Here is a 144,179-nt window from a genome sequence, read left to right as displayed (position 1 = left end):
TACACTTTAAAATAACTCTTGTCTATTTTAATATGTTTTAAAATGTAATTTAATCCTGTTAATCCTGCAAAGTTGAATTTTCAGCAGTCATTACTCCAGTGTCATTACGATCCAACAGAGATCATATGCAAACTTTTGAACAGACTTGATGTTATTTTTGAGAAAAACCCTTTTGTAGTAACTCCAATAACGGATGTCTCTGTGGTATTAGGCATTATAAGTCTTTCCAGAGTATTATTATGAGTAAAGAAGATGGTTACACCAGTTGAAACACTTCTCTCACTTTCTTTCTTTTGTTCTCTAACTTATTTTCATTCATTCACTCTCTCGGACATACACAGATACATGCCTATAGGTCAAGACAACCCTACTTAATTGAACTCTTGTCTGTTGTCTAACCACAAATACTGATCTATTAAATTTTGTTGGAGAACAAGCAGAGATAGCACTAAATCGGCTTGCCTCTCCGGTGTGGGCAGGTTTACCAATCAAGACATGCTGACTTTTGCAGAGAAGAAAAGCCATCCTGCTCTCAAGAGGAGAACCCTCACGCCTGGAGCGAGATTGCAATCTCTGTGGTTGCGCGAGAACTGTTTAGGTTGTTTTACAAACACACTTCACAGCGCACAGGGACGAACAAAAGGGCGTCGCACGAAACCCTCAGAGAAGTCACAATGGTTTATAGTAGCGTTGTTGATCAAGCAATCAAACCATGATTCATCTTTCTCCAGAATTTTCAAACATCTCGTGCCGGAAATATTCCGGCAAACCTAGAAAAAAACAAAAAAAAACAACATTCGCTCTCATGCGCTTTTTTAAATAGGACTTGCACACTGTGTCAACGTATTATGTTTTTAATTTAATGCTCTCCCTCTCAGACCCTTCTTACAAGGCACTCCATTCCCTCTTCATCTAAACAAATTCAAGCAGGGCTCGCGCTGAGTTCCGGCAGCCCTGGCGCGTGCTACCATAAACAAAACTCCTAGGTGGCCTGTAGATTCTACAGAGAGAACAACATTTGCACATATACAAAAGGCTCAGATATAGGCCAGATATATGCACAAAAACACCAAGATACTCTTCTCATCATGTCTAAAGTATGGCAGTGAAATGTATTCATTTATAAACAGACCGAACCTAAAGTAAATAAATCAGAGCTCTCTCAGTGGTTCTCAACAAATAGGGGGCCTCAAGATGACTTAAAATGACATAAAATAAGACAAAACAAGCATTACGATAAGCTAAAATAACTAAAAATCTAGATATTTCTTAGTATTTGTTTTTTTTATAATGAATGTACATAGTTATGCCTAGCTCTAAAATATTTTATTGGGTAGAAATTGTGGAGGGGCCTTTAAATGTTGTTGTGAACAATAAGGATGTTTGCTAGCTAATTGTTCGCTCTTTCAGATTGAAACTCTTGTTGATTTCAGTTGTTGCAATGTCTGCCACAAAAGATGCAGATATTGGCCCACAAGGTTTTGGGATTGGTTAGGGTGCACATAGCAAAATTTATGTTTAAAATAAAACGCATATTAAGTGTATATTATGAAGTCTAATATATACACATGTACAATTCATATACTGTAAAAATAAATAAATAATCAAATGTGCTATTATCCCAAAACTGGAAAAAAGTGGTCCAATTTATCTGGATTCATCCTATTTATTTTTCATAGCACGGCAGTTGTTTACTGTGATATTCTTCCACATGAAATAAACAAACATCTAAGACAACAATCAGGCTCTCAATTGAAGATCAGTGAAGAAATATGATTGAAGAGGCTGGACCTTCTTAAGAAAACAACTCTGAATATTAATGCAAATCTCTAAATCCGTGTTAGAAATAAAGAAATACTTTGAGGGATCAAAAGACTTCAAATGCATGCTTCTTCCTCAAGACAAATGTCAGAAACTTGTCACGTTCAGACTTTTATTTGTGTGTGTGTGTGTGCATGTTTTTGCTTTGTATTTCAGACTGTTAAGTAAATGTGATACTAACAAATTGTTTTTATAAAACAGAAATAAATCACATATTTTTACTGTATAAATGGAAATACATTTTTTATATATAGTTTTTTTTTTCTGTTGGATCTTGTGAAGCACTTTGGTCAATTACGATTGTTTTTAAATGTGCTATATAAATAAATTGAACTTGAACTTGAACTTGAATATATATATATATTATATATATACACACACACACATATATTTATTATTATTACTAAAGTATCAAAGCATCACAAAGCATCCCAAAATGCCTCACTGCCTTATAATGCAAGGATTTTGCAGTCAGCATTTGTACACAAAGGTACCTCCAAAAATTTCGGACAGACTTCTGAGGCAGCGTAACAGTTAAATGATCTAAAATAGAGGGAGCGTCAGTGATAACTAAGCGCATATTTAATTACTAATAGTAATTTCTCATTATCAATAACATCAAAACTGACAAACGTTGATCAAAAACATTTACACAGAAACTGACCAACTGTAACTTTCAGATGGCATCTTTGTTTTTTAGCTTAAATGTCACGGAATGGAACAGGATTATGAGATATTAAATGCAGCAAAAGATACATCCACTGCCTTCAAAAATCGATCAGATGAAGGTATTTCAGTAGACAGGAAGTGAAGCTAATATTGCATTTGCAGCCATTGTATCAAGTATCAGATACAGGTGCATAAGATTAGATCATTAAAGAAATTAAACACTGTGCTTTTGTTGAAAATGTAACTGCAAAGAATGTTATTTTTTTGTTGAATTGTTTCACATATGCTGAATTGAAGATCAAATACCATACAAATATACTCAAAAGCAGACAGCATCATAGAGAATGTAATCTCAAAGCACAGTAGTCCTGCGGTACTGATTTGTTCTTTCTAAATTTGATAACCCAAGTTAGCCAACAGGTCCACAACCAGGCTTGAGTCATTTTGTATTGGCTAATAAATCATGCTGGTGTTAGAGAGTATGGCAGTGCAGAGATCTAATCTAGACCAGATTCACTGTAGCTGTATAAATAAGCACAGACTGTTTTACTCTGTCAAGAATCACAATGTTGCAACCCAGAAAATGTGCCTGTGGTGATACATCAAACTGAGATTGAAAATACATCAAATGTGAAGTGTCACGCAGGGAATTATGGAAATGTCAATTTACCATTTTTTTTACTGTAAATTATACGAGTACTTGTTCCTTTCACTTCCAAAAACTGTAAATTTAATGGTATTTTACTGTAAAATTACATTAAGTGCACAGTTAGATCTTTTACAGTAATTTTTTTTGCATATAGTACGGAAACTTTCTGTTAACCAATTAATAGTTTTTCACCGTAGCATTTTTACAGTCTTTTACCGTTAAAATCACGATAATTTTTTTACAGTGTATGGAGCTGAAAATGCGATGGAAATGTTAAAATGTAGGCCTATTAGTTTATAAATAATGTACTATGGTAAAAGTGGTTTGAGGTGACAACATAGTATTAGCCTATGCAAGGAAAATGACTCTTTATTAATCGAATATCAGCCCATGCAATCATAATTTGCGTGAAAAGAAATAACAGTTGGACACTGCAGCGATTAGGCTGAGGAAATTTTTTGAGTTTTGGTTAAAAGTTTATATTGTGAAAACACTGTCATTTCTAGAACTCAAAACTGAACTGTATCTTTTCCAAGTCTCAAGCATTTGCCACCGTAGAATTTGTGAAACTAACAGGGTGGTCAAAAGGATGTCTTCCTTCTGAACAGAAACACATGCTGGCCTCCCCTATAGCAACTAGTAGCACATGTGGACACAATAGGCAATTGTATTTCATGCCAAAATAAAATGATGTGATGAGCTCTTTATTTATTTTAACCTTCTCCACCTTCTAGGTGTCTGAAACATCTAAATTCCTCAGATTCTAGGATGTACGTGTCTGCACTGCAGTGAGGTGAGTGTGTCTGAACCTAAGGTTTTCTCCAACACCCTAAAGACCTGATGACAGATCTCAGAGTGGATCTCTATGTGCTGCCATGTTCAAGATGTTGCTGATTGAAATTTTTGACTGAAGATGTCACCCCTGCCCTGTCACTCTTTAAGTTATCTTGACCTTTCCTCAGGGCATTTAGCACATTGACATGCTCACCGAACACAAAATAATGTGTTCATGTTTATTCGCACAAGTCCAGATCCTTTCATAACAATCCCTGAAGGGCTCATTTAGGTAGTCGTTAATGAGTAAGATGGAGTTGACGGACGATTTAAACAGTACAGTAAACTGACTTGTAATTTCCAGCTTGCTGTGGCAAAGTTTCAGGTGTGACTCATGGCTCTAACCGAACTGTTGCCTCAATAAATTGTTCGCCATGACAATTTTCTGGACTATCACTTTCATTTATTCCTACCAATGACACTAATGGCTGTCTTAATCAGACAGATTAAACTTTGATAAACTGTGCATGTGGTTGTTTGCAATGTGATGCAATGTAGAAGTATCCATGTGTTCTTCATTTTGAATATCTGTTGAAAGTGAATGAATGAACTTGCAGAAGTACATTAAAGTTGCTATGGGTTTTTTTTTTAGACAAATTGGTTTTCTCTCAACTGTGGTTTCAACTAACTAAGCAGTCATAAATTTGCATTGGAATTTATGTATATATACAAAAGTGATATTTACAAAATGAGCTTTTGTCAGGCTGTAGTAAGCGCACCGTCACAATAACAAAAGGAGTCTTAAATAGTAAATTCCACTAGGAGCATGTAGGAGAACCACAGGGAAGAAGCTCAGGAAATAACCATGCTTAACATAAACAATGCCGTACCATGAAACAAAGGAAACTGAGGGCTTAAATACAAGGGAGAGCAATCAACTGAACAGAAACAGGTGCATAGAACTAGACTAATTAACAACCAAGGAAATTAAATTGGAAACACAGGCAAACCAGGGTGCCTTTCCCGTACAATGACGTAAATTGCTGGTTCACTATACGATGTATCGTTGAACAAATCAACTAGCTAGTCACGACTGTTTTTCCGAAACAATATTGTCGCAAACCTGCCGTCCAGCCACGTTGATGAATGATATCACACAGGTGATGGAGTAATAACTTCTTTAAATGAGTCGAATTAATGCTAGATTTTTTGCTATAAATTACAGACATGGCACCTGAGGACTAATTCTCATTTTTTTTGTTTTATTTCCAGATTCAATCATAGGCTCATTATTACATACCAGAGCATGTACGCACATGCACACTCTTCAAAATCGGTGCTTAAAATCTCTTGACAAACTAAAATATGTAAATGACATTTGTATATATTCAAAATATACATTGTATGCAATGTCAGTTTGCTTATTTTGCTCAAGATAACGATTTATTAAAGGTGCCATCGAATGGAAAATTGAATTTATCTTGGCATAGTTAAATAACAAGAGTTCAGTACATGGAAATGACATACAGTGAGTCTCAAACTCCATTGTTTCCTCCTTCCTCCAAAGAACAGGCGAAATCTCAACATAACACTGACTGTTACGTAACAGTCGGGCTCATTAATATGTACGCCCCCAATATTTGCATATGCCAGCCCATGTTCAAGGCATTACATAAGGGCAGCCAGTATTAATGTCTGGATGTGCACAGCTGAATCATCAGACTAGGTAAGCAAGCAAGGACAACAGCAAAAAATGGCAGATGGAGCAATAATAACTGACATGATCCATGATATCATGATATTTTTAGTGATATTTGTAAATTGTCTTACTAAATGTTTCGTTAGCATGTTGCTAATGTACTGTTAAATGTGGTTAAAGTTACCATCGTTTACTGTATTCATGTAGACAAGAGTCGTCGCTATTTTCATTTTTAAACACTTGCAGTCTGTATAATTCATAAACACAACTTCATTCTTTATAAATCTCTCCAACAGTGTGTAATGTTAGCTTTAGCCACGGAGCACTATCAAACTCATTCAGAATCAAATGTAAACATCCAAATAAATACCATACTCACATGAGCTGATGTATGCGTGCAGCATGCATGACGAACACTTTGTAAAGATCCACTTTGATGGTTATATTAGCTGTGTGAACTTTGTTTATGCTGTTAAAGGCAAGCGCAAGCTCCAGGGGTGGGGAGCGCGAGATTTAAAGGGGCCGCAGCCTGAATCGGTGCATAGTTAATGATGCCCCAAAATAGGCAGTTAAAAAAAATAATTAAAAAAAAATCTATGGGGTATTTTGAGCTGAAACTTCACAGACACATTCAGGGGACACCTTAGACTAAAATAAAAACAAGAAACCATGCTTCTAACCACAGTTCGAGAGCTGTCGCTTCAACCACACAAGTTTGCGATGCAGTTTGCGAAAGTTCGTTTGAACTATGGTTTCCAAAACAGAACATGCCTGTAACAGCTTTAGCTGATTAAAAATTATGCTGAAAAATTATCATCCATTTTTTTTTTTATTGATTACCTCTTTGTATTACAGCATTTGACCTATTTCTGGAGCTTGCATCTAATGTACTTGGACCCACATATAAAAAACACAAACTTCAGAAACCTAAAATGGACACTATTTGATACATAATTAATGATAGACTACCGTTGAAAAATGTGGGGTCAATATGATTTTTGGTTCAGAAAGAAATTGTTTATTCAGCAATGGATGCATTAAATAGATCAGTAAAGACATTTAATGTGTTACAAAAGAATTCTATTTCAAATAAATGCTGTTCTTTTGAGCTTAGTATCAGGGTTTCTAAAGGCAGCACAATTGTTTTCAACATTCACATTAATAAGAAATGGTTTATGAGCACCAAATCAGTATTTTAGCTTGATTTCTGAATTTCTGATCATGTGACACTGAAGACAGAATTAATGATGCTGAAAATTCAGCTTTGGCATCACAGGAATAAATTACATTTTAAAATATATTCAAATAGAAAAGTAATTTTAATTTGTAATAATATTCCAATATATATTTGAGAAATACTGAACTGTCTTTCTTTTGTCAAGTGAAGCATTTTTTCCTGACATATATTTAAAGTTATAGCTAAGTTGATGGTTAAACGTGTTCTTTTTCATGCTGAAGTGACTATTCTAAATATGTTTTGGGAAACTACAAGCTTATACCCCAGTAACGTAAACCTCTACACATCCAAGCACACGTGCACAGACGCATTTCTTTCTTGTCAAGCTTAACTCCAAATTGTTACATTTGTATATTTTGGCTGCTCCTGGATCAAATGCTGTTACAGAATAAAGTATTTACACAAAAGGCCTTGACTGCTTTATGAGCCCAAGTCCTTTGAACCTGATGTTTTACCACAGGCACGCACACACACACACGTGTTCACGTACACACACACACAGTCTTGTTGTAATGCAGCGATAGTGTTCTGAATGGCAGATTAGTCATTCCGTTGGGCTTTTTGACTCGGGCGGTTTCTGTCTCTCTGTTTTTAAGTAAACTAATCTTTGGGCAAATACTCCAACTGCGTCTGAGGTCTTAATGTATTTAAAGAGCAAAACCTTACACATGCAGGCAAGTTTGAAGAGATCAAAGCCAGAAACACAATGTGGCAGATTTAGAGTGAGTCTCGCTCTCGCCGGGGCCGCTATTGTCTTGTTCTTTCTCTGCCAAAAGTTCTTTGAATTCCTCGGCAGTGTAAACCTCTCTTTGTTTAGCGCAGGTTAACAGATGATATGTGCTCTTGAACATTGCCCTGCACCTCTCTGTGCTGTATATCGCTGTCTCACTCTTTCATTCGCTTTTCCTTTCTTTGCTCCCCTCTATTCAAAAAGACTTACACACCTACATCAAACAGCATGGAGTCATAAATGGATGCTGTTTTGAGGTTGCATTCTGACTGAGAGCTTTCGCTAAGGCAATCCACCTGCAAACATCTCCTTTCTCTTGTTTCTTCGTTTCTCTACTTACTTCTTCTTTTTTTGAAGTGGTTGTTGATGTGTGTAGGTGTGGCCCAGGTGTGTTTGCGTATATGTGTGCTGTGAGTGCCGAGGAATGCGGCTAAATGTAACTCGATAACATAAAATATCAACTGCGCCGTAATGTTTAATGCAACATTACCTTGTTGCTATGGCAGGGGCCTGTTTATTGCCCTTGAAGAAAAACTTTGACTGCCTGATGTGATTTTAAATAGTCTGTCTGCACTACTCATGTGCACGTGGGTGTATTTGTGTGTGAGACAGTTCATTTGTTTAACTGTGATTAATTAGAGAGCCATTGACATTGAAACACTTCTGTTGATAAGGCTGTTAATCCACACACACACAAATGTCTTGTCAGCGGCAAAATCTTTCCATTTCATCGCTGTATCAGTGGGTGAGAGGAGTATATTTGGTTAATAACACACCTGTGCAAAGTTATTCAGATTATCAGATAACGGCCTCATGATCCTGCCATCCAAGTTACAGGGACTCCCTTTCATAGCACATCTCCCCTTTTTTACTGCCGATATATGCTGTGGAATGCTGTCCAAGACCACTAAAAACTTTTTTTTTTTTTTTAACCAGTACCATAATTTTTTTCATTACAAACGATATGATCAGCATTACAATTTGAGTAAAGGTTTAATTGAAAAAACAGATAATGTTTGTCAAGACAAACATAGATGTTGGCTTGAGAAAGTAAAAAAAAAAAAAGTTAAAAAGATTGATTTATAAAAGTTTGAAGTAGCTTGAAAACTTGAAGTTTGAAGCAATTTTTTTAGTGTGAAGTTTGAAGTTATAAAAGTTTTAAAGGGTTAGTTCACCCAAAAATGAAAATAATGTAATTTATTACTAACCCTCATGTCATTCTACACCCGTAAAATTAAGATATCGTTGATGAAATCCAATGGCTCAGTGAGGCCTCCATAGACAGCAAAGCCATTCAAACTCTAAAGGTACTAAAAACATATTTGAAACAGAAACTAAGGTGCCCTAGATTCAAAAATTGAATTTATCTCGGCATAGTTAAATAACAAGAGTTCAGTACATGGAAATGACATACAGTGAGTCTCAAACTCAAACTAGCAATAATAACTGACATGATCCATGATAACACGATATTTTTAATGATATTTGTAAATTGTCTTTCTAAATGTTTCGTTAGCATGTTGCTAATGTACTGTTAAATGTGGTTAAAGTTACCATCGTTTCTTACTGTATTCACGGAGACAAGAGCCGTCGCTATTTTCATTTTTAAACACTTGCAGTCTGTATAATTCATAAACACAACTTCATTCTTTATAAATCTCTCCAACAGTGTGTAATGTTAGCTTTAGCCACGGAGCATAGCCTCAAACTTATTCAGAATCAATGTAAACATCAAAATAAATACTGTACTTACGCGATTAGACATGCTGCATGACGAACACTTTGTAAAGATCCATTTTGAGGGTTATATTAGCGGTTTGAACTTTTTTTATGTTGTTTAAGGCAAGCGCGAGCTCTTGGGGCGTGGAGCACCAGATTTAAAGGGCCACACACCCTGAATCAGCTCATTTCTAATTATGCCCCAAAATAGGCAATTAAAAAAAATGAATTTAAAAAAATCTATGGGGTATTTTGAGCTGAAACTTCACAGACACATTCAGGGGACACCTTAGACTTATATTACATCTTTTAAAAAAAAGTTCTAGGGCACCTTTAATATTATAAAGTGATAAGAATACTTTTTGTGCGCCAAAAAAACAACAACAAAAAAAGACTTTTCAACAATATCTATATGGGCCGATTTCAAAACACTGCTTCATGATGCTTCTGAGCTTTATGAATCTTTTGTTTCGAATTAGTGATTCGGATCTCCTATCAAATGGCTAAACTGCTGAAATCACGTGACTCTGGCGCTTCAATTCACTGATTCGATTCGTAAAGCTCTGAAGCAGTGGTTTAAAATCGGCCTATATAGATATTGTTGAAAAGTCTTTATTTAGTTTTTTTTGGCACACAAAAAGTATTCTTGTCGCTTTATAATATGAAGATTGAACCACTGAACTCACATGAACAGTTTCAAATATGTTCTTAGTACCTTTATGGATCTTGAGAGTTTGAATGGCATTGCTGTCTATGGAAGCCTCACTGAGCCATCAGATTTCATCAAAAATATCTTAATTTGTGTTCTCAAGATAAACGAAGATCTTACAGGTGTAAAACGGCATGAGGGTGAGTAATAAATGACATTATTTTCATTTTTGGGTGAACTAACTCTTTAAGGAGTAAGGATTGGTTTCTAGGGTGTTGTTAGGATGTTCTCAGTGGTACCTTCTCAAATAGATTGATAGACAGACAGACAGTGGCCACGTCACTATGAGATGCTGGTGTTTTCTGACTTGCTCCTCCAAAATGCCCCAAAGTAGCTTAAAAATATTTAGATCTGGTGACTCTGCAGGCCATGGAAGATGTTTGACTGTCACAAGTCTTGCGGTACGTTATCATGCTGATACACAATGTTTGAACCATTAGGTGCACATGGTCCTCCAGAATGGTTCGGTAGTTCATGGCAGTGATGCACCCATCAAGCACAGTAGGGAATGCCTTGATATTGCAGCCCAAACCATCACTGATCCACCCCTGCGCTTCACTCTGGGCAATCAACAGTCTGGGTGTTAAGTCTCTTTGGGGCTTTTCCACACTGTAACACCCATGGATGTGGGAAAGACAATACATGTTTCACATTGTCCACAGTCCAAGATTTGCACTTTTTGCACCAATAAAATCAACATTTGGCATTGGCACGAGTGACCATAGCAGCCGACCATGAATATTGATTCTGTGGAGCTCCCGACGATCAGTTTAGTCTAGGTGCGCATTTAATTATGCAGTGAGTTGGGCAGCTGCCGTTTTATGTTTTCGGATACAATCCGGGTTAGTACCTGGAGATCCCTTTCAGGCAGCTTCCTCTAGCATCGACAGCTACTCCTGTTGGATGTGGTTTGTCCTATGTGGTGGTATGCCGGTACATCACCCTGGATACCATAGCTCTCCATACACCACAAAGACTTGCTGTCCTGGTCACAAATGAGCCAGCAAAACATTCACCAACAATTTTTCCTCTTTTGAACTCTAAAATGTCTCCCATTAAGTTGGGTGAAATGCAAAATTGTATGTACAGCTGTGCTATTGATCTGCTAATTCAAACTTCACACTGTAAAATCAGTGAAGATTGGCCACCAGACCGTGCATATAGGTGTGAAACCTCCAAAACTATACTGGCCAGTGTGTCAGTCTCATTGTCCCACCCCTTTAGAGACAGATCAATCAATAGATTCATCAATTCACCCACATCAGGCCTTCACGACAGCATGGCATAAGCCATTTTAGTGCCTCCAAATCAGTAACATTCTTGTTTTATTATAGTCTTTTTACATATTAAGTCCCATTTCTTAGTCTTTTTTTTCTCTTGAAGTGCTTTTCTCATTATTATAATCGCTGTATGTGTAAATTTGCTGGCAACCCTTGAAACAGTGCTTGTAAACAAACCTTGAGCATTTACAAAGCTATCGTTTTATCTCTTCATTCCTGCTTGTCGTCTTTTAAGGATTACAGGAGGGTATAAAAGAGAAAAAGTTTTCAATCATTTTTGTCCTCTTCTTTCTGTTTAAGCCCCTCAAGCAGAAATTACTGATAAAAATCCATGTTTGAAGGACTGTTGCCAAATCTTTTTCTAATTGCACAGTTTTTTGAATGTTATTGTCATGTTGCAGAACATTCATTCTCAAAGTCAGCTCTTCAGTGTTAATTAAATATAAATATTATTCAAAAATCAAGATGCATTTTTATGTATTGTGGCAGTATTGTATTGATGTAGGAGTATTTTAAGTAGTTTTAGTAAAAAAGTAAAATGCTAATATGCTCTTAGACATAAAATATATTCATGATACGGTCAATTTTGAACATCAGATAAACATTTTTAACCCTTAAATGCATACCTCGGGTCTTTAGTGACCCGGGACGTCATTCACTACCCTCCTCCTCGTTCATTTTTTAAATTTAGACATCAACCTTCTTGGCATTCCTCAATCAATTCATTATAAAGAATATAACAAGAAAAAAATCATAAAATTATTAAAGTATGCCTATTTTTGTATTAATTTTTTGTAAAAATTGTATAGGGTCGCTAACGACCCGAGGTGTGTATGAGTGTACATATATTTTTTTCTGCACAACAATAATTAAATCTTAGAAGATGAAATAAGTGGAATTCACCTTTATTCCACAAGGTGGCAATGTCTGATACACAATGATGAAGTGACGACTCATTCAGGCAGAAAACGAAAGAATAAGAAAAACATGAAATGGCACAGCGATTTACTACAGAGCAAGTACTGAATGCAATCAAATATGACTGTAACTGTTACTGGATAGATGAAACTGGTGAAGCTGTTAGCGATCAAAATATTGATTTTGAAGATGTTGAAAATTATAGTTTTGATAATACATTTGAGATCATGAATGGGCTCCTATTTGTGACCTCAAACATAAAACTATGAGAAAACTATGACATAAAACAGGACAGTGGTGATGGCATAAAACATCTGCTCAAATGGAGCCCTTTCAAGCTCCAAAAGGTAACAAAATATGATTTATTTTATTCTTCTGTAATTGTTACTTTAATATCAGAGGAGTTCTATATTATCACGACAGGTAGAGATCCATCAGTAATAAATATAGATCCGGGTCGATAAAGACCCGAATATGTAAGAATGATTGGCGAAACAGTCATGCATTTAAAGGAACACTCCACTTTTTTTGAAAATAGGCTCATTTTCCAACTCCCCTAGAGTTAAACAGTTGAGTTTTACCGTTTTCGAATCCATTCAGCCGATCTCCGGTTCTGGCGGTACCACTTTTAGCATAGCTTAGCATAGTTCATTTAATCTGATTAGTCCGTTAGCATTGCGCTTAAAAATATTTTTCCTATTTAAAACTTGACTCTTCTGTAGTTACATCGTGTACTAAGACCGGCGGAAAATGAAAAGTTGCGATTTTCTAGGCTGATATGGCTAGGAACTATACTCTCATTCCAGCGTAATAATCAAGGAACTTTGCTGCCGTATCAAGGCGCAATGATATTACGCAGCGTCTCTCACAAACGTCTCCATGGTTGCAAGGCACGTTCCCTGTGCAAGCAGAGGCTCACGGGCGCTGCGTAATATCATTGCACTGCTGCAGCCATGGAACGGCAGCAAAGTTCCTTGATTATTACGCCTGAATGAGAGTATAGTTCCTAGCCATATCAGCCTAGAAAATCACAACTTTTTATTTTCCGTCGGTCTTAGTACACGATTTAACTACAGAAGAGTCAAGTTTTAAATAGGAAAAATATCAAAACTCTTTGGTCATTTTTAAGCGCGATGCTAACGGTCTAATCAGATTCAATGAACTATGCTAAGCTATGCTAAAAGTGGTACCGCCAGAACCGGAGATTGGCTGAATGGATTAGAAAACGGTAAAACTCAACTGTTTAACTCTAGGGGAGTTGGAAAATTAGCCTATTTTCAAAAAAAGTGGAGTGTTCCTTTAAGGGTTAAAATGCAGTACACAAAAGCTTCTGTTTCAATGATGTTTAAAAATAGCCAGCATGCACACTACAGTAATTCTGCACTTACGTAACACTACAATGATAAGATAAAATACAGGAGTTTATGACGTACTGTAAGTAAAGAGCTTTTGTTGTCTGAATACTTGTCATTATGATTGTCAGGGTTTATTGGCATATTCCATCCACTACCATGTTTCAAAGCAATGTTGACATGCTATTTGTGGCAAGTTTGCCATTATTTATTAAGAAAACATATTTGTGAATATTGATTTTATACTGATATATAAAAATGTCTCATTTGTTTTGTACATGCAGCATCTAGGATCTAACAGTCTGATGATTAATAACATCTGACTCGATTCAAGGTTAGAGCTGAAGTTCAAGGCTAGTGAGAAACATGAAGCATGAAGAGTATTGAACTGCTCTCTCATACACAAAGCTTTAATAGACACATACGCCATGCGCACACATCACTACGCAAACATGGCCTGACAGACACAGGCCCTGACTGGTTTTATTATCAGTCAGCTGGCCACTGGCTGCCATTCTTTTCCAGTGCATGAAGCTTCAGCATGAAGTCAGTCATTATTATTCAAAGTCCTGTATAAATGCAGCTAATCAGAGGGAAAGATAAACACACACAGTATAGCAGTGCGCTCGTAAAGTTATGTAAACATGCTGATTAGGGTCATGAGAGATAAGGATACGGGTGTTGAATTGATTTTGATTTCTTTGTATGATTTATATATTTATTACTAAAGGGCAGACTAATAAACCAAGATCGGTTAAACACATTTTCTTAAAAATCATTTTAAAAGTCATTTTCTTAATTTATTTGGCTTTCAGTTCATCTCTTGACATGTTCAAGTTACAGACTGAAAATGGGTGTGTTTTTGTGTCATGTAAATTTTTCTACTTCATCACACTTTTGTCAGATTAATCATTTTATTAGTTGATTAATTGCGCACTTAATATTTCCACCGCTGTAAACACAGTCACATTAATCTGTTCTCCATTCTAAAGGTCTCACCTCTATCTAAACCCAAAGGTTATGAATGGCCTGATTCACCTCCAACCAGACTGATCTTAAGAGGTCTAAATGTAATTTGTGTTCAGTCCAGACACCGGGCTACACGGAACTTATCTGGTTTTCTTTCACAGAAATGAGAATGTATTAATTCATAGCCGTTTCGTCAATCACAAGAGTGCCAGCAGTGCTCAATCTCTGCCCCATTGGACTCATGGTACTAATAGTGCATGGTTTTAGACAAGAGGCAGGGTGGCAGCGATTGATGAGTGGAGATTTCAATATCATATTTTGTAATTACATCACAACAATGTCGTTCTTACTATTTTAAATACATTGTTGTCATCTGACCAATGCCCAGACACGTCAGTAACAATGAACACGCTACAAAAGCATACAGTTTTGGGCTTTTTTGAAAAAAATTGTTTTGTCAGGTGCAGTTTGATTTGGTGGGCACATGTTTATGGAGCTGGGTGGCAGGACGGCTTAATGTGTGTGTTTGTGCTTACACGCAGAAATGAGCATTTACAGAAAGTTTATTGTCACTACATCTATTCCTTTTTGTATATCTGGGATCGGCTCCTGTTTAGGTAATAACTTACTGTGTAATCCTGAAGGCAGATGATTTGGTGGAGCAGCCACACACACACACACACACACACATACATATTCGCTCTCTTTTTCGCTTTCTCGTTTCTTTTCTCAAACACACACACACTCACATTTCAGGATTAGTCTGAACTGCTGCATAATCCACTACTTTCCTTGTATTCGCTCGTATCTTTATCAAAAACACAAAAGAAATGATAGACTGCATGCAAATGATTCATACTTGTCATATGATATATGGTTAGAAGGTTATATTATAATTTGAAATGAAGGTAATGTTAAGAAAAATTAATAATGTTAAATATTAATATAAAATCAACATGAATGAAAAAGCTATATTGTTTAAAATTTAGCATAGATTAGAGGCTGCTGATTCTTTTTCATGAGATTTATTGTTTAGTTTATGCACTGCCTCTTATTCTTAAACTGAAGGTGCAAGATGGATTATATCATGCAATCAATATTCAGACAAATATTGTCTATACTATATATCTATCACCTTGAATGGTTCTAAGGTTACTTTGATTTCAAAATCACATCTTTACCACAGGACTGTGATTCATTGTAGCTTTCACTGCTGTTCATTATCAGCAAACACTTTCATCAAAAGTCAAGTATACAATGATGTCAGATCATTATGTACAGCAGGGAAAACAACTTCCTCATTTGAAACTGTGGTTACTTTTACAGACTCAGACTTTTCCAATAAAAAGAAAAAGGAGACACTTGAGGTACAGTTAGATTCAGCAACATTTGACGCAACATTTGAAAGATATAATATAATATAATATAATATAATATAATATAATATAATATAATATATATAATATAATATAATATAATATAATATAATATAATATAATATAATATAATATAATATAATATAATATAATATAATATAATATAATATAATATAGTTTTTTAAAATTGAGATTTATACATCATCTGAAGACTGAATAAATAGGCCTTCCATTGATGTATGGTTTGTTAGGATAGGACAATATTTGGCTGAGATACAACTATTTGAAAATCTGGAGGGTGCAAAAAAATCAAAATAGAGAAAATCGCCTTTAAAGTTGTCCAAATGAAGTCCTTAGCAATGCAGATCCACTCACAAAAATACATTTTTGATATATTTACAGGAGGAAATTTACAAAATATCTTCATGGAACATGATCTTTACTTAATATGATTTTTGGCATACAAGAAAAATCAATAATTTTGACCTATACAATGTATTGTTGGCTATTGCTACAAATATACCCGTGCGACTTATGACTGGTTTTGTGGTCCAGGGTCACATATAATATAATATAATATAATATAATATAATATAATATAATATAATATAATATAATATAATATAATATAATATAATATAATATAATATAATATAATATAATATAATATATAAAAGATTTAGTTTATTTATATATATATTCAAAAAAAAGGGACTGCCCAAGGCACTGCCTGAAGCAACAGCTGAATAATGATATAAATGGAAAATTTACTATATACATGCACTCACGGGGAACAGTGTTTGGAACAGACATGTAATTTAAATCCTGAAGTTCAACGTGACAGTTAGTCCAGGACAGAGGTGGAATGAGACACAAACACCTCTAACAAAGGGTTGGAGCTTTATATCAGTTAGAGACATCTTATCTCTGCATTCAAATGCGTGTTTCATGAGTAACGATTCATTTTGAGACAAGCCATAGCTGCCCACGCTCCCTGTAATTGTTGACTAGAAGTTGGAAAAAAAGAGTAAGGGAAAGCAAGAAAATAAATGGGGTGATAAAGAGCAAAAAGACCTTCACAAATCCCTGAATAATTTTAGTTTGAATAAGTCTTCAGATGTTTGTTATGCTGCAGCTGATCATGCTGTCTTTGAAGTGGAACGAACTTGAAATGAGTGTCACTGAATTGAACTGACGTGCATTTTGAGGGAGTGAATTAAACTGCATTTAAGAGAGAAAGAGGGAGAGAGGCTGTGTTGCGTGCATGACACACAGTGTTGGAATGCGGGCCGCAGGCTCTGTACAGCCATCTTATGTGAACTTTTGTAAACAAACTTATAGCAGGAGAGCAACCAGACCACACACAAACACGCATACACACAGATATGAAAGCAGTGATTTCAAGACATTTACAAAGACAAAAGAAGACTCATCATATCCTCTAAAAATCTAAATATGTACAATCTGATAGAATAGTATACAAACACACAAACAATACTAGCTATCATACACCAATATATTTGTGCAAGTTTTTTCATAAATCTTTTAAATGGCATTTACTTATTACTCCTAAATAGCTGAGACATTTGATTGTGAAATTAGTTCATACTGTAGTGTTTCTACATGTGAACCTACACTGGTGCTTTCAAATATGTCAAATATGTCTACAATTAAATAAAAAAATAAAATAAAAAAAACCCTCATGTCCTCACACCCATAAGACCTTTGTTCATCTTCAGAACACAAATTAAGATCTTTTTGATAAAATCTGATGGCTCAGTGAGGCCTCTATTGACAGCAAGATAATTAAAGGTGCTCTAGAACTTCTTTTTAAAAGATGTAATATAAGTCTAAGGTGTCACCTGAATGTGTCTGTGAAGTTTCAGCTCAAAATACCCCATAGATTTTTTTTTATTAATTTTTTTAACTGCCTATTTTGGGGCATCTTTAACTATGCACCATTATATAGGTTGCGGGCCCTTTAAATCTCCCGCTCCCCCGCCCCGGAGCTCGCGCTTGCCTTGAACAGCATAAAAACAGTTCACACAGCTAATATAATCCTCAAAATGGATCTTTACAAGATGTTCATCATGCATGCTGCATGCATGCCTCGGATTATGTGAGTATTGTATTTATTTGGATGTTTACATTTGAATCTGAATGAGTTTGAGGCTATGCTGCATGGCTAAAGCTAACATTGCACACTGTTTGAGAGATTTATAAAGAATGAAGTTGTGTTTATGAATTATACAGACTGCAAGTGTTTAAAAATTAAAATAACGACAGTCTTGTCTCCGTGAATACAGTAAGAAACAATGGTAACTTTAACCACATTTAACAGTACATTAGCAACATGCTAACAAAACATTTAGAAAGACAATTTACAAATATCACTAAAAATATCATGTTATCATGGATCATGTCAGTTATTATTGCTCCATCTGCCATTTTTCGCTATTGTTCTTGCTTGCTTACCTAGTCAGATGATTCAGCTGTGCACATCCAGACGTCCTGCCCTTGTGTAATGCCTCGATCATGGGCTGGCATATGCAAATACTGGGGGCGTACATATTAATGATCCCGACTGTTACGTAACAGTCGGTGTTATGTTGAGATTCGCCTGTTCTTCGGAGGTCTTTTAAACAACTGAGATTTACTGTATATAAGAAGGAGGAAACAATGGAGTTTGAAACTCAGTGTATGTCTTTTCCATGTACTGAACTCTTGTTATTCAACTATGCCAATATAAATTCAATATTTAATTCTAGGGCACCTTTAAAACTTTCATTGCCCAGAAAGCTACTAAAGACATATTTAAAACAGTGCATTTGACTACTGTGGTTCAACCTTAATGCTATGAAGTGATGTGAATACCGACTAATAATGACTTTATTCAACATTATCTAGTGATGGGCGATTTCAAAACACTGCTTCATGAAGCTTCGAAGCTTTACAAATCTTTTGTTTCGAATCAGTGGTTCAGAGCGTGTATCAAACTGCCAAAGTCACATGAACCACTGAAATTTTGAAACGTTTCAAAGCACTAATGACGTAACGAAGCCTCGTTTACTGAAATCTCGTGACTTTGGCAGTTTGATGCGCACTCCGAACCATTGATTCGAAACAAAAGATTCGTAAAGCTTCGAAGCTTCATGAACGACATGCATGGAATGACATGAGGGTGAGTAATTAATGACCCTTTAACATTGGTTTGTTGAATCAAACATGCTAAACACTTAATGCTAGAGAACTGATGTGCACATATATTTATTTGTCAGTGGTTGAAGAGAATCAAATCTTTGTGGGTTTCTTTTTATTTTATTAAAAGTTAAAATTTGAAAATGGTAATGAACAATGTTAAAATGCTAATTATTTTGTGGGTGGGGATTGGGTTAGTAAATAATTATTAGCATTATATGAAAGCATTGAAGTCTTATGGTATGTGCCCTTTTAGACAGGCATGTAAGCATGTGTTTGTGTGTGTGAGTTGTGGTTTAGGTATTCACTGGTATTCATGACTGTGACTAATGTATACCTGGAACACCATTACCCCAACAATCCTGTTCTTACTGTGATTATGAAACGTATTAGGCAATGCAAATCTCTACTATTTCATTTCCTGCTGGACGAGGGAAGAGAGTTAAAGGTAATTAAAGCAATGGAGAAGATTGATTCTCAATTTACATAGTCCCACATTGTCCTTTATTACATCCCACTGGAATAACTCAACACACACACACACAGAGAGAGAGAGAGAGAGTTCCTGTTGAGCATAAACATACACCTCATTTATAAACCTCGACCATCAACACATAATTTAAAAGTGGTGCAATAGGCCCATTTGTTCACATTACATTAAATATGAAATTTTTGGATTTTCTTCTCACGTTTACGTTCTCATTTACCTGATATAAAACAGGTTTTTATTATGATAAACAGGGTTTACGGGGTCCATATATGCTGCTTGTTTAGAAAATTCCCCAGAAAGGTTCATAAGGTTCTCATAATATCAACATAATCAGCATGACATATTCACGACTTGTTCATTAGTTAACACATTTTACATTTGCCCTGATTTGCATCCAGTCCGTTTATCCCCCTGTCACCAGCTCCTCTTAATAATCTTCCTATCTGTTCTCCCTCAGGTCACACACACAAAGATGGAGAACAATGTGTCATAAGCATTTCCATGTCCTGCTGTATGTTCCCATAACCTGCACCACAGGCGTCATTGATACAGAGGGCCTAAAGTGTGACGTCATTTCCATCCTCTGTGTGTACTGTATGCGTGGAGAGTCTGTTGTTTATGCCATGCAGTTGTCTTTTCAATGTTTGTGCGTGTGTGTGTTGCAGTGTGACAGTCTGCAGGTGAATCAGAGTTCAGATGTTGTCTCTGCTCTAGTGAATGTGTGAGAGATATGAGTGGGTTGACACATCAATCAGGTTTATATTGGCATTAAAATACTAAGTGATTTACACAGAGTGGGTGGAGATAAAATCTCAGTCTGACAGGGAGGAGAGGGAGAAATGGTGCCACATGTTCAGACAATGTAGTAGGTAAGCAAATATTTATCAAAAGCTCTGCTAAGGTATCAATATACAATTACAAATTCAAACAAAACATTTCAAATATTTTTCATATTTGAATGTAGAAAATCTAGCAGTGTTTGAATTTGTATGTGTATATACTGTATGCTGACAGTGTTTATGTGTATGTGTTCTTGCTAGTTGATTTCATATTACTGTGTGCATTGTAGAATCAAGGCATCAGTGTGTGTGTGTGTGTGTGTGTGTGTGTGTGTGTGTGTGTGTGTGCTTGGTATGTTACGGGGACCAAATAGGACATTTTTGGTCCCCATGAGGAAAACAGATTACATAGGAAAATTTTATTTTAAAGTGGACTAATCCGTTAAACTATACCACGCACCTAACGCGCCGGATGCCGTGCGCAAGGCAATTGGACATAGTGGTGTATTAGAGGTCAAAAATGATATAAATACTGTTCGGTTTCTCGCACAAACCGATCATTTCGTGTCTTAGGACATCAATGTGTCATTACGAGCTGCAGGGATTTGAATTTGTCTGTGCGTGTTTTTTGGACTCTTATAGATGGAGTTCCCATTGACACGCATTATACAACTGACAGACGGCAACGGTTGGAGTTAAAATCATCATTTGTGTTCTACTGAAGAAACAAAGTCACCTACATCTTGGATGCCCTGGGGGTAAGCAGATAAACATCAAATTTTCATTTTTGGGTGAACTATCCCTTTAAATGTCCTATAATTGAACTAAGGCCAAACGAACCAGGCCCCTGTGTTCTGTATATAGCTCCAAAAGATCTTCATATGAACTTTGAATATTATCAATTGATATTATTGAGATTATAATAGGTGCAAGTTGATGATGCTACCATGAACATGAACCAATTCCACTTCCTGTCTAGTTGGTTATCCATGCCTGTCTTACATGATGCCTGAATCACAATCATACAAGTTATGGGTCATTTTCGATTGTGATTGATTGAGCAGGGACCAATCAGTGAGCGGGCAGTACTCCTGTTTTCATAATATTATAAATACATAACATTTTATTGGTTTAAACCAAAAACCATGTGATGCAGTGTCTGACGGGGATAATAGCAACAATAAATTTTAAATGGATATTATAAATATTATCAGTTCTATATATATTTTAGAAATGTACACTTTATGTAAATATATTTTAGATTATATTTATATTTTATTCATATACAGTACAGTCCAAAGGTTTGGAACCACTAAGATTTTTAATGTTTTTTAAAGAAGTTTTGTCTGCTCACCAAGGCTACATTTATTTAATTAAAAATACAGTAAAAAACAGTAATATTGTGAAATATTTTTACAATTTAAAACAACTGTTTTCTATTTGAATATATTTCACAAAGTAATTTATTCTTGTGTCGGCAAAGCTGAATTTTCAGCATCATTACTCCAGTCTTCAGTGTCACATGATCCTTCAGAAATCATTCTAATATGCTGATCTGCTGCTCAAGAAACATTTAATGTGTACAATTGTACAAAATATTTGTGTACAATATTTTTTTTCAGGATTATTTGATGAATAGAAAGCTCAAAAGAACAGTGCTTTTGTAATCTTTTGTAACATTATAAATGTCTTTACTGCCACTTTTGATTGATTTAATGCATCCTTGCTGAATAAAAGTATTCATTTCTTTAATTTCTTTTCAAAAAAATAAAAATAAAAATTCTTACTGACCCCAAACTTTTCAACGGTAGTGTATAATGCTACAGAAGCTTTGTATTTCAGATAAATGCTGTTTTGTTTTTTTTACTTTCTATTCATCAAGGAATCCTGAATAAAAAAGTACACAACTGTTTTCAACATTGAAAATAATCATAAATGTTTATTGAGCAGCAAATCAGCATATTAGAATGATTTCTGAAGGATCATGTGACACTGAAGACTGGAGTAACGATGCTGAAAATTCAGCTTTGCATCACAGGAATAAATTACTTTGTCAAATATATTTAAATAGTACACAGTTATTTTAAATTGTAATAATATTTCACAATATTACTGTTTTTTACTGTATTTTTAATTAAATAAATGTAGCCTTGGTGAGCAGACGAAACTTCTTTTAAAAACATTAAAAATCTTTTAATGGACTTTTGGACTGTACTGTATATATATATATATATATATATATATATATATATATATATATATATATATATATATATATATATATATATATATTTTTTTTTTTTTTTTTAAGAGTATGTTTTATTTGTTAATATTAATATCTTAATAGCAATAAGACAGTAGTTTGAACTACATAATGGGGTTAAAAATTAACTATCCTTAAATACACTCTTAAAAAATAAAGTTTTTTTTTAAAACTTTATTTTATTAATCTGAAGAACTTTTTTCCTCAAAAAAACTTTTGTGTGATGGAAAGGTTCCATGGATGTTGATGGTTCTTAACATAGATGACAATAAAGAACCATTTTTTTAAGAGTTTGTTGAAGCAGTAAGACAGAGTTGGATGGTGACCCCTCCTATTTTCTTTCTCTGCAGTAGGCTACAGGATGTCTTTCATCCACCCTTTCCAAGAGGATCAAAAGCCTGTTAAAACTGACCCCAATGTATTTTACCCCTTTTATCCAGAATGAGCACCTATTTCCTTTTTTAATTCTTTGCTCATTACTCACACACACTTATACATTAGGCTTAGGCCTACTATAGCCTTCATTTGATGAATGCCAAATTTAAACAGCCTATTTACGCTAAGCTTCCTCTAGCTCACAAATTTATTACAGCCATTGTAGCTCTGCTTGTAAAAGTATAGAATTGTAAATAATCTTGTTAATAATAGCCTACTTAAATGTATATCACATTTACGTGATAATTCCACAGTGATTCCACATAAACCATTCACTCATATTTTCTACATACACGTCTTCTGAAAAGCAAGCATATGTCATGCGTACTGTATATGATTCAGGTCCTGGGTGACTTGAAATAACTGCTCAGCAATGTCTGCTTTTGTAGCGCCCCCATCTGGTCATATTTGGCACATACACGTCCATATAACGAATGGACGGGGTAGTTCAGGTCTACAAAGACCAGTTCGTTTCTACTTTATAAGTACAACTCTCATTATGTGCAGGTTATGGTAATATGTGTCTTTTACACTATTAATACACTATCACTATTAATATCTTGTTTAAAACACGTTTTTCATGCTTTTATTTTATTATTTATACTACTATTTCGATTTATTTTAACTGAAACAATATTGTTTTCATGTCATGTAACATACAAAATACAAAAAATGTGTAAAAACAATATTGCAATTAAACACAGGATCAGGAAATAATATATAATATACCATAATAAACCACAATGTCTCTTGCTGTTGTCTTTTATAAACAGAAATTATAAACAGAACATTTATAAATACATTACCTTTACAAATCATAATGCACTACAGGTAATAATGCAAACGACTGAAGAGAAATAATAAAATAATCACATTTGAAAACCAAACTTTATAACCAAATTTTTGAAGTACCTGTTGGCTCAACCAGAAAAAGAGAGGCCTGAAAGCCCTACAAAATACCACATGAAATAATTCAAAAGCTGATTATTTAATTTTGATGAATTGTTTTTAGTACATGGGAATCTTATCTATGAATGTACAGTAGCCTATTCAGTTCAATGCACTGTGCAGTTCATAAAGACGTCAAGAGCTCAAAATAATGTTATACAGTAACAGCGTTCTGCGAGAGTAATATTTAGGTGTGTGTGCGCGTGTGTGTGTAATAGGAAGCCTATTCACAGTATTTCCTGTGCTGGCTCACGACCCATGGGAACACAATGACGAACACATTCGAGCAGAACAATAATGTAGAGAAACTTCATTCTTCTGCCCCCATAATGTGCTCATAGTGTCATTTGAGTGTGAATTAAAAAAAAGCATTTTGATAACATTTGTTTTAAACCAAAATTATATCTCATTCTCTTATTTTAGTATTATTTGTCTGCTCCACTTGTTAAAAATGTTGTTTAAGAGGCTCATTCACCATAGTACTGGTGTTTGTGGTCAGTTTGAGTCTTATTGCTGTGTTGTGACCCATGGTGTAGTAATTGCCACTCTCGTATCAGGAATGTAGAACCATCATCAACAGTGGTTAAGCTGAACAAACATACAGTGTAGATCTTATCTGAGTTATCTTATTTTACTAACATTTTCTCTGTTAATTAGCTGGATGGATCTTTGGCGGTGGCCCTCTTGAGAAAATAGCCGAGGCTACATGACGTGTTTACACTGCTGAAGATCCCCTGTGGTGCCGTCACACGCAACACAGCACGATGTGGCCGCAGGAAAGTCAAATTGGATTTGATTCCTCAGATTAGTTCAGAATGATTGAAAAATTGTCGTTCCCAATAGCCCAAAAGGCCTTATCTGAGGGAAAGTATCTCGGCCGTGCACTATTTAAGGAGATAAGAGAGGGCATAATGGCGCACAGTGCTTGGGTGGTCTCTGTTGTGTGGTGTTATGGTGCAGCGCTTTCCCAGAACAAGTGGAAGTAACGCCATATGCATTGAAAATGGTTCATAATCTAAATGTGACCTCACAGGTTGACTTTGATGTTGAACTTTGTGTATACAATTAGTGCAAATGAGTGTTGCATAATAGCATGAAACCCAAAGTAAAATGTGCAGCATTTCAGTTGATGTCAGACCTATTAAATGAAAGTTATAAACATTTAAGTTATCTATCTATCTATCTATCTATCTATCTATCTATCTATCTATCTATCTATCTATCTATCTATCTATCTATCTATCTATCTATCTATCTATCTATCGATCTATCTATCGATCTATCTATCGATCTATCCTGTTTACATCCTTTACATTGAGCATATTGTAATTTGTATATAAAAGTAGCAAATTAAATTAGATGTTTTAGTTTTCTTTCACCCACATAATTCTCCAGAAATTGAGAATTTTCCAACAAACACAAACAGTTTTCACTGTCAGCACTGTCATTTGTTGGCATCAACACTTTTAAAATAAAGCACAAACCTTTACAATTAGCTACATTACAGTTTAATACCAATTTTCGTGACTCTGTGGCTCAGTTTGATGCATTATTCATGTATATGTCATGTGATTCGTCGTGTGGGCGGGGCCACAGAATCTAAACCGGAACTGTTTTTCAGAGGAAAGAAGAGTTGTATAGTGATTCTCTTCACTGCCTTTAATCCTGTAAGTAATCGCATTTTTTTATTCTACCTCGATTTGCAGGTGATAAAACTGGGCTGTTATTATGAGAAAAAACTTTTGTCTCAGTAAATGCCTTTTCGCTGGCGTTTCTATCAGAATGTTTTTAGCATTAGCATTACTGTTGTCTCATCTGTCACAGCTGCTGTTTAGGTAAAACTACCTCACGATAATGAACAGTGCATGTTAACGAGCTTTGTATTTATTATCTTAGAAAATTATTTTGTTGTTGTTAAAATAAAATCAGATAAACTGCTTCTGTTAACACTCTCCGTCAGTTCAGATTGTATTGTCATTAATAACAAACACAACACACAGCTAACGTACAACAGTATAAAACCTTAATTAATTTCTCATGTATAGTTATTTTAACCAAGTGAGAGTGTATATATTAAATTTGACTTGACTGGAGCCTGATAATTTATTTTTCTGTTATGCTGATCAAAATCATTTTTTTCATTTTGTTTATTAGATTACTATGAGAGATCTGACATCTTGTTTTGTTTTGTGGTCTTGAAACAAAAAGAGCATTCGGACATGTTCTGTTTGTGCTTTTCTTCCATCTCCTCTTCAGTTATGTGTTTTTTATGATTGTCAGTAGTGTTAAATATTAGCAGCAGCTTTAAAATGCAACCCAGGGCCCACAATGCTTTGCAAGAGCTGTTTTATTTTGGTGTTAGTTATATTATTATAGCTGAAATCACAATGTAAATTGAAATCAGATTATAGTTTTCATTTGTTGACTATTGAATGTTTTTTTTTCTTAATCTCTTGCAAACACAACTTATGGCCATATTAAAATTCATAGATACAATAAGCAGATAATTATTTAAGTTATGGCCTATATATATATATATAATCATGTCTAAAATAGTAAAAAAAAAAAAAAAAAAAAACTTAAAATAGTGATTTTGTAAATGTTGAGAAATTGTATGCAGTCAGCAGTATGATGTTCTCATGTTGAATAGTTTGTTCAAGCTCCTGCTATCACATGTCGTCTGTGAGTGTGTGCTGTAGGTGGGGGGTCAGAGTGTTTATGAAGGGGCTGAGTGTTGAGAGGAGGGTGCTTGGTAATTTGTCTGGGACAAGCTCTTTATTCCATAGAGACTCTCAGGTCAATCATCTAAGCAGTCAATCACTCCCAAATGTTGCCGCACAGAAGTGTGTCTTTGACTTTTACCATTTTCACTTCCATCAGATTGTGCTGTAACTGAACAGACGTTTTTATTATAAGTTTTAATTTGTTTTATGTGATTTTTTTTTATTCCCCCTTTTGGGTATTTCTTAATTTTTTTTCTTTCTCTCTTCTTAATTTATTTTTAATATTGTTAATATTTCGCTGACATTTTTGAGTTTATCCCCCCCCCACTGCTTCTTATTGAAACAATAATCAAAAATATGCCAAGCTACTTAATAAGCTTTTTTTTATTTTCTTCTTAAATTATTTTTTAAAATCATTCATGCTCCCCTCCTCAAAAAAAAAAAAAAAAACTGAATGAATTTTAAATTAAAATTAAGACGTGCTCATCATAAGAAGTTTATTTAAGCCATAGTGCATAATAATTGCATTTTTATTGTAAGATCCGGGTAGAAACAAATTTGCGTCATTGACCTATATAATCTACAGGCAATGCATTTGCACAATTTCACAATTTTTCCAAAGTACTTGCGTCACCATAAAACCCTGCAGTAAATATACATGCCAGACACCCAAATTATATTATAAGCAGCGAGACGTTTTCTGAATCTGCACCGTGGACGCTGTAGAACTCAACCATCACCCCTTCCCCTTTATCTCTCTCTCTGGCCCATGCCAGAGACCACACAGACGCAGAAAACACACCCTCTCAGACCACACAGAGACAGCCATGGGGTCTTGCACGCAAATCGCCCTGGAGCTGTCAGTCTTTTGCTCTGTGTGAGTGTTTGTATACGAGAGAAAGTTTGTGACAGTGCAAAAGCCATGGAAAAAAATGGCATGATTACTGAACTACTTGTAATATTGTATATAATGAAATATCCGTGTTACTCCGAACAGAAATGTGCTCACTCAGTGAGTGCCGGATGGTTGGATTTATTTGTTCATGTCTAACGTTTTAAAATTTGAATGTTTTGATGTATCTCCATCAGCAGTGATGAGAATGTGTAGTGAGCTTAAACAAAACACTTAGAGTTGAACTTTGTCTCATTTAGGTGTGTGAACAATGTCACGTGCCCGTCAGCCTCCCTTGGTGACTGGGATCTCACCCAACGAGGGCGCGCCGTGGACCAAAGTCACCATTCGTGGGGAGAACCTGGGCACTGGACCCAATGATCTCATCGGTAATTCACATGCACATAGCCATTGCACGTTACAGATACAAAGCCTCCTTTTTGAACCGTAAAGGTTTGGGTTCAATAAGTGTTTTTTTTTTGTTTGAAGAAATTGTTCAGAAAATTCAGCAAGTATCCATTAAATTGATCAAAGTGATTGTAAACATATTTATAATGTTAAAAAATAATCTATTTGTAATAAATACTGTTCTTTTGAACTTTCTATTTATCGAAGGATCCTGAAAAAGTGTATCATGGTTTCCACAAAAATATTAAACAGCTGTTTTCAACATTTATATAATTATTTCTGAAAGATCATGTAACACTGAAGATTGGAGTAATGGCTGCTGAAAATTCAGCTTTGCCTTCACAGAAATAAATAAAAATATTGAAATAAGTTCAAATATATTAAAATAGAAAATGGTTATTTTAAATTGTAATAATATTTTCCAGTATTACTATTTTACTGTTTGTTTGTTTTTGTTTTTTTAAAAAGAAAAGAAAAGTGAGCATCTGAGACTTCTTTCAAAAAATTAAAAAATCTTACCGACCCCAATCTTTTTTTTTTTTTTTTAATAATATAGCATATACTGTGAAGTTATGTGTCTTCAATCTTGCAAAACATTGGGTATTTTGAATAGAGATTTAAATAGATAATTTATTATATTTTATTATAAATTATCTGAGTCTGAGTTTGCAACTCAATAAAACTCTAAATCAAGAGGAGAAATAAGCTAAAATAATGCTTTGTTCAGACAAGCATTCTTTATTGTTGGCGATATCCAACACAAATATTTTTTTGTGTATAATTTAAAAAGAAAAAAAGTACAACAACTAATATGATGTTCCCAAACCTGATCTACAATATCAACTAAAGTCTAATTAAAATGTAATATGATTTTTTTGAAATAGGCCTGGACAGATTAATTCATATTGGCATCATGATAGACATGAGCTGAGGCAAAATTGGCCATTTGATTGACTTCCTTTTCTCTTGGTCATTGTCCATCTCCCACACCACAGGTCTGTCTATCTGTGGTCACAACTGTTTGCTGACAGCAGAATGGATATCTGCTAGCAAGATAGTCTGTCGAGTGGGTCCTGCTAAAGATGACAAGGGCGAGATCATCGTCACTACCAAGAGCGGAGGCCAAGGGACGTCCACTGTCTCCTTCAAACTGCTCAAACCTGAGAGGATCGGTGAGACACACACTCACAGTGCTCTCAAACTCACATACACACACTCAGTGAGCGTGTTTATACTGCCAGTCCTACACCAATTATGCTTAATACCTGACATCTTGTAAGGTCATGTAAACACCTTAAACCTTTAACCGCCGGAAAGGTCTGCTTAATCAAAAAACGATTGGCACACCTGGTTTTATCCCAATAGAAGTCACTTTGTTTTCATGTCTAATCAAAGAAAATCCTGATCATTTCAGATCTCACGTAAACATGGTTTTCTTGCTTTATCAGCATAGTGTTGTGGATGTAAACACACTCAATTTCCATTATAGGCAAAAATCACAATTTCAGTTTGATTCATTATACACTCTTTAAATGTACACACATGCTCTTTGAAGATGGCAGTGGATTTCAAATGCTCAACCAATGAGAATGTGCATGCTTGTGTATGTTTAGGCATTCTGGATCAGTCTGCGGTCTGGGTTGATGAGTTGAACTACTATGACATGAGGACTGATCGGAACAAAGGAATCTCTCCTCTCTCACTGAGGCCGGCCAACCCTTTGGGCATCGACATAGACAAGTACAGAAACATTCACAACTGAGTTTGCATTGTTCTGTTATGAGCTTAGAAAGTATTAAATTTACACCTACAGTTCCAAAGTCTGCACAGTGCTGTGCTCAACTCTCACACACATATGTGCTTCATTTCTGACTGTCGGATTAAAACACACACTCACATAGAGCAAAACAAATGCATTTCCTCACACACATCACCCAAAAAGCACTGCTCTGTGTTTATAGAAGTGGACTGCTGTGTTTATAAGGAAGGAGGTTAAGCAGAAAGTAGAAACAGCCCATTGTGTGTATGTCTTCTACCTGGCTGATGTCATTGGTACACTATTTCCTTTGATAGGAAGTGAACATCTTCCTTTCCTTGACCTCTGCAGCAAACTTTTACTCATTTATATCCATATATTCAGATGAGTACACTACTGTTCAAAAGTTTGGGTCTGTTAGATTTTTTAATAGTTTTTAAAAATCTCTTATGCTCGCTAAGGCTATACAGTCATATAGTGAAATATTACTGAAATATTCATTTTAAATAACTGTTTTCTATTTTAATATATTTAAAAATGTCATTTATTCCTGTGATGGCAAAGCTGAATTTTCTGCACAAATTTTCAGATTCACATGATCTTTCAGAAATCATTCTAATATGCTGAATTGGATTGGTGCTCAAGAAACATTTCTTATCATTATCGATGTTGTAAACAGTTGTGTTGCTTAATATTATTTTTAAGGAAACTATAATATTTTTTTAGGATTTGTCGAGAAATAGAAAAAGGAACAGTATACATTACTCAAAAGTTTGGGATCGGTAAGATTTTTTATGTTTTTAAAAGAAGTTTTGTCTGCTCACCAAGGCTTAATTTATTCAATTAAAAATACAGTAAAAACAGTAATATTGTGAAAAATTATTACAATTTAAAATAACTGTTTTTTTATTTGAATATATTTCACAAAGTAATTTATTCTTGTGTTGGCAAAGCTGAATTTTCAGCATCATTACTCCAGTCTTCAGTGTCACATGATCCCTCAGAAATCATTCTGATATGATTAGTTCCTTAAGAAATATTTGTTGTTATTATCAATGTTGAAAACCGTTGTGTACTTTTTTTTCAGGATTCTTTGATGAAAAGAAAGTTCAAAAGAACAGCGTTTATCTGAAATACAAAGCTTTTGTAACATTTTACACTACCGTTCAAAAGTTTGGGGTCAGTAAGAATTTTTATTTTTATTTTTTTTAAAAGAAATGAAAGAAATTAATACTTTTTTTCAGCAAGGATGCATTAAATCAATCAAAAGTGACAGTAAAGACATTTATAATGTTACAAAAGATTAGATTTCAGATAAACACTGTTCTTTTGAACTTTCTACTCATCAAAGAATCCTGGAAAAAATATTGTACACAAATATTTTGTACAATTGTAAACAATAAATGTTTCTTGAGCAGCAAATTGACATATTAGAATGATTTCTGAAGGATCATGTGACACTGAAGACTAGATTAACGATGCTGAAAATTCAGCTTTTCGCAACACAAGAATAAATTACATTTTAAAATATTTTCAAATAGAAAACAGTCATTTTAAATTGTAATAATATTTCACAATATTACTGTTTTTACTGTATATTTAATTAAGTAAATGCACCCTTGGTGAGCAGACGAAACTTCTTTTAAAAACATTAAAAATCTTACCGATCCCAAACTTTTGAGTGGTAGTGTATATTTGAAATAGAATTTTTTTGTAACATTATGAATGTCTTTACTGTCACTTTTGATTTATTAAATGGATCCATGATTTAAGTAAAAGTACTTACTGAACCCAAACTTTTCAACAGTAAAGTGCATATGAATCATATGCTTTTCATCAGGGTATTCGGTGCCACACCACAAGACAGTATGGGTTGGCTTATGCAATGCTGTTTATATCCGGACAGATCTGGTTTGTACCCTGTCTGGTTTTTCTCTATGATCTGTAGTGTGGTATTTGGCTTGATAGGTCTCTGTGTGTCTCTGTCTTCTGTTCCTTTAGAGGGAAGGTTCCTCTGAAGGATCTGGAGAACATGTTCCCTGGTATGAGTGGAGACTTCACCAGCGAGAATTTCTCTGCCACCTGGTATCTCATCGAGAACCATTCTTCAACCGGGTTGGTCTACTTACCGTCCGTCTGTCCAGCTTTTAATCTGCCAAAATAGATTTGTGTGTAATATGGTGTTAATTTTTGTTGCTGTTGTAGCTTTGAGCATCTGCGTATGGCTGTGGGAAATCTTAAGAAACAAGCCAGTAAGAAGAATGAGGGCAGTCTGGCCTATGTGAAAGGAGGTCTCAGCACTTTCTTTGAGGCTCAGGATGCTCTTGCAGGTACGTATGCTTGGTGTGCATGTTTAAACGCATGTAACCTAGTAAGACAACCTAAAATGGCATTCATGCTTTTGACTGAAGGAAAAGCAATCAAAAAAAAAAGAAAAAGAAAGAAAAAGAATATTCACTGGGGAGTAATATAGGGTGGGGTTGGATTGTGTCCATGAAGATTTTGTTGCCTTAAGTCATGTTGGAATTATTGTGTTAAAATTACTCATCCTGTAAACACAATATTGTAATGACTATTGAGTTGTGCGAATTAAAGAACAATAATGGAAACAAATTAGTAATGATCATAATTTAAGTTTTATTTGTGAATACTGGCTGTACAGTATGGATTTAACACATTTTGAGGTGAACGTCAGTGTAAAATTAGAATCCAAATTCCTCTTCTTTTTTTTTTTTTTTTTAAATGTAATCCTGTCCGGATAGAAACATTCGTCATAGTGATACATTATTTTATTTCCACAAAATATTTAACAGTTTTGACTTTCATTGAATACTGTAACTTAAACGTAATTTTTTATTGAACTGTTTTTTGGCACAACTTTTTAACACCCACATTAAGAGCTCGTTCACACAGAACGTCTTTGCGTCTAAAAACTCGAGTAGCAGCGCTCAGGAATGGTTTTAGCACTGAACAGGAGAGTCTTTCGAGACACGTTTTTGAGACGTGATGCAATAACGAACAAATAAAACAGTTGCCATGACAACTTGCTACTGTAAACAGAAGCTTGCATCGCTTGCCCTGCCTCCGAGTTCTTCTGATTGGTCCAGTGTTTTGGAACTGGCGTTGATGAGCGGCACTGCAAATTCATTTAACTTGATCATGTGCGAGGCGCTGCAAAAGATGCGAGACGCAAACGTAACGTCCGTCTAGCGCATGTTTACATAGAAAAACAATGGAAAAGTAGTGCATTGGAATATAAAAACTCTTTCTATGTGGACGTCCCCTAAGACAAATGCAACTTCTGATAATGTCCCAGTCCCTACCAAATGTTATAACTCAGGCTTCAATTACATAATGTGAATCCCATCAGAATGGAGATACTTTTAGTAAAATGTGTCCGCTAACTCATATATTATAACTTGTATATTGAGTATGAAAAGAAAAGTTCATATAGACAATAAAAACAATAGACATGCCATTTAACAAAATTAGGCACATGTGATAAGTTTTTTCACATCTTGTGTCATTGTACACAGGTGTATGCGTCTTCTCAGACTGCTCTCATCAGAGGTCAATGTCACAAAATGTGTATAGGACTTGTCTCAGGTCACTTGTCTCGAGTCACACAGAAGAGCTATTCTTAGCACTGCGTATTCATGTGATTGACAGGCATGGGGACGGATAACAAGGCGTGGTTGTCATAATGTTTAGATGAGGTTGTAATAAGGTTGTCATTGTGCTGAGAGGAAACGAGAGAGCAGCAAACGGAAGCTGCACTGATTCCCAGAGAAGACTCCCAAAACTTACCAGGCAGAAGTCAAAACATACCTCAGAGACAGAGGAAGCGTACCACACAGCATTCCGGACCCCGGGGGAGACGGGGGTTAGTCCTGACGTCATTGTGTACAGAAGTTTCCCAAATCCAGATGTGAAGAGCGAAAATAGACTTCATTTAGGTTTTTTTTTTTTTTGTGCAAAGGTTTATCTTCCAATATAATATACATGCATATACGCATATTAAATTTGTGCTTACGACTGACTATCTGCACTGTTATTATGCCAGTGATGAAATCTTATCAGGGTCCCTGTAGGTCCACACTTAAATGATATAACAAATGCCTTGATTATAATTTAGATTAAATTTGAGGTGGAAAACAGCAATCAGTCTAATGTGTTTATTAAACTTCAATAGGCTATGATTGAATTAAATAAATGCGAGCGCTGCATCTTCAAAGTCCAAACACGCCATTGTTGCACATTTTACAGTCTTGTGGGCTCAGAGCAGTTCGCAATTAATGAATACTGCACATTTTTGCCAAGTGATTGCTTATGGTTTACTGTTAATGAATTATGACAGTTTACACATTATGGTGTTTATATTGTAAAATGTTATGTATGGTTGTTAGAGTGAATATTTTATCTCACTCATCTGAGCAGTTTAAGTAGTAACGCATAGACATATCTATACAAAATAAGAGCCTCGAGTGTCTTTCTGGCTTGTTTGGAATGAAAAGTTCTACGTTATTAGCAATCTTATTTTTTTTATTTATTTATGCAGGTCTTAAAAAAGGTCTTAACTTTGATATGGTGTGTTTATTCACACAGTATAATAGAAAGTTTAAAAGAGCAGCATTTTTTAATAGAAATATAAAAGTCTTTACTGTTCTTGTTGATCATCTTAATATGCCCTTGCTGAATATGCACCTTTGAACGGTAGTGTAAACGTTTTAATTTTTTTTTCTTCTCTCTGTCTAGCCATCCATCAGAAGCTTGAATCAGACGGCACTGAGAAGGTGGAGGGCTCTATGACCCAGCGACTAGAAAATGTCCTTAACAGTAAGACATAAAACCAAACACATGGTCAGAATCGCACACGATTACACAAAGCAGCTAAATTTAGGATCAGAGTTGCATATGCATTCTCTTTAGACCATCAAAGCCACACATTTCACGCAGACCTCGGCGTGTTTCTGTGAGTGCGTATGCGTCTGTTCGAGACCACTCATATCCCAATCATATCTCCATGTCAATTCTCTCATGTGACGGTGGGTCAATAAACAAGCTCGTTTCCTGTGGGCCGCACAAATAAACCAGTCACACACTGACATGCTTTCATCGCCGACCCCTCCTCTTCCTCCTCACCACCCGTCTTTACATGTACATTTAGATGTATGTTCTTACCAAAGCCACTTATTGCCTTTGACTCTCAGCCAATCACAAACAGACTAATTGGTGGAAAAAAGGCTGGTCAGACTTTTATATTGGTCAGGGGGCTGGTTCTTATTAAATCGGACAGAATAGCTCTGACCACCCAAGAAGAGGGAGCATAAGAGATCTTGAATTTATTTGAAACCGAGCAAGGATGATTAGACTGCTGTTTATCAGCTGTTATCCTTTTACACCCTTTTCTCATTTCTTTCCATTTGCTCATTCCTCTCAGGAGCAAGTGAAACTGCTGACACCCTGTTTCAAGAAGTGTTAGGTAGAAAAGACAAGGCCGACTCAACACGCAACGCTCTCAATGTGCTCCAGAGATTCAAATTTTTGTTTAACCTGCCACTCAACATTGAACGCAACATCCAGAAGGTGGCATCTCCCATACACACACACACACACACACACACACACACACACACACACACACTCTCTGTCTAACTTTCTTACCTACACAATTATCGTTGGGTCAGTAAGATTTTTTTTTTTTTAAAGAAATTAATACCTTTATTCAGCAAGGATGCTCTCAACTGATAAAAAGTAATGGTAAAATCATGTATAATGTTTGAAATGATTTCTATTTCAAATAATTTTCAACTTTCTATTTAACAAATAATCCTAAAAATGTATCAATTTCTACAAAAATATTAAGCAGCACAACTGTTTTTAACATTGATAATAAGAAATGTTTCTTGAGCACCATATCTGCATATTTGAATGATTTCTAAAGGATCATGTGACACTCAAGACTACAGTAATGATGCTGAAAACTCAGCTTTGCCATCATAGGAATAAATTAAATTTTAAAATAAATTAAAATAGAAAAAGTTATTTAGAATTTTAATGATATTTCACAATATTGCTTTTTTACTGTTTTTTTTTATATCCAATACATAAATGCAGCCTTGGTGAGCATAAGAGACTTATTTAAAAAAAAAAATCTTACTGACCGCAAATTTTGAATGCTAGTGTATACACTCTGCAATATATAAAAATCTGAATGCTAAACTGACAGTGTATCTGTTTCTCATTCAGGGGGATTATGATGTGGTCATCAATGATTATGAGAAAGCCAAATCTTTGTTTGGGAACACAGAGGTCCCAGTCTTCAAGAAAGGTTATCTGATCTTCACTGATAATATCTGATAGATAGCATATGTTTATGACACACATCCTCTTACGTACATTCACGTTAGCTGGAGTATTGAAAGATTGTCCTGCATGTTTGTTTGTAGTGTATTCAGAGGTGGAGACTCGGATAGAAGCCCTAAGGAAACTGCTTATGGATAAACTTCTGGAGACACCATCCACTCTACATGATCAAAAACGCTATATCAGGTGTGTGACAAGTGACTTAAAGTGACATACTGCAATTTTGTTTCTATGAGAGCTGAAATACAATATCAGTGTCCAGTGACTCAACCGAGTGAGAAACATTTAAATTTACACAAATGAGCAACAATGTGATGACAACCAATGTGAGTTGAGCTCACATTATTCATCACTTGTGACAGGGTTTTCTTACTTTTGGATGCCAAGGACTCCCAAATATGATATTCCCCTCGTGGACCCCCCTCCCAAAATATAAAGGCAGCTATTTCATGTAAAAAGACTTATTTATTCTGTGCGAGAAAGTCAACTCAAAAATATTCATTTTAATATAACCTATACGTTAAGATTTGTTCTTGTTTTTGAAAGAACTTTATGCTCTTATGCTCTAAAGTATCAAAAATATGGTAAAAACAGTAATATTGTAAAAATGTTTAAAATCAAAATAACTGTTTTCTATTTTAATTGCATTTTAAAATGTAATTCTTCTTATTATCAATGTTGAAAACAGTTGTGCTGCAAAATTGTGCTCCAAATCTTTGAACAGTAGTGTAAATATTTTGTATTGAATTATTTTTTTTAAGCAATTGCATTCCCTGCCTTTTTTATTATATATAATATTAGAAATATTGCAGAAATGTATTATTTTGCATTGTATTTTTGTATATAACTGATTTCTTTGCAAAAAGAACATCGTCTTATATTTACTGCCATCCCATTTATAGTCAGATTTTCAAAAGCTATGACAAGTTATGCGGTCCGATAGCATTAAAGCACTTAGGAGTGACCTGTCGTTGTGAGTTGGGCTTAAGGGTTTCCTGAAGATTCAATTATATTCTAATGATTCTGTTTCTCTTTTTATTCAGGTATCTGTCGGATCTGCATGCTCCAGGTGACCCGGCGTGGCAGTGTATAGTCGCACAACACAAGTGGATCCTGCAGCTGATGCAAAACTGTAAAGAAGATTTTATCAAAGAGCAAAGAGGTACACACGCATAGATACTTTGAAATAAATTGATGGTTTCTTTACTGCTCCGAAGAGTGAAAGCAGTGTGTGTGTTCTGCCCTGTGTGTGTGTGTGTTTAGATAGAGAGCAGCACGTGTGTGGTCTGGTCATGACCCTATAGAGAACAGGAAGTCCACAGAGCTCTATAGTGTGGCAGAGCTGAGGGGGGTTTGCTGTAGAGAGAGGCAGACATCGGGGAATACAAGAAGAGAGAGGAGCATAGATAAACACAGGAGATGATTGGACACCTGGATCAACACCCAAACTCATTTTTTATATAGAAAGAGAGAGAGTAAACATCCAAGTGGCTGAATGGTATACATCTTTATCTGTGTGAGAGAGAAACATGACATGTGTACACTATCTGGACATATTGAGTGTTTCAGACTATATCAACAATTTAATCAAGGCTTAGGAAGAGCCCAGAAAGACCTTTAGTGCCATCTATTGTCTGAGAAGAGGTACTGCATGATACCTACCAGTTGATCTGGGATACTAAGAATCCAAAAGGTTGTTAGATTTGAACCTTACCACAGGGTGATTTTCCTATGATAAGGGTTCTGTAAGTCACTTTGGATAAAAGAATTCACCTCATGATTTGCACTCAAATCACAAGTAAAAATAATAATGGGGAAACATTTACCATTGTTTCCCCATTAAATCAAAAATTTATTTTTTTTAATTTAAGCCGAAACTGTCAGCCTCAAGTGAAACCCTTTATTTTTACAAACGTGTTTCACTGTTAAATGCTGACATATGTAGATGAGCATTCATCGTGTCTCTCTGTCTCAGTGGGTGGTGTCGGGATAGAGCTGGATCGCTCCTCAGCTCTGAACAGGATCAGCCTCCCAGCTCCAGTGAAGAGAGGAGGCAGCTTCCAGACGCCTAAAGATGACTGTGAGTACAATAACAGAAAGATCAACATATTGTTTGAAAGAAGTCACTTATGCTTATTGCTCACCAAGGCTGCATTTATTTTATCAAATTATTGATCTTTTATCTTTTTTAATATATTTATTCACATGATGCAAAGCTGACATTCAAGCAGCTGTTATTTACATAAATACATAGACATTATATAGACATTTCGATTTCTATACATATATTTTTCATGTCTGTGAGGCAAGTTTACATGGAGCTACTGCCCTCAAAAAGTTTGGAAACACCCCTGGCAAAGTGTAGTTTTGGACGATATCAACATAAATCCTTATAATTTTTTTGGTTCAAATACATTACAGTAACTTGACATTATCATTGAAGATCAGCAATAATAATTTTCATTTTTATTACATAATAATGGCAATATACAGTACAGTCCAAAAGTTTGGAACCACTAAGATTTTTAATGTTTTTAAAAGAAGTTTCGTCTGCTCACCAAGGCTACATTTATTTAATTACAAATACAGTAAAAACAGTAATATTGTGAAATATTATTACAATTTAAAATAACTGTTTTCTATTTGAATGTATTTCACAAAGTAATTTATTCCTGTGATGGCAAAGCTGAATTTTCAGCATCATTACTCCAGTCTTCAGTGTCACATGATCCTTCAGAAATCATTCTAATATGCTGATCTGCTGCTCAAGAAACATTTAATGTGTACAATTGTACAAAATATTTGTGTACAATATTTTTTTTCAGGATTATTTGATGAATAGAAAGTTCAAAAGAGCAGTGTCTTTTGAACAGTAGTGTATAATGCTACAGAAGCTTTGTATTTCAGATAAATGCTGTTCTTTTGAACTTTCTATTCATCAAGGAATCCTGAAAAAAAAGTACACAACTGTTTTCAACATTGAAAATAATCATAAATGTTTATTGAGCAGCAAATCAGCATATTAGAATGATTTCTGAAGGATCATGTGACACTGAAGACTGGAGTAACGAAGTTGAAAATTCAGCTTTGCATCACAGGAATAAATTACTTTGTCAAATATATTTAAATAGTACACAGTTATTTTAAATTGTAATAATATTTTGCAATATTACTGTTTTTTACTGTATTTTTAATTAAATAAATGTAGCCTTGGTGAGCAGACGAAACTTCTTTTAAAAACATAAAAAATCTTAGTGGTTCCAAACTTTTGGACTGTACTGTATATATAAGTTTATATGTTTCTTGAGCATCAAATCAGCATATTAGGATGATTTCAGAAGGGTCATGTGACACTGAAGACTGGAGAAATGGCTTCTGAAAATTTAGCTTTGCTATCCCAGGAATAAATTACATATTAAAATATATTAAATTGGAAAACATTTATTTAAAATTGTAATATTTCACAATATAATTGTTTTTGCTATATTTTTGATCAAATAAATGCAGCCTTGGTGAGCATAGGATACTTATTTCAAAAACTTTTAAAAAATCTTGCCAACCAAAAACATTTCAATGTAGTGTATATCCTATAATATATATACAATGACAGAAAATGTTCTGATTTGGCATGATTTTGTCACTTTGTTCAGAATTTTGCTTTCAGATAAGACAGAAAAATGATGTGATGTTTGAAACTGTCCCTAGGACAAGTTGTGAAACTCACAGAAAGCTCATTGTCAGCCGTTATCCTTTTATAAGCAGAATACTGTTGTCTTTGTATGTAATGTTATATCATACATATTTTCTCAGCGTGGCACTATAAGAGCCCTCAGCAGGTGAGGTTTGTGGAAAAGCTCTCAGACGTGGTCATCAGCCAGCTGCCCAACTTCTGGAAACTCTGGATCTCTTATGTCAACGGCAGCCTGTTTAGTGAGGTAGTTACACACACAAATATACCTTCAGAGTGTTAGAGACAAAAGGCTAGTATAATCACTCTTGTTGATTGTGTTGTCTTGGACAGACGGGAGAGAAGTCCGGTCAGGTGGAGAAGTTAAAGAAGAATGCTCGGCAAAGACAGAATGACTTTAAGGTTAGTAAAACAGCTGGAATGTTTTTTTGAGCTTGAAAGTGTGAGCATGAGTTTTGAGACTAGTGATGCACCTAAATTTAGTCTGAAATCATTAATCAAATCGGTGACATTTTAATTAGCGCTGCTTCAATGGCAGGTGTCTATTTCCTTAACACAACGGGAGTGAGCTACAACAGGTAAACGTGTCGCCTGTGTGGATGCCAGGACTGGCTTGACAATTTTTTAAATCAAATTTTATTTAAAAAAAAACAAGATTTTAGTTATAAAATGAAATAAACATGAATAAACATCATTACATACAGTACCGGTCAAAAGTTTGGAAACATTTCTAATGTTTTTGAAAGAAGTCTCTTCTGAAAGAAGTCTGTATTTATTTCATCAAAAATACAGCAAAACAGTTTTTTGCAAAACAGTTTTTAATTTTTTTCAGAATTCTTTGATGAAATAGAAAGCTTTTGTAACATTATAAATGTCTTTATTGTCACTTGTTGAAAGAAACAGTACAACTAGCTGAAAGGTATCATGTAATCGCTCAAAAACAGTGTTTCAACTGCGGACAAAAAACAGCTTGTAAACAATGGATGGTGATGTTATATTTATGCCAGGAAAGCCATTCAGTGTCCATAGCTTGTTAGACAGCTATAAAAAATAAAGAAAAACTCTAGAGAGGAGCATGCTGTCTTCATTATTTAATGTATGTTTGAATAAATATGTCATTAATTTTTTTTTTTTTTTCTACACCCATCATTTAAATGTTTATATCACAAAAAACAAATGGGATGTGCAATATAAATCTTTATATTCAACTCGGTTTTTGTTTGAGTGTTGATAATGAATACATTTGACTAATTAACTGATTATTAAAAACTTTATTTTCGGGTCTGGTTTTCGGCTAAATAAAACTTTAATTTTGGTTTTGGTGTTTCTGTAAAGAATGAACTTGTTGCATCACTATTTGAGACAACCTGTGTGTGAAAGTAAGGACTATTTTCACCGTGTAATGTGTTTGATTGTGTGTAGGGCATGATTGAGGAAGTGACTCGGCGTCTGGTGCAGTTAGTTCGAGGGGCTCTGTTACCCTCCTCTCTTACTGAGCAGCAGCTGCGGCAGTATGGAGGCTGGGACACCAAAACCCCTCTCAGTGGAGTCTGGCTCACACAGGTCATCCACACCGTCAGGTACACGTGTGAACTTGTAGTAGGGATGTAGGAATTAGTGATGCATCAAAATGAAAATGTGTGTCCGAAACCAAATATGCTGATTTTATGTTATAAATGAATCATTCACCCAACAATGAAAATTCTGTCACCATTTGCTCAGGGACGTGCACAGGAATTTTGAGGGGCAGTTGCTCTGACCTAAAAAAAGGGCACTGTCACCCCCCCCCCACCCCCCCCCCAAAAAAAAAAAAAAAAAAAAAATCACGGGCTATATGAAGGACTGTGAATAACCATGGTATAAGCGGAATAATTGACTGAATTGACCGAATCACGACCTCAGGTGTGCATTATTTTTCTAATAATTCAACGGCCCGTTGTCAATTATTCCTTACTTGAATCACAGCTTAAATAGTGTTTTGACATCGACAACCCAAGTGCATTTTACCTCAAACTTGCGTCTAGTTAACTTTCTAAAGTAGCAATCGCTTCTCGGGTCGACATTAACACACTGACAAAATTATATTCAGAATTAAAAATATTTTTATAACACTTTTTAATGTGTGCTTGTGTAAAGGTTTTCACGAGATACCAACCTTTCGTGAACTTGCTTCCAACACGCGTTCTCATGGAGGCGCGGTGTGCACGGAGGGGTGGGGCTGTGCGCGCGCGAGTATGTGAGAGAGACGCGTGAGTGAGAGACGCAGGGAAATGAAATACAGCTGAACGTTTGCTCTATGAAAGACATTGACAAAGACGAAAACTAAGGACATTCAATCTCTAATTTTATTTTATTTTAGTTAGTTTTGCCAAACACACATTACAGTTTTAGTTAGTTATCGGTTTTTTTTGTAATGCCTCGTTTTTATTTTTATTTCAGTTAACGATGATGTTTTTCCCACCTAGTTTTTGTTTTTTCGTTCGTTGTCGTTAACGATTATAACCTTACTCACCTTTCCGACAACGTTAAGTCGTCTCACCCGACAACCGCGACAATCTCCTTCTAGTGCCGCTCATGCAGGCTCAGCTCAGGTGCCGGTAGCGTGCAGCGCTGCAGCCACGTAAACAGAGTTTGCCCTTCCCCTACTGACTTTCACTTTCGGACGGGTGCCCGAATATGGAAGTGAATGAGGCTTTGCGATTATTATTATTATTATTTTTTATCTAGGCCTACGTGAAATTCTGCATCCATTGTACGATTTTTTTATTTATTTTTTTCCACCTCGGAAGGGCAACGTGAGTCGAGAAGGGCATATGGGCAGTTGCCCGGGCAACCTGAGCAACCCCCCTGTGCACGTCCCTGCATTTGCTCATGTCATTCCAAACCCATATGACTTCTTTCTTCTGTGCAGTTTAAATGAAGGCATTTTGAGAAATGTCTTGCATGTTTTTTTTGTCCATACAATGAAATCAATGGGCACCAAAGCTGTTTGGTTAACAACATTCTTAAAAAAAAACATCTTTTATATTCCACAGTAAAAAGAAAGTCATACAGGTTTGGAACAACATGAGAGAGGGTAAATGATGACAGAATGTTAATTTGTGGGTGAACTATGCCTTTAAGCAAGTTTCATGTAAACATGACTTCTTTTTTGTCAATACAATCATCATCATGTACATTAGATCCAGTTAAAACTGAATTATTGTATTGCTGTTTCCATTTCACAGATTCTATTAGTGGATATTAAAATAATGGTTTCTCTCTCTCAGGTTGAGTCATGAGGCTCTGTCAGCTCTGGAGATTCCTAATGACCTGCTGCAGGTGATTCAGGATTTACTGCAGGACCTCCGTGTGCACTGCCTGCTGACCACACTACAGCACACTGAAGAGGGTAAAACTATCTATTCACTGAGCTTTTTTCAAATGTCTCCATTTCAGTTCAGGCAAACATGGCAGGCAGGTGTGATTGCTGAAATATTCTGCAGAATACTTGCTCAAAATTCCCTGAAAAATTATTATTCATCAACAAGATTGTCAGTAGATTTTTAGAGCTGACACAAGTGGGAAGTAACCTTTTCTTGTAATTGCCATTACTGATAAGCTTATTTGCCAACAGTGATCATCTCAAGATAGATTGGCCAATATACGTCTGTCACTAAAGTCAAATTGCTACAGTAGAGGGAGCTCTAGAGCTCTCAACTAAATTCATTAGCATTCATGTTCAGTCATAGCTCCATAGTCATTTTTATAGTGTTATTAAAACAGTTTGTTTTTTTTGTTTTTTTTTTCACACAGAGTTAACCATAGATTAGCGAACACTCCTTAGTAAAAATCTGGAGCAGTATAACTTTAAAGTCCCCCAGTAGTCAATAATTGTATCGATATATTTAAATGTTTTTTCCTGTGGAAAAAAAAAATTCTTCATGCCTTAAAATAGCTTGAATGTAACTCTACACCTTTGCCTCATTTAACATACGCGGATCAATGAATATGCAAATTAGCCCTCCTCCACTCGCTTACGCCAGAGATCAACTTGGTCAACTTACTGAGATAAACGCAGCACAATTGTATTGCTTTTTACAACGTCGGACACATAACAGTAATTAATATGATTAGCCTTTTGCTTGACCGCGTTATCAAACAGCTAATAATGTGTTGCTAATGTTACACAAACTATGTTCCCGTTTACCATGTCAGAGTCAGACAGCTGCCTTCTAACAATTCTTACAAACACTTTGAACAACTCAGAACGTCAGTGTAGAAAGGCATATAGTTCATCATATCGTCGTAATATACATCATACACCCACCATATTGCTAATCTCATATCAACAGAAAAATATACCTTGATAACCTGGCTTCTCTTGAGACTCCCCTGCTAGTTCGCTGTTAATGATATGCTAAAGCCCGCCGGCACGTTGACGTGATTGGTTACAAGGTAGTTTGTGACATCACAAACACCAGTGATTTTAAAGCGCTGTCTTTTTTTTCACTGCAGTTTTAAGGGGAAAATACTCAGCAATGGTGTTGACATGAATTTGCACATGGTTTGTCTTAAAGCATATTAAAAACACCATAGACATATAAACAACATTAAAAACTTGATTTTCACCACAGGGTGACTTTAACAAAGTAGCCAAACAGTTGTTCAGATAATTTCAAAACCTCACAAAATTGCACAGCAGTTCCTGTGTCAGTCCTGTGGGTTTTTTTTGTAGCAAAATATTTAGTTAAATTCTGCTAGATTTTTGTATCTAGACTTTTGACTTTTTATATATATAAAATTAGTGTTTTATAGTTGTATTTTAAATGTAGCTATTTTTTGTTCTAACTTAATAGCTTAGTACTTTTTCAGAAGGCTAGATTTCCCAGTTAAAGTAGCTTTCTCATCACTAATGTTGGGAGAATAGGAGAAGTAAGGTTTTTGTACGGATTTAATGTAACTTAATTTGTGTTTTTTTTTTGTTTTTTTTTTAGATGTAAAGAGACTTGCAGAAAAAGAAGACTGGGTTGTGGACAATGAGGGAATTACGTCACTGGTACATCTATTATGCTTTTATTATATTCCATTCTAGTTTATTTAATTCTAATAATTTATGGATAAACGGTGTGTGTTTCAGCCGGCCCAGTTTGAGCAGTGCATGGTTCAGATGCTGCAGTCTCTGAAGGAGCCCATGGAGTGTAAACTTGGAGAGATCAATGTACAAACCCTCACACAATACTCATCCCTAGCCTTTCCACTACAGATTATATAGTTTAATCAGTCAATGTGTGTGTGTGTGTGTGTGTCTCTCTCTTGTCTTTAGATCTTAAATCTGGATGTGGTTCAAGACAAAGCTTGCGAACAGTGTATTTCTATCATGAAGGTAATGTGTGCTGGTATCTGTCGTTTGTTGGGATTTGTAAATATAATTCCTGCTGATTGAAAAGTATTTTTTATGTCTCTACTTGGTTTAGGTCTTTATTAAATGTCTCGAGCAGCTCAGCATCAAGACTGATGGAGACATCGACACCTCTCAGTGAGTTTTATTGCCACTTTAAATATATATAACAAAAACAAAAATTAAAGTCCCCTTGTGGTGAAAATCAAGTTTTTAATGTTGTTTATATGTCTATCTGGTGTTTTTAATATGCTTTAAGACAAACAATGTGCAAATTCATAAGTTGACACCATTGTTGAGTATTTTCTCTTTAAAACTGCAGTGAAAAAATGAGCTGGTGTTGCTTACCTCACAAACCACCTTGTAACCAATCACGTCAATGTGCTGGTGGGCTTTAGCATATCATTAACTATGACTGCTCTGAAGTAAGAGAGTCTCAAGAGAAGCTAGGTTATCATGAAATATTTTGCTGTTGATATGAAAAATCATGTAGTTTTAGCAATATAGCAAGTGTATGATGTATATTACAATGTTATGATGAACTATATGCCTTTCTCCACTGATGTTCTGAGTTGTTCAATGCGTTTGTAAGGATGCTGATTTTTAGAGGGCAGCTGTCTGACTCTGAGATTTCAAAAGGGAACATGGTTTTTGTAGCAATAGCAACACATTATTAGCTAATGTAGTCAAGCAAAAGGCTAACCATATTAAGTACCGTTATGTGTCCGATGTTGTAAAAAGTGATACCATGGTGCAGCGTTTACCTCAGTAAGTTGACCGAGTGGATCTCTGAGCTTGTGCGAGTGAGTGGAGGCGGGGATAATTAGCATATTCATAGATCAACAAGGGTGTAGAGTTACATTCAAGCTATTTTAAGGCATGAAGTTTTTTTTCACTGGAATTTTTTTAAAAATTTGTAATCTTCAAATTATTAATCTTAATAAAATGTGATCAAAGATGAGTTTTAAGATATAAAACTATTTACTACAGGGGGACTTTAATGGATCTAAAAATGCCAAGTTGTGTAAAAAAAAAATCTTTGAGTGTACATATATTTTTAATAAATGTCATAAAGATCATATCCTTAAAAATCCTGTCTGTTTTCTTGTTATTTGACAACTAAAATGGCGTCCTGTATGTTGGTTATGCCACACTGACTTTAATTTTGCAGACAGTTTTTCAAACAATATGTATTTTTTATTAATTATAATTCAGAAATGGAAAACATGTTAGAGAAAATTATTTTGTTTACAAATCATTCTGTATTAATTACATTTTTAATTTTTGTGTTTTTGAAAAACTTAGATCATTCAGGAAAATAATTTGCTAGTTCACCCCAAAATGAAATTTCTGTCATTAATTACTCACCCTCATATCATTCTGTTCATCTTTGGAACACAAATTAAGATCTTTTTGATAATAATCTGACATAATTCTGTCCCTCCATTGACTGCCTTTGCAACTTGATCTTTGACACTTCAAAAAGCTCATAAAGAGTTCGGAAAACTAATCCATATGAATTAAGCGGTTTAGTCCAATTTTTTTGAAGAGACTTTTTATGATTTTTTTTGTGATGATTTTTATGAGTTCCGAATATGAACAAAAGTCGTATGGGTTTGGAACGTCATGAGGGTGAGTGAAATTAATGACAGAATTTTAATTTTGGGGTGAACTAACCCTTTAATCTTGCAGTGTAAGTGGACTATCAAAGTCTTTCTCTTTCAGTTTATCTGTGGAGTTGGCTTCACCTGATCTTTTTGGAAGCATCAAAGAAGACTTTAGTTCAAAACCAGTAAGGACTTTCTTCTCTTCTCCTCCTGATTTCCACCTTTCTTCATGTTCCATCTTGTCTTTCTCTCTCTTCAGAGTAATAATGCAGATTACTGTGTGCTATAAAATACATACAGATAATTTCATTATTTATATAAATTCATTAAAAATGTCTGAGCTATGGCCTAGCAGTTAGCACATCAAGCTGTTATTAAATATTTTTCTTCCCTCTTCACTTTTGTCAAAAAGGCAAAAAAACAAAACAAAAAACACAGTATGTGTAGACTGATTAGCACAGCATGTGGTCCAAACTGTGGTATTTTATTCATGGTAAAGTTAACTGCAGAGGTGGATGTCAATGTACAGGATATTTCAGTACGGAGAATAGGAAGTTAGAGGAGATAACAGCCTCCTTCACACTGCTCACACTGACATGTTCAGCTCGTCGCCTTGTTTTAAACAATTAGTCAGAGGCACTAACTGAAATCCAAATAACACTGTGTTCATGTATAGTATCAGAACCACAGAGTGTCACAGTTTTACTGAAAGCTGCAAACCTAATAGATGAAAAGATTGAGCGAAAGAGAGAGAGAGAGAGAAACCTGGTAATGGGGCCATGTGTATAAAATTTTCAAAACGAAACAGTACCTCATCGATTGAAGATATTCAGAGACCTCACATAACCTTGAAGTGCTTCCTCCCTCTATTTAATGCCTCATTTTGTGCTTATTCAGTAATGCTGTATGTATGTCAGAGGTGTAAAGAGTACCTGAAAACCATACTTGAGTAAAAGTACAGATACCTTACAGTGAAAATGACTCCATTACAAGTTACCAATTCCAAAACAACTTGAGTAAAAGTCTTAGAGTATGTGATTTTACCAGTACTTCAAGGGTTAGTTCACCCAAAAATGAAAATGATTTCATTTTTTTACTCACACCTTCATGTCGTTCCACACCCGTAAGACCTTCGTTCATCTTTGGAACACAAATTAAGATATTTTTGATAAAATCCGATGGCTCAGTGAGGCCTCTATTGCCAGCAAGGTAATTAACACTTTCAATGCCCAGAAAGCTACTAAAGACACATTTAAAACCGCCCATGTGATTACAGTGGTTAAACCTTAATGTTATGAAGTGTCGAGAATACTTTTTGTGCGGCAAAAAAACTAAATAATGACTTTTTAACAATATCCAGTGATGGCCGATTTCAAAACACTGCTTCATGAATTCGTCACTTCATTTTGTCAGTCAAATATAAAACTCTAGCAATTCAAAACTACATGCTAATGCACTCGCATTCACATAAATGAGCCTTGTTGACAAATTTCGGTGAGTAAAGCCTGGGATACACTGCATGATATTAGCAATCCTACAAGATCATTACAAATCAAATTGTGCGACATGGATCTACTAAACTTGGGTACGACATGCATGTAGACTGTGCGATGATGACATCTGTTGACTCGTAGGCTACGATGCAAGTTTCTATATAGAAGAATAAAACGTCATCAGCATGCGCTAGTGGTAAACAAAAAGACCATGTTGAATCACACTTTGGCAGTTGTAGTTTTTATGTGTGCTGAAAAAAAAGGAAGCAGCGAAAGAAGGGAAAAGAGCTTGTTTTAAGTTTGTCGCGTTGATTTCATGTCACATTTTCATTGGCTGGTCAATAGACGTTGGTCGTAGCAGCAAACACACTGTGCATTGATCATGCTGAATTTCTGGCACTGTCAGAAAATGATCTTAAGCTATCTTTGGTCGCAAGACCAGGAAAACAGCCGTCTTTGAACCTCTCTCACTGTATGACATAGGACAACCGATTAAGAGCCATGATCACAGAAATTGCCACGATTGTTTCACGATGACAATCTTTCGTCTGGGACAGCCAAAAGTAGTGCAGTGTATCCCAGGCTTAAGGGAAAAACACACAAGATGTAGTACTTGCTGTGCCCTTTAGATGGCGATATCGCTTCTTTTGTAGCTGAAATAAACTTCTGCAGAAAAAGTTAGGTGCCATCATTGCCCAAGGAAGTCGACCGGAAGTTGAAGTCGGCCGCGTGCTGCCATCTTGTAGCAGAACTTCACTTGCGTTAGCATCCCCATTGACTCCCATTCATTTTGGCGTCACTTTGACAGTGAATAACTTTACATCTGAGGCGTTTAAAGACTCCATTTGTCCATTATTTATTTCTAAAGATACACAACAATGTATAAAGGGCTCCATTACCTTCTATGTTACATTATGGCCCCGTAGAAACAGTTTTTGTAAAAATAGGCTAACGATTGCGTCATAACCACTCGACTCTCTGTCGCACAGTAATTACCGTACAGTCAGGAGGAGAAGCTCGCAGGCAATAGTATGCATTAACTTAATATGGCGTACTGGCGTTACATTTTAAAATAATATACAAAATAATTAATCAAAATACTTACTCCTGCTCACTCACGCCAAAGAACTCCCCGCTCAAGCTCGCCGTCTCTGCAAGATTAACGATGGCAGTTTGCACGCACAGCTACTAGAAGATTTACATCTGTCAGACAGGTTGCGGACGTCATCAAGCTTAGTTTGAGTCTGCGCGTCAAAAACGGAAGTGCTAAAAATCGCTAAAAATGGGCTTCACTTGACTCAATTGAGTTCCAATGGGGTCGCTGTGTCCATTTCTTTTACTGTCTATGGGTGCCATGCGAAATGTACGGTGCGTTCCAAACGGGATATATCACCCTCCGAAGGGCACTTCGGAGTGAAAACAATCAAGGCCGCCATATTGAAGGGTCGTTCCAAACCGAAGTGCTCAAAACAGGCCACTTCAAAGGGCCCTTCGGAATTAAGGATTTCGAAGGGTACAACTGATGGACACTTCGGGCCCCCATGATCCTTTGCACAGGGAAGTTGTTTGACGTCACAGAATAGGTACAGGAGGTTAGGAGTTCGATTTTACCTATAAATTTTATTTTTCCATACTATTACTGTAATATTTATACGAGTAACATTTGATACATTATTATGGTCAAAATGACATTGTACTTCAACAAAATAATTTACAGCTCCCTTTATCAGTCCATTCAAATGTTTAAAATTCATAGACACAATATACATTATATTTAAAGTAAAAGACCGGCAGTAGCTTATAATGTTACTTCAGTAAATGAATGCGTATTAATACAAAGAGTAAACCAGGGGAAAAACGAAGGCGCCTCCTTGATTGTCTCGTTAAGATGACGCTGAAATGCGTTCCAGAAGACCCCTACACCCTTCATCCCTACGAAGCTCTCACTCCGGAGGGTAAACCCTTTGAAGGGATTAGGGCATTGGAATGAGCCCTTCCGAATGGAACGCAGGACCAATGTGTAATTTCATTACTCATCACAATTAGTACATATACTTATTCAAAAAAATGTAGGCAAGTAAAGTGTAAAAATTGTCTTTGATACTCAGTAAAACTGCAGAGTAGCCAAAATGATACTCAAGTACAGTAACTAATTACATTTACTCAAAAACATGTGCTTGAGTAAAAGTTTAATCCGCATAAATAGTTTACAGTGACCCTATAATGTATTTGGAGTCTTCTTGATAATTATATCAGGATTTAAAATGACTGAATGATTTCACCATAAATATAAAATATTAGAGCAAAGTGGCATCTGCAAAGTGAACATCATTTTTAGTTGTTTAATTGTCCTTGCAAACCAACCACATTAACATAAGACAATCAGAAAGTGCACAAATACTTTTTTTTTTTTTGTAAATTCTGAATTATATATTTGTTTGTCATTTGAAATGTGGCATTTGCTTAAAATGTTTGTTCTATATTTAAACGAAATGCCACTCTGTTTACTATTTTGTCATAAGATTTAAGATAAGCTTTTTTTCCAAAATACTTTTTGGGGCCTTTGTGTTTTCTTGTTATTTATTAGTTCTGAAGAACCCTTCTCCTGAGAAAACATCCTGTGTTCCGTTATGGATGTCTTTGTCACACTTTCCATCTGCAACACAGCAAACATTAGAGCATCACGTACAGAAGTCATGTGTTGTGACAAACAGCAGCTTTCTCTTCAGTGCTGCGGCTGCTCACATGGGGTTTCCCCTAGCCTGCAGTGGAAGAGCTGCAGGTTTCCCCTCTATCTCTCTCTCTTTCTCTATTTTACTCTCTCTTTCTATCACAGACTGGTTCATGGTTCACCAGTTTTTAAATAAAGGCACTATATTACCAATCATATCTATAATAGCTTCACACATACTCTCAGCCTTTCTGCATTGTTTAAATTACTATATATATGCATTTTGTTCATATACAGACACACACAAAATCAGTGTTGAAAAAGTTGTGCTGCTTAATATTTTTATGTACATATGTTGTGTTTATGTGTTTTTAGGATTCTTTGACTGTAGAAAGTTCAAAAGTACAGCATTTGTATTTTTTGAGAAAAATACCACAAAATCTCTCTCTCTCTCTCTCTCTCTCTCTCTCTCTCTCTATATATATATATAGAGAGAGAGAGAGAGAGAGAGAGAGAAAAATACCCCAAAATCTCTCTCTCTCTCTCTCTCTCTCTATATATATATATATATATATATATATATATATATATATATATATATAATATAATATATATATATATATATATATATATATATATATATATATATATATATATATATAGTGTATATGTATATGTGTGTGTGTGTGTTCATTGTAACTGAATCAGTTGCTCTGTGTGTGTTCTGACCCATGCAGGAGCAACGTCTCCTCATCATCCTCAGTAACTGTCAGTATCTGGAGAGACACACGTTTCTCAATCTGGCTGAGCACCTGGAGAAGAACGGCTTTACCTCTGCAGAGAAGATCATCAGGGTACAAAGACACATGCACACTTCCTTTTTCCCTTTTACTCCAGTCCACAGTTGGCATTTTCTTTTTTTTTAAGCCATAACAGGTGTGATTCTAACTTTGGTCGTTTATGTTTTCTTTTACTGAAGTGAGAATGACTCACACAGATTGAGGAGAAGCTCAAGGGTTTTTCAGGGTAGCATTAGAACACACTCACTCGAGGTGGCCTTTGTGCCCCTGCAGGGGAGAGCGTGAAAGCCCTCCCTAAAGGTTATGGTTGGCCTTTCCAGTAAATGCAGTTCATAGTGAATGAGTGTGTTGAGCTTAAAGTGATTGTGTAGATAAATTTAGTGTGATGAGAATAATCTGCATTTCACATTGCCGAGAGATTTATCTCTGAAGAAGAGCCTGATAACTCGCAGGAGAGCTTTATTAGTGATCACAAAGTGACTGACCTGTTTCTCTTAATGCAGATGAGAAATAAGTATTGATTTTTGATCATGTCTCATAGAGTTATTTCGAGCTGCATCACTAATACTTTTGTTCATTAGGATAAAAGATTTGAACCAACCTCTAACTGTAAAGGGATTTCGTACTGACGACGACCGTTAGCAGAGTTTAACTTTATGCAAATATGCAGCGACTACCAATGGGAATGCAGAAGGTGATCTGACTGATAAGGTTGAAAATACCGCAGTTGGACCACCTATTAAAAACCATACAAAAGGGTTCTATCAGGCTCTTCACATATACAGTAGAACCTTTTAGGGGTTCCCAACATGGGATCATTTTATGGATTTAGTTTGAATTAATTTTGTTTTAATTCATGTTTTATTTGGATTACATTTTATGAATTAAACTGCTTGTAAACATACTTTATCACTAGAAATATCCCAAAAATGAAATAACCCATTAAACATGAAAGTGCAATCATTTAAGACATTTCTCTTTAAAGGGATAGTTCACCCAAAAATGAAAATTTGATCTTTATCTGCTTACCCCCAGTGCATCCAAGATGTAGAGGACTTTTTTTCTTCAGTCGAACGCAAATTATGATTTTTAACTGCAACCGCTGCCGTCTGTCAGTCAAATAATAGCAGTGATTGGGAACTTGAACAATAAGAGTCAAAAAAACTTCCATAGACAAATCCAAATTAAAACCTGCGGCTCGTGACGGCACATTGATGTCCTAAGACACGAAACGATCGGTTTGTGCGAGAAACCGAACAGTATTTATATTATTTTGTTTCCTCTAATACACCACTATGTCCAACTTCGTTCAACTTCCGGCTAGTGAGGTCAGATCGCGCTCTGAAAAGTGATGTCTCGCGCTCATTGAAGTATATGGGCGAGACATCACTTCTGTCATCACAATGCGTTTTTTGACCTCACTAACAGGAAGCTGAACGAAGCTGGACATAGTGGTGTATTAGAGGTAAAAATTATATAAATAATGTTCGGTTTCTCACACAAACCGATCGTTTCGTGTCTTAGGACATTAATGTGTCATCAGGCCCACATGTTTTAATTTTGATTTGTCTAAGCAAGTTTTACTTACTGTTATAGTTGAAGTTCCCATCTACTGCTATTATTTTTTTTTTTTTATTATTATTACTGACATACGGCAGCGGTTGCAGTTAAAAATCATAATTAGCGTTCGACTGAAGAAAAAAAGTCACCTACATCTTGGATGCACTGGGGGTAAGCAGATAAAGATCAAATTTTCATTTTTGGGTGAACTATTCCTTTAAATAAGACTTTTTTTGGCATAAAGCATTCTTTATCCTTGAGTGCATTTACATGTACCCTCATAATGCGATTATAATTGGATTTTGGCAATACTCAGATTACACTTTACCTCATGTAAACGCAATACTTTGATCAAACGAATGCATTTAAGCACTTAAGTGTAGTAACCATAATCGCATTAAACTAGGTGTCGTATGCCGATTTTAATTGCAGTAAACAGGCATGTTAAAACCTTAATCACATTATTTCTGCTCTGACCAAAGTGCACATGTGCTCGGACGTTCATGGATGCCATGTGTTGTTCATACTACTTCATTAAAGACATTATTCTGAAGTTTTCTCTTCACCAAATTGCTAAACTTTGTTAACACAATTCACTGCGCAGTCTCTGCTCCATATCTTCAACCCCCCAACCCCCCCGCCCCCGCAAAATTATTACCCCCCTCGTTGAAGTCACTACCTGATTGCCTAATCTTAACTCCACCCCTAATCCTAACCCCTCGCCCACACCTATTCCTAAATCTGCCAATACAAGGTGGGGTAATAATCTGGCAGGGGGTTGAAATTTGGCACAACACTGACATTTCGATGTTCATCACGGCGCCGAATAATATCCAGTACATCCATAAACATTTATTTTGAATTTGATGTGAGTACATTAAAGGTGCCCTAGAATTAAAAATTGAATTTACCTCGGCATAGTTAAATAACAAGAGTTCGGTACATGGAAATGACATACAGTGAGTCTCAAACACGGTTGTTTCCTCCTTCTTATATAAATCTCATTTGTTTAAAAGACCTCCGACGAACAGGCGAATCTCAACATAACACCGACTGTTACGTAACAGTCGGGGTGTACGCCCCCAATATTTGCATATGCCGGCTCATGTTCAAGGCATTAGACAAGGGAAGCCAGTATAAACGTCTGGATCTGTGCACAGCTGAATCATCAGACTAGGTTAGCAAGCAAGGATAACAGTGAAAAATGGCAGATGGAGCAATAATAACTGACATGGTCTGTGATTTTAGTGATATTTGTAAATTGTCTTTCTAAATGTTTCGTTAGCATGTTGCTAATGTACTGTTAAATGTGGTTAAAGTTACCATCGTTTCTTACTGTATTCACGGAGACAAGACTGTTGTTATTTTCATTTTTTAAACACTTGCAGTCTGTATAATTCATAAACACAACTTCATTCTTTATAAATCTCTCCAACAGTGTGTAATGTTAGCTTTAGCCACGGAGCACTATCAAACTCATTCAGAATCAAATGTAAACATCCAAATAAATACCATACTTACGCGATTAGACATGCTGCATGACAAACACATTGTAAAGATCCATTTTCCATTTTGAGGGTTATATTAGCTGTGTGAACTTTGTTTATGCTGTTAAAGGCAAGCGCGAGCTCCATGGGCGGGGAGCGTGAGCATTTAAAGGGGCCGCAGCCTAAATCAGCTCATATTTAATGATGCCCCAAAATAGGCAGTTAAAAAAATTAATTAAAAAAAATCTATGGGGTATTTTGAGCTGAAACTTCAGACACATTCAGGGGACACCTTAGACTTATATTACATCTTTTAAAAAGATGTTCTATGGCACCTTTAAAACAATGGCCAGTAAAATGCATACTGTATATCTATCTGAGTGTGATATAACCATACTTATTAGCAAATAATCAGAGTAATGAAAATTGCATGTAAACTGGAGTGAAGAGTTCTGCGATTAAGACCTTACTCTGATTATGAGAAATAATCACATTACTGGTGCACAACTGCACATTTTAAACGTAGTCATTGAGTCAAGAACCCCCCTAGGGTTCTATATATATATCACTCCTTTGAACCTTTTTTTCTAAGCACACCTTAGCAACTGCTTTGCAACACACTAAAAGCACCATATAGCAACATTCTGGCAACCATTCTAGCAACACTAGCATCACAGCAGGAGATTTGCATGAACAAGACTTTTTGTATTTTATATAATGGTCTAGTTATTAATGTGTAACAACATTTAGACCACTTCTCAGAGAAGATTGTCACTCATCTATCAGGACAGATGTCCATCTCTGGTGTTTTATTGAAGATCCCAGAGATTTAACCCCTTTTGTGATGGTGCTTTCCATTTTGGTTTTTTGTGGACTTCCCTAAAGTTAAACACACATCAGAATGATGGACATGCATGAGTGGTCTCTACTCATTCTGCGAGAAGTGTGATGAGCGGTGTTTGTGTTTGATGTTAATGGTTTTTTTAAGGTCACGTGCACTTCTGTGTTGCAGGATAGAATCTTGTATGATCCGTGAAAGTAAACTGAATGCATGTCCATGTTCTTCAGGTCAGCATAGAGGCGTTGAGACAGCTGGACGAATATCTGTTTGAGACATACATCGAGAAAAAATCTGATCCTATTGTCGGCTCGCTGGAGCCTGGCATCTACGCCGGATACTTTGACTGGAAGGACTGCCTGCCTCCTACAGGTATCACGCACCTGAATCGTGCCATGTGCATATTAATAACACTCTGTAGATGTTTCTACAAGATGTTGTCTGCTTTAGTGTTGCAAGACCATCACCATGCAGATGGTACGAAATGGTACTGGAAAGATCCACAAACACTTTTACTGGTCTTGATTCTGCAGTTTCAGTCTGCCGTCATTGCTTTTGTGTCACAGTTTCAGTCGTGGTTGTGTGTGTATATTTAGTATGATTAGGTTTGTGTGGTGCATACTTGACTATTACTTCTGTGAATCATTTGTGTACTTACAAGAACACTTCCTGCTTCTTCTGAGACATTATAAGTAGAAAAAACAATGCAAATTGATCAACTTTCCTTTGCCACTGCTCCTGTTTATTTACCAGTCAATTTAGAAAATCATCATCTTTAGCTCTAAAATACGCAAACCAATTTTAATGCATGTTAATGTATGTAATAAATAAATTTGATGTCTTGTCACTTACAATAATGTTCAGAAGTTTGGGGCCAGTATGATTTTTTTTTTTTTTTTTTTTTTTTTTTTTTAAAGAAATTAATACTTCGTAAGGATGCATTAATATTTTGATTACTAGATAAATAAACTCTAAATGACTAATATATGTTGGTGTCACATGCATAGAGAACCAGGAAGTGATTACTTTAACAGTGCAAAGAAAGTAAATAAACATTAACGTTAATACAAATAAAAAAGGGATATGTTAAAGATTTTGCTTGACCACAGTGAGGAGGGGGAAAAAATCTGTTTTCATAAAATGTTGAGAATGTGAAACAGAAGCCTCAGGCAGTTGCCTATCTATGCAAGCCATAAATGGTACTACTTCTGTGTGAACTCATTGAATAATGTCTGCCTTTTAGCAAATTAGGAAGCCATGCCTAACACAGTTTGTTCTCTGAGCAACTTGAATGTAGCAGGAAAGACGTAACAACTTAGCAAAACCATATCATACTTGTGAAGAGAATCTGATGACAGTTTTCTTCCACCTTCTACATTTCGGATGGTGGTTTACTGTCTGTTTAAACCTTAAATAGCAAGAACATTACTAATTTATCTACCTTTTCTCATTCCCTTTTGTTTCTGACTCAGGTGTGAGGAGCTATTTGAAGGAGGCTTTGGTCAGCATCATCTCTGTTCACGCTGAGGTGAGATGCTCGTCTCTGCTTTAAAAGATGCCCTGTTAGACATCTTACACCTTGAGAATTTTCTGATCCAAAACCTAGTGAACAACTTACCTAGACAGCATTTAAAGGGTTTATAGATACACTTTCAATTCTAAAAAGTAGGCACAACATTGGACTGCCTTATAAGGTACCTGCCAAATTCTAAAGCATCATGACGGAATGCACAGTCAAATGTAAATATACACTACAGTTCAAAAGTTTGGGGTCAGTAAGATTTATTTAATTCATTAATGGAAAGCTGAAATTTCACCTGCCTTTTTTATTCAGCACTAAAACATATTGATAAAAGTAGTTGACATTCTCAAAGATTGTTTGTTTCTTGCTCTATCAGGTTTTCACGATTTCCAAGGAGCTGGTTACTCGTGTTTTATCAAAGATCATTGAGGCTGTTGCAGAAGAAATGAGTCGTCTGATGCAGTGTGTGTCCTCCTTTAGTAAAAATGGTGCACTGCAGGTACAGCTCACACCTCACATACACTCTCAAAAAATTCCGTCATCATTTACTCGCCCTCAAGTTGGTAGAAACGTACAAATGAAAAGAAGATATTTTGAAGAATGAACGAATCTTCTGAGGTGGATCTTCTATTGTTTGTTTACCCCCTCAGTAACAAACAGTTTTTTTTTTTTTCATACTATGGAAGCCATTGGGGTTCATCAATTGTTTGGTTATCAATATTCTTCAAAATATCTTCTTTTGTGTTCAGCAGAAGAAAGAAATTCATACAGGTTTGGAACAACTTGAGGGTGAGTAAATGATGACAGAATTTTCATTTTTGGGTGAACTATCCCTTTACGGTATTGAAATCCACACCATAATTTTTTTCATTAATATTTCTCTCTCCAGGCACGTCTAGAAATCTCTGCGCTGCTAGATGCCATTGAGCCGTACCTCACATCAGAGAGTCGGTAAGACATAAACATGTTGATTCATGTCTCAACACAAAAGCTAAACTAACTTACACTAATGAGAAATAAGAAACAGAAAAGCAGAATTTTGTCTAAACCAAAAAGTGTGAGTGTGTGATGTTCTCTTCTTTGTCTCAGCACTAGTTTTAAACAGGCATTGGAAGCACTACCACAGCTACAGAGTGGAGCCGACAAAAAGTGAGTTTAAACTCAAATCACAATTACAGTATACTTGACACTAATAAACAAATGATAACTTCTGGTCATCAGACATGATGATAATTAGCACCAAGCTCACCCATTAAATGTCATGACATGTGTGCAAATGACCTTGTTCACTTCAGTCATATTTTAGATTATAGGATGTCATGCAACTTACAATTCACTGAGCAAGTTCTGATAATAAATCAGTTCGAAGTGTGAAACTGTTAGAACTAGTGGGAAAGCATGATCTTCTCCATAGTGATCAACTTGCACTTAAAGTGGGCGGTGTTAAAATATGAAATTGCAAGAATGACTTGGAGGCAACCGATTGATAATATTTTGGATCATATGCCATCCTTTTCCAGCTGAAGTGTGTTTATGAATTCATGTCATGGGTTGTATCATGATCATGTAAGTTGTAACATTACTGGATATAACTGCAAATATATATATATATAATTTGGGTTCCTCAAAGGAGAGTTTTGCTCAAACCCTGATCAAACTCACCTACCTGTGATTTTCTTGTGATCCTGAAGACCTTGATTAGCTTGCTCAGGTGTGTTTGACCAGGGTTGGAGCTAAACTCTGCAGCACATTGGCCCTCCAGGGCAAGATTTGAGGAACCCTGATTTAAACGGATAAATATTTTTACATTATCGATCAAAAGTTTGAGGTTGGTAAGATTTGCTTTATGTTGTAAGTCTTATGCTCACAAAGGATGTGTATATTTTATCCAAAGTACGTTATACTGTTTAGTTATACATTATGCTATTTTAATGTTATACTGTAAATATAAATGTTATTTACTCCTGTGCTGTAAAACTGAATTTTCAGCATCATTACTCCAGTCTTCAGTGACACATGATCATTCAGGAATTATGCTGATTTCGTGCTCAAAGATAATGTCTTACTATTATCAAAGTTAAAAAAGTTGTGCTGCTTAAAGGGTTAGTTCACCCAAAAATTAAAATAATGTCATTTATTACTCACCATCATGTCGTTGGACACCTGTAAGACCTTCGTTCATCTTTGGAAAGCAAATTAAAATATTTTAGTTGAAATCCGATGGCTCAGTGAGGCCTGCATGACATTTTCTCTCTCAAGATCCATTATGTACTAAAAACATATTTAAATCAGTTCATGTGAGTACAGTGGTTCAATATTAATATTATAAAGCGCCGAGAATATTTTTGGTGCACCAAAAAAACAAAATGACGGCTTATATAGTGATGGCCGATTTCAAAACACTGCTTCATGAAGCTTCGGAGCGTTATGAATCTTTTGTGTCAAATCATGATTCGGATCGCGTGTCAAACCGCCAAACAGCTGAAATCACATGACTTTGGTGCTCCGAACCGCTGATTTGACACAAAAGATTCATAACGCTCCAAAGCTTCATGAAGCAGTGTTTTGAAATCGGGCATCACTATATAAGTCGTTATTTTGTTTTTTTGGCGCAACAAAAATATTATATCATATATATCATATATATATAATATTAATATTGAACCACTGTACTCACATGTTATTGCTCCCTATGGAGGCCTCACAGAGCCATCGGATTTCAACCAAAATATTAGTTCCGAAGATTAACGAAGGTCTTACGGTTGTGGAACAACACGAGGGTGAGTAATAAATGACAGAATTTTAATTTTTGGGTGAACTAACCCTTTTAATATTTTTGTGAAAACCATAATACTTTTTTTCAGGATTTTTTTACGAATATAAAGCTCAAAAAGAACATTTTTGATCAATTTAATGTGTCCATGCTGAAAAATCTTACTAAACCCCAAAAGAGGAAAAAATAGCTTATTTTGTGATAAGGCCAGTAAAAATGGTAGAAGGGTGAGTAAAAATGAGAACTACCAGCCTGACTAGGCCAGATGAAAAACAATCTGCCTCCTCCTGTTAAAATGGACCATTGTGTACTAAGATTTTACCTTAATTGAGCACATAAGTGGAAGCAGATAAGGCTCCTGCACAGTTTCAAAGTGCCATTAATGAGAATTGATCCTTGCACAATAATGCTTTTTGGAGCATAGATGTATTTTGTGATGATTTTGTTTATTGAGGGTGCATATGACTTGTTTAATAGCTCTTTTCTAATCTCTCACTTTCTGTTTCTCTCTATTCTCAGACTTTTGGAGGAGCTACTGAATAAGTTTAAGAGCAGTATGAAGCTACAGCTTAATTGCTTCAAGCCCGCCTCTTTTCAGCCTGTAAAGCGATAAACCTTTACAAAACCCCAACATTTCAACAACACCTCTGCAATGTAACACTAAGACCATTTCGGTTTTAAAAACCATTAAAGCCAATCTAGTGCCATTAATATAGTCTTTTCTATCTGCTGAACAGTGCTTGCGTTTGTGATGATGTGGCTGTCTGTTGGTAATTAATAGGCAGATTAATATGAGTTGTACTGCCTCTTTGTCCACCTTATTAACCACAGTGCAGTTAAAAACGTAAATAAATCTATGTGCGCTTATACAGAAGTGGGTTTTTTGCTGACGTTATTGTTCACAGTTGTTAGAGTAATTGCCAGGATTGTGTTTTTGTGTGTGTGTGAGAGAGGTAGAAATAGCAAGAGTTTTGCTCTTTGTAGTTGAAACTATTGAGTTCTGAAATGACTTATTGTCCTCGTTTCATCTAAAGAGTCGTTTTGTGTTGATGTCTATTATGACCACACTATCACCGATGCATGCACACACCCTGTCTAGTGTTAGACAGAAAGACACACACCCTGCCCCTCCTCAGGAGTGTTGGGTTATTTTTACCTGTTTTGGGAGGAAATGTTCAGTACTGGGAGAAGTCCTTTACTGTAAACTGTTATGATGTGCTGTTTAACCCAGCGTTGGCATGTGGTTTAAGAGGTTAAGATATAACTGACTAGAACTCGAGCTTGGCACTGAGTTAAAAGGGCACCTATTATGCTTTTTTTTTCTCCCCTTTAGTGTGTAGTGTAGCTGTTTGTGTGCATTTTGCAATCTATGAAGTTACAAAGTCCAGGTCAAAGGGAGTTCATCACTCCAAACAAACAAAACAAAACAAAAAAACATTGCCTGAAACACCTTGTTTGTAGTCCTTTCATTATTTCTGTGGCCAAAAGTGATGTCCGGTGGGGATATTTGTACAGTATTTGCTTTTAACCAGTCATTTCCTGCCAGTATTGAGAATTGAACCCACATCCTTCGGGTTAGCAGTCTGACTGTCCAAACATTGGGCAATATAAGCAATATTTTCTTTTAATGACACTTCAGTTTCAATTAAACAATCAGAGTGTGTTATATTGGGAAGAAGAATACACTAAACTTGGTTAAGGCATTAAAATCTCAACATTATATGACCACAAAGGCGAACTCCAGCATATAATTAAATATGGGTTTTATTGTATTATGCAAAAAAAGGCATAGAAAAACAAAAAGCTCACAGGAAATAAGCATTCGTTAAATACAATGTAATCAGTTATTAATATTTTGTTGGTTCTCTCTTTTATGATTACAGCAGCCATTTTCCTGGGCATTGACTCACTCAACTTTGCTCATTTGTTATGCTTAACTACTTTCCAATCCGCCTTAAAGGGATAGTTCACCCAAAAATGAAAATTCTGTTATCATTTACTCACCCTCAAGTTGTTCCAAACCTGCAGGTTTTCCTTTCTTCTGCTGAACACAAAAGAAGGTATTTTGAAGAATATGGGTAACCAAACAGTTGAAGGAACCCACTGACTTCCACAGTATGGAGGAAAAAATGATACAGTGCTCATCAACTGTTTGGTTACTGACATTCTTCAAAATATCTTCTTTTGTGGCCTTAATGACCACAATTCAGGTTAATAATTTCCCAAATGTTTTCAATGGCTTTAAGACTGAGGAGGTCACTTGAAGACTTAAAAATGCTGAGCATGAACATTCTCATTGCTTGCATCTTTTGGTTCATTTTCAAACTTTGTAGACATTTCCAACACCTGCTGACATGTATCACCAATGCCATTATGTTTCCCCTGCAATGCTTAATGGTGCCACACATGCATTTGGTATTAAAACATTCCATTCGTCCTACTAACATACATATATACAAAACACGTTGCTCAGAATTATTGGCACCCCTAGAATTTTTTATGAGTAAAATATCTCTGAAGTATATTCCCATTCATTTTTACATTTTTTAGCACACCAGGGTGACTAGGAAAATGAAATTGTCCAGCCATGACTTCTTGTTCCTCAGGAGTATAAATATGAGGTAACAAAATTCACTTAATCATCCATCACAAGGAGAAGAATATAGTTCTGATGTGCAGCAAAAGATTGTTGAGCTTCACAAAATAGAAAGTGGCTGTAACAAAATAGCTAAAGCATTGAAAATCCCCATTTCCACTATCAGGGCAATAATTGAGAAGTTGCAATTAACTAAAGATGTTACATATCTGCCTGGAAGAGGACGTGTGTCTAAGTCATCCTAATGTGAAGTGAGGAGGAAAGTTTGAGTGGCCAAAGACTCTCCAAGGATCACATCTGGAGAAATGCAAAGATTATTTGATTATTTGAGAGATTATCAAACAGCACCTACATCACCACAAGTTGTTCGGGAGGGTTTTAAAAAAAATCCTCCTCAGTCATCCATAAACAAACTCCAGCATATTCAGCTGTCAGACACAACTGGAACTTCAAACACAATTGGCTTCTATGGTCAGATGAAATTGGTTTTTGGCAGCAAACCCACCAGATGGGTTTGGTGCACACAGGGATAAAAAGTACCCCATCCCCATGCCCACGGTTAAATATACTGCTGGATCTTTAATGTTGTGGGCCTGTTTTTGTGCTGGAGGTCCTGGACATCTTGTTCAGATACATGGGTTCATGGTTATAATCAAATACCAACAGATAAAAAATAAAAAATTGACAGCCTCTGCTAGAAATCCAATAATGGGCCATGGTTGGATCTTCCATCAGGACAATGATCCAAACAAACATCAAAACCAACACAAAAATGTGTCACTGAGCACAAAATGAAGCTTCTGCCATGACCATCCCAGTCCCCTGACCTGAACACTAAAGAAAATGAGTGGAGTGAACTGAAGAGAAGAAGCACCAACATGGAGCTGGGAATCTGAAGGATCTGGAGAGATTCTGCCTCTGATCTCTTGTCAGATGTTCTCCAAACTCATCAGGGATTATAGAAGAAGACTCAGAGCTGTTATCTTGGCAAAAGGAGGTTGAAAAAAGTATTGAAAAAGGGTGCCAATAATTGTGGCCAATGTGTTTTGAAGAAAAACATCTATTTCATAAAGATAATTTCCCCACATTTTCAATTATTTTACTTCAATGACAGGTTCGATTTTTGTGATTTTTTATTTTTTTTTTTATTTTTATTTTTTTTACAGGCTTCTTTCTTCACTTATACCAAGGGTGCCAATAATTTTGACCACAACTTGACACCATCCAATGCTAGGTTGTTAAATACTGACTTGTCGGACTGCAGAAGATGGCTCCAATCTTCTATACTCCAATCATTATGTTCTTTGGCAAATGCAAGGTGTTTTTTGCAAGTAGATAAAACTAATAAATGGTTTCTTTACTGGTACACAACTTCTCAATCTAGCCTCTTATACCTGTTGGCTTACAGTTCAAAATGAAATTGAAGGATGGAGGTCCCATCCAAGCCTTCAGAAGCTGTTTGAGGTGGTCCCACATTTAGGAGATTTTCATCCTCCTGTTTAAATGCTCACTACTTTTTCTTGACTATAGCCACATCTAATAATATAGCTAATGTTATAGGCTGGGAATAATGAGTGTAAGATTGGTATGACCACTTGGCTAATACTTGGCCAAAAACACACAATTTGATATACGTTTCATTGCGTCTTGAAAAATTACACAATTGAGACGTGGAAAGCGTACATTAGTTTTACATTCAAGGCACAAAATATTTAATAAAAAGTTTGAACAAGGTGCGTAGAGACCAATTTTCAATACTACATTGTGTTAATTATTACTCATATTACATTACTCATAGATCACTATTTTACACATTTGCATAATGCTTCCCTACTGGCTGCTTTGGTCTGTCCTCAAAGAACATTTGGGTAAGTGATTTTGCTGTTGTGGAGGTTTTTTCCCCTGCAGAAAAAAAAAAAAATTATAAACTTGCGAACGAGCATATTATGAACACTCAGGCTACCAACATAGCGTAAAAAAAAGAAGAAGAGAAGAAATAGTTTCTACTTTGTCTCATTATAACTCATTCTATTGTTTGTGTAAACCTGAAAAGGTGCTGCGAAGTGACGCAAACCTAACTTTTTCCCAACACTTGTCTTGTCTTGTCTTGTCTTGTTTGTTGATTTCTATTCTTCTAAATTTAGAGTGCTTAACACCCACTCATTTAAGGGAAGCAGTTTGACAAAATAGCATCAAAGCCCTGTGCGGCACCAGGTGAAAGAGTGGGTGTATTGATCTCAGGCTGTACAGCTTAAGGGAAGTTTTTAATGATTGCACCTTTCCGCTCTGTAGGCAGCGGAAAATGATCCAAAACATGTTTATGTGTTAATGTAAAACCGTGAACCCATAAACAGTGGAAAACTCGAAGAATTTTTGTTTTGTGTAAAATGTTTTCTCAGGATGTCCCATGCATCCCAAAGATAATAGTGAAGTTTCAAGACTTTTTAATCTGAATGTTCACTTCTCAAAGAGGAGAATTATATATCGTACATGACATTGTTCATTACAGCTTTGGGGTTAATTAAAAAACAACAACAACAACAACACATGAGGCACTCTGGCTGTTTTCATTGAGAAGAAAGAATAAATGATACTTCTGTCAGTCTGCCTCTTCCTCTGTGATGTCATCAAGCTGAGACTGCCCGCACCATCCTGCTCCAAACCACAAACACCATCCTGTGTGTGTGCTATCATACACACCCTATCAATATTCTTTGCCGACATATCGCTTCTGTTCGACTTAAACGAGGGCTTGACGTCCCCTAGATGCACACACGTTCATGGGGATTCCAGTGTTTTTAGTGGGGGCTGAAAGAAATACCCTTCAGCCCTGTACAGTGGCCACAGTCAGCCCACCAGTGATGGAGAGACTCAACAAATGATGTCCACTTGTGTCTGTTCACAGAGAATCCTCTCCTGTACAAGTGAAAGTTATCCTCCAAGAAAAATTAGTGGAAAATTTTGCTATAATTTTGAAATGCCAATACCTTTCAAAACTTTGGAGTCAATTATGCTCATCAAGGATGATTTTATCTTATCAATTTATAATAACTGTTTTCTATGTAAATAATTTTAAAAATGTGATTTATTCCTGTGATGGCAAAGCTGAATTTTCAACAGCCATCATTTCAGTCTTCAGTGTCACATGATCCATCAGAAATCATTGTAATATGCTGATTTGATGCTCAAGAAACATTTATTATTATGAATGTTGAATCAACAGCGGTGCTCCTTGATACGTTATTTTCAGGATTCTTTGATAAATTAAGTTAAAAAGTGCATTTTTTTTTTAATAGAAATCTTTTGTAACATTATAAATGTCTTTACTGTCACTTTTGATCAATTTAATGCATCCTTGCTGAATAAAAGTGTTCATTTCTTTCATAAATAATGTACTGACCTAACCCTGATAGTTAAAACATATGATTATTGTGTAATTTTCACCCCAGGTCAGGAATCAGCACACACAGTCAGTTTTTCCCTTTTTTTTTTTTTTTTTTTATTAAAACCAAAGGCGATATAAATTTTGAGGCATTCTGGGCATCTCATTGACATAAAAAAAAGCAGAAGTAGTGGAATAAAAAGTAGAACATTTTTGTCAGAATTGTACAGAAAAAGGTTTATAAAAGAACTGCCATTTGTAAACTGAAAGGTTTTCATACTTTTTTTCTAAATGCATAGCCTATATACATTGTAATTCTTTGGCTTTTAGCTTCTAAATACAGGTACATCGCAGCTCCGACAAACGTAGCACGAAACAATCAACAATCACAGCTAATATTCACACTTTACATTCTTTTCTGTCATATCAGCAAACAGCCCACATATTTGACGGTATACCGACATGATACAATCATTTATCCTTGTGAGTTGTACGCGTCTTTCTCAGTATTAATCATGGCACGTGACAACAGTCTGCGTCTGATGCTGTCTGTTAGCACTATAGATTATTCTGGTGGGTTCTGCTCAGTTCTTGTGTCCCGAAGCTTCAGGTGCACCGCAGAATTCCAACATTTGCCTTAAACTTTAGCTTACAAAACTTGTGGGATTTTTACAGTTAACCAGGGATTAAGACTCCTAGGTTATATTCTTCCATGCTTCACACTGTTCAGACTTCATCCTGGGTTAGTAATTAGTCCTGGCTTGTCATGTTTCGAGATTTTACGCTGCATATTTAAACCCTGGGTTAACATTCTTGTATGCACATTGATTGGACAAGTATGGTACTTGGTGAGCATGCAAGCATGTACTAATAGCTTCTTGTCCTTCATCTGTTTATAAGCACAACGTCGTAACCCTGGGTTAAGAGTGGCTCTAACCTCCTTTCATAATTACAAGTGTGAAAATAGCTTGAAGGGATAGTTCACTCAGAAATATCAATTCACTCACCCTCATGCTATTGACTTAAACTTGTATGACTTTCTTCTGTAGAACATGATAGCAGATCATTTGAGAAATGTTTCCTTGGCCATTCAATGGGCTCCAATGTTGTTTGGTTCCCAGTGTTCTTCAAAATATCTTCTTTTGTGTTCCACAGAAGAAAGAAAGTCATACAGGTTTGGAACAACATGAGAGTGAGTATATTATATCAGAATCTTTATTTTTGGGTGAACTATCCTAGTATCCAAGGTTAAACAAGACTTTAATCCAGGGTTAAGCACAGAGTGACAAGCCGCCAGGGTCAATTTCGAGAGCCGTTGTTATGGTGATGCGTAATGACTCTGTGGTACTCTTGGGTCGGGGAGATGGTGTTCAGAAGGAAGGTGTGAAAGCTCATGGCTGCGGATGTAGTTCATGCTGCCTGGGTGACTGAGGTAGAGAAGCTGGCGTGCAAACAGTGGCTCAACCTGAGACGCAATGACAAGAGCAAATTCGGACTACATTAATATCGTTATGTTATGTTCATAACCGTTCATCGGTATTAAAAAGAATAAAAAAATGTCCGATTTTAAAGGTTAAAAGACGAACCTGCACTGTGAAGGTCCTTCTTGGCCTTTGAGCATCAGAACTCTCATCCTCAAAAAATAGCACCACTTGGGAACATGGCGCTGGACGAGCGTGCAGGGCGTAACTCTGCAACTCTACAGGAGAAACGGAGGAGGAGGAGATGGTTTATTCACAGCCAATGGCAAGTGAGATCAATTAATACACTGGCAAATGGTGGGAAGAGGGAGAAGGGCTGCACTACCATTCAAATGTATGGGGTCAGTATGATTTTTTTACATTGATCAAAAATACAGTAAAACTGTAAATTTTTTCTAAATATTTTCTATTCATATATCTTAAAATGTAATTTATTCATGTGATGGCTGAAAGCTGAATTTTCAGCATCATTACTCCAGCCTTCAGTGTCACATGATCCTTCAGAAATCATTCTAATATCCTGATTTGGTCCTCAAGTAACATTTCTTATTATTATCAATGTTGCAAACACCGTAATATATTTTTGTTAAAACCATGATCCATTGTTATAGATTCTTCGATGAATAGAAAGTTCAAAAGAACAGCATTTATTTGAAATAGAAATCTTTTGTAACATTATAAGTGTCATTACTGTCACTTTTGATCAATATAATGCATCCTTGCTGAATAAAAGTATTAATTTCTTCCTGAAATCTTACTGACCCCAAACTTTTGAATGGTATTGTATACACATACGGACACCCTGAATGTTTTTGTAAATGTAAATGTGACAAACTTTTCAGATTGTTGGTCAAAATCTATCTGAACATGTTTTTCAAGCCATTGGGTAAAGCATATGATCTTATCTCTTTCTGTAATACGAATGTATTTCATCTCATTCTCTAATTTCTTTCCATACTGTGAGCTTTAGGTCTAATGTGGCACATGTGATTTCTGTGGTATTTGAGTTGTATTCATCATATGCTGGAAAGTACTGTGAGAATCACAACAATCTGCAAATTTATGACAGAAAGTGGGCGTGAATAAGTTGTAACACAGATGACTGACGCTGCGACTGTCACTAAATATCAACCCACAGATAATGTGACACACTGTTTACTGTAAAAGCTTTGATGTGTTTGTTTACTGTAAAATGTGTTTATGGAGACGTGCAAATATGATGATATATACAAGCAGTGAATTAACAGATTTACAATAAATGGTTCTCAGTTTTTGAGAAAGATGAGTGATAAAGTAACCTGTTTTTAACATGTCATCAGATCATTTGTTTGTCAAATGTAATTTATCTGAAATGCCCACATGAATACATTACCATGCACTAACCTGTTATGAACAGATGAGTGTCCAGCAGTTTGCAGTTCTGCTCTCTCTCCAGCTTGTTGGGTTTGTCAGCAGGTGGTGCGTGAGCTCCCTCCCAGTACACCCTGCAGGGGCAGCGGCGGCGGGCGTAGAGGCCGTCAGGGGCCATCCAGAGTATAACACCACGCTCCAGAGAAGCCCTGTCAGCATGAGGGAGTTCAACCAGTTCTGGGGCCCCGGGTGAAGCGAAGGCCTGTCCCTCTCTGCTAGGTCCCAGCTGACAGCCCTCTGGACTATTAACTGTTACCTCTCGCACCAGGGCATCTCGGTAAAACACCACCACATTCAAGCGGTAATCTAATCAAAAAGAAGATCAAATAAAATAAACTTTAATACGGTCTTTGAACTCATGAGTTATAAAAAACCTAATATCAAAATGGGAGCCATTGATTTCAAGAAAACTAGGAAAATAAAATGCAAAATGAAACAGTACTACTATCAGCTGATTTTTTAATTTATCAGTTGATATTTCATATTGCATGTTCATTTCCTCTGTTTTTACATTTAGATTACTTGTCATCATCTAATTCTCAATTAAAAACACAAATAATTTATTAACACTCTTAAAGTCGGTATGAAATGAAAATTCTCATTTTCTAGATGCATGTTATTGTGCATGATTCATCCATGCATATCTTTCTTTTCTTGAATTAAAATGTCATCGTTATCATAACTCAATCTTACCAGTAAAGACTTGCCCCCAGACTTCTTGAATCATTTAGTCCACTTAAACCCCGCCCCTTTCTTACAACTGACTGCAAGCATGCATTCAGATCTACCTCCATCCAGTCAACAACTGAGGGACAAAACCCTAAATTCCCCCCTTCGTTTTTTTTTTTAACGTTTCACTCAGATGTATGTCACATTGCAGTAGAAAATATCTATTGTTACTTCTGTAACATTGTGACATTAAATAATAAAAGGAATATCCATTTTTCATTCTGTACATCATAATATTGTGATGCTTAATCGCCTCATCACATGAAAATAATTGCAGACTTTTTGATATCAGTCAGAATTTTTAATTTGACATTTTCATCCTCTCGAAACAAAATCATTCCATTCCTATTGAGCCTGTCAATGTCTCTATGTGTTTATGATTATGTTTGAGCGTATACAGTACCTGAGAGGGCCAGAGCCTCAGCGGATCTCATGCTGGTGTCCAGGGTGAAGGGTGACGGCTGTGGATCAGATGCATTGCAACTGAAGAAAGAGCCACTGAACTGGTACCCTGCGCATATAGAAATAAGTCAATGCAATTGCATGCCACATGAACTTATTTGTGCTTTCTCTCTCAAGCACACACAGTAAGACAGTACCGGGGTCCCAGCGTGGAGTATAGGGGCTCTGGCTGTAAGGGATCTCAGACAGGGTGGTGTAATCCCTCCATCCTCTCTCTGCTGGAGAAATGTAGTTGCACACCTGTAATGACAAGAGCATATAATGATCTGAAGGTATGCACACGCAAGCCAAAGTACAACTAAGATGATGTTTGATTCTAACCTGAGAAGGTGCTGGTGCAAAAGGTGGGTGCATTGGATAACTGGGTGAGTTTGAATTGGACTGTGAATCATCAAGAGATCTGGAACCTGCAACATTTAAAATATATTTTCATTGTTTTCATCAGTTATCTAAAGAAACAGTGGCAAACAGCTCTTCTAATCTGTTTGATGTCATTCATTTACATAATGAAGAAATATGAGAGCACTGAATATGGACTGCATAAGTGTATGTGCCTTTGATGGTTTTCTCCCCACTTGCCTTTTTTGGATCCTTCCGGAACAATCCTATACACTTTATAGGGGTCCGATATGTCAAGTTGACTGCGCTCCACAAGCTCCTCAAAGTCATTGCTCTTGTTAAGAGCACACCGGAGACGCGTTTTCCAAGTTGGGGGGTCAGGTTTGTCGATCCCCTCCCGGAACTTGCCTTTGAATAGTGCCCAAGCCTGCAGGAAAACAAGTTTAAACTGAGAAGCCAATATATGAGTCAATCAAATACAAGGATGTTCATGAAATGGAGAAATATTGGTTGCACTTTATTTTACAGTACATGCATTTAGGTGTACTTACTGTGTACTTACCAAAGAAAGTACTGGGTAATATAAGGTGTTAAGGTTAGATTTAGTGGTAGGTTCAGAGTTAGTACCTAGTTATTACCCAGTTATTGCAATTACTATAATAAGTACATAGTATGTTCATGGGGAACAGGACTGTAAAATAAAGTGCTACCAAAATATTTCAAGAAATCTGATATAATGTGGCACGTTCCTAAAAATTTAATTTTTGTTTTATGTTGGTTTCATACACTTTTCACATAAATTTTGAAAATTGTCAAGCAGTATAACCACTAAAATGAATTAACAATACTTGAATAAACAATTACTGTTTTCAGAAAGGTTATCAAATTAATTTTAGTAATATATATAACTTTTTTTCACAAAAATATTTAATTTTGGAATCCTGAATATCGAAAATCTTGGCCTGAAGGAAAAACAATGGGCTTTCTCATAAAAGGGGCAAAATATTCAAACACTATGCAAACACCTTCTTAATAAGTAGCCTAGTTTCAGCCTCTTAAAGGGTTAGTTCACCCCAAAATGAAAATTCTGTCATTAATTACTCCCCCTCATGTCGTTCCACACCCCTAAGACCTTTGTTCATCTTAGGAACACAAATTAAGATATTTTTGAGCGCATATCAAACTGCCAAAGTCACGTGATTTCATTAAACGTGACTTCGTTACGTCGTTACGATTCACGTGACTTTGGCAGTTTGATACACGCTCCGAACCACCGATTCGAAACAAAAGATTCATAAAGATTCGAAGCTAAATGAAGCTGTGTTTTTATAATCGCCCATCACTAGATATTGTTGAATAAAGTCGTTATTTTGTTTTTGTGGCGCACAAAAAGTATTCTCGTCGCTTCATAACATTAAGGTTGATCCAATGTAGTCACATGAACTGTTTTAAATATGTCTTTAGTAGCTTTCTGGACATTTGAAAGTGTTAATTATCTTGCTGTAAGTGGAGGCCTCACTGAGCCATGCATTGGATTTTATCAAAAATATCTTAATTTGTGTTCTGAAGATGAATAAAGGTCTTACGGGTGTGGAACAACATGAGGGTGAATAGTTAATGACAGAACTTTCATTTTTGGGTGAACTAACCCTTTAATGAGGTGGGTTTTTTTTTACAATCTCCGAAGAGTCACACACATTTTTTTACTTTAAGCCCCACAAAAATATATAAAGAAATATGCGTTAGAATTGCATTTGAATGTATTTTTAAATAAAAATGTGCGTCACGTCTGGGACCCATGTAATGCCTCTCTTGACTGTCTGCAACATGAGTAAGATCCCACAAGAGAAATAATGCGTTACTGACATTGCATCTGCTTCTCGTCCTCTGCATGTTCATTCTGCCTGTACCTTGAAGAGCGCAGCATCCTCCTCCCTGTTGTAGTCCTGCTTGCCCGCGTGCTTCCACGGAATCCGAAAGATGCTCTTCTCATCGTTCTCCCACACGAGTCCAGGGTATTTTCCGGTGTCCACCTGCTCGATTAGCCACTGACGCAACTTTCCGTTACCGGAGCTCCCCGTCATCGCGCGCTCTTCATCCGAACACATCTGCGAAGAGAAACGTTTATAATTCAGCTCTTTTCATGACCAAATTAAATGTAAAAGTCGAAATGGTTAAAACAACTAAGTTAGATAAATAGATAACTAAAAATACAAGGAAGTCTGAATTATGCCTACTGCAGAAAGTACTGGAGCGCGTGCTGCCCTCTTTCAGAGCTTTCGAGTTTTGAAATGTGTCAGTAACGTAGTTCAGCTTTCGACCGCGACTTTTCTTCAATCGTTCGCAATGACAGGGGCGGAGCTTTCGCCACATTCACTCACAGGATTCCACGCACCTGCAGCGCGCGTGAGATATGACGGACGTCCCGTAAACACGCGGGGGCTGCTCATATGGTATACCCACGCACACTAAAGAGGGACTTTTGGAGTTTAATAAAAGAGTTTTCATTTCTTTTAATTCGGTGACGATGAAATGTCACCTGTGTTTATAGATCAGTGCATTTGTTTGTCCAAATTTTTTGGCTAGATTGAGTGGGCACAAGATGAGCCAGCTATAGGCTTACAGAATTTTGTAAGCTCGTTGAATAACAAGAAACAGCCATCAAATGATAAAACAACAACAAAAAAAAAAACATTCTGAAATATATTAAATCGTACTGACTTGTTGGTGAATTCAAGTAAAGTGACGCTTTAGCCTACCATTGTTTTGAAATATGTTCCAGATATGTCTCAGTTCATTTTACACCACCTTTATTATCTTTCTTTTAAATATAACCATGTACTTTCTTTACATTTACAATGTAAAATCTCACCATTGCGTGACCGTGACCCCATACAAACATTTATGACATTCACAAACTATCCATCATATATCACTACTTTATAAACTAACACGGTTTGCCTCCAATGGCTTGACATTTGACATATTATATCCAGCTAGTAGGCTATGACAGCTGTTTAATTAGTTAGGGGGAGAACAAATCGTCATCAGAAAGCTTCAAACCCTGTTCAAGCATTTCACTGTCTCAGAGACATTCTCAGCAAGGCTTGTCCGTGTCTATTTGTAGCCAGCAGAGGGCAGTAACGGGCCATTCTCGGCAATCACTAAATAAATATAAATAATGAAACTGCAATAGATTTTTAATATGTTGCTCATCCTACTAAAATTATTTTCATTCAGTGGTAGTGGGAGACTATGGCTGGATGGGTTAATTACTGGTTCAAAGTGTACGATAATGCTGTCATAAAATTGTAAGATGTGAATGTTTGCCCTCATATTAAGATTTTAAAATATTTAAAAAAAAAAAAGAATCAAACATGTCGAGATGAGGAAATTTGTAACCTTTCTTTGCCAAAAACAAAAACTAACCACCAGTTAAATAGCCTTATTATTATTAAAATAAGATAAATTCGAGATAGGCCTAAACAGCGTTGGAAACGGTTAAATTCTGAAATAAGATTACGTCACATGGCAGATATAATTTATGGGGAAAAATGTCTATAATGGTTTTGCTTCATCTTCCAGGATGTGGTTTATAAACTGAACTTTACAGCTTTTTCTTCTGTCATTTGAAGGTGACATTAAAACTTTTTTCATTATTCATTATTTATTTTTGCTACTTTTCAAAATACTTATTGTGCAGATTTTATTGTTTTGCCATTGTCCCAGACCCAGACTTTCAAACAATGAGAATCCATTATATAAATTGTGAATTATTACACATTTTAAACTATAATATGAAATAATCACTTAGTTGGCCTATTTATCGGATGAAAATTATTCATGTGTAATATACACCTGTATTCACCTGAAGTGATTCTGATTCACTCCAAATAAATCTCAGCTGTTCTTATAAGATTTTTCTGACATGTTTTTAGTTGCACACTATGGGCCACAAAGAGTGGCGGAGCCTGTCACATTTCTCAGCTCCACCCACCAGAATTCTGATTCACGCTAAGCACTTACGAAGCATCATCAGGATCTTATTTTTGAAAGGTATCACTAAAGTGAGGGCCTTCAAATAATTTCCAGGGCATCTATAGATATACCAGAACACAGTGACAACAATCATCAATTTTGGAGGGAAAATGTTCTTGTCACTGTTGTGTCATACTTTCTCCACTTGTTAATGCGCTCTATATCTAATGCCTTGGAAATTTTTTGAAGCACCTCACCCTGATACCTTTCAAAAATACCATTCTCTTTTTCAACCTCTGATGAACATTCAGGCTTAGTTTTGCTGTAACTTGTATTAAAGTGAAGAAATGTTTGCTTAAAGGTGTGGGTGATTCTCTACAGAAAATTTTTTTGTTATACTGGTTGAAAGTCGCCTGATAGCAATCACTGTGTTACACGGTCTAAATGGATTTTTATAGATAATCTGTGGATAGCGTATGGCCATAAAATGTTCATCCAATCATTATATTCATAGAAGAAGTAGTAGTACTAGTATCAGTGGATTTTGTAGTTTAAGACTGGATTTAGTTTTAAAATGCACTGTAAAGGAATGCCAATGCTTTATGTTTAATAAAAATATAATAATAATAATCATAATAGCATAAATATTAAAATCTGTTGTATTTTGCAGGTACAGTTTAAGACTGGATTTAGATTTTTTAAAATGTAGCCTACTATAAGGGAACGCTAATATTTTTTATGTTTTAAAACCTGTAACAATTATAAAAATATGACATATTTTTGGTGAGTTTGTAATGTAATACATTTCTCATAATGTAAAAAAAAAAAATGTTATTACATTATCAGATCGATTGTATTACGTTTTGAGAAAATTATTGCATTATGAACATTTTATTACAATAATAATGTAATAGGGCCTACCTATTAGATTATGTGCCGTTTTTACTTTATATGCAGTTATTACATTATGAGTTGCTGAATATCACTTTTATTGTGCGTCATCAAAGTAGCCTACGTTTTCGTCTATATGCATACGTACACTGTTGAACATATAGTTAGTAGGCAGATTTTAATCTAGAGTTTGAGTTAAGTCATCCAGGCCAAATGTGCCCATAGTTAAAGAAACACGCTTAATTTCAAAGCTGAAACCCAAAACTGAAAGCCCCGACCCTGATGACGTAATTTAAAAAAAAATGGCAGCGGCCTCAACGGTGAAAGGTAGTTAACATGTTTCCGTTTGTTTTGGTATTTTATTATAACCAATTTTACCTGGAACGCTCTCTTCGTTATACAGTAAAGTATATTAATTAACGTGGAGTTTAATTATTGTATTATTATCATCTACAAAAAAGACTAACACGATTTTATTATGAGAATTGTCATAGAAAGCTGATGTTTGTGCGTAGCGTACGCAAACTATGATATGGCGAACTCTTGACGCAAAGTTGTTTTTTACACTGTGACTATGTTATCATAAATTAGATGATCTCATGTGGCCTAATTGTGGTCATTTACAAGCAAAGGAAGAACAAGGAAGAACAGATGACAGGAACATGAGAGTCACTTTCATTTGTCCCGGAAACTCCCTGCCAGAATGACTGAAAATAAGTGTTCCTGTGAAGATGAACAAGATTCTTCGGACGACTACTTGGAAGAAACTTGTATTTTCTGTATCATCGCAAACGGCGACGATCCATACACTGAAATTTTGGCGGAAGTAAGTTGATCTTTATCGTAGGAAATAGATGACTAGTAGTATTGGTTCCGTGACTGACAGTACGAATGCTTTGAAAACTCTCTGATACGCGAAGGGGGGAAATATAATGGACAAATTATTTTCGAGGTATTTACTTTATATTGACATATTTATGTTATTTAAGGAGTTACAAAGTATTAGGCCCTAGTGTAGTTCTGTGCCGCTGTTCTTGAAAGAGGAGGAGCTTTGAAAACAACTAAATTCTATAAACAAATATGAAGACCGCATAATTATGAAATAAGAAAGTAGAAAATAAAGTAATTTAATATTCATTATAAAACAATAAGGGTCCTCAAACCTGTTTGGCCTAGTGAATCTAAATTTTACTATGGTAGCTTATATCAATAAGCTGTTTTTGAGTCGGTCATAACTTTTGCTGCGACCAGCGTGGTGGTCATATTAGATATTTATTTGAGATGATTTAACCCTCATAGATTATTAGATACTCATTGGCTAAAAATGCTAATGAGTGAAAAAGTGACGCCATTACAACTCACCTCGTGACTCATCCAGTATTTCCCATGTATAATACAGGGAGGTCCAAAAGTATAGTGTACACGAAAACAAAATGAACATGCACTAATCTTAGTATACACTTTATTAAGTACTTTACTATCAAGTGTATGTTACGTCGAACTGTTACAAATTCACAAGGTTTTCCCACTGTTTTCAGGAACATAAATATGCAATACAAATCCATGTTTTTATATTATAATATAGTTACATATTAGTATAACATACTTTACATTTCAAGGTAAATAAAACATTGAATGTGATTCTTTGACAGGATGAGGACATTGTTTGTTTCAAGGACATTGATCCAGGTGCACCTCATCACTACCTGGTTATAACAAAGAAACACATCCACAGCTGTTTGTCACTCCAAGCAGATGATTTAAATCTTGGTAAGATTATAATATTGGGGGTTGCATTTGATTATTTACAGTGAATAACGCAGTTTTGTGAATGGCTTTTGTATTTCTAGCCAGCAGGGGGTAGTAACAGACAGAGAAATGAAGAATTGACCCCGGGTTTAAAATTAGCATATTATTATCAGACAGGTTTTATATATATATATATATATATATATATATATATATATATATATATATATATATATATATATATATATATATATATTCATATATTCATTATCATGATGATATTAACAAACAGTAGTAAACATATATTTTTTATTAAAATAAGCCATTAAAGGAACACTCCACTTTTTTTGAAAATAGGTTCATTTTCCAACTCCCCTAGAGTTAAACAGTTGAGTTTTACCGTTTTCGAATCCATTCAGCCGATCTCTCACAAACGTCTCCATGGTTGCAAGGCACGTTCCCTGTGCAAGCAGAGGCTCACGGGCGCTGCGTAATATCATTGCACTGCTGCAGCCATGGAACGGCAGCAAAGTTCCTTGATTATTACGCCTGAATGAGAGTATAGTTCCTAGCCATATCAGCCTAGAAAATCGCAACTTTTTATTTTCCGTCGGTCTTAGTACACGGTTTAACTACAGAAGAGTCAAGTTGTAAATAGGAAAAATTTCAAAACTCTTTGGTCATTTTTAAGCGCGATGCTAACGGTCTAATCATATTCAATGAACTATGCTAAGCTATGCTAAAAGTGGTACCGCCAGAACCTGGGATCGGCTGAATGGATTCGAAAACGGTAAAACTCAACTGTTTAACTCTAGGGGAGTTGGAAAATTAGCCTATTTTCAAAAAAAGTGGAGTGTTCCTTTAACACACAGAGATTAAGTAGGTTTTTCAATAACCTAAATGTGATTATTTTTTGGGCAGTTAGGAGGATGGCAGAGATGGGAAGAGATGTACTGAAAGCCAATGATGTCACAGATTTTGAAGACATCAGGTATATATTTTACAACACTACCATTACATTTATCAAGTGTTTATTTGGATGAAGCAGTTATTAAATGAACACATGACTGTATTTTAGTCTAGGTTTCCATGTGCCTCCTTATATCACCGTCCCCCACCTGCACTTGCATGTTCTTGCACCTTTCAGTGAAATATTTATATGGTCAAAGGAAAAGTATACAAGCTTCTGGTACCTCACTGTAAGTAAACTAATGATGCTACAGGCATTTCTTATGATCACACTTGGTTCCATATGAGTCCATATAAGTTTTAACAATTTCTCATTAGTTTCTCTGTATGTTGTCTTATAGGAGGAGAAGTTGCGTCACAAACTGACAAAGAATAAAAAGTCGGATGATCGGAAAAGGACATGTAATAAATGCTTGCAACCATGTGGAGCTATGTGAGCCTTATGATTGAAGAAACTTGAAATCACAAGCCACTTTAGAGAAGATGAATGGTCATTGTTTTGTTTCAGCCTCAAAAGCCAGCCATACAACATTTTTATTGTATTTTTTTAATGCTAAAGTATTTTTAAAATGGGAATGGATGCACTAGAACTGATTATTACTATTTATAAAGCAATATTTAAAGCTGCAGTCCGCAACTTTTTTTGGTTAAAAATGATCCAAAATCAACTTTTGAACAAGTACATAACCAGCCAATGTTCAAAACTATCTAATTATCTTGTTTCGATTCACAACAGTAAGCTTGTAATAATGTTTTATAATAAGAGCGACATGGCGGATTTCCGCGGGAAATTCAAGCATGCAGCAGTTCCTCTGTGTGTCATTACGTCACGTCCGTAAACAAACGAAGGAGTCCCAGGCTAGTCAGTTATCATGTGAGGAAGCTACCGGTAGCGGCACATTTATAGCTTTTTCTCACAGCAGCTGAAATAATTAAATGTACCATTTTGATGGCGGATTGTAATCCAGAAAGATCCAAATGACAATCATCAGTGGCAACTGGTGATTCACCCGTAGGCAAAAAGCAAAAGACTTGGACTCTGGAGTGGCTACAGAAATTGAAATCTACAGGTAACGCGAATGCACACTAAATACACAGTCACGCAATGCTAATGTTGTTAACATTAACAATTTCAGAACAAAGTATAACAGTAATAATAATTTGCACGGTTTGGCATGATCCGAGCTAAACGATCGTTAGATTTAATCATCATTGGCAGCGTGATTTATTGTAGGCCTAATGCTTTTTTCCTCAGTCAGAGCAAAAGTGGCAGACATGTTACTTACTTGTTCAGATGATATTTTCCGGTTAAAATTCTTGTATTGGTCATACCAAAGACTATAGAATAACAAATCTTAAAGGGACTTTGGTCATACTTTAAAGATGTAGAATCTGTGATTCTGAAGTACAGTATCCACACCGGTGCAGTGATTGACAGCAAGCATTAGATTCATCCGCGCTGACGAGCTGTGCCGACGCACAACGCACGTACAGAGAACTGTTCCGCTTATGACTGCAATCGCTGCGGACAGCAGCTTTAAGTGTAATCTTATCAATAAGCATTTGTTATTAAATGGATGAAAATTGTGCAATTGGTTGTTACATGTTCTTTTGTGAAAGATTTATCATACATTGTTAATGGATTGTCACTCCATTTTATGTTTCGTGCCGTGTTCATGTTCTTCATATTTTGTTCTGCAAAAAGGTATGGTATTTTTTAGGAACAAGGAAATGTTATGTGAGAAACAATACCTAAATAGTTTTAAAATCTATGTGTAAATTATATTAAAAAAAGAGTCCAGTGCCTTAAAGTCCAGGCAAAGTAAAATTCACAGATACAGTGAAAATGTATGTGACTACCACACGGCAATCAGAATAGAGCGGTGTCAATAGATTTGGCCTAAAATATTTTAAAACCCTTATAGGGACAGTTATTGTCTCTGTTTCCTCATTCTAGCAAAGATAGACTACTCAGAGAGTGTGAACATTGTAGGAATGTTTCCCATCTTGTTACATGGTTAAGAAAGTCATGTGACTCAGTTGATGATATCTATACAGTTAGCCGATAAAGATGAAAGAATAGCCTCATTTATTAATAAATAAAGATTTGTAATGTATCATAGGCCTACCTATTGATATTTTCTGATAATCCAATATGAGAATTCCACTTGAAATATTGTAAAAAAAATCTTTTGTCACATGCAATTCACTTAATAATAAAGACAAAGCTAGTAATAATTGCATAATATATTTTATTGAGCTTATATATTGATCTAATATATATTAACCACATTAAACTGAAAAAAATAAATTGTCAACTTGCATTGGCAAAACATGGCAGATGCTTCATATTCCGGATATATAATCTAAAAGGATTTAGAAAGTGCATATTCAGTTCATCTACTTAAGATGAATGAAAGATGTAAGATCGATAAAGATATAACAATGTAGAATATATTAATAAATTATAGCCTAAGCATATCCTGCAATATAACACCAGACTTTCCCTTTGTTAACTTTTTATGTTAACAGACACTGGGTATGATTATGATTTACAAAATATGTTTACAGGTATTAATCTGACAATGACAAGACATCTTCATGAAGGCATGTAGTGAGGACTGTGTTGTAGTGAACGTGTTTAATTTTATTTGGTTTGTTTTACTTGTTTAATTTGCTCTCAGCTGTGTTATTGTTCAATTCAGCAGTATCAAACAGTCAGGTTTTGTGATTGCTCAAAGACCTTAGTCTTGGAAGACAATGGTCCTTATCTAAATGAACAACAAAAGTCAGCAGATACTGCAGGCCTCCCAAAGTCCACACAGTTGACAAACGCTCTGATCAGTGTTTTACACACGGAAAGCATCCACAGAACATTTTCTTGAATGGGTTGTTATTGTCATGTCTTTTGGCCCGTTCCAGTTTGATAAGGACTTCACCAAGCAAAGCATCAGTTTTCTGAACATTGTTTAGGATGTAGTCTGTCATGGGTCCTTGTTCCTCTACAAGCATAGCCACGTCCAGAAACACTTCATGAAGGCTCTGGAGTCGGCTTTCTAACTCAAGCAGGTCCCGATGTCGACTCTCAATCTGGTTGAGTGCAGAACGAGCCGTTTTCCCTTCTGACATGACGTTATCGTTGAAGATGTTCCACTGACCGTTCTCTAGCATCTCTTCAATCTGGTCACCTGACACCTCTCGGCCCACAATCTCCATTTGCCGTTGAATGTGACGCTTGCACGATTCCTTGTGACTCATCTCAGCATCGTTGTACTCGGTCATTGTGTCTCGGAAGTTGTTGCTTAGGCTGGTGTACTGTGTTCGGGCGATTCTCGCCACAGCAGAGTTGACGCCATGCTCCTCTTCAAGCTCTTTGGCATGGGCATTCATTTTTTGCAGACGTGTCAGAACGTCCTGTCCACGGGTCTTGATGTCACCAGCGATGACGTTGGCATCATGCTTTACGTGTGTTGTACGAGTTGGTTCGCTAAGTATACGTGTGTTTTGGTCCCTGAGACGCTTCACCTCGAGACGGATGAGCTGAATCTCACGTCTAGTGTCCTGAGCCTCATCGAGCACAGACTCCATCTCATCACTGTTGTCAAAAATGACGGCCTGCTGGTTGAAATCCTCCTCCAGGTCCACATTGCTGAAAGAGTCTGATTCCAGCTCTTCCAGATGGTCGCTGGACTCGGAAATGGTCTGAAGATCATCCAATCTGTCCCTCATGATTGCTAGAAGGGAGAATGAACAGAAAAGGACACCATGAGGTAGGCTAAACAGTCTAAAATAAAATAGCATAACAGTCCCTTATGTAGACTAGTTGTTGTTTTCAAGCATAATTTAATTATAATTCTTGTGTACCTTCTGAAACTGACTGTAAAAGGGGAGATAATACTTCCTTATCAACGCTGAAAAAGCTACACGTCTAACAAGTTCATCTGTGAAACTATTTCTGACTGGCGTCACTCACCAAACAAGTTTGAATGGATTGAACTCATTTTTTGTTTCTTCATAAATGGTGTTCTCTCCAATTATGAATATTTTACCAATAAACGGATTAATAAGATATCTAAAAAATACTAAACTGAATTCGAGTAATTTTTTTTCTTTTCTTTTTTTTCTGAATTCGAGTAATTAAAGTTTGGGCTACAAGATAAGTACGTCAACTTGTAGGCTAGGCCTACCCTATTTTCTAACTTTTCAAAAGACAATAAACGAGATTTAATTATATTTCTCAAAAGCAGAATTTTACTGTTTCATTCTAGGTTCATTTATATAGGCTAACATTTCAAGCATTTTACAGTTTTACACTGACAACATTCAAACGAATCTGTTTCTTCTGGGAATATTTTTCCATAAAATTGTAAAATAGACGTGACGAGCTGAAAAGGTGAAAAGGAAGAAATAAACCCATGTCATGCACTACAAAGTACATTACCTTATCGTTTTGTCCAATATATCACCAGTTTAATTTATGTCGATGTGTCATCTCAAGGCTGCAGCTCCATCCTCACTGCACCGGACCAGCAGTCATTTAGCCTAATGGGGTGTGGGGGTGTGGGGAGGAATGCGCGTTCCAGGGCGTAACTTTGACGCCAAACCTGTTCGCTCAATAGAATGTCAGACGTGTGTTTTGTTAACCCGTGACATAATGTCTTTCTTTTTTTTTTTTTTTGCGAAACGGGTGATTCGACGACGTCTTAAAGGATTAGTCCACTTTTAAATAAACTTTTCCTGATAATTTACTGACCCCCATGTCATCCAAGATGTTTATGTCTTTCTTTCGTCAGTCGAAAAGAAATTAAGGTTTTTGAGGAAAACATTCCAGGGTTTTTCTCCATATAGTGGATTTCAACGGCTACCAACAGGTTGAAGGTCCAAATCGCTGTTTCAGTGCAGCTTCAAATGGCAACGTTTATGCTTTATAAACACAAAATATCGCCTTGAACGTACTTCCCGTTTCCGCATTCTTCAAAACGCTTACGCTGAATGTTCTACGCCTTCCTTATTCTACTTACGGAACAAACGCGGCGCCAGGTTCGTTTTTTCCGTAAGTTGAATAGGGAAGGCGTAGAACATTCAAGGCGATATTTTGTGTTTATAAAGCATAAACGGTTAGTATTTATTTATTTTTTTTCGAAAATGACCGATCGTTTCGCTAGATAAGACCCTTATTCCTCGTCTGGTATAGTTTAAAGCCATTTGAAGCTGCACTGAAACAGTGATTTGGACCTTCAACCTGTTGGTAGAACTTTGAAATCCACTATATGGAGAAAAATCCTGGAATGTTTTCCTCAAAAACCTTAATATCTTTTCGACTGACGAAATAAAGACATGAACATCTTGGATGACATGGGGGTCAGTAAATTATCAGGAAAAGTTTATTTAAAAGTGGACTAATCCTTTAATATCTTCCATGTCATATAGGCCTAATACATTTGATAAAAATTAGTAGGTTGTCTGAGGGGAAAAGATATTTAGCCTATAGAGTCAAGGAATCAACAGGCTAAGCGACTTCGATCAATTTAGTAAGCATACTTACAGTGAAAATAGAATAGGCTACGTTTGGCGGGAAGTATAGGATGTTTTAACTACAGATATAGGCCTAAAAGCTTCAAAGGTAGTTAAATTGATATTTGTACGCACACTAAATAATAACGAAAAATATTATGTAGGCAAGTAGTTAGCAAAACAGAAAACGAAATAGCTATTTTTTATCCTAATAATTATAATTAATTGCAATACTATAACTATTATAACAGCCTAGTCAGAGAATATGCATTTTAGTTGTTTCTAGGCCTAGCCTACTACCCTAAATAATAAGTCTTGTTTTTTACTTTATCTGTATTTTTCAGAATAAATTTTGAGATGACACATTTAGGCTGCGTGGCAAGATTTTCTGTGTATGTTTAAAGGGACAGTTCACCCAAAAATGAAACTTACGTCATCATTCACTCGCCCTCAAGTTGTTCCAAACCTGTGTAAACTTCTTTGCTCTGTTGTACACAAAGGAAGATATTTTGAAAGAAGTTTGTAACCAGGCCGCTTTGGGGCACCATTGACTTCCACAGTAGGGAAAAAATACTATGGAAGTCAATGGTGGCCCAGAATTGTTCAGTTTCCCACTTTCTTCAAAATATATTCCTTTGTGTTCAACAGAACAAAGAAATGTATACAGGTTTGGAACAACCTGATGGTTAGTAAATGATGACAGAATTTTAATCTTTGGATGAACTATCCCTTTAACACTTCCTCAATAAATTGTGTATCCTCTCAACGTTAAAATCTTTAACAAGATCAGCACATGTGCAGTAGACTTGAAATGTACAATACATAAACTGCGATAAAAACATAAACGATAAATTTGCACTTTGTTTACCATAAAAAAAACTTCTTAAGAGTAGCTTACATTTGTTCTGTAACGTTATTTACATCAGCTCTCCTCGCATCTCAAATGCCGCACCTCTGCTGCCCTCTGCCGGACATACTGATCTCATCGCAACCTGACTTAGGGCGGGGTCTGTGTCTATTACATCATCACTCACATGCGGTGTGAGAAGAGGTGAAATTGGGTGAATGCTTTTTTTTCTTAGACGAATAATAGCGTGAATTTCGTATCCTGCAAAGCTGACTCTAACTGAGAGTATTGCACACAGAAGGACACAGTTTGAGGTAAGCCACAGAGATATTAATTCTCAAAGCAGAGTATTTGCTTTGCCAAACATTAAACGCACGCCGGTTTTCATTAAAAAGAGTTTAAAATATTTTCTCAAATGATAAGATGGGTCTACATTATCCGATTGTACGTATTTGGAATATATTAGATTGATCAATTCTTTATAAATGTACTAAATAATAGTATTTTTATCTCTTAATGAATAGAACTAAATAACCTACGATTATTAACAACTGCGATTTTCTTGCCTTCTTTTCAAATAATAAAAAAAAAAACAGCAAAATGATGAAGCAGAGTCTAATTCAAAACATTAAACAAAGCTTAAATTTTTTAAATGTGGACCTAAAAACAAGTCTGTCTCGTCTGACAGGCTTTTGGTGACACAAGCACGTTTCCACACAGACTGGTTGTTGTTACCAACATGCCTACTGTATATTTTAGCCGCTGCTGTCTGTTTGTTCATGTAGCCTATGTTGGCTTTGTAATGAATTTATAGATGTCCACTCAACTATTTTTCTTTTTCTTTCAGTCATGAGGGACAGACTTGGCCACCTCCAGGCTGTATCAATGTCTAACGGGACTGTTGCAGAGCATGAAACTGCTCAAGCTCTCCCCCCTTCAGAAAACGCAAACCATGATGACCCTCCTCAGGACACCAGTGCCAACCCTGACATGGAAGCTGTCTTTGATGAAGCACAGGAGGCTCGGCGTCAGATTCAGTACATCAGTCTGGAAGTGAAGCGTCTCAGGGATCAAAACTTGCATATTTTTACAGGTGCAGTCGGCCCTATTGTTTCTAATACCTGTGACTCTAATGCTATCGCTGCTGGTATCAAAAACAGTGCACAGGAGATGCTTGCGCACCTTCGCAAGATGGACGCCCATGGGAAAGAGTTAGAGGAAAAGTATGGCGTCAATTCACCGGTGGCAAGAATCGCCCGAACACAGTATGTTAGCATAAGCAACAGTTTCCGTGATACCATGGTGGAGTACAACGATGCGGAGATGAACCACAGAGAGTCCTGCAAGGCATATATTCAACGGCAGATGGAGATTGTGGGGCGAGAGGTCACCGGTGACCAGATCGAGGAGATGCTGGAGAGCGGTCAGTGGAACGTCTTCAGTGAGAACATGGTTTCAGAAGGGAAAACCGCACGTTCTGCACTCATACAGATTGAGAGCCGTCATACAGAAATGCTACAGTTGGAGAGACGCATTCAGAGCCTTCATGAGGTTTTTCTGGATGTGGCCATGCTATTAGAAGAGCAGAGCTCGATGATAGACTACATTCACACCAATGTCCAGTCAACAGAGGTGGAGGTCAGGGAGGTCCTTGTGAAGCTGGAGCGAGCCAAGAGACTTGATAGGAGCAACCCGTTTAAAAAAATTTTCTTCTGGAAGAGATGACACAAATATCACAGTTTAAAAGAAATACTGTTTTATATTTGTTGCTATTTCTTAGTTAGGCAAATATATATTCATCTTCTGAAGGACAATAAACACATATAAGAGTAATTTTGTACAAGACACTGCCTTTATCAATAAATATCTCAGAAGCATCACAAATATTGGAAAACTTGTGCATTTTAACAGCTTGCTGTTATTCAGGGATTTTTTTATAGCTTTTACATGAAGTGTTTATTCTTGGGATGGGATGACTAGTTAGTTGTGATTTATCTATTTCATGTGTACACAAAAATGTTATCAGCTGTATCTCATTCTGTGTGCATTCAAGTTTTTTGGCAGATGTCATAAATTAGAGGATAACTTTGTTACACTAATTAGATCACATGCGTCTACCTCGTGTGAAACGTGATGTCCCTGCTAACATCTATTAACCAACACATGCAACACTACAAAAACCTTTCTGACTGTGGCATAGAAAGTTGTTATAGGTGGTCGCTATATAATACACCTAGATAACAGTATGTTCAATGAACTTAATTTAATTAAGGAAAACTAATCGCATGGAGACGTTTATCTTAATTTAAGTTTCTATTTTTATTTGAGTGCAGTTTCATACATCATTATATATGCACTATATAATGAACAAATCCACCATCATATAGCTGCTCACAAGGGCCACACTTCAGCACAATGGTAACCACAAACTTCAAAAACATTACAGAAACTCTTCTAAATGTCCAACATACTGAAACTGAACATTAAGCACTAACAACCCTTTACTGAAAACACATAAAATAACACTTCATCTCCAAACTTACTCTCCTTGCAGTCCCTTGCAAAGCATGCTTGGAACTCAAGATCTACTACCAGTTAGTTGTCTATCAGGAGATTGAACACAATAAAGTTAAGATGTTTTGAACAAAATGTTCAAAAATCATGTTGTTTTAGCCCAATTTAATTATTTTTTTTTCTGAACAAGAGGCAAAAATCACTTTTTTAATGTACTTTGTGTTATAAAATTGTGTTCCAGGTACAGCTTAAATATGGTGATAACCAGTGTTGGGCTCATTACTCAAAAATGTAATTTATTACTCGTTAGTTACTCCTTTTAAAAGTAATAATATAACTTTACTTATTACTTTCTGGCAACAGTAATTAGTTACACTACTAGTTATATTACTCATCATTTGACCAAAATCCATATTGGATCACAACCAGAAGTAATTACAAACACTCAATGGTGACTTTTAAGTAAAAGTGTTGTATTATTCTCATTAATTGTCATGTGTAGCTTGAAGTTAATTGTAGCTATAATTTCTCTGTTACACATATCCAATTGTATTTCATGATGTATTTTATCAAAAGAAATCACATTTTAATATAAAAAGGTTTCTTTTTCCAAAAAGATTTTAATTACAGTAATACATTTTTTTATCGGGATCAGATTATGCCAGAGTAAAGTAATGCTACAACTTACACAAAAGTGTTTCGATCATCTTTTCACCTGACAAAATCAATGTAATGGCAATATTTCCATCCACTGAATATAAGCTTTTCCATATTCCAAGCTTGCATGCTGCACCGGTGACATCATGTGTCTGTGCGAGTCGTGAAAATTATGAAAATCTAGGAATTATTGGATTGTTGGATTTCAAATCAGTAGGAGTCAAGGCATCAAAAGTAACTAAGTAACGAGTCGTTTTATGGATGCTAACTGTAATATTATTACTGAAATCTAGTAATTTTACATTACTAGTTACTGCAAAAAGTAATATCATTACTGTGACTAGTTACTGCCCAACACTGGTGATAACTAAATATATAACACAGATGTGCTGTAAATTCTGTTGATTTATATGCACTACCTTTCAAAAGTTTGGGTTCAGTGAGATTTTTTTTCTTAAGACAGTAATACTTTTATTCAGCAGCTATGCATTAAATAAATCAAAAGTGACAGTAAAGACATTAACCCCCTGTTTCACAGATAAGGCTTAAGTTAGTCCTAGACTCAAATGCATTTGAGTTTGAGCTGTTTTAACTGAAAGAAATCTTAAAATATGTCACTGCCATTTTTTTGTCTTAAGATGCACACCAGTAATGATTTTATTTCTAGTGTACGTTTATAAAAGCTACTTAAATGTCCTAATTTAACTAATGAGGCCTAATCCTACTTTAGGCTAAACACTGTTTGTGAAACCAGGCCTTATAGTGTTATAAATAATATTCCAAATAAATGCTGTATTTTACTTTATATTCATCAAAAATGTTTCACGGTTTCCACAAAAATGTTAATCAGCACAATTTTTTTCAAAACATTGATAATAAATGTTTCTTGAGCACCAAATCAGCATATTAAAATGATCTCTGAAGGATCATGTGACTGAAGACTGGAGCAATGGCTGCTGAAAATTCAGCTTCACATCAGAGAAATAAATTACATTTTAAAATAAATTAAAATAGAAAACAGTTATTTATATTGTAATATTTCACAATATTACTGTATTTTTTATTTAAAACAAACGCAGCCTAGGTGAGCATAAAAGACTTCTTTTTAAAACATTTGAAAAATCTTACAGATCCCATGAACGGTAGTGTATAAGCTACTTAGAAACTTGCAAACACAAAACTCATGACATGAGTGTGATTGCTGGATGGGGACAGGTTAATAAGATGACATCAATTAGACAATGCTGTTCTTGATATCTTATGTGCTGCCTTCAATCATTCTGTTTGAATGAAACTATGAAGTCATGCCACCATTGTGACCAAGGCTAAATTTCTTGTCTTTGCACATTTATGATATATCAAATTCATAAAAATAAAGTTAAAACAACAACATAAATAATAGCTACTGATCTGTGGTAAAGATTTGTAAATAGAAAGAAAATAAGGTTACAAAAAGAGAATGTATTGCTAGTATACCAGGTGAGTCATTTGTTCTTGCTCAGACTTGAATAATTATTGCATAAACGGAAAGACAGTTGAGCGTTCCTTCCTTGTGTGCATTGCGCGCGTTCTCGCCTCCACTCTGTCGGACGCGCGCTTGACTTGTCTACTAGTCCAGCATTGCTCGAGATCACCTGAGCATCAGACAAGACACCGCGCTGCTTAGCAACTCCAGACCAGGAGCACGATGAGACTGTCGGTCGCTTTTCGCAATGCACACCTGAGCCACGCGAGCTTAAGACAGTCACGCGCCGGTGTCAAAGTTTTAAACCGGGAGAACAGATTCATACCTGATAATAGCGCTGTTTCTTATTTACGGGTTCGGGAAGCAAGTTCGACCAGCGGCACAACTGAAACGGTGGCGAGCTTTAAAAGTCACCCACGAAAAAAGGATGGACTGCTGTATGAAAGTGCGGTTGGGTAAGAATAAAACACTATATTAAGTCCCTAAACCTTAATTGGATAAAACTTTAATTTTCTAAAATACTCTCAATGGTTTTGTGACTGAAACTGTTTTGTTTGGTTTATATAGCGACTTACTAAACTATCTATTGTTCTGGTTTTGATTTGTTTCCACGTGCTACCGGTGTTTGGGCGCCAGCTGATGTAACTTCTGCCTCCCATTAGTCTTGTGACTGTACACCCTTTATACAAAGTGAACTATGCAGGTTATATATGTCAATGCTGTGACTGTCTGAATTCAATTTTTTTCCCCAAAAAGTGACTTTTTGTTTTAACTAAGGTTGAAAGCATGTCGTTATTTGTATGTAAGTTTTACACTAAATGTCCTTATTTAACCCGTTCCCCTGGTGGACGATCACAATATTGTCTTCACATATTTAAATATTTGTATTGTAATTCATATTTGTTTTATTTAATGTGGACCCTGAAAAGAAAATTATGGAAGGCTCAGACCTACTAAAATTAAAGCTGTTTATTATTAAAAAAAAAAAAAAAAAAAAAAAAAAAAAACTATAGTACTGCAGATGTAAACCAAGATTTACCATGAACAGGCATCTCAACCATACAATAGAGTTATATATGTATACGTGATAAAAACTAAAACTTTGACACAGTTTGAGTGTTATTATGAATTATAAAAGTTTTTTAGAGTTTAAAGTTAAATTATTTAAAAGGATAGTTCACCCAAAAATGAAAATTTGATGTTTATCTGCTTACCCCCAGTGCATCCAAGATGTAGGTGACTTTTTTTCTTCAGTCAAACGCAAATTATGATTTTTAACTCCAACCGCTGCCGTTTGTCAGTCAAATAATAGCAGTAGATGGGAACTTCAACTATAACAGTAAATAAAACTTGCTTAGACAAATCAAAATTAAAACCTGCGGCTCGTGACGACACATTAATGTCCTAAGACACGAAACGATCGGTTTGTGTGAGAAACCGAACATTATTTATATAATCTTTACCTCTAATACACCACTATGTCCAACTTCGTTCAGCTTCCTGTTAGTGAGGTCAAAAAAGACGTTGTGATGACGGAAGTGATGTCTCGCCCATATACTTCAATGAGCGCGAGACATCACTTCCGTTGTCAGAGCGCGATCAGACCTCACTAGCCGGAAGCTGAACGAAGTTGGACATAGTGGTGTATTAGAGGTAAAAAATGATATAAATACTGTTCGGTTTCTCGCACAAACCGATCGTTTCGTGTCTTAGGACATCAATGTGCCGTCACGAGCCGCAGGTTTTAATTTGGATTTGTCTATGGAAGTTTTTTCGACTCTTATTGTTCAAGTTCCCAATCACTGCTATTATTTGACTGACAGACGGCAGCGGTTGCAGTTAAAAATCATAATTTGCGTTCGACTGAAGAAAAAAAGTAATCTACATCTTGGATGCCCTGGGGGTAAGCAGATAAACATCAAATTTTCATTTTTGGGTGAACTATCCCTTTAAAAGAAGACCATGGGAGTGTTGTAACACCATCAATTTGAAAAATATATTTAGGGGTGGAATCACTGTCATACATGACCACCATCTTTAACAAGTGACAGAAGTTGTAAGACTATAGAAATAGAAAGATTTTACTGGACTTTTCTGTTTATTGTAGACGGAGTTAAAACTGTTAAAAAGCGTTACAGAATACTCTCCTGTGATGGAAACTTGTGTATGTCTGTATTTAGACTTTAATCATTGCCAAATCATACCCTACAAGTGACCCCTATGTATCCCAGAGTCAAAGGTCAGCTAGCTGCTATAGGGGTTAAAGTAATCGGTAAAGATGCCTTTGCAGCCATCCTCACAAGAGATGCTTACAATGATGCAATAGATTAGACTCCTCTGTAACCATAAGATAAGTTTATCTGCTGCTAGTTAAAATGTGTTGGCCAACCTGCCTAAAATGATTATATTCAGCTGAACAAATCTGATCACACTTAATTTTATTCTAATATTTATTTTATTTGTCTTTATTGCTTTTTCATACAGCACAGCAACAGAACATTGGTGTAGTTTTTATATTCTGCATGTGTAAACCAGAAATGCTAGTTTAAGAGTTTTAAACTTGATCTGGGCAGGGTGAAGTTGTGTTTGAATATTTAAAACAGTTGAAGATCTACTTGGAATGTCAAAAAATCTGATAAAAAATATTTGTCTTTAGGTAATATTGGATTAATGATATAGCTACATCCCGAATTCCAGAAAAGTTGGGATGTTTTTTAAATTTGAATAAAACGAAAACTAAAAGACTTTCAAATCACATGAGCCAATATTTTATTTACAGTAGAACATAGATAACATAAATGTTTAAACTGAGAAATTTTGCAATGTTATGCACAAAATGAGCTCATTTCAAATTTGATGCCTGCTACAGGTCTCAAAATAGTTTGGACGGGGTGGTGTAGCATCTCCTTTTCTTTTCAAAACAGTTTGAAGACATCTAGGCATTGAGGTAATGAGTTTCTGGAGTTTTGGTGTTGGAATTTGGTCCCATTCTTGCCTGATATAGGTTTCCAGCTGCTGAAGAGAAAGATCTGGACTGCAGGCAGGCCAGTTCAGCACCCGGACTCTTCTACGACGAAGCCATGCTGTTTTAATAGCTGCAGTATGTGGTTTTGCATTGTCCTGCTGAAATACACAAGGCCTTCCCTGAAATAGACGTCGTCTGGAAACCTTTATATATTTTCAGCATTCATAGTGCCTTCCAAAACATGCAAGCTGCCCATACCATACGCACTTATGCACCCCCATACCTTCAGAGATGCTGGCTTTTGAACTGTATGCTGATAACATGCTGGAATGTCTCCCTCCTCTTTAGCCCGGAGGACACAGTGTCTGTGATTTCCATCAAGATGTCCATGTCATATTTGGACTCGTCTGACCATAGAACACTTTGAAACAGTCCATTTTAAATGAGCCTTGGCCCACAGGACACGATGGCGCTTCTGGACCATGTTCACATATGGCTTCCTTTTTGCATGATAGAGATTTAGTTGGCATCTGCAGATGGCACGGTGGATTGTGTTTACCAACAGTGGTTTCTGGAAGTATTCCTGGGCCCATTTAGTAATGTCATTGACACAATCATGCCGTTGAGTGATGCAGTGTCGTCTGAGGGCCCGAAGACCACGGGCATCCAATAAAGGTCTTCGGCCTTGTCCCTTACGCACAGACATTTCTCCAGTTTCTCTGAATCTTTTGATGATGTTATGCACTGTAGATGAGATTTGCAAAACCTTTGCGATTTGACATTGAGGAACATTGTTTTCCACAATATTTTTACGCACTCTTTCACAGATTGTAGAGCCTATGATGAGCAAAGAGTGCATAAAAAGAAGTAAAGAGTCTCTCTTTACTTCTGAGAGACTCTGCCTCTCTAAGACATTCCTTTTATAGCAAATCATGTTACAGATCTGATATTAATTAACGTAATTAGTCGTTAGATGTTCTCCCAGCTGAATCTTTTAAAAATGTCTTGCTTTTTCAGCCATTTGTTGCCCCTGTGAAAACTTTTTTGATACCTGTAGCAGGCATCAAATTTGAAATGAGCTCATTTAGTGGATAAATGTTTAAACAGAGAAATTTTACACTGTCATCTATGTTCTATTGTTAATAAAATATTGGCTCATGTGATTTGAAAGTCTTTTAGTTTTCATTTTACTCAAATGTAAAAAATGTCCCAACTTTTCCGGAACTCGGGTTGTAATATTTGGCCTAAACATGCAGCTAACTATTGCTCTATTTGATCTGAGGTTTAAAGTCTGAGTTTTAGAGTCTCAGAACATGCAAGATGTTGGAGTGTCTTTTGATGTTTGATGCGTGGTTGACATTGATTCTTGGAGCAGAACAGTCAGCAATAGATAACCAAGTTGTTTAAAACACTTATCAACTTTGTAAGCTTGATAAGTTTTAAAAACAACAACTGATGTTGTATTGATTGTGTAGGATGTGTTCTGTGCTCATTCAGTGAAAAGTTCTGCCCTGTTAACGGCAGTTAGTGAACATGCAGAATGCTACTATTGATGAAATTTGTTATGAAAGCACTATGATCTGAATGGTTAAATATATTCTATGTTTCCATCTTATTTACAGTGACATTGTTCAGAGGAGCAGAGAGGAGCTCAAAGCTATTAGAGAAACCAACCCAGGCCTCAAACCTACACTTGCTATCATACAGGTGTGACTAAAGAGCATGTGTGTGTATCTGTTTGTATGTGAATGAATCTCAGACACTGAAAGCTTGTATGTTTTTACTTCTGATAGGCTGGTGAAGATGACAGTTTGCTGGAGGTGAATAAGAAGATGGCTAGAAAGGTATAACTATGTGTTCAACATCACACCATTTTCCAGGTTTAACTGATCAACACCTCTTCTGGTTGATGCTGTTATTACACCCTCACCATATGTGTGTGTGTATGCACATTTTCCATTACATCATAGTCTTTTTTTTTTTTCTAGTCTCCAATAGCTTCTACAAATATTGTATATATCCTTGAATTTGTTGTTTTGATTTTTGTTTCCTCTCAGATCGGCTTGAACGTTATGCAGATTTGTCTTCCGCACCAGTGCACAGAGGAGGAGGTCAGTGATATTGTGAATCTAAAATGCGATAAATAGCTTTTGTGAAGAAACACATACATTATGTTCCTTACCATATATAACATTCTTAGAGAGGCCTGTGCAGTTCTGTCTCCTGAATTTTGCCTCTGTTCTACAGGTGATCGAGGAGATTTTGCGGTTAAATGAGGATTCTCGTGTTCATGGCATTTTTTTGCACCTTTCTCAGTCCTTCCTCTCCAGAAGTGTCTGTAATGCCATCAGGCCACAGAAGGATGTGGATGGGTAAGCTACATGTTCATATGTGTAAACAGGGTCTAAAAATCTTCAATGGTGGGTAATTTGAGAAATTGAATATATTCTATCTGCCATGAGACTGTATTTTGCACAGTATTAAGTAAAAATAATTTTATTCAAATGGCAATAGAGTTAGATGGTAAATATTCATACATTTTAATATTTTCTAGATGCACTTATTTTATTTAATTGTAGCAAGTCTTGTTTTGGGTCTTGTAGGGTCTCTGATCTTAATGTTGGCCGTGTGGTGTTGGGGGATCAGAGAGATGGCTTTGCTTCACCTGTAGCTGGAGCTGTGCTGGAGCTACTTGCCAGGCATGGTGTGTTATGCTTGTTTATGCATTTTGGCATATGTTGTTATTACACAGACATTCAAATGTCTGTCCGAAATGTTTCACAGACACTTAATGCTAATTCTACCGAATGGAGTGCCTTTAAAAGTAAATTAAATGAAGATGCATGTACACTACTATTCAAAAGTATGGGGCTGGAAAGATTTCTTAAAATGTTTTTGGAAGAAGCCTCTTACACTCACCAAGACTGCATTTATCTGATTAAAAACACAGTAATATTGTAAAATATTATAATTTAAAATAACTGTTTTCTATTTTAATATATTTGAAAATGTTATTCATTCCTTTGGTAAAGCTAAATCTTCAGCATCATTACTCTAGTCTTCAGTGTCACATGGTCCTTCAGAAATCATTCTTTGGTGCTCATTTATGTGCTGCTTAATATTTTTGTGGAAGCTATTTTTAGGACTATTGATGTTTTTTTTTGTTTTTTTTTTTTGTTACATTAAAATATTTTACTGTCACTTTTGATCAGATTAATGTAAGCTTGCTGAACAAAGGTGAAAAAAAAAAGTTTTCTGACCCCAGACTTTTGAATGGTAGTGTTCTTTTATTGCAACATAATACTTGAGGTGAAGTTTATGATGAGAGTCTGTTTAAATTTACAGCATTTACCTTTTTGTAACTCACATTTAGATGCCCCATTGGTTGGCAAGATGGCAGTGCTGGTGGGTGTAAAGGGCCCCCTGAAGGTAGCTCTCCAGTTCTTGCTGCAAAACAATGGCATGATGATCCAGACCTGCCAGTGGAGCTCAAAGCACCTGCAGAAACAGGTAAATCAGATAGATAAGTGGGGTAGTGGGAGTTTTTTTTTTTTTTTCAGGTCAATTTTAATGCACAGTTTGCTATTTGTATCAGCAGGGGGCAGTGCTGCTTTATTTCATGGACATCTCTTTAAATCATTTGAGGCATACACTAATTCTTTCTTTCTTTCTTTCTTTCTTTCTTTCTTTCTTTCTTTCTTTCTTTCTTTCTTTCTTTCTTTCTTTCTTTCTTTCTTTCTTTCTTTCTTTCTTTCTTTCTTTCTTTCTTTCTTTCTTTCTTTCTTTCAGATCATGGATTCAGATGTGGTGGTATTTTTAGAGACGGGCCACAAGGACCTCCCACCCACCTGGTTAAGACCAGGGGTGGCAGTCATTAATCTTGGCTCAGCCCTAATGGAAGGTAAATTTCTTCAAAGTAAAGCTGTAATGCTTGGCAGAGATTTTTATATTGCTTGCATATGTAAAACATACAGGGCTCTTCTTAGCTTCAGAAATGTTATCTGAGAATTGAAGGAACTATTTTAATTGTACTACCCTGGATGATTAAAAAAAAGCTTGTGATTCCTTCCAAAATGATTAAGTCAGGCATGCAGTTTTCTTCACCTTTCATTACCTGCCATCTCTTTAAGAGAACTTAATGGATATAGAGGCCCATGCTATTTCATCCATAACCCACAGAGATTCCATTAGTGTGGGAACATAATAAGACACCACTAATTGTATTTCCTTAGATGCTCAGTCTGGGCCAACTTTTCATACGTATGATCTTATTTCCTAGAACACCCTGACAGTTGGGAGCCCAGGATTGAAGCTAAATCTGATGCTGGAGTTGGGCCTCTAAGTGCTGCACTTAGAATGCAGGTGAGAGGCCTTCTGTTGATGTTACTTCTTTCTATTAATGTCTTTAAAATAGGCTAAATTATTCTATCAACAGGTGAAAGCTGAATTTTCAGCAGTCATTACTCCACTCTTTAGTCACATGATCCTTCAGAAATCTTTCTAATATGCTGCTTTGATAGATTGTGTATATATAACAATGCAATAAATGAAGAAAGAATTCACGAAGAAGTGTTTGCTGAGATGTTTGTGATCTGTCAGCATGTAGTGAGGAGCAGCAAGCGGTGGATACAAGAACAGGAGTACCAGCCATGGAGGCTCCGCCCACTAAAACTTCAACCACTTTCACCTGTGCCTAGGTACGAGCAGCCTTGCCTTTTGGTTCCTTTTGCTGGTTCTTTTGTGCACAGAACTAACTGGTCTCTCCTTCTTTCTGTTTGGATGTTTCTGTAAACCCCTCAGTGATATAGAGATCTCCAGGTCACAGACTCCCAAGCCCATATCCCAGCTGGCTCAGGAGATAGGGCTGCTTCCGGAGGAGCTGGAGGCCTACGGGAAGACCAAAGCCAAAGTCCATTTGTCCCTCCTCAACCGCCTCCAACATCAGCCTGATGGCAAATATGTCCTAGTGGCAGGGTGCGACATCAGTTTTTACTTCTGTCATTGAAGTTTAATTCATGTCACAATACTTATCTAAACTGATATGATACTAAAGCAATGGTTAAACTTTTTATTGAACCATTATTTAATCTGTAAATTGCTTTTTTTTAATCATTTAATGAAATACTGATACTTTCAGTGGTCAAAAGCATTTTAGGAAATCTTCAGGTCAATGTTTGTGTTTTCATGCTCACGTCCGTTTGCAAGTTTATACTCTGCCTCTACATTCCTAGAGAGAGTGATCGGTGGGCCCAGGGATCTTATCTATCGCTGACTCTCAAGCCTACCAGGAGCCTCCCTTTCATCCGTGTGTGTGAAGCGTGGCTCGGTCAGCTCCGATTGGGGGCCCAAGGCCTCTTTTATGTTTGTGGGGAATGCGCAGACCCCTAGCTTTATCAGCGGCCCCTTCCCTATCCCCTAACTCTCCTTCTTTAAGTCCCGCTCTTTGTTCTGCCTACAGACGCTGTGAAGCAGCACTGCCCTCCCCACCCGGCCTACTCAATTACTGTCAACCACTGGCATGCCTTTACTGCACTGCCAAAAAAGCCACTCCACAAAGACAGAGAGGGAGAGAGAATGCTGATGGGGAGAGGGTTTGCCAGCAGTCTAATATAGTGAGATCAGAGGGGGAAAAAGAAAAGAGAGGAAGGGATAAGGATGAATAGATGTAGAGTCACAACCTTCTCTCATTGAATGTGGGAAAGCATGTGTTGATAATGTTTTTGGTCTATGTTTTTCAGTATAACTCCCACTCCTCTGGGTGAGGGGAAGAGTACAGTGACCATAGGGCTGGTCCAGGCCCTCTCCGCTCATCTCAAGCTCAACTCCTTCGCTTGTCTGCGACAGCCTTCCCAGGGTCCAACGTTTGGAGTCAAAGGTGTGTTTTCGTATGCGTTTTTTTGTTGTTGTTGTTGTTGTTGTTGTTGTTGTTTTAGTAGTGTATGGATTACAATAACTAACATGTTAAGGAAGGTCCAGAAGGTGGCTCCAAAATGTAGACATCAGAATTAAGCAACCTTCTAAGATGCCTTGTTTTAGCTGGATTTTAATGTGGCATCACGTGTGCTTCGTTGATTAGGCATTCCCAGAATGCCATGCGATGAGTTCAGTAAAATAAATAAAATATGGTGGATGAGAGGAAAAATTTTAATATAATTAAATTTATTATGAATATTGAAAAGTAATAAAACTTAAATATTTTTATTTGAATTCACTTAAAAAAATAAAAAAAAATAAAAAAAAATTACAAATATATAGTGGCTTCCTATGCAAATTTGTGTGGAGATTGTAGTTGCCTATGTGCATATATTTAAATCAGCCACTTATTAGGCAGTACACAGCAAGGCAGCTCACTAGGTCTTGAATCAGAGATAATGTCTGGCTATCTCAGACATATTGTCTTGTGTTTTCATTTCTGTGTGTTTGTCAGTCTGCTTCATTATTTTGTCTCCCTGCAGGAGGAGCGGCGGGTGGGGGATATGCACAGGTCATTCCTATGGAGGAGGTGAGTGACTACAGACATCCTGTCTCCCGCTATCACAAAGCCCTTTCCCTTAGTATGCCACAACTGATGAAAGCCCTTGAAGAACTCACACAGACCTTGAGACTAAGTAAAAGAAAGTGCATAGTCCAAAAGTTTGAGACCACTAGTGAAAATTATTTTTTTTTCTTTTTATTACTAGTTGATAAACTCCATTCAATTTGAAAAGAAAGTTTAAATTGAAAAATAACAATTCAAACTTTCTCCTTAAAGGCACAAAATGTAAGATTTTTGGTTTAAAATATCCAAAAAACACTAGAACAATGATATATATTTTGTTGACTTGTGTACTTACATTATCCCAAGAATGTTTAAATCCAGAGGAATAAGCAATTTTAATCAGGACACAGAACATGTCCGTGCGTCACCTATCATTGACGTCATACCCGCGTTACTCTTGGTTTCATTTTGCAGAAACCATGGAAACATCAAAGACGCTTTATTATATTATGTGTTTTATTAGACAGGTGAGCAACTGTTTGGATGGATACATTCATCGACAGAACTAATCATGTTATATTGCTCAACACATGAAGTCTCATTGTTTAAATCTTTTTTTTTTTTTCTTGATTTACAGCGAGTACCATGTATTACCATGACTAATATCGATCTAGCTTACTGCAGTGTGCAACAAGGGTCTCATAGTATCCACTGAGCAAACACAGAATAGCATGGTAACAACATTCATAACACAAATATATCTAATATGATAAACAGCGCTGCTTTGCCCCACATATGAATGACCGGAAGAAGCAGAAGCAGCGACTGCGAAATAAAATTCCACTGCTCTCGAGCCGTGTTGTGTGCTTGTCTCTCATTAGCAATCGCTCCAGCGGCCTCGTCTCTGCGTCATACTACAGTAACGTTAATAATCTCATCCATGAACATGATTCTGCCTGTGTCCCATCCTTTTTCCACCGGCTGTAGACGTGAAGACAACACCTCCCATGATTCCTGCCAAATCAAGGCTTCATCAAGCTATACCTTTGTTTTGAAAAAGCAACCTTTAGCGGTGAAAATTGACATATTGTGCCTTTAAAATTTCCATTTTACTTTAATGACTCATTTTTCAAAATAGTTAAGACTTTTATGTCTAGTTTATTACATTTTGAATCCTAGATTTTCAATTTGATCTCAGACTTTTGGGAAACACTAAATGTGTCTGTGTGAGAGAGCAGATACTGCGTTTTATCAGAAGCTTCAAGGCAAGGCAAGGCAATTTTTATTTGTATAGCACATTTAATAAACAATGGTAATTCAAAGTGCTTTACATAATGAAGAACCAAATACATAATAATAATGGAACACATAAGAAATAGATATAACAGTAAAAACAGAGAATTTCGAGAATTTCAGGGAGTTTTTTGTTGTCCATCAGAGCCGATCTAAACGGATCTATCCATCAGAGCGGATCTAAATGAATCTTCCTCACGCAGAGGGATAACTGTTTTTATTTGTCAGGTAGCTGTGTGTTTAAACATTACCCTTACAGACAAATCTTCCTGGACTAACTCTGCAGACAAATCTTCCTGGACTGACTCTGTACAGAGCTGCATCCAGGGATAACTCTAAAAAAAACAAAAATATTTGTCAGGCAGCTGTGCGTTTAAAGGCAGGGTAGGTAAAAAATGTATATTTATTTAAACTATTTTTTAAACTTTATTTATATATCAATACATAATTAAAATGTAAGTACTCTGAAAAAGAAAGTATAAAAATCGAGTGTCTGTAGACCTCTCACGACTGTTTTAAAGACAGCTCATTATTTCCATTCACTCCACCCCCTCCCTTCTGGGCTCCTTCCAAAGCCACGCCCCCAAAACGCATGAACGCGCGACTCCGACCACTGAGCTGGAAGACTCATTATTTACCTGAGACGAGCGGAGAGGAAGGAGCACAGTGCATTTAGTGACATCATGTCAGAATCACATGTAATAAAAATAACTTTATAATTATGAAGATAAACAAACAAGATGTATTTTAGCACTCACTATCAAGCTAGCATATTGATATTGGTAAAGTTTAAAATATATATTTTTTGATTCGCTAACGAGCTAGTTATCTATAAGGCAAAGTTAAAAACAGATTGCATGATTCCCCTTTTTTCCATTACCATAATTTACACTGTGATGAAGATGAATTTCGTGTAAGATTCATAACATATACGTTGTTCTACAGATAAACAGAGTAACATACACTCAAATATCAACTCACAACTGCATTGCTGACACAAAATAATAACACACACATACAACAAAGTGTGTACGACACACACAGATACAAGATAAAGACATCAGTAAACATAGGTAGAGAATATAAAAACAAAACAGGCGAAAACATGGTAAAAGAGTTAGACAGAGGGTAAATATAGTTCTAAGAAAAGTTCCTAGATGCGGAGTAACGTTAGGCCTACTATCTGTTAAACATGTATTTAGTTATCTAAAGCAAAATTATGCACAATTCAACACTATAGCTATCATCTTGAGCAAGGCCTATAGATTATTTATCGTCTCTACTACGGCTCGCTAAGTAATGTTATGTTAGCTATATTACGCAGCTACGTGTGCTAATGACACATGCTTCATGAAAAAATAAACAAAAAAATATGTATGATCAAAATACAAAAAGAAAGATTTACCTGTCCAGCAGAAATAAAGCCATCAAGGAGTCACTTTTCAGCCCCTTGAGTTCCCTCAGTTGAGAGGGACTAAAATCTTTGCGTGGCAGGGGGAGCTGCCACTGGACCTGCCACGGTTATGCGCGCCTGCCTCGGGACCTTCCGTGGTTATATGTGCCTGCCTCGGGACCTGCCACTGTTATATGATGCATATATGATAAATGCCGATTGATGCATGCGTGCAAACTGTGCACAATCCTGCTTCTCAGTTCTCGCCATCACTGGAAAGCCACGCCGATATTAACTCGCGTTTTATTTCTTTGTTTATCCAAATACTTTTTGTTCATTGTCTTTTCGTGTACTGTTACGGTCTTCCTTTTTTTGCCTGGTTTGCCTTCACTAACTGCCTAGGCCGGTACTGTGAATTTTGCTTGCTGTTTCTCTGCCATTGTTTTGGTATTCCTAGGATCCATGCCTCTTATATTCCCCAAATCAAACGTGCGCGCAAAAGTGGGCAGGTCATGTGTGTCAAAAGGGTGGTTGCCATGGTTACGAGAGAGTGACAGTCGCCTAAGCCAATCCTATGTTTCGTCCCGGATGGAAATAATGAGCTGTGTTTAATACAGATTAAACGGTCTAGAGTCACTCGATTTTTATACTCTTTTTTTTTATTTTTTATCAGAGTTCTTACATTTTAATTATGCATGGATATATATAGAAAGTTTAAACAAATTTGGAACAAAATTTTTTGCCTACCCTGCCTTTAAACAGTACCCTTACAGACAAATCTTCCTGGACTAACTCTGCAGACAAATCTTCCTGGACTGACTCTGTACAGAGCTGCATCCAGGGATAACTCTAAAAAAACAAAAATATTTGTCAGGCAGCTGTGCGTTTAAACCGTACCCTTACAGACAAATCTTCCTGGACTAACTCTATACAGAGCTGCATCCAGGGATAACAATCAATCAATAAATAAATAAATAAATAAATAAATGTCACAGAGCTGCATCCAGGGATAACAAAAAAAAAAAAAAAAAAGAAAAAACTTACTTCCTAATTCTCCCAGCTCTTTCAACCAGACAGCAAGATATAAAATGCATTAAAAGTCAGAAAATAAAAGGGAAACATAAAATATATAAAATGCATTAAAAATGAAATAAATAAAAAATAAGAAATAATTGAAAGAATAAAAAGATAGTGTGTATAAAATAAAGTATAAACAGTTTGGACATAGCACAGTGCTCAATCAGCAAATGTATAGGTAAAAAGATGTGTTTTGAGTCATGATTTGAATATGGCTACTGTTGGAGTACACCTGATCACTTCTGGAAGCTGGTTCCAGCTGCGGCTGGCGTAACGGCTAAAAGCAGACTCTCCCTGCTTTGAGTGAACCCTTGGTATTTCTAAATGACTTGATCCTGATGATCTGAGAGATCTGTTAGATTTATATACTATAAGCATACCTGCAATGTATTGGCCATTGAGTGATTTATAAACAAGTAGCAGTACTTAAAAATCAATTCTAAATGCAACTGGAAGCCAGTGCAAGGACCTGAGGACTGGTGTGATGTTCATGTTCTGTATGAGCTGCAGCTGTCTTATGGTCTTTTTGGGAAGACCAGTGAGGAGCCCATTACAATAATCCACCCGGCTGGTGATGAAAGCATGAACAAGTTTCTCTAAGTCTTGACTGGAGACAAAGCATCTAATTCTTGCAATATATGAGATGATAATATGCTGATTTAGTTATTGTCTTTACATGGCTACTGAAACTCAGGTCTGACTCCAAAATCACACCAAGATTCCTGACTTGATTTTTAGTTGTTTGACCCCTAGAGTGAAGGTATGCGTTCACTTTGAGAACTTCATCTTTGTTTCCAAACGCAATGAGTTCAGTTTTGTCTTTGTTTAACTGAAGGAAGTTTAGGCACATCCAATTTTTAATTTCATCAATGCATTGGCACAGGGAGTCAATGGGGCTGTAGTCGTTAGGTGATAGGGCTAGGTAAATCTGGGTGTCATCTGCATAGCTGTGATATGCAATTTGTTTTTTTTTTCTCATTATTTGGCTCAGTGGCAGCATATATAGGTTGAACAGGAGGGGTGAAAGTATTAAACCTTGAGGGACTCCGCATGTCATGGATGTCCACTCTGACTTATGGTCACCGATACTCGCATAATAACCTCTCCCTTCTAAGTATGACCTGAACCATTTAAGGACCATCCCAGAAAGCCCAACCCAGTTTTCCAGCCAGTCAAGAAGTATGTTGTGATCGACAGTGTCAAACGCAGCACTGAGATCGAGAAGAACCAGCACTGATAATTTACCTGTTTAGGCGAATATCATTTATTATCTTTATGAGTGCTGTCTCTGTGCTGTGATGCGGTCGTAAACCAGATTGAAAGTTGTCAAAGTATCCATTCAAGCTTAAGAATTTGTTCAGCTGTTTGAAAACAACTTTTTCAATGAAAAAGCAGCTTCCTCTCTTTCACTTTCTCTTTTTCTCTCAGTTTAATCTCCACCTCACAGGAGACATCCACGCTATAACTGCAGCCAATAATCTAGTGGCAGCAGCTATAGATGCCCGCATTTTCCATGAAGCTACCCAGTCAGACAAGGTAAACAACTGCAATCATAATGTGTTTGTGATTTCACACAGGACTATCTCCTTGAGATTTAATGTTGTGGCCGATCAAGTGTTAATCAATCAATAGCAGTGTAATTAAAGGGGATTGTTTCTGGTTCTATTCAGGTCTATAGTTGCCTGTTTATTATTTCCTTTAGCTATAGTTTTTCTTTTTTTGTCCTATAGGCCTTGTACAGCAGGCTAGTGCCATCTGTTAATAGTGTGAGACGCTTCTCTCCAATACAGCTGGCTCGCCTACAGGTGAGTCTGAACGAGATCTTTGTACCTCTGACTTTAACTTTTATTGCTTCATAATACCCTCATCAGTTGACATCGAAGTCACTAGGCCAGTGGTTCTCAATTAAGGGAACAGGAGCTTCAGCAAACCTCCAAGGGGGCCTCGAGATGACTTAAAATGATGTAAAATAAGACAAAACAAGCATTAAAACTAAAACTACTAAAATTTCTATTTAATTCTTATTTTAGTGCATCACCTCAACAACACTGGATAAACATGGATAAATTTGGTATCCTAATATTAAATGTGATTTTTTTTTTTTTTTTTTTTTTTTTTTTTTTTTTTTCTGTGGACATTTTTGTAATGAATTTTCTTTTTCTAGTTATACAAAGTTAAATATTCTATCAGGTTAAAATGGTTAAAAAATGTCTTAGTAAATAGGAACCCTGTAAATATCTGGATGCAGTACATCTGGTAACCAACAGGGGTCCTCATGCAGCTACTGCGAAACTAGTGATTTTTTTTTTTTTTTTTTTCATGAGGCTATAATTTACAGCGAGTCTCAGCACTTCACAAGTTTCAGTTTCTTTTTTTTTTTAAGTAAACAAGTCAAGTGTTGTGTTGTTATGTTGTCTGTGACACAGATAAGCTGAGAAACTCCTCTAAACACAAACTGTTTATGTTTGCTCAGGGACAAGATTGGGTTGACTTACATTTGGAAAGGCAAAGCTGATAAATTTACAGAGACGACCAACGATTTGGAGATAAATCTATTTAAAAAGATAGTCTGAAAGACATTCGTGACCACACTATTTGCCTATTGGGGAAAAATCTCCTGAATCTGAATCAAGGCCAAAACTAACTGCAGTAATAAACTTTTAATAGTAGGTTTGTTTAATGTAAATGATCAGCTTTTTCATCATAGTAATCAATGCACTCGTGTCTGTCTCTTCCTCACTGTTGTTTTCAGCGACTTGGAATAAACAAATCTGACCCCAGTGACCTCACACCACAAGAGGTCAGCGCATTTGTCCGTCTTGACCTTGACCCTGAGAAGGTCACATGGCAGAGAGGTAGGATCCTGTGCAATATGGATTGATTTACTGTTATACATATGGTTTGTTCTTCTGAGAATCCCTCGATGCTTGATGGGTCACAGAAGGATTTAGAGATTGTGTTGAAGGAAATACACTGCATGCTTCAGCTCACTGACTCTGTGTCATGACACAATATGTGGCCATTGGCTGGATTTTACTGCTTTATTACTTTTTGAGTCGGTTACTGAAACACCATTACAAACTGGCCATGTCATTACATCTGCGAGCAGTTTTTGAGAACTAGTCCCCCTTGAACATATGAAGTACTGCATCTACTCTTAACACCTGGAAGGGATGCCAAATGTAGACCTTCTGCATTAGGTTATGACGCAGTGGTCTCTGATAGCTGCGAGCACTGGGGGATGAGATTCAGCTGGATTGGGGTGTTTCCAGTTTCACTCGTGGTCGCCTGGGAACATCTGCAGCCTTTAGCCCTACATTCAGAAGATAGTGCTGCAGTGACTAATGGGATATTTACTCTGTCGGTTCAAAAGTGCACACTAAGATGAGGGGCCTGGAAGATTAAGAACAGCTTTACATCTCTCTCCTGCTGCGAATGCGAAACTGTCTGTGTGTTTGAGAAGATCCGACAATCCTTTCAACTTTCTCTGTGACGTTCATAAATGTAATGTTTAAACCATTAGGGTTTTCCATGTTCATTATGGGAAGATATCATGGTGAATAATGATCCTCGCACTACATCATCATGGGCATCCTTGTTATTAATCAATCTTTAGATTAAATGTTTTGGATGTACTGTATGTTATGCTGTAGTTTATGTACACTGTGTTCTCACAGATAGATGAATTGAAACATATACACAAGAGGAATATGGGAGACAGCCAGAAACGGACTAAACCACTGATGTAATTTTTGTTGCCCGAGACATGTTTAAAATAAGGCTTATAATAATTGTTCTGCGTTTCTATGAGAAAATACCAGAGGGTTTGAATTCTTTCCCCTCCAACTTCTTGGCTCTTTGGGAGTTGTGTTTATGTCTCAAGTCTCATACTGCCCCCTCCTACATTTAGCTTGGCTGCACACAAAAAAAAACAAAAAAAAAAACACAGAAATTCAAAAAGTCTTTGAGGAATGCATGCTTATTGCAAGGTTATGGTTTAGCTTGGCGTCCATCCCTCTGGGTCTCTTTAGGTCATTCGTTTGCTGAGATGTATGAGGCAATCTAATGAATCTCAAAAGTGACAGCCAGATCTGCAAAATCTGTCCAGCTTGCAGCACTTAGCTGAGCTCCCTTATGATGTGGATCTCTCCAGCCATTGTCTTCAAACATAACACTGCTACGTTTGAGCATATAGAAACCAACCAATGTGATGTTATTGCAAAATGTTTAAATCCTGAAATTTTTCAATTGCATTAGATTTAAAATACTTTACACTGTTATCATAAGTAGTTGGGTTAAAGGAGAAATTCAACCAGATATGAGAATTCTATCATTATTCTGTCATATGTTGTTCCAAACCTTTATGACATAAAAGTGTGTTGTGTTGTTTTGGGGGGGGGGAAGACTAAAGTTTGTTTCTCTGAAAATCTTAACATCCATTATGGCTGTCCTTTGCACATTGCCTGGTTCATGAACACATTCTTTTCAGTAAGAGCTTTTCACTTAATCTATTGATCCAGTTCACAAAACGGGTCTGAATGATTTCGGTAAAAAAAAAAAAAAAAAAGGTTCAAAGTCTATTTGTATGGAGGACTAGGAGTGACACTTACAAATAACATGAAGGCATCAACTGAACTGTTCAATAGCAACTCGATTGACATAAATAAACAAAAGTATTTGATCGATCGACAAAGAATAGGAATTGGCAAATGTTTCTTTTCATGTACAATTTAAATGTGCTCTTCTAAATAAGATTTATTAATTTACTATTTTATTTAACTACATTTTAAAACGAAAGAAAATAGAAAAATTTAAATAAAACAATTTAAATGTCTATTAATTTATCAATTTAAGGTGAGACACTAAAGGCAGAAACACTGTTTATTTCATGCATCTGTCAGTTTTGAGATTTTGGGCTTTTTGGCTTTTTATGAAGTGTTTTTTCAGACTAGTGAAATCTCCACTTAAGCAGCACTTAAATAAACCAAACTTTACAGTTTTATTCATATTTATATTCTGAAGGTTTTTACAGAGGGGTTTGTTCATATATAATTTGACTAATTTTATACAATTTTATTCCTAAAAAAAAATGGTGATTTTTTTTTTTTTTTTTTTTTTTTTCTGGCTGTTGACAGTATTTTTTGATTTGTGATAAAGAGAAATCATAATAACTTTAACTCTAATATGTCATTAAGTTGAAACAAGAATTTGAACCTGGCTTTATCCAATGTTCAGAAATTTGTTTTTGAAATGTATGCAAATTAGTGCATATTTAATTAGACAATGGCTCATTTGCATATTTAAACATTTCAGAAAACTTGTAATATAAAAAATGTTCTTAATCTAATCAATTAAAGGTGCTCTAAGCGATCCTGGGCGGAGTAACTTCCTGTTGACGTTTGAAGTGTTGTCAAACAAAACAGAGGCTAGTCATGAATATGCATTTAAAATCATTCTTGTCGGTTATTGGTTGGAGCATGTTTATTATGATTTGTGGTCCAGGCTGCACCAGTTTGTTTTTATTGCCGTTTTTGGAGCTTGTGGCGACTACACTTTTTTTTTTTTTTTTTTTTTTTTTTTTACAGTGTATTCAGGGGACAAGCAGCTAGCGGATAGTGAGGAGATGTTTGCTGCATGTGCAAATTTTTTTGCCTAAAAACGCGTGACATTGCTTAGAGCACCTTTTAACTGGAGAAGTATGGTGATATTTACTAGTTAAATTATTTTAATTCTATTCACCTGCGATGTCTTGCCGTAAAGATGTTTAAATTAATTAATTGATAACTTATTCCTTCTGTCACTCTTAGTCCTCTGTATATTTGAGGTGAAGATAATCAGTAAATAGTAACATAAATCCTGCTGCTTCAGGCAACTTGGAATATAGTGCACAGTCATGTTGACTACTTTTATGGCGCTTTTACAGTCCTTAATGTCCTTTTTGATGCATTAAAGTTTCAATCACCGTTCATTATAATTGCGTGGGAATGAGTGACCAGTACATCCTTAATTTTTCCTTTTTGCATGAGAATTACATGAGAATGAGTAATGGTCACACCATTTTTCGTGTGAACTATCCTAAGGTAGAAATGCAGGCTTTTGGTTCCTTTTTTTTTCTTCATTCTAATTTCAAAACATTGTTTTCCTGTTTCCAACAGTTGTTGATACCAATGACCGATTTCTACGTAAGATCACTGTTGGCCAAGCCAACACAGAAAAAGGCCATGCTCGCCAGGTACGTGCTTCATACTTCTGATTCAGTTAACCAACAGTTAAAGGTGATGCATAATAGTTTGTCACCTTTCCTCAGTGATTATTTGCCTCCCGTTGCTCTAAATCTCTTTCTCCTATCCCTTTTATGTATATTTCCCTTAACTGGAATCGAAGTCCTGCAGTTTGTCAACTGCTGTCAGAAATAATGACTTTTAAACCAAATCAGGCAGATAACGGCGTGCTCTTCAATGGGAAACAATCTAAGAATAAGCAAATGTTTTAGAAAAGGTGTTATTGCGCACATAGCAAACCCTCTGAGCTGGCCAAGAATTTGCTTACATTCGTCTCCCTCCCACTGTACCAAAACCACTAAAATGTGCACTACAGCAAAGCACTTTTGTTCTTGAGAGACATACTGTATACTATGTGTGTGTTTTGGACAGACAGCAAGTGTGTGTGTGTGTGTGCTTGAAATTGAAAACAAATGCACTTAAGCATGTTACTCAGGCTTTGCAAACATTGACTCAGATCACCTCAGCAACTAGGGTGCTGTAAATGGACTTAAATGGCAAGTAATGATGACACAAGTGGTGTGTGTAGAGCGGGCCATCTCTCCTGATAAGGCATCTGGCCACCACTCCTCTGCTCCCAGCTGTTTTATTGGGGGAGTATTTATTAGCTGAGAGTTAAACCAGGACAGCTCGGTTTTAGTCCAGCTGGGGTTGTCTTGGACACATGTGGGAGCAGTTTACTGTATGTGATAAAGAACCACACTTGGCAGATGTTGCGTGTGTGTGTGTGTGTGTGTGTGTGTGTGTGTGTGTTTCTCTCTGACAAATCTCTCCACTGTCTATATCCTGACCATTCATTTTGATGTAAATTACCTAAATTTGTGTGCTGGTCAGTATGTGATCTTTCCCCTCTCATTCTTACAGACCCAGTTTGATATTGCGGTGGCCAGCGAGATCATGGCTATCCTTGCTCTGACAGATGGATTGGCTGACATGCGGGCCAGACTGGGGCGTATGGTTGTGGGCAGCAGCCGAAGCAACCAGCCGATCACTGCAGATGACTTGGTGTGTGTGTGAGAGAGAGCACTTGAGCAGAGTTGTCTGTGGAGTGACTGTTAATTACATGATAATTTTATATAGATAGATAGATCGTGTTTTTTTATAACCTGTGATACTTTTTTTCAGGATTCTTTGATGAATAAAAAATTTAAAAAGAACATTTATTTAAAAAAAATACACTACCATTAAAAATGTGGGGTCAGTATTTTATTTTATTTTTTTCTGAAAGAAATTAATACTTTTATTCAGCAAGGATGTGTTAAATTGATAAAAATTTAGAGTAAATATTAGATTAGATATTAGATTAGATATTATATATTGTTAGAAAAGATTTCTGTTTTGAATAAATGCTGTTCTTTTTAACTTTTTATTCATCAATAAATCCTGAAAAAATATTAAGCAGCACAACTGTTTCCAACAAATCAACATATTAGAATGATTTCTGAAGTATCATGTGACACTGAAGACTGAAGTAATGGCTGATTAAAGTTAAGCTTTGCATCACAGAAATAAGTATAGTACACCATTATTTTAAATAATATAAATATAAGTAATAATATTTCACAATATTACTGTTTTTTTTGTTTGTTTGTTTGTTTTTTTTCTTTCTGTATTTCTGTTCAAGTAAAGGCAGGCTTGATGAGCATAATAGACTTCTTTCAAAACATTCAAAATAGTAATGTCCAAACTTTTGACTGGTACTGTATGTATGTATGGGTTCCAAAAAACAGCAGTGTGATTTGACTCAATTGCGTAATTCTAACCCTATGTAGTGTTTGCTTAATTCTAAGTTAAATGTGAATAAAGTGTATTTAAACTTGCCCTGTTTTATTCACATCGCTTAGTTTTAGTCGTTAATCGTAAATCGTGAGCCCTACCATAGAGACATTCGGCAACTGCTATATATTTTGACATTTCTTTGCTCTCTGGTTCTCTCAGGGTGTAACCGGGGCTTTGGCAGTCCTCATGAAAGATGCTATCAAACCTACACTGATGCAGACACTGGAGGTGAGACCTCTTCCCTGTTCCTGTACCCCAAACACTCAGTATCTTTTACACAGTCACTCGCTTGTGTATTATGTTTCTTATTCTGTCTCCCACACACATGCACACATAACGGTCCTATCTTGATGGAAACTCCCAAACTTGATACTCTCAGCGTTGGTGAAGTGATAGGATATTAGAGGCATGACACAGAAAACACACACTCCTACAGTAACACAAGCACATCTGGTTTTAGTTCTGGCTCAGTGGGAGTGTGTCTCTGTCTTTGACTATCAAACCCTGAACACCACGACAAGACTGGAAATGAGAAATATACAGTGGTGAAAAGCCTGATTGTTGGAATGCCTTTCATCTTTATGGCTTTTAAACATGCTAATGACTAGTGATTGATGTTTGGTGTGTACGGGCGTATGTTTTTGCGTGTGAGATGCATAGAAGTTGCATGTTTGTAGAGAGAGCCACAGATTTGCTTTGTGAAACCTTTCCTGCCTGGTTTCCTGTTTCTTCTGTGAAGAGGAATCGTATCAGAATGAACCAGGCAGCAAAGGGTTGTGGGAATATTACATGGGGCTATAATGTCCCTGCTGGGATTGGGATGTATGCAAGTATGTGTGCGAACGAGTGAGAGAGGAAGCGTGTGAATGACTGAACAAGAGGATATCCATGTGTTCACAGATCTAACTAATCCCATTTGATTGAGAGTAGACAAAAGATGTGAGATTTGTAGAGAGTGTTAGGAGAAAATATGTCTCTGATGGAATGATGTTAACTGATTTTGTGTCTACGGTGTTAGCTGCAGTTTATGGACAAAATTATCCATAGCTAAATCTGACAACCTCCCTTTTGGGACGTTAAAGTACGGTCCTAATCAGTTTTGCCTGGCCAAGTAAACCATTTGTCAATCGATTTAAAAAAAAAAAAAAAAAAAAAAAAAAAAAAAAAAATGAACTAATTAATCACATTTTTTCTGCATTCAAACACTGGAGTTTAATATTTTTATATTATAATAATTTCACAGTTACACTCCAAATTAATGTAGAAACAACTAAGACATTATATTTCAAAAAAAAAAAAAAAAATGATTGAAGGCCAGAATCACTGATATTAATACTGGTACTGATGTCTCTGAAATAGATTTTTTTTTTTTTTTTTTGCTTTAATTGTAGACATTCAACATTACAGTATAACTGAAAGCTATCAATTCATTAGGCTTTTAAAAAAAAATAACTTTTATTTTAAGTGAACTTAAAACAATCTTCACATAAACCCAATATAATAAATTGAATATTTACCTGTGGCCTTTCTACCTGTCTAACAGGTAGGAAATATACAGAAATTGAAAAAATGTATAAAAAAACTTTAACATAAATTATAAATTAAATGAAGATTAATAAAGCAAAAATTTTCTGTTACCTTTGTTCTTTAATTAATGACAAACATCACAGCAACTGGTTTATTAGGCTGCTGCTGCTGCTGAACATGACTTTGTACTTTCTCACAACTCACTTAAGACTGCTCTTATGAGGACACTCGACAAAACGGACATTTTGGCAAAATTCCTTTTTATTTCTGGTTCAAGCACAAAAGAACTCAATACTGGCAAGCGTCTTACTGTGAACGAGTTGTCAATGTGTCACACAGACACGACATTCACAGAGACTGCATTCTCGTTTGTCTTGTGGCGCTTGAATGGTTTAAAAGCATTTGCTTGAATAAGAGTGATCATATAATGTAACGTTAGCTAAGTTATGATGGAGAAAACGGATGCTGTGTTAATTGCATTAAATAGTTTTAACGTGTTAAACTGAAAAAAATTATCGCCTCCGTCAACATGCTAAATTTGACACCACTAAATATAAATATATATGATCAAAAGTGACAGTAAAGACATTTAAATTCTCAAATGTATCAAAAATATTAAGCAGTACAACGGTTTTCAACACTGATACTAATAAGAAATGTTTCTCAATCAATAAAAAAAAAAGAAATAATTTACAGTCCATAACTACACAATCAGTACAAACATCAAAATACGGTGATCATTTTGCCTATTAAATAAGCATAACCAACTTGTTCCCACCTGCTGTGCTCTCTCAGTTGGTTTTTCCTGTTTTCTAACTTTCCTGGCTTGGCTTGGCTTGTTAAATATCACCTCTTTTCCACCCTCACAGGGCAAAGGGCTCCAATCTTTCCCTTTCCAGTTTTTTGATATTTATTCTGTAAAACGTTTCCAGAGGAGAGTTCATTGGAAAACCATACACTCTCTTTCCATTCACAGTCACACACAAAGACCATCACTCGTTCTTTCACTTTGACTTGTTGACAAGCTGCCAGGAATGTGCACTTTGCGGGCAAACTCGTTGCCGTGAATTGATTTGTTGAATTGTTTTGCAGATGGTTACTGATTGACTTTATCAGTACTGATTGGTTTGGTCCGAAATGTTTTAAAACCTGTGAATCGTATTTATAATGAGCCATGTATTGTCAAAATCGACCTACAGTTGATGTTTATTACATTTCATCACTTTTATATGAGGGCTCAGTAGGTGCCATTCTGAAATGCACTGTGGATACACATGACATTCTACTCTTTTGTCCAAAAACAACTTGAAATAAAATGGTGATAGTAGAAAATGTAACTCTTACGATGTTGACTCCTGCAAACTAAATATCAATATGTTTTGTGCCCTCTTGTTTCTGAAAATGCCTTTTTAATAATGAATCAAATAAATCATGAAAATGTTTTTTGAACAATTTATTGAAGTGAACCAAATCATTTTGATTAAATTAATCAACTCAAGGCTCTGGCAGGCTTGCTTTAGTGCTAATAAGGTAATGTCGCAAAATCAACTTGGTTCACTTACCTCACTTGACTCGTCTTTTGGCTAATGTAGAATATTTTGTAATGTTTATATCAGCACCTGCAGGAGCAGTGGAAGGAGGATGCTGTGATGCAATGATAAAAGTTTATATAAATAAAGGAAGGTTGCCTCTCCATTGATGGAGAGCTTATTTTTTTCAACCTTCCATCCTTTTCCTGAATTTAAATGACTTCACTATCACTCCATTCTTTGTTTTGCATGTTCTCCCTTTCCATCTTCCTGCAATCTCTCTTTCCTGTCCCTTCAGCTGTCAGTATATGTGGTGTCGCTTTCCAGTGTTTGGGAAGTTACAGAGGACCTCCAGGTCATCAGTTCAATCCCCACATTTTCACTGAGGTTTAAGTGCTTGATGATGATGATGATGATGATGATGAAACTTTCTTTCAGAATGTTTAAATTTTATTGTAGCTGAAGATAAAATGGCAGTAACATACAAGCTCATCCAGGTTTATGCAAAAAACTCAGATGTGTGACCACTTAAACAGCTTGTATTGTCAGTAACCTGCTCTTAACTGACAATTTGTACAGTTATTTTCAGGTAATCTTGAGGCGCAGTGTCAGTCATGAACTCTTCAGGTGCTAATGTGTGATATTTTGAAATGCAGGTCTGGCTTGGTTTGCACTGATATTGTTGGTCTTTGTCATTTCAGGGCACTCCAGTGTTTGTGCATGCTGGACCTTTTGCTAACATCGCCCATGGAAACTCCTCTGTCTTGGCAGACAAGCTGGCTCTTAAACTAGTTGGAGAAGAGGGCTATGTTGGTGGGTGCCACACACAAACAAACACATTCAGTCGCACATCTACTTTTTATAGTCGCATGCTTTCATTGACCAGAGACAAAGGCTGTGCTGGGGGTAAATTAAAACAACAACAGAGATGTTTTCTGGTTCAAACCAGACTCCAGCTCATGAGTGGTCACACATGCTCATTGGCCTCTACAGCTTAAATAAAATCACAAAGAAAAACTGGTGTTGTGCAAAATTTGATAACCCTACAGAATCCTATCATCCTTATCAACCAACAATTGATAAATAATATAAATAAACACAATTAAAGGGATTTGACATATAACAGGTCATCATGCTACAAGAATATCCGTTTCAGAACTGAAAACTTCCTTGTAAGTCCAAAAACAGCTTTTATTGAAACCAAGCCCAGATTACGACTCGTTATGGAATGTGCCTCTTTATTAAATCATGTAGAGGTGAAAGACCACCTCTGCAGAAGATCAATGCTTATTTCTACATCGTTACCACTGTAGCCCCAACCACTGATTCGAGCACAACAAGTAGTTGTAGGTAAATAACAGACGTGATGCTAACACTGGATCGAGCAACTAAGCGATAAACTTGTCTTTGAAGAGTGCAAAATGTTGTGAAGTGCCAGGTTGTGGGAAAACACAGTAGCTGCATTGGATATGCAGAGAGCCTGAAATAAAAATAAATAAATAAAAAAACGATGCTCTGCCTTCTATATTGGATCTGACAGGAACGGCGCTTATGTGAGTAAAAAAGTTTTTACTGTGTCACTATTGCTTTGTTACAGATCGTTTGATATGTATACATAAATGACCAGTGATTTCTATTATGTAATGATTCATGTAGGCCTAGAGTCAGATGTTTTTGTCTCAAAATCGTTTATTTTCAGTAAATCAAACCAGTGACTAAATGGTTAACTTCACATCGTTTCTCTTAGTAGGATGAAAATAATCTGTTATTTAAACTGTGATTAAATTACATATAGAAAGCGTTCAAAGAACGCTCCCACAATCGCTGGAACTGTCAATCAAACAGCACTAGTGTTCTGGACTCTTGCCAAAACTCCCGTTACAATCAACGAATCTCTTATTTACGTTGTGTTTGCACTGTTAGTTATGATGAAAGCATTCGTTAGTGTGCAGAAATTGAGTTATTATGACAGGGATCACTGCATTCATGCACTCAACATGATCAGCTACATGCTCATCGCCGCAACCTTTCATGCCACGATCTAAATATAATGCTATAATCAACACTTTTCATGATTAGTAAACCTTGAGAACTGTAATAGTAAAAACGTGCTAAAAGTTTGAGAGAATTCCACATGTAATACCCCCCAACCCCCCCCCCCCCCCCCCCCCCATATCCGTATTCCATTTTTTTCCATTTCCATGTGCAAAGATGTTATCCAGTCGTAGCAGTGGTCTTTTACACTGAAGTCTTACAGCAGACACGCCACTTAAAACAGTGTTCAAATAGGATTAAAATCAGGGTAGGAAAAAATGCAGTATAATTTCTAAATTATGACAATGTTTTGATCAATTTTTTTTTACCTATTTAATATTAAGTGCACCCCAGGAAACATTATAAGATAATAAAATAATGCAGTGCATGACCCCTTTAAATGTAATTACATAATACATAGTAGTGTACATGTCATTTTAAATATTAAATAATATATAAAACAGTTCAAAAGATTTTTTTTAAACCTGTGTTATGTCTCTTATGTTAATCAAGGCTGCATTTATTTGGTCAAAAATAGAGTAAAACAGTAATATTATTACAATTTAATATAACTGTTTTCTATTTTAATACATTTTAATATGTATTTTATTCCTGTGATGGACAAGCAAAATTTTCAGCAGCCATTACCCAGTCTCCAGTGTCATCGAATCATGCTGATTCGATGCTCAAAAAAACATTTCTTTATTATCAATGTTGAATCAACAGTTGTGCTGCTTAATATTTTTGTGAAAACCATGATTTTTTTTACAGGAATCTTTGATTAATAGAAAGTACAAAAGAAATGCATTTATTTGAAATAAATATCTTTTGTAACATTAGAAATGACTTTACTGTCACTTGATCATTTTAAAACTTCTTTGCTGAAATAAAAGTATTAATTTCCTAAAAAAAGTCTTAACCCAAACATTTTAATGGTAGTGTATAAGTTTACAGACTTACGCATGTAACTTGCATTAGTGTATCTTTTAGACTTGAAGGCTAATCAGTTAATGTTATTTTAAGTGGTATGTCTAAGTGGCTAATTGGCTAGTGGCATATCTTGTGGTTATGCTAAACTATGGGGAAAAAAACAAAAAAAGTTGAACTTAATTTTTTAGCTTTGGTTATATAATATGTGATAATTTAAAATGCGTTAATTGACCATCTCTACGTTGTTATGTTGATAATTAATAATTAATTTATATAATAATTAATAACCATTTCTACAAGTATATAGAATTTGGAAGGCCCCAGAAGAATGTTTCTTTTTTGTTTGTTTTTTTAAAGCTGAATCCAACTAATCCTCTGTGTCGGCACACCTGAATATACATGCCAGCCACACACACACACACACACACACACACACACACACACACACACACACACACACACACACACACACACACTTACTTTATCTTGCCATCTTTCCTTCACTTTATCACTTCCTTTCTCCATTTCTCTCTCATTCCTTTGCTCCTCTCTATCCTTTTTATTCTCTATCCCTCCCTTCCCTGCTCAATGACATGCCCCAGACACTAAAAGAATGCTGGGAATGGCAGAGGCCCTGTGGTCCATGCTAAGAGCAGTGTAAGCTTCACCCCTTCATTTAAGGATAGGCTGAAGTGTGTGAGCCCAATGAAAACACTGCCTACAAAACTGGCCAAGAGCTGTGTTGAGTTACAGTCTCTGGAATTTGAGATACTTTTTCTGCCAGCGTGCAAATAGTAAATTCTTTCGAAAGGGACTTTTAGGGCTGCTCGATTAATCGAAATACAGAAACCGAAATTGTGAATCTGGCTTAGTGTGACTACCAAATTGCAAAGGCTTGATTAAACAAATATATGTGCTGTGTGTTTCAGAGTAAAGCACGGCACTGTGTGCTTACATGCATGCAGTGTTTTCAGTATCTCAGTGCGGCTTGGTTCACATTAAAGGGTTAGTTCACCCAAAAATGAAAATTCTGTCATTAATTACTCGCCATCAAGCCGTCCCACACCCGTAAGACCTGAACACAAATTAAGATATTTTTGTTGAAATCTGATGACTCAGTGAGGCCTCCATAGGGAGCAATGACATTTCCTCTCTCAAGATCCATTAATGTACTAAAAACATATTAGAATCAGTTCATGTGAGTACAGTGGTTCAATATTAAAATAATAAAGCAACGAGAATATTTTTGTGTGCCAAAAAAATTATATAATGAATTATTTAGTGATGGCTGATTTCAAAACACTGCTTCAGGAAGCTTCGGAGCATAATGAATCAGCATATTGAATCATGATTCAGATCGCGGGTCAAACCGCCAAACTGCTAAAATCATGCGACTTTGGCGCTCCAAACAGCTGATTCGACACGCTGATTCATTATGCTCCGAAGCTTCCTGAAGCAGTGTTTTGAAATCGACACACCAATTTCAAAACAAACAAAAATTGTATTTTTTGACGCACCAAAAATATTCTCGTTGCTTTATAATATTAATATTCAACCACTGTACTCACATGAACTGATATAGATATGTTTTTAGTACCTTTATGGATCATGAGAGAGGAAATGTCATTGCACCCTATGCAGGCCTCATGGAGACATTGGATTTCAACAGAAATATCTTAATTTGTGTTCCGAAGATTAACGAAGGTCTTATGGGTGTGGAACGGCATGAGGGTGAGTAATAAATGACAGAATTTAAAGGATTAGTCCACTTTCAAATAAAATTTTCCTGATAATTTACTCACCCCCATGTCATCCAAGATGTCCATGTCCAGCTTCAAAGGGCTTTAAACAATCGTTCAACTTACGGAACGAATGCGGCACCAGTTTTGTTTTTTCCGTAAGAAGAATAGGGAAGGCTTAGGACATACAGAGTAAGCTTTTTGAAGAATACGGAAAGCGGAAGCACGTGCAAGGCGATCATCTGTTTATATAAAGCATATACAGTTGTATTTTTTTTTTTTTTTTTTTTTTAGAAAATGACCGATTGTTTCGCTAGATAAAACCCTTATTCCTCGTCTGGTATCATTTAAAGCCCTTTGAAGCTGCACTGAAACTGTAATTTTGACCTTCAACTGTTTGGAGGCCATTGAATTCCACTATACTATAAGGAGAATAATCCTGGAATGTTTTCATCAAAAACCTTAATTTCTCTTCGACTGAAGAAAGAAAGACATAAACATCTTGGATGACATGGGGGTGAGTAAATTATCAGGAAATTTTTATTTGAAAGTGGACTAATCCTTTAAATGTTGCTCCACATGAACTCCATCTCTGCATCTGCTCTAAGTTTTGGTCACTTTTAACTATTTAAATTTTTATCTTTAAAATTTAGATTCCTCATAAATCGTGCAACCCTAGTTGTTTTTATAGAGCCCACACCCCAACCCCTGGAGGACAGTTAAAAAAAAAATAATAATAATTGTTTGATTTACTGTATTGCAAAAGACTAGGAACTAGGACCTCTCTCTTGTTCTTACATTCAAAGAAGTCCATATGGACTTGGAGTGTCAGCTTCAACAAACAGCAGGAATGCTGTTGACTTTTGCAAAATGTTAGTGAAGGAGGGGGACGTGTGTATGCGTTACCTGAAGCCAAGGTATGTGTGGTATGTAGTGTTTTTGCTGTGGGTGAGAGGGAGGACGTTCCCTATCAGCTGATTATACACAACAGATCCGCTTCACAGGAAAACCAATGCAGTGCTCAAGAATACCAGAACTGCATGGTAGTAACCTTTAGTCTACCCAAACTAAACTGATTGCACTCAGGCCTCAGACTGATAGATGTGCTGATAATTCCGAATTCTCTGAAAGCTCCCGAAGGGCGATAACATACTCCCCACCTCACATTCTCTCTCAGACCAGACAGCTGTAAATCTGTGCTTGACTGGTGTGTGGATGACACAAGGCCTGGTGATGTACACTCATTTATAGGGAGTTTCATATAGGAGGTGGTTTGCTTTCTTACAGCACCTGGCCTTCCCAAGGTCATGAGCACAGCCTCCAGGATAACGCTCCAGGATAAGCCATGTAGGGTACTTTTACGATAGATGGATGCGCTTTTTTTTTTTTGCTTCAAATTGCCCCCCATTCACTGCCATTATATAGCTTGGTAGAGCCAGGATATTTTTAAATATATCTTTGTAGTATTCGTCTGAAAGAAGAAAGTAATTTACACCTTGAATGGTTTGAGAGTGAGTAAATCATGGGGTCATTTTCATTTTTGGGTGAACTATCCCTTTAGTTGAGTATTATAGTATCTCACAAATGTGAGTACACCCCTCACATTTCAGTAACTATTTTAGTATATCTTCTCAAGGGACAATACGATAGAAATTAAACTTGTAAATATTTTAGAGTAGTCAATGTGCTGCTTGTATAGCAGTATAGATTTACTGTCCTCTGAAAATAACTTAATATACAGCCATTATTGTCTAAATAACTGGCAACAAAAGTGAGTACACCCTAAGTAATAACAGCTCTACATCTTTTAATCATGCAAAGCCACATGTCCTATTCATCATGTTCATGTTTTTGTCTGCTTGATGGGACAATACAAATTTGCATATCTTGTATTAGAGCAGTTAAAATTGGGTGCTTTGCGTACAGTTCTCTTATACTGACCACTGAATGTTCAACATGGCACCTCATGGCAAAGAACTCTAGGAGGATTTGAGAATTAGAATTGTTGCTCTCCACAAAGTTGGCATAGGCTATAAGAAGATCAGAAACACCCTGAGTTACAATACAGTGGCCAGGGTCATACAGAGGTTTTCCAAGACAGGTTCCACTCGGAATAGGCCTTGCAAGTGTCAATAAAAGTAGTTGAGTCCTTGTGCTGTGCATCAGGTGTAGAAGCTGGCTTCAAAAAACAGACGCATGAGTGCTGCCAGCATTGCTTTAGAGGTTGCAGAAGTGGAAGGTCAGCTTCTCAGTGCCCAGACCATACGCCGCACACTGCAACAAGTCGGTTTGCATGACTGTCATCCCAGAAAGAAGCCTCTTCTGAAGCAGGTTCACAAGAAAGCCTGCAAACAGTTTGCTGAAGACAACCTATCCAAGAGCATGAATTACTGGAACCATTTCCTGTGGTCTGATGAGACTAAGATAAACTTGTTTGACTCGTGACAAAAAAAGATGGTGTTCAGCATGTGTGGCGACACCTTGGTAAGAAGTGCCAAGAAAACTGTGTCTTGCCTACTGTCAAGCATAGTGGTGGTAGCATCATAGTCTGAGGCTGCATGAGTGCTGCTGGGTCTGGGGAACTGCGCTTCATTGAGGGGAAACATGAATTCCAACATGTACTGTGACATTCTGAAGCAGAACATGATGCCATCCCTTGAGAAACTGGGCCGAACGGCAGTTTTCCAACAGGATAACGACACCAAACACACTGCCAAGGTGAAGGTGATGGAGTGGCCAAGTATGTCTCCAGACCTGAACCCTATTGAGCACCTGTGGTGCATCCTCAAGTGGAAGGTGGAGAAGCGCTGTGTGTCTAACATCCAGCAGCTCCGTGATGTCATTATGGAAGAGTGGAAGAGGATCCCAGCAACAACCTGTGCAACTCTGGTGAATTCCATGCCCAGGAGGATTAAGGCAGTGCTTGATAACAGTGGTGTTCACACAAAATATTGACACTTTGGTCACAGTTTTGACATGTTCACTTAGGGTGTACTCACTTTTGTTCCCAGTTATTTAGACAATAATGGCTGTATGTTGAGTTATTTTTCGAGGACAGTAAATCTATACTGCTATACAAGCTGCACATTGACTACTCTAAAGTATATACAATTTTCATTTCTATAGTAGTGCTGTGCACCTCCTCCTTTTCGTCCTTCACTCATATGCATCCCTTCTTTCTCTTTCTGCCTTCCTTTCATTCTTTTTTTCTTTGAGGACATTCATTAATGTAATGCAATCCCTTTCCTTTTACCCTAACCCTTTAACCATCACAACTAAGTGCCTAACCCCTTCCCTAACCTTAACCTAATTCTAACCTTAACCCCACACCAAGTCTTAACCTTCAGACAGCCCTTTAAAGGGTGTCAGAAAGTACAGACTGGCTAAAAGGTCCTCACGTTTCTCACTTTGACCTCACTCCGATGGTCTAAAGCTCAAACTGGTCCTTACAAAGTTATCTGTACACACACACACACACACACACTCACACTCGCACTTACACACATGCAGAGCCTCAAAAAATATGCCAGACCTCTCTGGTGGAAATAACAACATTACCCTTCCCATTCCCTCCTGCTCCAAAGGCCTGGGAAGTAGCACAGGAAGCTTGCAGGGTTCTGGGAAAAATGGATACGTGGAAATACTCCACACATGCTTTTACTATTCATTGGCACATACACACATTAATAATAACCTGTGTAATAATAACACAAACAGTAGATGTCTCTCACACACAAAACAAACAAGTGGCATGCAGGGGGAAGGAAAAGGATCTTATCAAAACAGTTTATGATGCTCATATTTTATACACCACTGTCAGCACTCCAGTGAAATGTCCCATTGATCACTCAATCATGATGGCAGTCACACATGTGGAGCACTTACATGCTCACTCTTAAAACGGTTGTAATTATATCCTCCTTATAAATGAATGGCAATAACTCTTCCTGGAATGTCGGTTGAATTATATTATATAATTGTAGGTTGCTTTCATGTGTATGTGCGAGAAAGCATGTGTGAGTGATGTGTTCTCATCTGGCTCTGTGCAGTAATAATAAGTTATTGATGTAGAATGTTTGATTACATCAGTATCTCACTCAATAGAGCAGTTTTAGGTTTTTAGGTCAGTTCACACTTATTTATAAAAGCTCTCAACATTGTTTAATTTCCTGCTTCTTCTGTGCTCAGTGACGGAGGCTGGCTTTGGTGCAGACATTGGCATGGAGAAGTTCTTCAACATTAAGTGTCGGACGTCTGGGCTGAGGCCTGATGTTGTAGTGCTGGTAGCCACTGTTCGGGCTCTGAAGATGCATGGAGGTGGACCAAATGTAAGTGTGTGTGTGCATATTCACATGTCCCTTTATATGCTTGACTGGATTAAAAATACATTTTATATATTTACAATTTTCTGTATATATTGTATATTTTTAAAGGTTACAGCTGGTGTACCATTGCCTAAAGAATATATTGATGAGGTAAGCAATGTTTATTTCCCAATCCTACTTTAAATTACCATATTTACCATATATTTAACTAATAATTTAGTTATTTAATTTTAGTTAAAACAAGATGTTTTGAACACATTTTTTTCCTTTTTTTTTTTTTATATACACAACTTATGTGCTATCCTACTCCGACAATAAGTGGCGATGTTGCTCCCCAAAGGCAGGATGAAAATAAAGAGGGTTGGAAGGAGGTAGGGGAGTAAATGAATGAGTGTTTGCCCCACCTCGTTTGAGCAAAGGCCCAGACCACATATCTTCCACCCTCTCCAGCTCCCCTATTCCTCCCTAATGTGGTTTGTGTTATTCAATTAACAGGGTAAATACATTGTGTTGTTGAAGGTATAGACATAGAGACGTAATGGGAGTTGTAGTCCAAGAAATACCGTACCTGCTTTTCATCAGTCTCTCTAAAGAAACCCAGCTGAGAAAATAACTCAAGTGCTTAAGCTAATTGTGTGGTTCTGTAATGAGAAACAGAAAGCACCAAAGCATGTCTCCTGAGCTTTGGATTTCTATTCTCCGAGACTGGTTTTGCTCCATGAGCGACAATTAAGTTGGAAAAAAAAGGGCCGGAAGCTTCCTCTGAGAGCTAAGCTGGTTGGATGACGCTCTCTAAGACAAACCAACCCATCCTTTCATGAAGATCCTGATAAACCATTTAGATTCAACTAAGATTTTAATGCTTTCCATTATTGTCTAGTTCATTTCTCTAAAATGCACTTATTTTATGAATTAAATGTTAATTATTATACTCAAGACTAAAATTAAAGGTGCCCTAGAATTAAAAATTGAATTTATCTTGGCATAGTTAAATAAAAAGAGTTCAGTACATGGAAATGACATACAGTGAGTCTCAAACACCATTGTTTCCTCCTTCTTATATAAATCTCATTTGTTTAAAAGACCTCCGAAGAACAGGCGAGTCTCAATATAACACCGACTGCTACGTAACAGTCAGGATCATTAATATGTACGCCCCCAATATTTGCATATGCCAGCTCATGTTCAAGCATTAGACAAGGGCATTAACGTCTGGATGTGCACAGCTGAATCATCAGACTAGGTAAGCAAGCAAGGACAATAGACATAATAATAACTGACATGATCCATGACCATGATATCATGATATTTTTAGTGATATTTGTAAATTGTCTTTCTAAATGTTTCATTAGCATGTTGCTAATGTACTGTTAAATGTGGTTAAAGTTACCATCGTTTCTTACTGTATTCACGGAGACAAGAGCCATCGCTATTTTCATTATTAAACACTTGCAGTCTGTATAATTCATAAACACAACTTCATTCTTTATAAATCTCTCCAACAGTGTGTAATGTTAGCTTTAGCCACAGAGCACCATCAAACTCATTCAGAATCAAATGTAAACATCCAAATAAATACCATACTTACGCGATTAGACATGGTGCACTTTGTAAAGATCCATTTTGAGGGTTATATTAGCTGTGTGAACTTTATGCTGTTAAAGGCAAGCACGAGCTCCGTGGGTGGGGAGCATGAGCATTTAAAAGGGCCGTAGCCTAAATCAGCTCATATTTAATGATGCCCCAAAATAGGCAGTTAAATTTATTTATTTTTTTAAATCTATGGAGTATTTTGAGCTGAAACTTCAGACACATTCAGGGGACACCTTAGACTTATATTACATCTTTTAAAAAGACGTTCTATGGCACCTTTTAAAGACTTTTTTTTTTTTGCTTTTTTTTTTTATCAAATTCATTGTCCATGCTTACTTTTTTCAACAGAATTTGCAGCTGGTTGCAGATGGCTGCAGTAACCTAAAGAAGCAGATTCAGATTGCTCGTCTCTTTGGAGTCCCTGTGGTTGTTGCTTTGAACGTCTTCAAGTAAGGATTGGTCCATCTACAAAAACGTATAATCAAGCATGCATTTTCTTTCTAAAACATGTTTAAAAACAGCCATGGTTGACACAAACCAGTATACCAATAGTTAAACAAAGTGCTCTGATCAAAAACAGCCACAGACTGTGTTCTAATTGAGCCTTTTTGCGCTTAAGTGTGTCTTTGCAGTATGTCTGGAAACCCCCACCCCCCACATGCACACTTTTGATTAATATTTAGCCAAAATGTTATTTGCCCTATGCTTTTCATTTTCTTTCTTTGAAGGACTGACACTCAAGCAGAGATCGACTTGGTGTGTCACATCGCAGAGGCTTCTGGGGCCTCAGCTGCTGTTCCGTGTCATCATTGGTCCAGAGGTGGCCGGGGCTCTGTGGAGCTGGCACATGCTGTGAAGGAAGTTGCATCTCAGGGGAGCCATTTTCAGTTCCTGTACAATTTGCAGGTGGGGCCAGATGAAATTGTTTGTGTTAAAAAAAAAAAAAAAAAAAAAAAAATTATATGAACATTAATAAAACAAATATTGAGCTCAAGTAAAACCGAATCCCCTCAAAGACAAAGCAAATTGATTCTGATGGGTAGTTTAAATATGATCATATCTAAAGAAGTGTTTTGTATGATTTGCGGGTTGTTGCTCTAGTGTTTATACAGAGGCTGTAAAGCCATCAGCTGGTTTGAGTTAACCTTTGTGAGTTTGGAGGTTGTGACTTTGATTAAGTGATGCTATGAAAGGCACGGTAATCTCTGCTCTTGGCTCTGGCTGGCCTCTATTATCCTATTAGAGGTCTGGGCACTTGCTATCCCAATCATCTACACCAAGAACTGACTGGGGGGGGATGCATTTTATAGCTGATAATAAAAAGTATTTGAGTTTGAATTGATTTTTTTCACTCATTCTCTTCTTTTTTTCCCCCCCTATTCTATTTACTCTCTGATTCTAAGTAATTATTTTGGTCTGTTTTTTTTTTTCTCTTCTTTTTAACAGGATCCTATTGTAGAGAAAATTCGGATGATTGCACAGAAGGTTTATGGTGCTGATGACATTGAGCTTTCACCTGACGCTCAAGCTAAGATAGACTACTACAATCAACAGGTGAGAAGGGCTGTACATTGCCACTAAACTTTTCAAATGCACATACTGTTTTGATTATTTGAGTTTTGTTTTTTTTTTTCTTATAGATTCTGTAAATATTTTCAACATTTTCATTTTCAATATTTATCTTTTATTATTTTTTTAATTAAATGTATCAATATAACAGTACATGATTATTATAAACTACAATATTTATCTACTTTTTATACAAACTTTAATTTGCCAAAACACCATAAATAAATAAATAAATTAATTTTATTAATTAAAACTGATAGCTGAATTATGGAAATTTTAACCCATGTCAGGAGTCCAGAGCTGATGATGTGCATGTCTTATGTGGGTGTTAACTGTCTGTAAATCTCACAGGGTTTTAGTGCTCTTCCTATCTGCATGGCCAAGACCCACCTGTCTCTCTCTCACATGCCTGAGAAAAAAGGTGTTCCTACTGGTTTTATCCTGCCCATCAGAGATGTCCGTGCCAGCATTGGAGCAGGGTTTATCTACCCTTTAGTTGGAACTGTAAGTGATTATTCCCAAAATCTGATGGAAACATATCTTCCTTTTTTTATCCATTCTGTCTGCATGTCTACACTTTCCTTCCAAATATATTTGATGGCTTTAAATATTTTGATGCCATCCACTCTACCACTTCATATTATGTTATTTTATTACTTCCTTTGCTGGCGAGTGGATGTTTCAGTTACTAATAGGATCCAGGATTACGGTTGAACCTATGATCTATGACCCTGTTGGAACTTTTAAAAACAGCACTCAGGCCAAATTCCTCTGCCTTCATGTTTTTGCCCTCTAAAAAACAATATTGCCTGACCTAAGGCAGATATATCTCTCTGTCTGAATTCCTGACAATGTTTGGTCAAGGCAGTTTTCGTTAATGAGAAGTCTATTGGATTCTCACTTATGATTCATGATGAAACTTGTGAGACAGTCTTAGAAAAACAACCCTTAGAGCATGTGTGGTTTCTCTGTGTGAGAGGGGGGTCAACTTTTGAATGACCCATGCTTGTCTTTATGTGTGCACATGTTTGTGGTTTTTATTAAAATACTCCATTCTTGGATTTTTTTTTTTTTTAATGTTTTCTCTACTAAACCCAGCTGGTTCACCTTAGGAACCACCATTCCAATCAGATGTCCAACTTTGGGGATATATGAGGCAGGACTCTTCATTCACCCCCTTTTTTTTTTACATTTTAAAGCTATAAATCAAAAACATTTATATACATGCATTAAGATAGATGTCAAAAAAATTGTTGGTTTGGCTGTTAAAAAAAAAGGTTAGAAGTTTGATTTATTTTGATTTGATGATATCATGTGGAGATATCAGTACATTGCTCTGTTTGAGCATCCTTACCAGCTGAATTTTTATGTCACACTAATTGCGTCAGTTAAAGGTGGGGCTACCCATTTTGGCTAACCAGTGGTACCCTGAGGAGTTTGAGGAACCGGTTTAAAAAACGATCATTATTTTTGAGATTCAGTTTGGTGTGACACTGCTTAACTTCAATAGTTTTTAATATAAATAACAATATGTTTGTCCACTGATGCTCCATGCTTTGTTATTAATTGGATAGCCCCAGCCCTTCCTCTTGCTGAAGTTTCCTTTATTACTGCCCCAGTTTGATTGAGCCAGCATTTTTGTATCTTTTTGTTGTTGTGTTTTGTGGGCTGGGTGAGGCTTGGGGAAGGAAGCTCATTTCCGGGTTGAGAGTGAGGTCCTGGCTACGATCTGGGGTCAGGGACGGGGTGAGGTGTCCGCAGTGTGGCGTGCTGGGAGATGGGTGACAATGACCCAGCCCCTCCGGTCTGACCACCGCTCTGTCGCCTTTCATCTCCATGGGCCTGCTGCGGGACGCACGGCCAGCACTCATGACCTCTCACCTTCAACCCCTCTCAGAATTTGCTGCCAATGCTTTGAACTTCAGTGTAATTTCATCATCTCACTCACTGCTGTTCTGTTTTTAATCTTATTTCTTTCCTCTCATCTACCCTGTTTAGTTCTTTTGCTAGCTTGTTTATAATAGAGTCAGATGTAAATAAGTCTTAAACATTAAGGGACATATAAACTGAAAGACGTTAACCATTTTATTAAAACAGTCATAAAATGTAAAAAAAAAATATCCTTGATATTTACACATATAAGAAGTTACTCTACATACTGCAAGTTTCATACCTCAAAGGAAACTCCTCAGTTTAAGATATTTTATTTTATTTTTCCACCCTTATGGAATGTCAGGACGTGTCTGAAGTTTTTTTAAAAAGGGCATGAACGATTGAACGATACTCACCCTGATGTCGTTCCAAACTCGCAAGACTTTCGTGCATCTTCGGAACACAAATGAAGGTCTTTTTGATGAAATCTGAGAGATGTCTGTCCATCCATTGACTGCCTTTGCAACAACCACTTTGATGCTTCAAAAAGTTCATAAAGAGATTGTAAAACTAATCCACTTGAATCGAGCGATTTAGTCCAAATTTCCTGAAGAGACTCGATCGCTTTTTATGATGAACAGATTTAATAGGCTTTTACTCGCATATAAACATTGATCAATGAACATAAGCAGAAGGTCAACCTAACCTGAATGACACACAAGAACAAACCTCTTCCGTACACTAGAATGAACCTCATTGGTTACGCAGCATGTTTGAGCTTCTGAAAGAGGTTTGTTCTTGTGCATCATTCAGGTTTGTTTGAGTTAACCTGATGTATGGAAAAGAGCAGCTTAGACATTATGCTAAATATTTCATTTACCACCAACTCAAGAAAGTTGAAATGGAGTTTATTATTATAAGTAATAATAATAAACACTACCATATATTCCTTCCTTCATTCACAAAGCTAAAGCAATCATTAGTCTTCAATGTCACACGTTTTTAGTCCTATTAACAATGATATTATATAAAATTTGTGTTTTATACGGACACATGTTCCCTGTCTTTCAGTCATAGCTAAGGTACAATTTACATTCTAAATGGCATGTAATCATTATACAGGAAAGCCATATCTATTCCAATCATTTCTGTTCATTACTGTGCAGCTCAGGCTACAGACAGGTGTGTATTAGTCTGCTGTTACTTTCAATGCTGGCCCCTGAGGGACAAAGCAGGCATGGGGCTTACAGGAGGAAGTAACTGATGTCATGCACCAGATATGTGAGGGAGGGGTCAGCCAGAGAACAATGGGACTCAACGGATCTTAGCTTCCATTCAGCTCAGGAAATTTATTGCCCAAAACCGTGTCTGCTGTAAGCCGCGCAATGAATTCCTGATGATACTGCTGGAAGGCTTATGGTGTTTTGGCAACCTGACCAACACGCTGACATGAACGCATTAATAGCAGAATGGTGCAATGAACATCTTCAGTAGAAACTAATAACAGACACAATAATCTGCTCTGCGGTAAGGATAACATGGCCTAATTTTGCCTAAAGTCATGAGTTTATTTGTCCAAAAAAGTTTTTGTCCAATTATTTGAGCTAGATGATGATGTCATGCACAAACTGACCTTTGTCAGTTTGCCAACTTGTTTTTCCTTTATTTATTTTTTTATAAGTGAAAGAAAAAGATCTAATGTAAGATTAAAAAACTGAAGAATCACATCTGATTCCAGTTGACTCGAATTAGTCATTTGGTTCAACATTTGGTTCTTTCTTCAAAGTAGTAAATTTATTTGAATAAACCATTAAACAGCTCTTGTGTTGTCATGCATAAGAGAAAACTTTATTGTGATTAAAGGGTTAGTTCAAACAGAAATGAAAATTCTGTCATTAATTACTCACCCTCATGTTGTTCCAAACCCGTAAAACCTTCGTTCATCTTCGGAGCACAAATTAAGATATTTTTTTGATGAAATCCGAGAGGTATATGACTCGTCCATAGACAGCAATATAATCAACACTTTCAATGTCCTGAAAGGTACTAAAGACATTGTTAAGAGTTGATGTGACTACAATCAACAAATACAAAACAAAAATAATGACTTTATTCAACAATCTCTTCTCATCCCTGTCATTATCATTACATAGTTGCCGCAGTAAGCACAGTGAAGGCTTCTGTGTTTACCTCTGAATGTCGGCTCAGTATTGGCCAAAGCTGCACACGTGAGCAGCACAACGTATGCATGTGATGCTGATGCAGAAGCCGGCCAATAATGAGTCGTCGTTCTGACGTAGAACCTGGAGGCGCTGGACGTAAACAATGTATGAGAATGACACAGAAGAGAAGATATTGTTGAATAGAGTCGTTATTTTTGTTTTGTTTTTATTTTTGTTTTCTTGTCGCTTCATAAAATTAAGGTTGAACCACTGCAGTTGCGTCAACTGTTTTAACAATGTCTTGAGTACCTTTCTGGGCCTTGAAAGTGTTGATTATATTGCTGTCTATGGACGAGTCATATACAGTGCTCAGCGTAAATGAGTACACCCCCTTTGAAAAGTAACATTTTAAACAATATCTCAATGAACACCAAGAACAATTTCCAAAATGTTGACAAGACTAAGTTTTATTATAACATCTGTTTTTTTTTTAGTTCTACTCAAATTAGGGTGAAGCAAAAATGAGTACACCCCACTGAAAGTCTCTGGAGCAAAGCTAAATTTTAGACTAGAAATGTCTAATTTCACAAGAATTCAACCACAGGTGAGTCTAATTATTCTTTACACAGGTGTCCAGCAGACAGTTGACTATAAAAGGGTGTTAAAACCCCTTTCCATTTCATGCTGTCAGCAATGGCACCACATGACCTGAGAAAGAAAATCATTTCTTTACACCAGAAAGGTGAAGGCTACAAGAGGGTCAGCAAAGCTTTACTGATCAGTCAGAATTCTGTAGTAAAAGTGGTACAAAAATTAAAAAAAGATCGAACTGCAACCATCTCACAGAGACGTCCAGGTCGTCAACGGGAGTTAACACTTTAACAGGAGCATCTTCTGATGAGAAGGGTTGAAGAAAATCGGCATGCAAGTTCACTGCAGTTATCTAAGTAGAAAGCCAAACTGGGGTGACTATTTCCTGTGACACAATATGGCGTACACTTCAGAGGAGGCCATACAAAGTACTAGATGTAGTAGTTTTTGTTGTGGGGTGTACTCATTTTTGCATCACCCTAATTTGAGTAAAACTGAAAAATGTGTAATCTAAGTTATATTATTAACATTACTTTCATGTTATAAGTTAAAGAGATGTTATATTAAATTTAGTCTTGTCAACATTTTGGAAATTGTTTTTGTGTTCATTGAGATGTACCTCTCGGATTTCATCAAAATTATCTTAATTTGTGTTTCGAAGAACGAAAAGTCTTACGGGTGTGGAACAGCATGAGGGTGAGTAATTACTGATAGAGTATTCCTTTTTGGGTGAAATAACCCTTTAAATAATTAAAAGCTCTGCTTGCTGTGATAAGGTTTTGTTCTAAGAAAAGATAGGAAAAGGACACCTCAATAAAGGGTTGGGGTGGATAATATCCTCTGAAGTGCACATGACCACAGAAAACAGGTTTTTCAGTCATGAGGAATTGAAGCTGAAGTATTTCAGATTTATAGCGTCCATGACAGTTTGGAATTGAGTGTAGCAGGACCTTACATCTGAGAGTTTTACAGTTTTCATTCTCTGTGCAAGGTGAAATTGCTGCATAAATGATGTACTGTTTTCTCTGTCTTTTTCTGTCTTGGTCTGTCTTTTAATGATAATTTAGTTAAGATAATTCCTTTCTTTTGCACGTGTCTCACATTTGTACCAGTCACTTGATTTTAATCTGTGGTATTTTAAAAGATGTTGTTTATTTGTTCTTTTATATAATCAATTGGTTTGACCACTGGCTTCTGATTTTGTTGTTTGGGACATAAAATGATGACCTTAAGTTTCACTTTTAATAATTGCATCCCAAGTCTGCTTTTGAAAGTAACAGAAAAAACATAGGGAAACACTGTAAATATTGATTATACACTGATCTGTCAGTATCTGCAAAAATCTAAGAAACTTCTATGCTTCTAAGAAACATAATTGTCTCTTTAAAAAAACTGCATTCATTAAATGATTTTAAGGTCTGGTTTTACAGTCTTCAGCATTAGCCTCTGTTTGTAGTTTAGATTTGAAGTCATTTGGAGGTCACAAGATTTGCCTAGAATAGGTGTTTAGTAATGTGGTTTGTTAAAGGTGCTAAAGAGGACCTTTTTGTCGACTGAGAAACCAAAGACTGTTACTGAGTTTTTGAAATGAGTGTTTACCACCGGCATTCGCTGTGTTGTGTTATTCATTATGTCGGACTCACCGCAGGTAACTCATAATCTGCAGTTGTTACTCCTGACAAAAACATTGCATGCGGCGCCTGTGGAGTGTGGAAAGTTACTGGAGCGCGCAGTCGCGCTCGTCTCTCACAAGGAACGTCATAGCAGTGATTGACAAGCCAGAGGACCAATCCGCGCACGTCTCTCACAAGGAACATCACGGCAAGCCAGAGGGCCAATAGTTTACACGATGATCGTGTAAACGATTGGCTGATGTTTTTAAGGCCCTACCTCGTGCACAGATGATGTATATTAATATTATTCCTTTCAGTGCACCTAATAAATAGTCTTTTATCAGTTAGTAAAGACAGTTTCAAGTAATATTGCAAACATGTATAATACAAAACGGCTTACCTCTTTAGCACCTTTAAACATGCTTCACCTTCTTTGAAACAACAATTTCTTTGAGACTGAATTAGGGCAATGACGCTGGCAGTTTTTTCACCAGGGTGGTGGTAAATGGTTGACCACCAGCGGTGATGCGAACATTCGGGAGCATAGAAACTTGTTACCAACATGATACTTATTAATGAAATCGCTTCAATAGCATGCTAAAAAGCTACAATGATGTGATAATGTTTTTGAAGTAATTAAACTTGTATCTTCACTATTATTCGAGAGACGCTGCACAGATACAGTTAGCCTAATTCACACACAATCTCTGTCTCTGTTGTTTACTCATTCAAATAAATGCTATCCTTCCAAACAACTTCATCTCTGCTTTAAAGCGTGCAGAATGCTCAGAATAATCAAAAGACCCGTTGCCAAAATAACACATCGGGTGTGGTTTCTTGCCTCCACTGCATTCATTCCAATCATGTAATGCAAACCCATGGATTTTCCCTTACACACTATTATTTGTGCAAAGTGCGTTCATTTAAACAATACAATGTCCTTGAACATGGAAAGCAAAATAAATTACACAATTTCAGAATTAATTCAAGTTTAAAGGTGCCCTAGATTTAAAAATTGAATTTATCTTGGCATAGTTAAATAACAAGAGTTCAGTACATGGAAATGACATACAGTGAGTCTCAAACTCCATTGTTACCTCCTTCTTATATAAATCTCATTTGTTTAAAAGACCTCCGAAAAACAGGCGAATCGCAACATAACACCGACTGTTACGTAACAGTCGGGATCATTAATATGTACGCCCCCAATATTTGCATATGCCAGCTCATGATTGAGGCATTACACAAGGGCAGCCAGTATTAACGTCTGGATGTGCACAGCTGAATCATCAGACTAGGTAAGCAAGCAAGGACAATAGCAAAAAATGGCAGATGGAGCAATAATAACTGACATGATCCATGATGACATGATATTTTTAGTGATATTTGTAAATTGTCTTTCTAAATGTTTCGTTTCTAAACGTTTCTTACTGTATTCACGGAGACAAGAGCCGTCGCTTTTTTGAACTGAAACTTCACAGACACATTCAGGGGACACCTTAGACTTATATTACAGCTTGTAAAAAAACATTCGATGGCACTTTTAAAGGATTAGTTCACTTCAGAATTCAAATTTCCTGATAATTTACTCACCCCCATGTCATCCAAGATGTTTGTCTTTCTTCAGTTGAAAAGAAATTAAGGTTATTGAGGAAAACATTCCAGGATTTTTCTCTATATAGTGGATTTCACCAGGGTACAAAGTGCAGTTTCAGTGCAGTACTTTTTAACCACAGATGCTCATCTTGCACTAGCTCTGTGATGCGCCATGCATTACATAATCACATTGGAAAGGTCAAGGGTGACATAGGCAGAAGTGCTGCGGTAGGGTGAAAAACTCAATCTCATATTCTCCTCCAACTTCAAAATCGTCCAACATTGTTGTTTAACTTTTTTTTGTAAAGGGCATTTTGTCTTTGCACACTTGCTTTGTAGACTCTGGTACTTCTGCCTATGTCAAGTGTGACCTTTCCAACGTGATTATGTAATGCGTGGCGCAATCCAGAGCAGTGCAAGACGAGCATTTGTGGTTAAAAATTATATAATTTTGATTTATTTTTAGAAAATGACCAATCGTTTTCATCACCTGGGATCATATATAGCCATTTGAAGCTGCATTTAAACTGCACGCTCCAGTAACTTTCCACACTCTACAGGCACCGCATGCAATGTTTTTGTCAGGAGACAGGAGTAACAACTGCAGATTGAGTCACCTGCGGTGAGTCCGACATAATGAATCCACAAACACGATACAGCGAATGCCGGTGGTAAACACTCGTGTTCCAATACTCACGCACGATTTTTGGGAGGTGTTCCCTTGAAATATCCCTTGGTTGTTCTTAAGCATGCGCTCATTTCAAAAACTCACTAACAGTCTTTGGTTTCTCAGTCGACGAAAAGATCCTCTTTTGCACCTTTTAATGTCTTCATATTTTTCCGAATATTTCAAAGCCACTGACGAAGGTTGAAAGAGCGATCTTACCTTCAGAATGAGAAGACATTTAAATTTGATGTTGCATTGCTGGGGAAAGTGAAACTGAATTGCAGGCGTGTGTGAATTGGGCTATAGGCCTACAAATAAACTTGATGTTCCTAATCTAAAGGCCATAAAGACTGAGGCAAACACACATTTATTAACAAAAACAAACTATGTATCTGTCTTTTTAATTTTTTTTTTTTTTTTTTTTTTTTTTTCAGTTTTTATATATATCCCAGATTTGTGGGCTATCAAAATCTTTTTTTTTTTTTTTTTTGTCTTTCAGATGAGCACCATGCCAGGCTTGCCTACTAGGCCCTGTTTCTATGACATTGACATTGATCCTGTGACAGAGGAGATAAAAGGACTCTTCTGAGGACATTTCTTTATTCGCATACATGCTTTTGACCAGTAAGTACACAACTAAGAGTGTTAACAATGACTTTTAGTTTTTGTGCTTTGCTCATGCCACACACCAAAAATATGACTTGAAAAAAAAAAAAAAAAAAAAAACTCTCTCTCCTCCATTTTCAGGTGTTCCTCACTGTCCATGTAGGTCTCCATTCATATGCCAATGATTACAGCTCATCCACTGCCTTCTGGAAATGAAACTACTGAGAGTGTCAGATCTACCAACATTCCTTCTCATTTGTTTTTTCACAGGGTTTTATAGACCAAATTTAGCTCCTAAATAACCCTTCATGCTTTAGCTTCCTTCGTGATTTTGAATTTAGCAGTAACTTTTTTTTCATCTTTCATCTTTAAATTTAGGCTTTACACCCCCCCCCTTTCTGTATGCATTTGTTTACATAATGTTTTAGTGTTTACAATTTATAATGCACAAAAGCTTTTTAACTCACTTCATGCAGCTAAAAATTTATTTTATATGTTACTTATGGAATCTGGTAATTCAAGCAAACTCCATTTTTATTTTATTCGAATACTGTTAGCATTCTCCATTTGTAACATCTGATACAAATTATTTAATGTTTGTTATTTTAATGCCAAATATGCCATGAATCTAATGTCTGAGGAGCTTTTATTTAGACACTACACAAAACAGAATTACAGCTGTTGTTAGTGGTTTGACACCTGTTCCATCTCTCTCTTTCTCTCTCTCTCTCTCTCTCTCTCTCTCTCTCTCTCTCTCTCTCTCTCTCTCTCTCTCTCTTTCTTTTCATGTTATAAATGATTTAAATGTGCAAGTTTTACTTCAGTCTACCTGTCTACGCACCTTGTCAGCATGTGAGTACATGCCAGAAAATCTTGTTTTAGACATTCCACCGTTATCTGTTATTCTGAGTCCTAAACTACAGTGTGCTATGTGAGTAAAGAGAAGAATTCCATTGACTGTTGCAATAGTTGTGTATGCTTCAAAACCTGTATTTTTTCAGTGTTGACAGATTCTACAGTGAAAAAGGCAGCCAGAGAATAAGATGGCTGGCCAGACAAAAATAAAACGGTATTTCATTGTAAATACTTTGAATTGGATTGTGAACAGTATCATTCATTATAAATTGTTTGACATTCGTTATGTGTGTGAAAGAGTGTGTGAGAGAATGCATTAGTGATGTGTGCACATGTATGAGCGAGTTAATGAATTGCTAATCTATATTGTGCAGTCAGACTGTTGGTCCACATAGATTAAATTCCTTTAGATTAGATTTCTTGGTCTTTTATTAGGGTGAAGAGTTGTGATGTATCGAACAATGTAGCAAATGACCGGCCCCTACCCAGTCGTTCCATTCTTGTGCCTCTACAGGACGCCATCCAATCAGAGACACCCTGTGAGGGCAGCAGTACTCATTCATACCCTCTCAATGAGAGGCCTATTGCCCCGGTCATTGAAAACACCCATAATTAGCTGACCAACTCAGCTTGACATTTACTCAAATACACACACATATACACACACACACACACACACACACACACACGTTTGTTTTTGTGAATTGTGGGGACTTTCCATAAGCCGCAATGCATTTTATACTGTACAAACCGTACTTTCTATCCCCCTAACCCTAAACCTAACCATCACAGGAAACTGTGCACACCTTTATTTTCTCACAAAAACATCATTTAGTATTTTTATTAATTAATTTACATTGTGGGGACCGGTGGTCCCCACGATGTAATATAAACAAAAGCACACACGCACACACACACACACACACAAACAAACAAACTTGTATTCTCTTCTTCTAATCTCTTGCCCAACAGAGTACAACCCATGGAGTTGTTCTTGGTACCCAAAATGAATGGTCAGTAGTCCAGTAGTGTTATTGTTCCTGTTTCATGTTGTATAAAAAGGAATAGATTGTGTGTGCTGTTAAAAGGGGAAAGTAATTATTTTACTGTTCTGCATATTTGAGATTGATGGGAGCTATAGGTTGCTGTTGCTGCCAGTGACCAGCTGTCCAAAATGGAGCTGTTATTGCTCATTTAATGCATTTCAACCAATACAATACTGTTAAAAGGTTTCTGGTTGGTAAGATTTTTTTTATGTTTTCGAAAAGTCTCTTATGCTGACCAAGACTTGTGTTTATTTGATCAAAAATATAGTAAATGTTATGAGATATATAATATACATATATACACAGGTGCTGGTCATATAATTAGAATATCGTGAAAAAGTTCATTTTTTTTATTGTAAATTATTTTTAAAAATGAAACTTTCATATATTCTAGATTCCCTACATGTAAAGTAAAACATTTCAAAAGTTTTTTTTTTTATTTTTTTTTATTTTGATTAGAGCGTACAGCTCATGAAAGTCCAAAATCGAGTATTTCAAAATATTAAAATATTTCCTAAGATCAATCAAAAAATGGATTTTCAAAACAGAAAAGTTCAAGTTCTTTAAGGTATGTTCATTTGTACACTCAATACTTGGTCAGCAGCACATATTACAGCAAATGTCTTGCTCCTAGCACAAATTACAGCATCAGTGAAGTGTGGCATGGAAGTGATCAGCCTGTGGCACTGCTGAGGCACTATTGAGCCTTCAGATCATCTGTATATTGTTGGATCGACTGTTTCTCATCTTTCTCTTGAAAATATCCCATAGATTCAGGGGTCAGGCATGTTGGCTGGCCAATAAAGCACAGTAATATCATGGTCAGCAAACCACTTGGAAGTGGTTTTTGCACTGTGGGCCTGCTGGAAAAGGAAATAAGCATCTCCATAAAGCTTGTCAGCAGATGGAAGCATAAAGTGCTCCAAAATCTCCTGGAAGATGGCTGCATTGACTTTGCACTTGATAAAACACAATGGACCAACACCAGCAGACGTCACGGCCCCCCAAATTATTACTAACTTCAGAAACTTCACACTAGACTTCAAGCAGCTTGGATTCTGTGCCTCTCCAGTCTTCCTTCAGACTCTGGGACCATGATTTCAACATGAAATGCAAAATATACTTTTATCTGAAAAGAGGACTTTCGACCACTGTTCACTGTCCAGTTCTTTTTCTCCTTAGCCCAGGTAAGATGCTTCTGACGTTGTTTCTGTTTCAGAAGTGGCTTGGTAGTCCTTTTCCTGAAGATGTCTGAGTGTGGTGACTCTTGATGCGCTGACTCCGGCTTCATTTTACTCATTGTGAAGCTCTCCCAAGTTTTTGAATCTGCTTTACTTGACAGTATTCTCAAGCTTGTGTTCATCCCTGTTGCTTGTGCACCTTTGCCTACCCAATTTCTTCCTTCTAGTCAACTTTGCATTTCATATGCTTTGATACATCACTCTGTAAACAGCCACCACATTCAGTAATGACCATCTGTGACTTACTCTCTTTATAGAGGCTGTCAATGATTGTCTCCTGGACCATTGCCATGTCAGCAGTCTTCCCCATTAGTGTGGTTTCAAAGAACAAGAGACCCGGAATTTATACTGTAGGAATGGTCATTTAATGAAACTCAAATGTAAATATTCTAATATTTTGAGATACTGGATTTTAGACTTTCATTAGCTGTACGCTCTAATCAACAAAAAAAATAAACTTTTGAAATGTTTTACTTTACATGTAGGGAATCTAGAATAAATGAAAGTTTCATTTTTTTTAAGAATAATTTACAATAAAAAAATGAACTTTTTCACGATATTCTAATTATATGACCAGCACCTGTAAAATATATATATATATATATATATATAATATAAATATAAATAAAAAAACAACAACTTTACTACAATTTAAAAATGTAATCTATTCCTGCGATGGTAAGGCTAAATTTTGTCACATGATCCTTCAGAAATCATTCTAATATGCTGATTTGGTGCTCAAGAAACAGTTGTGGTTAATATTTTTGTAGAAACTCTTATACATTCTTTGATTAATATAAAGTTTAACAGCATTTATTTGAAATTGAAATGATTTTTATTTTTGCAGTTATAATACAGCATCAGTTTGTTAGTCTTTCACATCAATCCTTTGAGAGGCACTTAAAGTTTCTGCCTATGTCAAGCATCTCAGATTAGTCATTTATTATGTTTCAATTTGGTTAAGTTGTTGTCTGGGTCACAGAGATGCTGATTCAATTATATTTCAGGACTGTTCTTTTGTGACATTTAGATAAAGCCCTTGGAAAGCACCAACAAATTTGGCTTCTTTTTTTATTTGCCTCAACTAAAGAAATTCCCTTATTTTAGAGAGATGTCACACTTTTTACCACTGATACATACTGCAGATGTGACTTACAATTGCAGCCATGTTTCTAATAGTGATTTAGCATCCTCTGAGTTTTATTTTACATGCTGTTACAGATTCCTTTACACCCTCAGATTATGTAAATCATTTAACCCCAGGCACTCGACAGCAGGTTGTTCAAGTAGGGCTATCACTGTATGCAAATATAAGCTTTACTGTAAGTGTCTTTGGTCACACTTTAATTTAGGGTCAAATACTCATCACTATTAATCAACTATGACATTAATTTAGGGTCAAATACTCATCACTATTAATCAACTATGACATTTGCCTAATTACTGCGTATTAATGGATAGTAAGGTAGTTCTTAAATTTAGGTATTGGGTAGGTTAAGGGATGTAGAAAATGGCCATGCAGAATAAGGCATTCATATGTGCTTAACAGCAAGTACTAATAAACAGCCAATATCCTAGTAATATACATGCTAATAAGCAACTAATTAACAGTGAAAATTGGACCCTAAACTAAAGTGTTACCGTGTCTTTGCAAAAGCAGCTAAAAGGCAAATTAGTCATTTAATAATAATTCTAATTGTTTTACTTTGATTTTCAGCTTGTTACACATTGGGCCTCATTCTACACCAAGTGATCCTTAAAGGTAACTGAACATAAAAAATGATGAATCAATTGAACACGGGGGTGCATGCGTGAAGGCTTTGTGAACTTTGTGTTCAAAACATACCATTTCTCTTACCACCACAAACTACTGCTTCTAAATAGTGGCTGTGTATTTCTGAAAGGTAAACATGCCTTCCGTCTATTCTTTAAATGTTTTTTCCCCTCTTTTATAAAAGTGTAAGTTATCCTATAACAATGACCAAACTTTCACCCAGCACAGCACATAGGCATCTACAAGAATGGTCTCTGAATGGTCAAATTACCCAACCTGATCCCTCATAAACTGCTTAAGAAAAACACAATGCATTATGTATTTTAATACAAAGTCTATTCATTTTAATCTTAACCTTGCACACTGTTGTTTACTTATCTGAACAGAGCCAGTGTATCATACCACAGTGAGGTGGCTTGTGCAAACTCGGTTGTGATTCGCAAGTGGCCTGTAATTTATGCATTTAAAGAGTCTAAACAAAATGCCTTGGAGCACAGCCAAACACACAATTAAAGTAGAGAGAGAGAGAGAGAAACCTCACTGCATGGTTTAGATGCATGCATGATGTGGACGTAAACTACAGTGCCCTCTTAATTCGAGATTTCCTGAGGGACACGTTCCATGGGCCTGTTTTTCTGCGGAGGCCCATCCGGCACCCAATGTTGACATTCCCACTGTCTGTTAACAAAGCCAGGACAGAAGATTATACTTTAATATTTTTTATTATTGCAGCTGCATGCCATTGAAAAATTAATAGCTCTGCAAACTTTTAATTTAATAAAAAATAAGCAGGTGGTGTAATAAAAATCTATGAAATTTCATGAGAAATTTAAATGAAATGCCAGTGTAGTTTTTAATGAGCACATTTTGTCCTCAAATATGTTTATAGGAGAAACTGGTTAGTGTTGTAAGACATAAAACATAAATGCTTTAAATTTTGTGCACTTATTGTGCACATATTTTTTCAAGCTAATATGTAAATATTACACCACCTCCCATTTCATTTTTAAACATTTAAGAAATAAATTCAAATTCGGATTCGGATAATAGCCTAGCCTACTTGTTCTGTAATTTAAAGGGTTAGTTCACCCAAAAATGAAAATAATGTCATTTACTCACCCTCATGCCGTTCCACACCCGTAAGACCTACATTCATCTTCGGAACACAAATTAAGATATTTTTTAATTAAATCCAATGGCTCATTGAGGTCTCCATCGGTCTTTGTCAGGTGACGTCACACTCGTGAAAACCGAAGTGCATTATGGGTGTCGCCGCCATTTCTGAGGTATCCAAACAATCTCTGTATCAGTGCAGAGTTGTTTCTTCTTTGGCTACTTTTCATTGTAAAAATGGCACACTTTTGTTGTGTGAAAAGCTGCAATAATATGTCCCACGATAGAAAATGTCAAAAACTTTACTACGAGATTAGATTTAGTCGGTTTCCTACTTGAAAAAAGGCTGTACGGAGAGTATGTAGAGGCAATAACAGGCGCTGGATCGCATGGGTTGCCGCGGTGAGACATCACTTTCGTCAAGATATCTCCATTCATGTATGTTTGCTTTCTACATTTCACAAAGGTAAGTTAGAGGTTTCTGTTTTCTAAAGTAGAAAACGTTATAGCAACGCATTGTTTTGGATTGTATGTGCTATGAAACAAGTCAATTTAAACTGAATCCCTTTACTTGAATATGTCTACATTTTTTCTTAATTTTGCTACAGCATTTTTATACTTAAGGTACGACATTTTTGCTCTGTATCCATATACTGATTCTTATTTTCTGACTACTTTTTACAGCTGTGGTCTGTGGACCTTTTCATTTCATTGCAGATCAGCCTGCTTAAAGATTATGGAGACTGACCCCAACTGGACACCATCCCTCCCTACATTAAGGCCACATCAGCATTAAACACAGGCTGTGTCTCAATCAGCTCCCTAGTTCATTAGTTAGGGCACTGATCAGGACGGTCTCAGTCACAAAATTTGTATACACAATATACTGATTCAAGAGCTCAGAGCTGATTGAGATGCACACACAGACGTAAGGAAAAACAATCCAGTCAGCTACTTGGGTAAAGTTGGTTTTATATTTGCACATTCAGACTTCTGATAAATTGAGACTTTCCAATAAATATGCAATAAATTAATGTTTGCGAATTTTAAGCAGCGACATGATATTGACAACCAACGATTGTCAACTTATAACATTTTTCACAGTCGATCAAAATAGGCAAGTATTGTTTAATGACATATTTACTTGTGAATGTCCACTGAATGTCCAGTGTAGTGTGATTAACAAGGCTATTGAATACGGATGTGCGAATATAAAACCAACTTTACCCAAGTCAGTCAGCTAACACTATGGTCCATCAGGCTGGAGAGAGTGATCATCTTCACACTGAGAAGATGCAGGAGGCTGGAGGAGATGGTGATCTGCATGTGCAGAAGTAAACCGACTTGATATGTACAGGATGTCTGATGTTTGTTTTGGAGATGATGTTAATGTACTATACGGGTCTGCCAAACCTGGGAACCTTTATGGCGTTATTACAATTTTTTTTTTTTTTTTTTTTGTGCCTCTGCGCATGTTTGAATATTTTGTAGAATTGTAGTGTAAAAATGTGCTGATGCTTTATCCAGTCTTGCATGAACAATAAAGCATGTATAATAAAATTTTTCAGGGTGATTTGTAGATTTATGTTATATGCACTTATAGTATTAATAGGATAATTAATAATATACACAATCTATAAATCAGATATTTAACTTGCATGACATATCTTTGTTTTTATTATTATTAAGGCTTTTGGACAAAAAAAAAGACTCATAATGTCATTGACCCAGACAACACAGGTAGATGGAGGACAATAATTTACAAATTATTTTGGCTCTAAAAGGTATACTATATCAGAATGTACTATAATAAAATACACTATTAAATTCTACATACATCTCTGATGATGCCTTGTTTATTGGAACAATGTTTATAGTGTTATACATTGGTTTATGTACTTAATGCAATAAAGAAAAAAAAATGCATGAAAAAAAGGGTAGTATTAGTTCAAAATTCTTCCTGATAACACTAAACCATCCTTAATCATGTATTTGTTATATACGGTAGTTAACACATCATCATCATTATCGTTACTATACTGTTATCGCAGTCCTTCCTTCAGAACATAAATAAATCCTGCACCCATTAGTGAAATATCTGTGAGCTTCGAGGGATTTATAGTTTTTAAATTGTTCACTATGCGTTTATGCCATAAACAAGACAGTTAACAATATTTAAGTATGATGATTTAGGTAGCAATGCGGGGTCAGTAGCACTCCAACTTACTGCAGTCAGTTCGTACAGATCTATGTTATGAATGGATGGAAATTTCTCCAAATAACGGTCCCTGGCATCTTTGGTGAGTTTATCGCGATATGAAATTTTAACTTTGTTCTTGTGCTTTTTCATATTTGCGAGTTATATGCTTGTTATCTCAACTCGTGTAATCTCTTTCATTCTCACAGTCAGCAGGGATACCACAAATATGGCGCCGCGGTGACGTCACACACAACAAAATCACGTGTCTGACAAAGACCGATTGCCAGCCATGTTACTGCACCTCTCAAGATCCATAAAGGTACTAAAAACATATTTGAAACAGTTCATGTGAGTTCAGTGGTTCTGTCATATTATAAAGTGATAAGAATACTTTTTGTGCGCCAAAAAACAAAATAACGAATTTTCAAAAATATCTTTATGGGCCGATTTCAAAACACTGCTTCATGAAGCTTCTGAGCTTTCTGAATCTTTTGTTTTGAATTAGTGATTCGGATCTTCTATCATTCGGGTAAACTGCTGAAATCACGTGACTCTGGCGCTCCGATTCACTGATCCAATTCGTAAAGCTCCGAAGCAGTGGTTTGAAATCGGCACATATATTGTTGAAAAGTCGCTATTTTTTTTTTTTTTTTTTTTTTTGGTGCACAAAAAGTATTCTTGTCGCTTTATAATATTAAGATAGAACCACTGAACTCACATGAACTGTTTCGAATATGTTTTAGTACCTTAATGGAGCTTGAGAGGTGCAGTAACATTGCTGGCAATGGAGGCCTCACTGAGCCATCAGATTTTTTAAAAAATATCTTAATTTGTGTTCCGAAGATGAACGAAGATCTTAGAAGAGGGTGAGTGATAAATGACTAAAGTGAACTAACCCTTCAACATTCATTAACATGATTGCAGATCAAAATATAACGAGACTGAAATGTAACTAGCTATAGGCTACCTCAGAATTGTATTTTGTCCTATTTCTAAATGATGTTACACTCCCAGGTCTCACTCTGGTTTGATGCTGTAAGGCGTGTCTGGCTGCTCTCCATGTGATACTGATGGGAGGAGGGCTCCTAAAAGTGAACCTACAGACCCGTTTCAACACTTTCCAAAGCAGACAACCCTCGGGACGGACTGCAGGGTACATTTACACGGGCGGTTGGATACCTACTTCCTTTTGAACGCTCATTATTTTCCTGAGAGTGGAGAAACAGCGACGTTATTCATCATGGGAGCGACACCATCCGTGCAGCGGGACGCGAAGAGCCCTGAAGATGCGCCAGAGGACATCAGCGCTGAGCTCAGCGACGCTCAGGATGGAGAAAACACAGATGGAAAGGTAATATTACGCTTGAAA

The 144,179-nt window shown here is 36.4% G+C and overlaps 7 protein-coding genes across 12 annotated transcripts in view; 5 read left to right on the top strand and 2 right to left on the bottom strand.

The window, feature by feature from the left end:
• Positions 1 to 21,011: 21,011 nt before the first annotated feature.
• On the top strand, positions 21,012 to 61,713 carry exoc2 (exocyst complex component 2). Of its 3 annotated transcripts, none has more exons than XM_067383853.1 (28): positions 21,012 to 21,127; positions 27,891 to 28,019; positions 29,034 to 29,210; positions 29,652 to 29,778; positions 31,796 to 31,909; positions 32,000 to 32,124; positions 34,550 to 34,630; positions 35,235 to 35,380; positions 36,044 to 36,125; positions 36,244 to 36,346; positions 37,204 to 37,322; positions 38,136 to 38,240; positions 39,971 to 40,095; positions 40,182 to 40,250; positions 41,271 to 41,428; positions 43,118 to 43,239; positions 44,825 to 44,886; positions 44,968 to 45,048; positions 45,154 to 45,213; positions 45,305 to 45,366; positions 46,954 to 47,020; positions 51,737 to 51,853; positions 55,915 to 56,056; positions 57,157 to 57,212; positions 57,583 to 57,705; positions 58,096 to 58,157; positions 58,296 to 58,355; positions 60,499 to 61,713. In XM_067383853.1, exons 2-28 carry the CDS (start codon positions 27,902 to 27,904, stop codon positions 60,590 to 60,592), a joined length of 2,757 nt encoding a protein of 918 aa, XP_067239954.1. In that variant the 5' UTR covers positions 21,012 to 21,127; positions 27,891 to 27,901; the 3' UTR covers positions 60,593 to 61,713. The 3 variants fall into 3 exon arrangements, with proteins under 3 accessions (XP_067239954.1, XP_067239953.1, XP_067239955.1); XM_067383852.1 differs by lacking the exon at positions 21,012 to 21,127 and adding an exon at positions 25,601 to 25,682; XM_067383854.1 differs by lacking the exon at positions 21,012 to 21,127 and adding an exon at positions 25,832 to 25,850.
• A 4,396-nt stretch (positions 61,714 to 66,109) lies between these two features.
• irf4b (interferon regulatory factor 4b) lies at positions 66,110 to 72,755 on the bottom strand. The gene is given in 10 exon segments (XM_067383844.1): positions 66,110 to 67,346; positions 67,348 to 67,422; positions 67,544 to 67,656; positions 68,822 to 69,154; positions 69,981 to 70,088; positions 70,177 to 70,279; positions 70,361 to 70,446; positions 70,619 to 70,805; positions 72,289 to 72,486; positions 72,616 to 72,755. Coding segments are annotated over 9 exon segments (1,293 nt in total). The 5' UTR covers positions 72,616 to 72,755; the 3' UTR covers positions 66,110 to 67,256.
• Positions 72,756 to 75,537: 2,782 nt separating this feature from the next.
• si:dkey-25e12.3 (adenosine 5'-monophosphoramidase HINT3) lies at positions 75,538 to 80,249 on the top strand. Of its 4 annotated transcripts, none has more exons than XM_067383849.1 (6): positions 75,538 to 75,574; positions 75,880 to 76,073; positions 76,900 to 77,017; positions 77,918 to 77,987; positions 78,075 to 78,195; positions 78,307 to 80,203. In XM_067383849.1, the coding sequence occupies exons 2-6, from the start codon at positions 75,951 to 75,953 to the stop codon at positions 78,400 to 78,402; spliced, it is 528 nt and encodes a 175-aa protein (XP_067239950.1). In that variant the 5' UTR covers positions 75,538 to 75,574; positions 75,880 to 75,950; the 3' UTR covers positions 78,403 to 80,203. The 4 variants fall into 4 exon arrangements, with proteins under 4 accessions (XP_067239950.1, XP_067239948.1, XP_067239949.1 ...); XM_067383847.1 differs by having other exon boundaries at positions 75,543 to 75,574; positions 75,839 to 76,073; positions 78,307 to 80,201; XM_067383848.1 differs by having other exon boundaries at positions 75,556 to 75,574; positions 75,875 to 76,073.
• A 189-nt stretch (positions 80,250 to 80,438) lies between these two features.
• On the bottom strand, positions 80,439 to 82,574 carry stx11b.1 (syntaxin 11b, tandem duplicate 1). The gene has a single exon (XM_067383845.1). It carries the CDS (start codon positions 81,764 to 81,766, stop codon positions 80,807 to 80,809), a length of 960 nt encoding a protein of 319 aa, XP_067239946.1. The 5' UTR covers positions 81,767 to 82,574; the 3' UTR covers positions 80,439 to 80,806.
• stx11b.2 (syntaxin 11b, tandem duplicate 2) lies at positions 81,598 to 86,995 on the top strand. Its single transcript, XM_067383846.1, has 2 exons — positions 81,598 to 81,735; positions 85,174 to 86,995. Exon 2 carries the CDS (start codon positions 85,176 to 85,178, stop codon positions 86,049 to 86,051), a length of 876 nt encoding a protein of 291 aa, XP_067239947.1. The 5' UTR covers positions 81,598 to 81,735; positions 85,174 to 85,175; the 3' UTR covers positions 86,052 to 86,995.
• Positions 86,996 to 89,073: 2,078 nt separating this feature from the next.
• On the top strand, positions 89,074 to 135,679 carry mthfd1l (methylenetetrahydrofolate dehydrogenase (NADP+ dependent) 1 like). Its single transcript, XM_067382995.1, has 28 exons — positions 89,074 to 89,417; positions 93,550 to 93,634; positions 93,721 to 93,771; positions 93,985 to 94,038; positions 94,175 to 94,299; positions 94,531 to 94,631; positions 95,301 to 95,437; positions 95,717 to 95,828; positions 96,207 to 96,289; positions 96,527 to 96,624; positions 96,728 to 96,901; positions 97,666 to 97,802; positions 98,383 to 98,429; positions 103,597 to 103,704; positions 103,899 to 103,973; positions 104,921 to 105,023; positions 108,324 to 108,400; positions 109,314 to 109,454; positions 110,388 to 110,456; positions 113,986 to 114,097; positions 122,176 to 122,315; positions 122,421 to 122,462; positions 124,254 to 124,354; positions 124,634 to 124,811; positions 125,352 to 125,459; positions 125,826 to 125,978; positions 134,475 to 134,599; positions 134,723 to 135,679. Exons 1-27 carry the CDS (start codon positions 89,185 to 89,187, stop codon positions 134,562 to 134,564), a joined length of 2,934 nt encoding a protein of 977 aa, XP_067239096.1. The 5' UTR covers positions 89,074 to 89,184; the 3' UTR covers positions 134,565 to 134,599; positions 134,723 to 135,679.
• An 8,235-nt stretch (positions 135,680 to 143,914) lies between these two features.
• Positions 143,915 to 144,179, top strand: part of akap12b (A kinase (PRKA) anchor protein 12b) — a 45,467-nt gene continuing 45,202 nt past the window's right edge. The window contains exon 1 of the mRNA XM_067383842.1: positions 143,915 to 144,161. Within this exon, the coding sequence (XP_067239943.1) occupies positions 144,051 to 144,161 (111 nt within the window). The 5' untranslated portion in view covers positions 143,915 to 144,050. The remainder of the gene's footprint in view (positions 144,162 to 144,179) is intronic.

Source organism: Chanodichthys erythropterus, chromosome 4 (assembly GCF_024489055.1).
Source record: "Chanodichthys erythropterus isolate Z2021 chromosome 4, ASM2448905v1, whole genome shotgun sequence".
In the NCBI taxonomy this organism is placed as follows: domain Eukaryota; kingdom Metazoa; phylum Chordata; class Actinopteri; order Cypriniformes; family Xenocyprididae; genus Chanodichthys; species Chanodichthys erythropterus.
This window is presented reverse-complemented; position numbering and strand designations above follow the sequence as displayed.

Bases quoted from the DNA above. Each gene is read 5' to 3' on its own strand.
- exoc2 (XM_067383853.1), top strand. From the start codon at position 27,902: ATGTCACGTGCCCGTCAGCCTCCCTTGGTGACTGGGATCTCACCCAAC. The intron at 51,854-55,914 runs GTACAAAGACAC...CATGTTCTTCAG, and splicing joins CTGCAGAGAAGATCATCAGG to GTCAGCATAGAGGCGTTGAG. The intron at 56,057-57,156 runs GTATCACGCACC...TTTCTGACTCAG, and splicing joins GGACTGCCTGCCTCCTACAG to GTGTGAGGAGCTATTTGAAG.
- si:dkey-25e12.3 (XM_067383849.1), top strand. From the start codon at position 75,951: ATGACTGAAAATAAGTGTTCCTGTGAAGATGAACAAGATTCTTCGGAC. The intron at 77,018-77,917 runs GTAAGATTATAA...TTTTTTGGGCAG, and splicing joins AGCAGATGATTTAAATCTTG to TTAGGAGGATGGCAGAGATG. The intron at 78,196-78,306 runs GTAAGTAAACTA...GTTGTCTTATAG, and splicing joins CAAGCTTCTGGTACCTCACT to GAGGAGAAGTTGCGTCACAA.
- stx11b.1 (XM_067383845.1), bottom strand. From the start codon at position 81,766: ATGCTATTTTATTTTAGACTGTTTAGCCTACCTCATGGTGTCCTTTTC.
- stx11b.2 (XM_067383846.1), top strand. From the start codon at position 85,176: ATGAGGGACAGACTTGGCCACCTCCAGGCTGTATCAATGTCTAACGGG.
- mthfd1l (XM_067382995.1), top strand. From the start codon at position 89,185: ATGAGACTGTCGGTCGCTTTTCGCAATGCACACCTGAGCCACGCGAGC. The intron at 89,418-93,549 runs GTAAGAATAAAA...TCTTATTTACAG, and splicing joins CTGTATGAAAGTGCGGTTGG to TGACATTGTTCAGAGGAGCA. The intron at 93,772-93,984 runs GTATAACTATGT...GTTTCCTCTCAG, and splicing joins ATAAGAAGATGGCTAGAAAG to ATCGGCTTGAACGTTATGCA.